General features: G+C 44.6%; 18 protein-coding genes and 1 long non-coding RNA gene across 34 annotated transcripts; 12 read left to right on the plus strand and 7 right to left on the minus strand.

The window, feature by feature from the left end:
* Nucleotides 1–4,784: 4,784 nt before the first annotated feature.
* LOC133906661 (B3 domain-containing protein Os12g0592300-like) lies at nt 4,785–7,398 on the plus strand. Its single transcript, XM_062348625.1, has 4 exons — nt 4,785–5,052; nt 5,754–6,180; nt 6,399–6,634; nt 7,015–7,398. Exons 1-4 carry the CDS (start codon nt 4,933–4,935, stop codon nt 7,288–7,290), a joined length of 1,059 nt encoding a protein of 352 aa, XP_062204609.1. The 5' UTR covers nt 4,785–4,932; the 3' UTR covers nt 7,291–7,398.
* Nucleotides 7,399–9,503: 2,105 nt separating this feature from the next.
* Nucleotides 9,504–11,708, plus strand: LOC133906660 (B3 domain-containing protein Os12g0592300-like). Of its 2 annotated transcripts, none has more exons than XM_062348623.1 (5): nt 9,504–9,537; nt 9,669–9,788; nt 10,029–10,455; nt 10,598–10,854; nt 11,243–11,708. In XM_062348623.1, exons 2-5 carry the CDS (start codon nt 9,669–9,671, stop codon nt 11,516–11,518), a joined length of 1,080 nt encoding a protein of 359 aa, XP_062204607.1. In that variant the 5' UTR covers nt 9,504–9,537; the 3' UTR covers nt 11,519–11,708. The 2 variants fall into 2 exon arrangements, with proteins under 2 accessions (XP_062204607.1, XP_062204608.1); XM_062348624.1 differs by lacking the exon at nt 9,504–9,537 and adding an exon at nt 9,547–9,576.
* Nucleotides 11,709–18,542: 6,834 nt separating this feature from the next.
* Nucleotides 18,543–21,018, minus strand: LOC133906826 (uncharacterized). Of its 7 annotated transcripts, none has more exons than XR_009907843.1 (5): nt 20,803–21,018; nt 20,596–20,702; nt 20,035–20,104; nt 19,550–19,615; nt 18,543–18,861 (listed from the first exon to the last, which is right to left on the minus strand). XR_009907843.1 is itself a non-coding variant. In XM_062348840.1 (4 exons), the coding sequence occupies exons 1-3, from the start codon at nt 20,961–20,963 to the stop codon at nt 19,596–19,598; spliced, it is 288 nt and encodes a 95-aa protein (XP_062204824.1). In that variant the 5' UTR covers nt 20,964–21,018; the 3' UTR covers nt 18,543–18,861; nt 19,550–19,595. The 7 variants fall into 7 exon arrangements, 4 of the variants coding, with proteins under 4 accessions (XP_062204824.1, XP_062204823.1, XP_062204825.1 ...); XR_009907842.1 differs by having other exon boundaries at nt 19,533–19,615; XR_009907844.1 differs by lacking the exon at nt 20,035–20,104 and having other exon boundaries at nt 19,533–19,615.
* Nucleotides 21,019–27,891: 6,873 nt separating this feature from the next.
* On the plus strand, nt 27,892–33,902 carry LOC133906734 (probable transcription factor KAN4). Of its 2 annotated transcripts, XM_062348717.1 has the most exons (7): nt 27,892–28,538; nt 29,214–29,290; nt 29,597–29,639; nt 29,861–29,966; nt 30,066–30,113; nt 32,103–32,274; nt 33,396–33,902. In XM_062348717.1, the coding sequence occupies exons 1-7, from the start codon at nt 28,217–28,219 to the stop codon at nt 33,798–33,800; spliced, it is 1,173 nt and encodes a 390-aa protein (XP_062204701.1). In that variant the 5' UTR covers nt 27,892–28,216; the 3' UTR covers nt 33,801–33,902. The 2 variants fall into 2 exon arrangements, with proteins under 2 accessions (XP_062204701.1, XP_062204702.1); XM_062348718.1 differs by lacking the exon at nt 30,066–30,113 and having other exon boundaries at nt 27,897–28,538.
* A 992-nt stretch (nt 33,903–34,894) lies between these two features.
* Nucleotides 34,895–35,556, plus strand: LOC133906736 (uncharacterized). The gene has a single exon (XM_062348721.1). The coding sequence runs from the start codon at nt 35,115–35,117 to the stop codon at nt 35,412–35,414; it is 300 nt and encodes a 99-aa protein (XP_062204705.1). The 5' UTR covers nt 34,895–35,114; the 3' UTR covers nt 35,415–35,556.
* Nucleotides 35,557–38,490: 2,934 nt separating this feature from the next.
* LOC133906735 (extra-large guanine nucleotide-binding protein 1-like) lies at nt 38,491–43,410 on the minus strand. Its single transcript, XM_062348720.1, has 8 exons — nt 42,204–43,410; nt 41,222–41,359; nt 41,030–41,134; nt 40,766–40,942; nt 40,369–40,546; nt 39,901–40,148; nt 39,619–39,785; nt 38,491–39,304 (listed from the first exon to the last, which is right to left on the minus strand). The coding sequence occupies exons 1-8, from the start codon at nt 43,230–43,232 to the stop codon at nt 38,731–38,733; spliced, it is 2,616 nt and encodes an 871-aa protein (XP_062204704.1). The 5' UTR covers nt 43,233–43,410; the 3' UTR covers nt 38,491–38,730.
* A 12,540-nt stretch (nt 43,411–55,950) lies between these two features.
* LOC133906765 (protein JINGUBANG-like) lies at nt 55,951–57,711 on the plus strand. The gene has a single exon (XM_062348765.1). The coding sequence runs from the start codon at nt 56,136–56,138 to the stop codon at nt 57,519–57,521; it is 1,386 nt and encodes a 461-aa protein (XP_062204749.1). The 5' UTR covers nt 55,951–56,135; the 3' UTR covers nt 57,522–57,711.
* A 10,381-nt stretch (nt 57,712–68,092) lies between these two features.
* On the plus strand, nt 68,093–73,614 carry LOC133905891 (uncharacterized). Of its 3 annotated transcripts, none has more exons than XR_009907715.1 (9): nt 68,094–68,484; nt 68,686–71,402; nt 71,481–71,561; nt 71,692–71,844; nt 72,034–72,197; nt 72,271–72,418; nt 72,559–72,698; nt 72,782–72,869; nt 73,041–73,094. XR_009907715.1 is itself a non-coding variant. In XM_062347681.1 (9 exons), the coding sequence occupies exons 2-9, from the start codon at nt 68,925–68,927 to the stop codon at nt 73,226–73,228; spliced, it is 3,423 nt and encodes a 1,140-aa protein (XP_062203665.1). In that variant the 5' UTR covers nt 68,096–68,484; nt 68,686–68,924; the 3' UTR covers nt 73,229–73,614. The 3 variants fall into 3 exon arrangements, 2 of the variants coding, with proteins under 2 accessions (XP_062203666.1, XP_062203665.1); XM_062347681.1 differs by having other exon boundaries at nt 68,096–68,484; nt 72,576–72,698; nt 73,041–73,614; XM_062347682.1 differs by lacking the exons at nt 72,559–72,698; nt 72,782–72,869; nt 73,041–73,094 and having other exon boundaries at nt 68,093–68,484; nt 72,261–72,414.
* Nucleotides 73,615–75,407: 1,793 nt separating this feature from the next.
* Nucleotides 75,408–75,940, plus strand: LOC133906760 (uncharacterized). The gene has a single exon (XM_062348759.1). It carries the CDS (start codon nt 75,513–75,515, stop codon nt 75,819–75,821), a length of 309 nt encoding a protein of 102 aa, XP_062204743.1. The 5' UTR covers nt 75,408–75,512; the 3' UTR covers nt 75,822–75,940.
* A 711-nt stretch (nt 75,941–76,651) lies between these two features.
* On the minus strand, nt 76,652–81,610 carry LOC133906312 (uncharacterized). The gene is made up of 13 exons (XM_062348180.1): nt 81,309–81,610; nt 81,036–81,166; nt 80,277–80,315; nt 80,098–80,190; nt 79,863–79,979; nt 79,128–79,223; nt 78,524–78,637; nt 78,300–78,353; nt 77,965–78,012; nt 77,711–77,861; nt 77,433–77,598; nt 77,271–77,340; nt 76,652–77,189 (listed from the first exon to the last, which is right to left on the minus strand). The coding sequence occupies exons 2-13, from the start codon at nt 81,099–81,101 to the stop codon at nt 76,935–76,937; spliced, it is 1,269 nt and encodes a 422-aa protein (XP_062204164.1). The 5' UTR covers nt 81,102–81,166; nt 81,309–81,610; the 3' UTR covers nt 76,652–76,934.
* An 11,960-nt stretch (nt 81,611–93,570) lies between these two features.
* On the plus strand, nt 93,571–97,957 carry LOC133906511 (wall-associated receptor kinase-like 14). 2 transcript variants are annotated; one of them, XM_062348437.1, is made up of 3 exons: nt 93,571–94,591; nt 96,184–96,225; nt 96,606–97,957. In XM_062348437.1, exons 1-3 carry the CDS (start codon nt 93,757–93,759, stop codon nt 97,850–97,852), a joined length of 2,124 nt encoding a protein of 707 aa, XP_062204421.1. In that variant the 5' UTR covers nt 93,571–93,756; the 3' UTR covers nt 97,853–97,957. The 2 variants fall into 2 exon arrangements, with proteins under 2 accessions (XP_062204421.1, XP_062204422.1); XM_062348438.1 differs by having other exon boundaries at nt 96,612–97,957.
* A 438-nt stretch (nt 97,958–98,395) lies between these two features.
* LOC133906635 (uncharacterized) lies at nt 98,396–101,473 on the minus strand. The gene is made up of 6 exons (XM_062348589.1): nt 101,073–101,473; nt 100,214–100,450; nt 99,820–99,970; nt 99,437–99,684; nt 98,685–98,956; nt 98,396–98,562 (listed from the first exon to the last, which is right to left on the minus strand). Exons 1-6 carry the CDS (start codon nt 101,442–101,444, stop codon nt 98,415–98,417), a joined length of 1,428 nt encoding a protein of 475 aa, XP_062204573.1. The 5' UTR covers nt 101,445–101,473; the 3' UTR covers nt 98,396–98,414.
* A 374-nt stretch (nt 101,474–101,847) lies between these two features.
* LOC133905743 (uncharacterized) lies at nt 101,848–107,004 on the plus strand. Of its 2 annotated transcripts, XM_062347505.1 has the most exons (3): nt 101,848–102,149; nt 105,651–106,024; nt 106,098–107,004. In XM_062347505.1, exons 2-3 carry the CDS (start codon nt 105,686–105,688, stop codon nt 106,650–106,652), a joined length of 894 nt encoding a protein of 297 aa, XP_062203489.1. In that variant the 5' UTR covers nt 101,848–102,149; nt 105,651–105,685; the 3' UTR covers nt 106,653–107,004. The 2 variants fall into 2 exon arrangements, with proteins under 2 accessions (XP_062203489.1, XP_062203487.1); XM_062347503.1 differs by lacking the exon at nt 101,848–102,149 and having other exon boundaries at nt 105,410–106,024.
* Nucleotides 104,393–105,574, plus strand: LOC133906067 (uncharacterized). The gene is made up of 3 exons (XM_062347850.1): nt 104,393–104,671; nt 104,754–105,389; nt 105,517–105,574. Exons 1-3 carry the CDS (start codon nt 104,517–104,519, stop codon nt 105,572–105,574), a joined length of 849 nt encoding a protein of 282 aa, XP_062203834.1. The 5' UTR covers nt 104,393–104,516.
* Nucleotides 107,005–107,761: 757 nt separating the features above from the next.
* Nucleotides 107,762–109,470, minus strand: LOC133905780 (serine/threonine-protein phosphatase 7 long form homolog). Of its 2 annotated transcripts, XM_062347542.1 has the most exons (4): nt 109,243–109,470; nt 108,391–109,167; nt 108,070–108,312; nt 107,762–107,994 (listed from the first exon to the last, which is right to left on the minus strand). In XM_062347542.1, coding segments are annotated over exons 1-4 (1,245 nt in total). In that variant the 5' UTR covers nt 109,467–109,470; the 3' UTR covers nt 107,762–107,993. The 2 variants fall into 2 exon arrangements, with proteins under 2 accessions (XP_062203526.1, XP_062203525.1); XM_062347541.1 differs by having other exon boundaries at nt 107,762–108,312.
* Nucleotides 109,471–109,485: 15 nt separating this feature from the next.
* Nucleotides 109,486–111,173, minus strand: LOC133905781 (uncharacterized). The gene is made up of 3 exons (XR_009907692.1): nt 110,844–111,173; nt 109,663–109,761; nt 109,486–109,583 (listed from the first exon to the last, which is right to left on the minus strand). It is a non-coding gene; the product is annotated as an uncharacterized LOC133905781 (long non-coding RNA).
* Nucleotides 111,174–111,548: 375 nt separating this feature from the next.
* LOC133905710 (RING-H2 finger protein ATL65-like) lies at nt 111,549–113,505 on the minus strand. The gene has a single exon (XM_062347471.1). The coding sequence runs from the start codon at nt 113,322–113,324 to the stop codon at nt 111,924–111,926; it is 1,401 nt and encodes a 466-aa protein (XP_062203455.1). The 5' UTR covers nt 113,325–113,505; the 3' UTR covers nt 111,549–111,923.
* A 6,354-nt stretch (nt 113,506–119,859) lies between these two features.
* LOC133906395 (protein VACUOLELESS GAMETOPHYTES-like) lies at nt 119,860–121,080 on the plus strand. The gene has a single exon (XM_062348282.1). It carries the CDS (start codon nt 119,948–119,950, stop codon nt 120,773–120,775), a length of 828 nt encoding a protein of 275 aa, XP_062204266.1. The 5' UTR covers nt 119,860–119,947; the 3' UTR covers nt 120,776–121,080.
* A 2,236-nt stretch (nt 121,081–123,316) lies between these two features.
* Nucleotides 123,317–126,226, plus strand: LOC133906708 (uncharacterized). 3 transcript variants are annotated; one of them, XM_062348681.1, is made up of 8 exons: nt 123,317–123,730; nt 124,153–124,220; nt 124,301–124,427; nt 124,536–124,649; nt 124,731–124,929; nt 125,375–125,420; nt 125,599–125,674; nt 125,811–126,226. In XM_062348681.1, exons 1-8 carry the CDS (start codon nt 123,703–123,705, stop codon nt 126,044–126,046), a joined length of 894 nt encoding a protein of 297 aa, XP_062204665.1. In that variant the 5' UTR covers nt 123,317–123,702; the 3' UTR covers nt 126,047–126,226. The 3 variants fall into 3 exon arrangements, with proteins under 3 accessions (XP_062204665.1, XP_062204667.1, XP_062204666.1); XM_062348683.1 differs by having other exon boundaries at nt 123,317–123,566; XM_062348682.1 differs by having other exon boundaries at nt 123,317–123,553.
* The last annotated feature ends 10,101 nt before the right edge of the window (nt 126,227–136,327 follow it).

The following is a 136,327-nucleotide window of genomic DNA, read 5'->3' on the forward strand; positions in this document are numbered from 1 at the left end:
CTTGAACTTTAATCATATGAATAAAGGAAAATTCAAAAATTGAATAAACACAATTTAAAGGGATCAACAAAACATTTGTCAAGCAAAGAAAGCTAATCATGGGTTCGTCATGCACTTGCCTTAACTGTGACGAGAAGTCGGTCTCACACCGCTAGCACCGACGCTTCCAAAACCTGAGGAACAAGATTGTACTCAGAAGTTGTCCCAAACGACCACATGACTAAACTTTGGATGTCGGAACTTCTCTCTCTACCAAACCCCAGAAGCCCGATTCTACCTTTTTCTCGAGAGTTCAACTAACACACGGGGTTACTTGCTGACTGAGCTATAACGCTCATTCCGCTTAACCAACGATAGCAAGGGATTACAACTGAAGCATCTTCAGGGAATTTCCTGCAACTTTGCGTTTACGACTTAGGCGACATCTTACTCTAAGTAGGTCGAAAACCGATAATTGAGTTACTGCGTCGAGGAAAACCTACTAGATAGCACACTGTTTTGAACGTTTCTCCTAAATCATTTCTCCAAATCGAACAAGATCACGCCACTAGAACGATATTGATGATACCTACGACCATCACTTTAAACACAAAGCTGGAACTGGCTCCACTCATTGCCAGCCTTAGAATTTACTCTTGTGGCTAGACAGTCAAGCTTCCACTCTCACGTCCAATGTCAAAATTATCCGCCAAGCTATCGATAAGGATCTAGGGATTACAAAGACATCACCCTTGCTGTGTGAATCATGAACTGACGACAGATCGACGAAATCCCTAGAAAAATCCCCTTCTCCCACCTTTTTCTTCTTTCTCTTTTTTTTTCGTTCTTTTCTTCTTTCTCTTTTCTTTTGTTCTACTCCTCCTACTCGGTAGCATGGCTCGGCACTGGCGGCGCAGTCCAGACGGCGTCGAGTGGCAGCGACGCCGGCCGGGGGGAGGGGGGTGGAAGCGGCAGGCGACCAGGCGCGACGGGAACGACACTGGGTCTGCGACGGCGCAGCAGGGTGATCGAGCAGCGGTACAACACGACGCAGGCGGGGCTGCGATCGGTGGTGGTCGACCGGCGCGATAGGAGGCGGTGCGGCGGAGTAGAGCCATGGCAAGAACGGCGGTGGCTTGCTGCGTGACTGGATATTACATGGAGGTTGCGGCAGATGGTTGTGAGCTTGGCGTCGACGGAGGCATTTTTTTTTTGATATTACACGGAGGTTGTGGCAGATGGCGGTGAGCTTGGCGTCGACGAAGGCGTTGAGCGGGCCCACGAGGTGCCCGTCACCCTAGCGGAGGGAGGGGAAGTTGAGGCGAACGAAGGCGTATGACGAGGAAGAGGGCGGCAGAGGCGGGAGCTGTGAGGGGGTGGCGGTGGATCTGTGGATCCACGCCGCCTCTGCTCTCTGGCTGCCACACCGATTTCGCGCTGCACAACTGCTATCAAGTCGCCCCAAAGCTTCATCATCGCCCGCTGACCGCTCCAGCGCCCTCTCTCTCGCTCCCCAGCTACCGGAGCGTCGTTCGTCGTTGAAGTCCCGAGGTCACCGCCGCCCTCACTCGTCGACAGCCACCTCGCCCCCTCTTCGACCTCCCTGTTGGTCAAGGTGAGATCCTCGTCCAGCCCTGATCCTCGTCCGGCCCTGATGCTCTCCTGCCACTCGCTGTCGAGTTCCAAGGCTGACGATGAGGTCTCCTCCCAACTCCGGTGACGCCTCCGTCATGCCCGAGCCCCTTTGCCGTCTCAATGGTCACAGTAGGTCACCATCAATCCGAGCCATTACATCAAAAACCCATGGCCACGATTAGATCTAGAACCACAATGTCCAGCTTTAGCCAACCAATCAGGAGCCATCACGTGTCCTTCATAATCCCAGTCAACCGGTTGTCCAGTTAGCATCCACCTCGATCCCACATGGCATTCACCTCAGCCTCAGAACCCAGTCAACATTACACAGTTGTCAACACGTATGACGAAACCACCATCAAAATCAGTTAAGAAGGTAAATTGCACTAGTTTGAATAATTGGGGGAGGTGGAATATCTGGTTTTGCGGTTGGGGGGAGGGACAAACAGACACGAGTAATAGTTGAAAGAGGTAATATAGAATTTTTCCTTATAAAAATAGACATTTGTTTGAAAAAAGGCAAAATTAAGTGAATACCATCGTAAATGTTCCCATATTAAAAAATATCATCGGCTGTGAGGATGACATATAGACCCAGGGCCCACATGTCACCTCACACCGATGATATTTTTCAACTTTTACGATTTTTGCGATGGTACCTAGCAAAAATATGCATAACTGAACTATTGTCATCTGTTGGAAGTGCGACAGGTTTAAAAAAAATATTTCGTTCCATTGCTCTGAAAATTTATAAAATTCAAAACACTATCGAAATAGTCATGAAATATTCTGAAAAGTTTGGTGGTGTAGAGAATACTATGATATTATTCAAAAAAATTTAGAAAAAAATATGATCTGGGTAATAAGAAAAAAAGATAAATTTTACTGTACACAAATTTTTTATTTTTATATTTCAAAAATAAAAAATATTTTTATTGCATCAAGAACTGTGCAACTTTTACCGATGTCTGTTTGCCTATACAATCATCTCCCGGTCAGGGTTCAAAAAACCGTCGGTAACCGCTCAAAAATCGCGGTTACCGACCTTCCCGGTCCGGTCCGATTTCAAAAACCGCTCGGTAACCGAAATTTGAATTCAAAAAATTCGAAAAAATAAAAAAATTTAAAAAAAATTCAAAACAAATCTTAAAAAAAACTAGACACAATTCTAAGAACTTCTGTGAAAAAAATTTTCAAAACTAATGTCGTTTGCATCATATTCTATAGGGAGAAAGTTTGAAAAAAATGAAAAAAAATTGAAGCGTGCGGCTCAATTATTAACTCACGTTAAGGAAAAGTGTAACATGCAAACACATATTTTTCTTGTATAAAACGTATTTTAAGAGAACCTTTAAAATTGATTTCACTTTATTTAGAGTTTTATTAAATTCTCTATGATTTTTACAAAGTTCACAAGCATAAAGTGAATATGTTAAGAAAAATCACTGTAATTAATTTTTTCATGTCTACTATTATTTTTGCTACGTAAATAATAATATAAATAAGCTAATGAAAGTGGTTTCACTAATTTTTAAGGTGTGATGGGTCAGTTATGAATTAATCTAGTCGCAACACATTTACACAATCATGCATGTTACAATAACTAATTCATGAGTTCATATATTTTTAAAAGATATAGGATCATGTAAGAAGACTAACAAAATTAGTTTCATGATTTTTGGATTAGCAAAGAGTAAACTATGCATTTACCTTGGTTTAACAAATAAAATTTCTCACAGAAAATTTTGAACTTTTTTATAAGTATAAATACTTTTATCATGTAGATCATGTTACAAGGAATCCAACAAAATTTGTTTCACTTGATTTGAAGCTCGGATGAATTAGTTATTGATTTTACAAGATTGAACCCTTTTTTAGATTTTTTGTTGAACTGCGCTGAAATTCGATAAAACCGCTCGATAAATCGAGAAAACCGAGCGGTTACCGAGCCAAACCGCTCGGTAACCGACCGAATCAAAAATGCGAGAAAATCGCTCGGTAACCGACCCAAACCGCTCGGTAACCGACCCAAACCGCTCGGTTACCGAGAGGGCAAAAACATAATTTTTTCGCAAAAATTTAAAATTTGCCGAATGAATTTTCTCCGAATTTTTTTGAATTTTTGACCGGTAATCGCGGTTACCGCGGTTTTTCGGTTACCGCCGGAGGTCGGTAACCGACCTCCGGTCGGTAACGCGAACCTTGCTCCCGGTTTCCTACTAACAACAGTGTTATCTGGACACTTAGGTTTCCTACCTAACAACAGTGTTATCTGAACACTTATGTCTTTTTTTTTTTCAAATCAGACGTTCTGAGTTAGATTTCGAATTATATTTCACGTATTTAAATATTTTCTACCAAATCAAATATCTAGATCTGAGTTAAATTCTGACAACTATTTTCTATCTACGTAACACTGTCTAACAGTATGAATGCTGCAAGTCATTGCTCGAACCGAATTCACTGTTCGGTTCACAGACCAACACAAGATGGAAACATAAATCTGCTTCACTCCACTAAAGATGGGCCAGATAAAATGGACCGACACGAGGCACGATTATTTTGGCTCGATTCAGGTACGGCATGGTACGATGGCTAACGGGTCGGATCGGCACGATATGATGACTTAGATCGTGTCTGAGCTAGAGCCGCGGCACGACAGGTCGGTACAGTATGGTCCGTTTAGCTGTTCATATTTTTTAGTATTTTATGTAATTTGTTTAAATCTAATATCATATGGGATATGTGATACAATGATAGTGTGTTTGACTCATAAGTAGAAACTCGGGTGTTTGATTCCAAGTGAAAGCAAGTTTATGTGATTTTTTTAATTTTTCGTAGATTGACGGGCTAACGAGGAAAAAAAAAAAAAAAAACCATCGAACCTATTATACCGTGACCCGATCTTAAATAAATCGTATCTGAACTGAAATCGCAGCACGTAAACCGATATCTATTTAACTAACGAGCCGTACCTAAATAGATTGTGGCTCAATAGACATATATCGCGCCGGACCGGCCCCCCCTTTAGCCACACTGCCAGCATTACTCTCACCCCATCAATCATGTCCCAATAAAATAAACCTCTGGAACCACTTGTAGGTGAATGTCAATCATGTCCCAATAAAATAAACCTCTGTAACCACTCCTCTCACCCCATCAGAAAAACACACGCTCGTTAACATCAAGGAGAGGAGAGTGGGAGACCTCAGAGGAATGCAAAGAAGATCGAGCATGGTCTCTCTCTCTCTCTCATCAGTGTGAAGTATTTGTGCTGTGAGCCTGTGACGGTGTTGTGTTGTTGCATTTGCATGGCAGATGGTTGACAAGGGGTGTGAGAGCTGCAGGAAGTGGCACGAGCATTACTACTGGGAGCACATTGATGTGACCAAGATCCGCTTCTTCAAGCTCATGACCGGAGATTTTGCCAAGGGCATTGTAAGTGTCAACGGTCCAATACCCTGTCAACTGAATGCTAATTCGTGTTCTGATTCTTAAATATACGTTGTTTTAGAACATTTACAAGTTTCTGTTAAGAAAAAGAAAGTTTTCCCAACAATATACAAAAACAGTTTAGATTTATCATGCGGAAACAATGCCAGTAGAGATTTGTCATAACAAGTACCTGACATTTCATTAGATCCTTTTTATATAAGTTTATCAGATGTGAAAAGGTACCGGTTCAAGGAGGCCGTATACCAAATTACCAATATCTGAAATGAAAAGATAGAATGAATTGCCTTCATCATACAAGTTGTGCATCATGTAGCTCTTAAAAATTATTGTTGTGGTGGGCACCTTGTCCGAACTCTGTGACTGGAAAAGTGGAGATAAAACGTGAGTACAAGACATATTTACCTTTTTTAATCTCGCTAAATCTTAATCTTGGGAACACTTATCGTAACACTGATGTACTGGAAGGCATTAAAATATGGTCTTAATTTATGCACACTTTCAAGTTTCAGTTAGTTCTTCAGATTCAGCTTTTTTCTTTTTTGCGATAACAGTTGTTTGTTAATTATCAAGCTAAGAGTTGCCTTAGTTACTATAATATTATCTTCTGAAATTAACCATATGTTGCTTTTAAAGAAACTTAACCATATGAGTAATGAGTTCTCGATTTTCTGTTTTCGTCTTAGAGTATACCGGAGAAGTTTGTGAAGAATTTCAAGGGGCGGATCACTAAAAGGGTTTACCTGAAAGCGCCCACCGGTGAAACATGGCACGTCAGCGTAACCAAGAGCGCCGATGAACTGCTCCTCATGTCAGGATGGGAGTATTTTGTCAAGGCTCATGAGCTGCAGGAGAATGACCTCCTGCTCTTCACATGCAGTGGCAACTCTTCCTTTGAGGTCCGGATCTTCGAGTCGAGTGGCTGCGAGAAAGTGCCTTCTCTGTTTGGTCCTAATATGTGCAAGCATTTCAACGCTATGGCTGCTCGACATGCTGATCACTACTCTCTGAGTGATTCTGAGTCTTCTGACGATGATAGCACGCCATCACGGCTGGTTGGATCCCCTAACAATGCCTCTACTTCGAAGAAATCGAGTGGCAAGACTAAACCAAGTAAGTAGAACCGGTACAAGTTTGCAGGTTAACATTACATTGTTTGATTACAGCAGGTAATTGTATATGAGATCTCTTACTATATTTCTCTTATAAAGTTTTTTTCTTAAAGCCAGCTAACTGATAGACCTGAAATTGTGCATCGTCAGCGATAGGTTTTTCCTGATCATTTTCAACATGTAAACCGATATGCATAATAATGTACATTTTTTTCACAGGGAAAGAACCTGAATCCTCAAACAGCAGCAGCTATGATGTTAAGCATGAGGCAATGGAGGGAGAGGAGAGCGATGACAGATACGCCGACTCCAAGTACTACTACTCCAGGTTTGCCAATTGGCTAACAGATGAGGAAAAGGAGGTCATTCTTAGTTTGTCTTCCATCCGACCGGACAATCCTGCATTTGTGTCTGTTCTGCAGAAAAACCATGTTCAACGCAGGAACAACACTCTGGTGAGTGTATTCATTTAGCTAGAGTAAGTAAACGATTAAATATAATACCAGCATTAGATTTCTGCCTTGGTTAACTTAGGCCTATGCGATGTTCGCAGGAAGTTGAGCTTTTGTTAGAAGTTTTCCTCTGTCCAATATAGTAGCTACCCCTTGTCTGAAACAACCAAATGGTAGTTCTTCATGGAGTCTTTGTCTAGCCGATCAGATAATGTCTAATACTACAAATCCACAGGCACCTAAATGTAGCAAATTGTATATCCTTATGATTAAATTGTCACCAACCTTAGAGTATTGCTAACAAATAAGCGTTATCTAACAGAAAAAGAATCCGGCACCAAATTGCCGTTGGAGTTTTATAGATGGCAAATATTCTTGTGCAGACCATCCCCAGCAGATTTGCTGCTGATCATCTTGAGGCGAAAGCGCAGGAGATCATACTTTGTAGGCTAAACAAGAAACAGAAGTGGTTCGTTAAATACTATTACACGCGCCACAGCCGGTTCTTCCAAAACTTGCAGTTATTCAAGTTTGTGAGCGAAAACAAGCTTCGCGAGGGCGACATCTGTGTCTTCGAGCTGATGAAAGGCTCAAGGAGGGTGATGATGACTGTCCATGTCATCAGGAAGGTCGACGACCGGTTTGTTCTGGTGGGCTAAGTTCTTGTTTGTTGCACTGTATTATGTCCTCCTAAGAGTTGGCATGTAGAATGTACATGTACAGGTGTGGTTTCTGCAGTATGTACTATGTAGGAGTAGCACTGATAATTGAAGCTAGAAGTGCCTAGCAATGCCTTGCATGCAATGCACTTTTGTGTCCTGTAAGGGTTACTTCTTGATGCAGTAGTGTGGCTGGTAGAACAATTGTGACCTGTCTGATAGATGTTCTAAGCAAATGGTGCCCTAAGATTGTGGCTTTTGCTCCTGTACCTTATTTAGTTCTCCCGGATAATGCTGTGGTCTCATGGTGTCTGTCCTTGGGTGTTGTTTCAGGGGCCAGTGGAAGGTTGTAGGTGCAGTAGATACGGTGGAATGAGTTGCAGCGATATGCATCTCATGCATTGCTGTGGCTTCTGTTTCATTTTTATGGTGATATGATGTGTATTGCTATTGACGTTCTGAAATGGTGACATGGCATGTGCTGCCACTGTGAAGTTTGTCAGCTAAGATGGTAGGTTTCAGCTGAGTTTTTGGAACCTGAATACCTGATCGTTTCTGTGCGACTTTGCTGTTGCCCAAATGCAAAACCGAACCTTAAACAGCTCTGTTTAGGCAACTATCTGAGATTACACTGATTTTAATTGATGCTTGTTTGAGACAATCATCTTGTGACAGCAAAGTTCTTGAAACGATTGGGCGCTGCTAGCAACAACCACGGTTCACCTTACCGACCAAAGCTCGGTTACCGAGCTCCAGCGATAATCGAAAATTCATGGTTACCGTGGTAACTGGTCGAAAATATAAAAAAATTCGGACAAAATTTATTTAGCAAAATTTAAAATTTGGAAAAAAAAAATCGTGATTTTAGTCGTTCGGTAACCGGTCGGTTTGGACATGTTACCGAGCGATTTTTGCGATTTATCGAGCGGTTTTCTCGAATTTTCCGTATTGTCGAAAACTGCTCAGTTTTCTCGGTAACCACTCGGTTTTCTCAATTTATCGAACGGTTTTCTTGATTTTCAGTGAAGTTTAACAAAAACCCAAAAATTATCTCAATCTTGTAAAATCAATAACTAATTCATCTGAGCTTCAAATCAAGTGAAACAAATTTTGTTGGTTTCCTTGTAACATGATCTACATGATAAAATTATTTATACTCATAAAAAGGTTCAAAATTTTCTATGAGAAATTGTATTTGTTAAACCAAGTTAAATGCATGTTTACTCTTTGCTAATCTAAAAATCATGAAACTAATTTTGTTAGTCTTCTTACATGATCATATGTCTTTTAAAAATATATGAACTCATGAATTAGTTATTGTAAGATGCATGATTGTGTAAATGTGTTGCAACTAGATTAATTCATAACTGACCCATCACACCTTAAAAATTAGTGAAACAGCTTTTATTAGTTTATTTATACTATGATTTACGTAGGAAAAATAATAGTAGACATGAAAAAGTTAATTACAGTGCTGTTTCTTAACATATTCACTTTATGCTTGTGAACTTTGTAAAAATTATAGAGAAATTAATAAAACTCTAAATAAAGTGAAATCAATTTTAAAGATCCTCTTAAGATACGTTTTATACAAGAAAAATATGTGTTTGCATGTTAAACTTTTCCTTAACATGAGTTAATAACTGAGCCGCACGTTCCAATTTTTTTCATTTTTTTCAAACTTCTTCCCTATAGAATATGATGCAAACAACATTATTTTTGAAAAAAAAAATTCACAGAAGGTATTAGAATTGTGTCTAGTTTTTTTTAAGATTTTTTAAATTTTTTTTTATTTTTTTCGAATTTTTTATTTAAAATTTGGTAACCGTTCAGTTTCTGAAACCGAACCACATCGAGAAAGTCGGTTATCACGATTTTTCTCGATTACCGTCGGTTTTTTACCTGGCAACAACACGGAATATTATTTTTTTCTGTTCCATAAATTTCAACGAAAGGAATTAGTCCTGTTCACTGTTCACTCCACTTACTGCCATCTTTATCTCCTCCCCCAAGAATCCTCGTGTTCCTCGCAAAATACATAAATTTTAGAAAAGGACAACGCTAGTGTATCAGCCACCATAACCCCACTTGTCAGTGGGCCAGGTCCATGAACAATTGGTCTACTAGCTTCGGACTGAGCATATGTCAAATCTCACAGTGACCAGTAACAGCTCTCCCTCGTTAACATCAAGGCGAGAACACATCAGCCACACCCATCACTCTATCAGAGAATGCAAGAAGAACAAGGCAAGAACTCTCTCTTCCTCCTCTTCTGCGATTCATCAAGTGTGCATGCTTTGCAACGTTTTTTCTTTCACAAAAAGAGAAAAATTGCAGCAGTTGTGGCTGTGACAATGTTCTGTGGTTTTGTATGGCAGATGGCTCATCAGGGATGTGAGAGCTGCAGGAAGTGGCAAGAGCACTGCAACCAGGAGCACATGGATGTGAGCAGGATCCGTTTCTTCAAGCTCCTGACTGGAGATTTTGCCCAGAGCATTGTGAGTATCCACTATCCTGCCAAGCTAGTAATTCTTCAAGTTGTTGATCCTTTAGCTGTCATGTCAAAATGTGACAGTAATTAATAGTTTGCAGTACTCACTGATTTTTTACTGAGATTATTTAAGTTACTAAATGGTGTGCAGTTTTTTTATCAGACACGTATTGAAGTTTATTTTTCACCATCATCCACTGAAGATAATTTAATTACATGAGATCTCTGTCTACTGGTTTCATCTTAGAGCATACCAGAGAAAATTGTGAGCAATCTCAATGGGCATACCACCAACGGGTTCAACCTGAAAGCACCGAGCGGCGAAACATGGCGCTTCGGTGTAACCAAGAACGCCGATGAGCTGTTCTTCATGTCAGGATGGGGTGATTTTGCAAGGGCACATGAGTTACAAGAGAATGACCTCCTGATCTTCACACGCAGTGGCAACTACTCCTTTGATGTCATGATTTTTGACGCTAGTGGCTGCGAGAAAGTGTCTTGTTTCTTCACCGGTAAAAGGGACCCTTGCATGAACAAGCGTTTCAACGGCATAGTGGGTCAACAAGCTGAGTACTGCCTTCTTAGTGAGACTGATGATTCAAGCATGCCCCCTCACAAGGCCTCTACTTCAAGGAAGATGAGTGGAAAGAATAAACCAATTGGAAGTATTTGCGGTATGTTCTCACAAGTTGTTCTTTTTGACAGGGGTTGGTGAATGCACACACCTTTCACCATTTGCAATCAGTAATGTGTTTTACTCGCTCATTATCAAATGTAAGTTATCAAGTTTATATGCATAATGTGCAACTTTGACAGGGGAAGAGACTGAAACTCCCAACAGTAGCAACTACCATGTCAAGCATGAGGCGATCGACGAGGAAGAGCAGATCGACGAGGAAGAGCAGAGCGACGACAGGCATGCTGATTCCAACTACTATTACTCAAGGTCTGCCAGTTGCCTAACTAGCCAGGAACGGGAGGAAATATTCAGTTTGGCGTCGATTCAGCCTGGCAATCCAGCATTTGCGACTGTCCTGCAGAAGACCCATGTTGGTCGCAAGAACAACTTGCTGGTCAGTTCCACTGATCAACTACTTGAATCAAAACAAAATACTTGCAGTTTCTTTCTGTTTGCTAATTTATACCTACATACAAAATTTCCGTGTAGTGCATCTCTCGGATTTGGTAGGAAACAGACGGGTTTTCTTTGATCACAAATCTTGCGACTGCGTGCCTAAATATGGTGGATCAGTGATTCACTAGGTCTCGTCGTAAACCTAATTGGTTACTTCCAATTACATGATCAATTGTACATTACCATCATGAGTATCTTTTCTGGATGCCAAGACTACTCCAATCTCATGCTAGTATGTAATTAGTGTATGACTTCAATGTGTTCCTATTGCTCTTTACTGTGAAATGTGTAGTCAGTGCTGAACCAGTTAGTGTTTTGCAATGCAGATCATCCACAGTGGATTTGCTGCTGACCATCTTGAGAGGAGATCCCATGACATCCTGCTCCTCAGACCAAACAGAAAAGAGAAGTGGTATGTCAGGTACTATCACGCGAGAGCCACCAGAGGCTTCAACTGCCGCCGCTGGATCAAGTTTGTTCGCGACAACAGGCTGCGCAAGGACTATGTCTGCGTCTTTGAGCTGATGATAGGCGCAAAGAGGACGACAATGGTCGTCCATGTCGTCAGGAAGGTTGATGGAAGGCTTGTTCTGCTAGGATAAGTTCTTATGTCCTCCTTGTTACTTATGTACCATGTAATGTGCAAGTAAAATGTGCTCCCTGCAGCATGTATGCACCCCTGAGAAGTGAGAACTGAACTGGTTTGGTGCAGTGTTTCATGCTACTAGAAGTCCAGAACCAGGTGTCAGGTGTGTGAATGGTACTAAGCAAATGCTACCCTAACAATTTCCTATCGGCTTGCTTCATGCTCACTCATCATTCATGTGCATAATTCTTTTTTCAGGCCTTCATGTGCGATTCTGCGATGCACAAAGATCGAACATTAAAAAAAAACTGATAATTTTTCAGAAGAAAGCCATCGATTCGGTACCATACGACACGTTAGGCAGATCCCAATCATTGCCGAAACTGTAATACACAAAAACATGATTTTTGGATGTGTCATCACTAATGAATCCATTCAAAGAGGAGGCCCATCACAAGACAATGTGCCGCGAAAATGTTCTGAGGCTACGATAGTGATTTTAGTGATTAAAGATAATAGCTAATATATTTATTAAGTATATCTTATGAATATAATATATAAAAAAGTCATTGTAGCTTGAATAAAAATTAACCGAATTAGATAAATTCTAGAGAATTGCTCTTACCGAATGGTCCAATACTCTATATATTGAACTTATCGGAGCATTTCTAACAAAGTGAAAGAAAAGGTTGAAGATTTTACTGGATAGTTCAATGCTTAACAATGAGTAGCATTAGAGCTTTATCTGCAGAGAAGAGCAGAACTGAAGAAGCCATCGAATGGTTTGGTGTTGATGAAGAATGTGCACATCGGAGTATTTTGGTTCGGAATAGAAGAAGTTGAACTCACCGAAAGGTCTAGCGATCAGTGGAAGATATGCATCGGAGCAATTCTTGCAAAGATGGTTACATGTGTTGAAGATCGGAGAACAACGGACCGGAAGATCCGGTGATGGAAAGTGAGCGCACCGGAGATTTCACCAAAGTATTTCTTGCAGAGACGATTTCAAGTGTCAAAGAAAAAAGATGAACTGGCTGGATGGTTCAGTGTCAAAAGGAAGTGTATCGGAGGCTTGGCATAGAGAAGAAGTTACGCGGTTTGGCTCAGGATAACTCACCGGATATTCCGGTGATAGAGATGAAATATACATCGGAGTGTTCGGTGTTCATATAGGCTTTGAGTGAGGTTCCAACGGGTAGTTTATGAAGATATACTCACCGAATGATCTGGTGTTAGTACTACTATTCTCACCGGATCATCTGGTGTTAATAATTTTTCTGAGTCGTTAGGAAAACAGCTAATTGGCAGGGTTGAGGCTATAAATATCCCTCCACTTAGTTATTTGAAGGTATGATATATTGCGAGAGTCTAGAGAAATACATAGACACTTGAGAAGACATCTAAGCCACCATGATACTTAATATGATCATCCAAGGTGATTAAACATACAATTAGAGAGTGATTAGTGCTTATAGGCCTAGAGAGAGTATTGCTAGGTGATAGCTATCTAGAGAGTTGATCGATGAGTGATCTTAGCTTGTAACAAGTGGTACGCCAATGCTTTGGAGTCTTGCTGACTCGTCAGCAATTTGAGCTGGAGTTTCTCAAGCTTGTTGACCCTTCGACTTGGTGCGGAGTAGTGGCAAGACATGTGTACGAGGACACAGAGACCCTTGCCTGGCTCAAGCTCTTAATTGAAGATGGTGACAAGTGACCGGGAGAGAGGCTGGTGGTGAGACATTGTCTTTGTGGTATGGTGGCTCATCCAAATTGAGGTCTTGTCTTTCTGACTTGGTGAGTCAAAAACCTTGACCGGAAGAGTCTTGACAATCGAGAGCATATTCTTGGTGGAGCTCTAATGCGGACTAGGGGTAGCATTCATACCATAGATATCACAGGATAAAAATCTCTTATGCTGAGTTTATTTTCTCTACCGTCTTTACGTTTTTGCATTTACATTCTTACAATCTACCTTTGTGCATTTACTTTCCTAAAATAGTTTGTTAGGATTGGCTATAGGTTGCAAACCTTTTGAACGGTATAATAGACATACTAGATAAATATAGAGCACATTTAGATAGAAATTGATATCGATTTATCTTGTAAAGTTTTTAGAGCCAATTATTTTAGTTTTTTAAGTGTCCTAATTTACCCCCCTTAGGATGTCACCGAGCCTTTCAATTGGTATCAGAGTCTCGTGCTTTTGATAGATTTAACTGCCTAGAGTTTGACGTCTGGTGTTAGGATAAATACCCATAGTGCTCCACTTTTTGATAGCATAAACTTCTCTCGTTGGAAAATTCTAATGATTTATTATTTGCAAGCCAAGGATCTAGATGTTTAGAGAGTCGATGTGGAAGGGATGAGACCTTGGGTGAAGCAATTAGATGCATCACCAACAAGGAGAAGCAATTAGATGCATCAGTGAAGAGTATACTTTTATCATCTTTAAATATTGATGCATTTAATCGTGTTTATTCTCTCACCAATGCATATGATATTTGGACTAGTCTTATTGAAATTCATGCGGTACAAAGGATGTGCGTAATGAGAAATATCATGTGTTAGTTACTAAGGTAAATGACATCAAACAACTACCATATGAAAATGCTAATAATATATACTCACGTTTGAATATTCTTATTAATGAGATCAATTTGTTAGGATTGACGCCAATTGATGATGATCAAATGGTGATAAAAATGCTTTAATCTCTTTTTTCAAAGTAGAAGTTGATAGTCTCCATCATCTACGACAATAATAACATCAAGATGATAACTCCAAATCAAATACTCGGTAAGATCACCATCCATAATATAACCATAAATATGGAGATGTAAGCTTCTTCATCATCCGACACCAAGAACTCAATATCAAACAAACTCAATATCAACACATGAAGGCAAGGATGAGGATACAAGAGTAAGATTCAAGCTCAAGCGAAGATGAGCAATGAAGAGATGGATCCCGAAGTTACCAAATTTATTTCTCAAGTGGAGAAGAACATCAAGAAGATCAATATCAAGGTTGATCTAAATCTCCATGAAAGATTTGGTTAAAATAATTGATCACATCAAGAAAGATAAGAAGACCAAGAGCAAAAGGGAGATAAGGGGAAGAGCCAAAGTATTTGCAAGCATGGAAAGATGGGTTAGTGAAGATAAAGATTTAAACTCAAGTGATGAGAACTTCGTCATCTACTCCTTTAAGAGAAGCTCTTAAGTTCGTCATCACGAAAGTCGTCATCACGCAAGTGTCTTATGGACAAAAGTATGAAAAACGATGTAAGTGATGATGAATCCAATCGGAATTTCTCCTCTCAATAAGAACTTCTTGATTTGATCAATGAGTAACAAATGGGCCTTAAGAAATAATCAAAAGAGATTAAAATTTAATGCACTTAATAGTATCCATGATACCTTTGTTTCTAATTATGAATAATTATTGAGCAAATTCAATTTGCTTAACAAGTAGTATGAAGAGCTTAAGGCTAAATTTGAGTGCATTGAATCTCAACCTAAGTTTCTTTTGAAGCAATCTACCTCACTCTTTAATTTTCAGTCTAAGGTAGATGTTTTCACTTTTTATGAGGATTTATTTGATTTATCTAGCTCACACCTTTGTAATGAGACATGCATTGAAAATGTTGTTACAAAATCATCTAATGAACTCATAGCACAAGAAAATGATGAGCTCAAGTAAGAAATAGAGAAGCTTAAGAAGAACTTAGCAAGATTAAATAGCAAGAAACATGTCCAATCTCCTCAAGATAACTATGCTGCTATGGTGAAGAAGCTTACAGAGGGTCCAACGTAACATACTTCAAGTGTCATCAAGAAGGCCACAGGTCCTTCCAATGGAAGCAAGTCAAAAAAGATATCAAGAAGAAGAAGAAGATAATGCATCTCTCAGATATGACCTCCAACATCTATACTAAACCCAACCACAAGACCAAAACCAAGAGTAACCACTATAAGCTCAAGAAAAAGAACAATCGCAAAGGATCGCACATATGGTTAGGAGAAAGGATCAGGGGTAGAACCAACCCATTTTGGTGCTCAAGAAAATCATCACCAATATGAAGGGCCCCAATCGGTTTGACTTCCAAAGAAGACTTGAAGCCCGAGACGGCTATGTGGATCTGGAGACTTGGTTTACAAGATGGAGTAAAGATTCAAGCAAAAAAGCCAAGTATATAAGATTAAACGCATTGATAAAGATCATGATCATCATATACTTCAATTCTCATCCATAGGTAAAGAGGTAATTGAGCTAGATACAAAATCTTTCAATTATTGTAGCTCATTTGTTTTGTCTAAGATTGCATGTGTATATTTTAATTTATTATAATATTTAGTGTAAGTTTTTCATATGGTAGGTTGCTTATATTTCTCTCTTTCTTATGAGCAACTTACATAGTTTATTAGTTATATATTCCTTGTATGATACTAGTTCTACAAGTAGTATCATTTATGTGCTATGAACCAATATATAGGATACCCTCTCTATTGTTATAAAAAATAAGTGTATATCTCTCACAAGTATTTAACATTTGTATGTACATATTTATGTAGAGTATATCCTATAGGTTATGATTTTGAGACTAACATATGTTGCTAGATATATATTTTGTAGTCCAACATGTCCCTGGAGGTATACAATGTTTAGAGGCTTCAATTTATATCATTGTCAATTCATTTATACATTTAAGCTACCTACATGCATGATATGACTTAAACTTTTTACCTCTACTTATTGTTTAGATGTGCATATATTGCTATATTTCTATAAGTGGTATTCACAAGTGAGTCTCATTATATGTATGTACACATATAGAGGGAGTTCAGATTATATCATATGAGTTTTATAAACTATGATTTTTGTTTGTCTTTTTAATTGATATTAATGCCTCCTACCTTTACAATTGTTATATCTTTTTAATTGGTATTATTTCATTGGATTATGATTTATAAAGCTCTCTTCTATGTATTTCTAATACTCTTCCTCGAGTTCAACATGTGTTGTTAGTCTTTTTTAAGATTGTTGATAAAGCGGTAAAAGTTTGAAACCAAAGCAAGAGATATGCCTAGTAGATAATAAGTAAGATACCAATGTTAACAAAGGGAGACTCATCTATATTTGGTATCAAAAGCATGCAATGAATAAGTTCTTTTATGGGTCGATCAAAGGAGATAGTGGCAATAGAGAAAGAGGGAGCCACAACAAGAGGGGAACTAAGTGGTAAGAACATACATCCAAACAATATGGTAAGACTTAGTGTTCTTTACAACTGATATCATTTATTATTTGTCACTTGCTTTAATTGTGTTGTCATCAATCACCAAAAAGAGGAAGATTGTAGCGAAAATGACCACATTAGATCATAATTGTGATTTTGGTGATTAATGACAATATAGTTATTAGGACTAACATGTTTGTCAAATATATGTTTTAGTAGATCTCATGGATACAATACATAAAGAAGTCACCGTAGCCGGAACAAAGATTGATTGAATTGGAGAAGTTCCAAGAGAATTACTCTCACCGGATGGTCTGGAGCTCTGTATGTTAAACTCAACGGAGCATCTCTAACAAAAGGGGAGAGAAGACTAAAGGCTTCACCGGATAGCTCGGTGCTCAACAAGGAGTAGCACCAGAGCTTTATCTGCAAAGAAGAGCAGAACTGAAGAAGCCACCGGATAGTTCGGTGTTGATGAAGGTGCACACCGGAGTATTTTGGCTCGAGACAGAAGAAGTTGAACTCACCGAAAGGTCCGGCGATCAGCGGATGATATACACTGGAGCAATTCTTGCTGGGAGGATTGCAAGTGTTGAAGATCAGAGAACAACGGATCGGAAGGTCTGGTGATGGGAAGTGAGTGCACCGAAGACTTCATCGGAGCATTTCTTGCAGAAGCGATTCCAAGTGTCGAAGAACGAAGATGAACTGACCAGATGGTCCGGTGTCAGGAGGAAGTGAATCGGAGTGTTTTGCATAGAGAATAAATGGCGCGATCTGACTCAGGATAACTCACTGGATAGTTCAGTGATAGAGATGAAGTATACACTGGAGCGTTTGGTGTTCACAGAGGTTTTGAGTGGGATTCTAACGGCTAATTTGTGAAGATGTACTCACCGGATAGTTCAGCTTTTCTAAGCTGTTGAGAAAATAGCAAGTTGACGAGTTTGATGCTATAAATATTCCTTCACTTAGTCATTTGAAGGTATGATATGCTGCTAGAATCCAGAGAAATATATAGATATTTAAGAAGACATCCGAGCCACCGTAATGCTTAATGTGATCATGGTGATTAAACACACAATTAAAGAGTGATTAGTGCTTAGAGGCTTAGAGAGAATATTTCTAGGTGATAACTACCTAGAGAATGGATTAAGGAGTGATCCTAATTTGTACTAAGTGGTACACCGATGTCTTGAAGTCCTGGTGACTCGTCAGCAACTTGAGCTAGAATTGCTCAAACTTATTGACCCTCCGACTTAGTGTGAAACGACGATAAGATATGTATACGAGAACGCGTAGACCCTTATCTTGATGGTTCAAACTCTAAAGTAAAGATGGCGATAAGTGACAAGAGATAGGCTAGTAGTAAGACCTTACCTTTATGACTTGATGTCTCATTCAGATTAAGACTTTATCTTTGTGACTTAGTGATTCAAGAACCGTGATCGAAAAAGTTCATCAAAAACATATCCTTGATGGAGCTCCAACATAAACTAAGAGTAGCATTCATACTATTAATACTACGAGATAAAAATATCTTATATCAAATTTATTTTCTCTATCGTCTTTACACGTCCGGATTTACATTGTTGCAACTTTTGTACGTTTACTTTACTAAAATAATTGGTTAAGATTAGCTATAGATTACTAGTCTTTTAAACAGTAGAATAAATACACTAAATAAACCTAAACTTTTTAGAGCCAATTACGTTAAGTTTTTAAATATTCTAATTTATCCTCTCTAAGAACGTAACGGATCCTTTCAGGATGCATATTACATTGACATCTCATGCAGAGGTACAATGATAGTCACACAGATATCATAAAACTCAGGTCAATTAACATTTGACACCACAGCATCTCAGCGGATAGTAGTATGATATCGCCCAATGAACAAAAAAGAAGGATAATAAATCCATTGGCACAGGCCACGCAATGTAACATAAAAATTATTCCAGGCAAGTCTAAAAACTCAGAAAGGAACTGGCTACTGCAGGAGAGATCATTTTAACTTTGCAGTTAGAAGGATGGAACACCAGAATAGATTTCCAAAAGACGAATCCAAGATGAGTTTTATCCTTTCAAAAGGACAGAATCTACACAGGGACTTCAAGTACCTGCAAGACAACAGTACCATATGGTCAGCACGGCTTGGAAATTTGACAGCTTGCTATAACATGCGAGTATGTGGCAATCAAGAACTGTTAATCGGAAAATTGAGACAAGCTTCAAAACTCTGGAAAAGAACATGCTGCAGCAAAGCGCAATAAAACGGTCCCTCGTCAGTGCACACTGGAAGAGACAAGCACGTGAGATAGCATGCTGTTGCTCAACATTTCAACAATTAAAACAAGATAACGCAGTGACGGGAAGGGTACTAACCCCACATAAACTGCAAGTTGCAGAAAATGCATACTAGTGCCATGAGATCCATAGCTTTCCTCAAACACAATTTCACTATTCACATTTGATACTATCAGAACTGGAAGTGTTTTGGCATCAACGAGGGAAGACGTACCCCATTCTGGTCAGAAATGCTTGCATGAAGACAAGCAGTAAACATCCAACAAAGGAAAACGACACTAAACATAGGTTACATAGTTATATTCTTATGGGAATTGAAATTACAGGATCAATTGTTGTTCGTCGCCAAACGTGCTAAATTTCAAACTGAAGAGCCAATGGCTGCAATTCTGAACATTATTCAAACCACGCAAAAATTTTACTACCCATGCCTTGAGATCTTATCAAGCTTCCAGGTTAGGATGACTGAGAAAATTAAGATTACCAAAAGAAAGTGCATGCCTCAAAATCAGCAACTTTTTCATGCTCTATACTGGCCTCTCTTGCATCACCCATCTTTTCCATTCCCTAACAAATCCCAACCATATTCTCAATCAACTTAAGTTTCAATATTGTGTAAACAAGTGTCTCTAACTAGTATACCTGAGTACAAATTGAGAGGAGCGGATGTAAAGTGCAGCCAATTAAAAATAGGCAAAATAGCATATGAAACAAAAAGTAAATGCCGATGTTGGTAACTGTACATTAGTTAAGTCTTCATGCTTCAGAAGTCAAAGGTAAGACAGAAAGTCAAAAACACACAAAGGCTAACAAAAGATATATTAAGGTAGCACAAAAATTGACAGCAAGACTTCCAAGTAATCATGTGCTAACAGCCAAGGCAGCACTCATGTTTACCGATTTAGTAGTTTTTTTCCCAAAATAATACCCAAATTACAACTCCCAAATATACTTGTTTAAAAAAGAAACAGGAAAAGGAGACCTACATTTTTCTAGGAAACAAGGTCCCTGTCAAGCTGTGCAGCCTCCAACATCAACCATCTTTCCCACTCTTCCCTATAAAATCCCAATTTTAATCTCCTTAAATCAGTTCCGCTCGACTTTAGTATAAGAGTAAGAAATAAAGCACATATTGCATACAACCCCCATGTATTTTCTCGAAACTCCACTTTGGCATTAGTAACCAAGATTTTTATTCCATGCTGGTTTCTAGTATTTATAGTTTGATGATCATATAGTCAAAGAACCATATAATGAACGATTTGGCTAGATTCACTCAAAATACGGACACATTCTGAACCCGAACTCGTTCCAAATTATGATCCCAGGCGACATCCAATTTGAGGCCCAAGTGAATTTCTCAGGCAACACATCCGCAGAAACTAGCACAAATCAACATCGCGATAAGAAATATATAGTGCGCCATCTACCTAGGTGAGTAGGTTGTACGAGATATGCAATCCTTAACTCAAAATGATGCGATGAGATGATACATGATGCAGCACGACTACTAACTTAGCGATCCTGACAAGTGCGGCGGAAGGTACCCTGGGAGAGCTCGCAGCACGCCCGAGCGCTCGCGGCCGGGTGCGCCGTGAGCCGCGCCATCATGGCCGCCACCGTCACCGGAGACCCCATCATCGCCGCCAGCGGCCTGCGCGCACAGAACCACACACAAAGATCCCAACCACCGCATCAGATAACCACATCAGGGCTCCACCTGGATGCCTCTACGGGGGCGTCCGGCAGCTCACCGCGCGGCCGCGGTCGGGGAGGAGGTGGCGAAGGCGGACGGGACGCGGCGGCGCGGGGCGGCGAGCGGAGGCGGGGCGCGGAGGCGCGCGGCGGAGGGCGCCGAGGCCGGTCGGCGCACGGCGGCGAGGACGGTGCGGGAGGCGGCGCCGCGCCACGCCATAGCTAGGGTTTCTGAGGCGGAGGAGGTGGGTGGTGGGGAAATGGCGGCGGCGGCAGGTGGGTATAGGGTTTCAGATGAAGGGAGTGGTGGGCTGGGCCTGGTCTTAGGCCCAATGGATTTAAATGGGCTAAAAAATATGTAAATTCCAGCCCTTGTATACTTTTGGTCCATTAACTGTTGGATTTTGGGCCTGTAGTCCATTTTTTTGTCTTTTTATGAATCCAAGTCGAGAGCTTTATTATTATGATCGACTTACAATCCTCAGTTTTATCTCAACTTTAGGGCCATTCGAAATGCAAGTTTTTTTTCTGATTCCTACAAAATTCGTATACAATTTCTAGGATCTATTTGGAAGCAGGAATTAGTTCAGTTCCTCTACGAATCAAGAATTAAAAATCTTTTTATTTGTAAAATCGCATGCACCTGCTAGCATTATTTCCTATAAGCATGTCTGGAAATGCTAATTACCCAAGTAACCCAAAGTATTGAGAGAGAGACCTTCAATTGTCCACAACATCAAAAGTGACAATTCAAGGATCGATCAAAAAGGATGCTTCCAAGCAAGTTGTTGCATCCTGTCTGGGGGCACTGCATGCTCCCAAGGATTTGTTCTTAGCTAGCTACTTGAGCTGTAATCAGTCTTGCCTCCATTTGCTATCCTATGGTGAGCCTCTCTCTCTCTCTTCTTTTTTAAAAATTAAATCTCTCTAATCTCTATCTGTCTCTCTCCAACTTGTCCCACCTGGGGGTTGGCACATCTCTTTCTTCTTTTATTCCTTCTATATATGCAAGAGACCAAAAGCCCCAGCTAGCTAAGATAGAGTGCCCTTTTCAATCAAACCAACATTATTATTAAATCACCAATGCATAGTGCATCTCAAGAACTTGTCCCCTCACCGGCTCCCCCAATTGTTGAATTTATTCCCAGAGTTTACAGGGGCAACAAGAAAGTAGAACGTTGGATTAATATACCTCGTAGCATATATTTAATTAGATTTGATGCATACGAAAGATATCTATAGTCCTATATATACTTCTATATATACTGATATATGCTTAGATATATCAGAGTAATTTCGAACAGCTTATGAGTTGAGTGGGTGCAATTTTGTCCAAGAACCTGTCAATGGCGCATGTCCTAGAGCTTAACTAGCTAGGAAACCTAGTAATTGATGTTGACTAGATCATATCAAACATACGCAAGTTCTAAACATATATAAATCCCTCCATCTCAATCATGTGGTATATTATTCCTCTCTACATCACTGCATGCTCCTGTCCAGATGGCATAAAATACAATCTTAGTTCGCGAGCTAAAATATATTCCAGATGGCATCACACTATCCTTGGAATGAGATCTCTGCTACTATGATACTCCGTTCATTCAAAAATACAAGACGTATTAATTTTGAAGAAAATCAAAATTTATATATTTTAATTAATAATTAGTCAAATTATAAGTATATTTAGTGTATAAAAATTATACAACTAGATTCATATTTAAAACTCTTTCACACTATATTGATTTTGTAGTCATGAAATATATATTTTGTGATAAAATAATGGTCAAAGTCTAACTTTGAAGACTGAACAAAAACAAAATACGCCTTGTATTCTTGAACGGAGTATTATGATATTCAAAACTATCGATATTCTCTATATCACACTTGACACTATCATATATGTGTCCTTTCCGCCAAGGATGATGATGTGTGTAGTGGTGTGTGCATGCGCACGTGCGTCACCTTGATTATAATCGGGAAAAAGAAGGATGGGGAAACTTGGAATAGAAATCCCAATGCCTCTCCTACTCGTTTGCTCCTATATGTCTCCTTTTCGCTAAGGACTGATGATGTGTATAGTGGTGTGTGCGCATGAGCACATGCGTCACCTTAATTATAATCGTAAAAAAGAAGAATGGGAAAAGTTGGAATAGAAATCCCAAACTCCCAATGCCTCTCCTACTCGTCTGCAGAGAGACTTGGATTGGAGTAGCATATTCTTTACAATGTCAACGGTATTTCAGGAACAGTACCTTAAAACGGAAATTCGTACTATGAAAATATTGCTTCCAATACATGAATTTTACTTTTCCTATGTGTTGAAATTGATGACATGAAAGAAAGAAATGAAAAAAAAGATAAAGTGAAAGGAAGAAGAATCCTGAGTGAAAGAGTGCAGTTAAAGAGAAACTACTCCATCAGGTTATAAATACATATCATTTTGAAAAATATTTTATCAAACTTTTAAAACTTTGACTAATAATAGTTTTCAAAATATTTAGTTTTAAAATCTTAAAATCAAATGCGTAGATTTATCTTGAAAAATACTTTCATAATATCATAAATTTTATAAATATATTCCAATAAAAAATAGTGATCAAAACTATACATTGTAAATTGTGTTTTATCCAAAATGATATGTATTTATGACTGAATAGGAGAGTATATATATGCATACTTATGCACTTCTTCATCGCGATATTAAATTCTCCCACATCTGAAATGGAATTGGAGTGGAGTTTTTTTCTTTTTTGAGAATCCAAATTGTGGATCGACTGGAGTAGTGCCTTTCACTCAAATGGTCTTAATCAAAAGATGCCGAAACATTCAGCTGAGCTGCTGAAGGTAGCTAGCCAGAGAGGAATGAGTGAGAGAGAGAAAGTCAGCTTGCTAGCTAGTTGTAATGCTGTATGCAGGAGATGAGAGAGAGAAAGATTTCAATGAGTGAGAGAGAAGCAAACCACTTCGCCATCATGACCTGCAGGAAGATTATGTCCCTAGAAAGTTGAACCCCATGCTCGTTTGCTGGCTACACAGGTTAGGAGTATCAAATTTATCCGTTTTATCCGTTAGGGCTTATTCAGGTACATAGAGATTAGATGTGTCATACTTTAGATAGACGAAAAAAATTGGTTCATTCTCCCACCAACCTGAATCTATTGCCATTCTATATCGCAATTGAAATGGACGTGTAAACATGTAGTTTTACAAGTAGGGCGGTACAAGTGTAGCTTTGTAAAATCTATTCTCAAAAGTATAGTTTTACGATATAGAATTTTGATAAATGAATTTTTGCGATACTTTTTTCACCTGTAGTTCAGTTTTGTAAAATTTACTAAATAAATTATCTCAAAGCAACGGTAGAGTTGGCAATTAAGGTCGCCGATCAAACTCAAGCAGCAAATCCAAGGCATTGTCAGTTAGTTATCCTTGGATAGATAGATGTACGTGCCTGCCTTTGATCTCCACGCATGTTTCTTCTTGTTGTTGCTCTCATAGTCTCATGCATGCTCGATCTTCTCGGTTCCTGCACCCTTTTTCCGCTCAATAATTTACCTCTCACGTCAAAGAGCTCACTTGGCCACTTCCCATCTCAAACAGCTACTGCTGCAGTCGTAGCTGCTGTGCGATAGATTGACATGCCCAAGTCGCATCTCTGATCTCTACTCTGCATACCAGCAGTCCAGCAGCAGCTATCAGTTTCAATCGTCGCATACAGCTAGCTCATCAATCCTGCTTTGTACTGTACTACTGTCTACAGCACTGGCTATATGCATGCTATACTTCATGCTATATGTCAGGCTCAGCATGCATGAATGTATGTCTGCTGCTGTTAGATTGGGGCACATATATACGCAGCACATGTAGGCGTCTATAGCTGCAGCAGCCAGTCGCAAACGCAACGAAATCATGGAGGGTGTCTGATCTTCTTTCTCCTCGGCCTCATCTCCCTTATCTTTTCTCTTGAAAAAATAGAGAAGGGACTTGCGAGAGCTATAGGGACATGACAGCTGGATGAGAATTTTCTGACGTCGTGTGCCGTCGCTGACACGTGAGACCGGACTCACACGTTAACGACAAAGTCACCATTGTTAGAACCGAGCCCTAGGATCGCTCTCTCTCTCTCTCACGCACAGACGGAGGTAGAAGAAGATGAACAGTAGACACTTGGTTATGGCGCCGAACGCTCCGGCCGCCGAACGGCCTGTATGTTGGCTTCTATTCAACTCAAAGGACTCGGACAAACTGACACACAAGGATTACATGGCCTCTTATAGCCTCTCGGCGACGCAGCGCCCACGCAACGCACTCCGTCGAGCTTCACGCGCACGTACGCGCTCTCCTGGCGACCCGGCCGTCTTCACGCTTCGAGCCACGAACTCCTCCATGAGACTCGGTCTCCAGAGCTAATCTCGATCCACGTCACTCTCCTCCGCTTCTGTCGCCAACGGCCTCCGACTCGGCCATCCCTGCTGCCGCCCAGCAAACTCGCCAGGCCATGGCGCACACCATGACCGAACACGACGTGGTTTATTTTCCTAACATTCTCCCCCTAAACCACGACTTCGCCGCGCGGCTTGCCCTAAAGGAGCGTCGGCTCGTCGTCGGCGTTGGCGAGCAGCGCCTCCTCCTTCCGCGGCTTCGTGCACTCCCTCGAGAAGTGGCCGCGGACGCCGCAATTGAAGCACCTGCCCTTGCCGGAGCTGCCTCGACGCCTGCTCGCGCCCGAGCAGACGCTGTTCCCCCCATCGTCGTCGTCGTCGTCGTCACCATGGCCGCCGCTACGGCCTCCCTTCCTGTCGCCGTTGCCGTGGCGCGCCTCGCCGCTGCGTGCACGCTCCTTCCCGCGATGTTGACGCCGGCGCGCCTCCCACTGCTCTTCAGTGAGCAACAACTGCCCTGCGCGGTCCACGATCTCCTCCACGCCGGCTCGATCCTCCGCTGCACGAAGTCGCCCGACGAGTTCCTCGATCGACATCGCGTTGAGATCGAGTAGTGTCTCGATCGACAACGCGATCTGGTGGTACCTCGGCGGCACGACGCGCAGGAACTTCTTGACGACGCGCACGTCCTCTAACGACTCCCCCAGGTCGCGCAGCTTGGCGACGAGGGTGTTTAGGCGGTTGGCGAAGTCGTCGATCGATTCGCCCTCCTTGAATGCGACGAGCTCGAACTCCTTCATCAGCTTCTGCGCGTTCGCCTCCTTCACGCGCTTGACGCCGAGCCGCATCTTCTCCACCGCCTCCCATGCCTCCTTCGCACTCTTCTTGGCGAGCCCGGAGTGCATGTCCGCCGGCACCGCGCGAAGGATGGCGGCCAATGCCAGCCGATCCTCGCGGCGCTCGACCTTGCTCGACTCCACGCAGCCCCAGAGCCCCATCGCCTCCAAATTCACCTGCATCACAAGCGCCCACTCATGATAATTGGTGCGCGACAGCATCGGGAACACCAGCACCGAACTGGCTTCCTTGATGACGCGCTCCACCACGACCTCACGTGGTGGACTCCCGTCGCCGGCCTCCTGCGGGGTAGTCGACATCGCCTTGCACACGAACACAGGGCTCTGATGCCGATTGTTAGAACCGAGCCCTAGGATCGCTCTCTCTCTCTCTCACGCACAGACGGAGGTAGAAGAAGATGAACAGTAGACACTTGGTTATGGCGCTGAACGCTCCGGCCGCCGAACGGCCTGTATGTTGGCTTCTATTCAACTCAAAGGACTCGGACAAACTGACACACAAGGATTACATGGCCTCTTATAGCCTCTCGGCGACGCAGCGCCCACGCAACGCACTCCGTCGAGCTTCACGCGCACGTACGCGCTCTCCTGGCGACCCGGCCGTATTCATGCTTCGAGCCACGAACTCTTCCATGAGACTCGGTCTCCAGAGCTAATCTCGATCCACGTCACGCTCCTCCGCTTCTGTCGCCAACGGCCTCCGACTCGGCCATCCCTGCTGCCGCCCAGCAAACTCGCCAGGCCATGGCGCACACCATGACCGAACACGACGTGGTTTATTTTCCTAACAACCATAACGTCGACGTCAAAAAATTCGAATCCATGACAGTTAGTACGAGGCTTGAGCCCCTTCCGCCGCCTCGAACATCTGCCGCTGGCAGCAGCTATATATATGGTTGTTGTGTTGGATAGTTGTACTAGTGGTATTTTCCTTGTAAAGTTCCTTTTCACATTTTTGCATGCCTTTTGGTCGCAATCAGCAGATTGTAACACTAGCTCATTTCTCAAGTGTCAATGACTTGCAGAATAATCCAACTTAACTTCTGGACCGGTGCCTTTATTAAAAGATAATAAGCTGCCAAGCTAGTTATGAGCGTGTTTGGATCCTCCGGCAAAGCTGGCCTCGCCTTGCCGAGCGAGGATACAAAGAAACCCAAGCGTTTGGATGGGTGACTAGCTTGTCTCAAGACTTGCGTTGGCAAGATTTTTCCTTGTGGCTGCGGCTCCTGGCCCGGCAAGGATTCGCTCGCCTAGCGTAGCAAGACGAGGCAATCGAACGGAGGATCCAAACATGCCCTATATCCCGTCCACATCTCAGAAACTCCCCACACGAGGGACTAGGACAATAGGACTTCGGTAACATAAAGCTTAAAAGTTTTCAATTTTGTGTTAGAGAATAGAGATAGATGTTGATGAGAGGTTAATTCCACTAAACGAGGAAGACAATCGCGACGAAAACATTTCTATCTTTGAGAGTTTCCCCAAAGCCACAGCTGACAAAAAATGATCGACATGTCCCAACCAACTCTCCAAAAACTAAGGTGATAAATAAAAATTAGCGGTTCACTTATACTTCAACATAATCCGCACCTATTTCTCACTAACAATTGGCGCATAAACATAATGTAGAAGGCATGATTTATAAATCGAAACTCAGCTATTCAGCTAGCATCTACAAGGAAAAAACAAACATATTTAACTATATATCAGTGGTGACTGTGCGAGGTCCCTAGATCAATTCGATGGAAGACGGGAATTAAATACTACACAGTGAGATGCATGCCAAGAACAGTCAGATCCGTTAGAGCATGTCACACTCCAACCGTTCTCTGTCTCCCCTTTCCCACTTCATGCAAGCTCTGAACCCTATCCTCCCTCTCTCTCTCTAGGCATTATTCCTCTGATTTCTCTAACCACACACATCTCTCTCTCTCTCTCTCTCATTTTATTCCCCAACCTGGGACACTGCCAATGCCATCTCTCTCTCTCACCATCTCTGCCTTTATAGTAGTAGTACCATAGAATCAATCTCTCTCTCTCTCTAGCTCCTATGCATGTAACCTCTCTTCCCCCCTCTCTTTCTCTCTCTCTCTCTCAAACACAAAACCCCATACAAGAATGATATGCCACTCATGACCTAATCACCCAATTCCACTACATCTTCTCCAGTTCTTCCTTGGAACCAAAAGTTGAGCTCGTATAGCTAGTTGCAAGAAGATTCCACTGCTGCAATGAGCACTACTACTAGCAGTGCGACTCCTGATCTCTCCCTCCACATCAGCCCTCCGTCGCGGGACACCGGAGAGATGCCGGAGCCGAGGCTGCTGGTGGGGCTTGAGCTCGACGCGGCGGCGGAGGAAGCGGCTGTGCAGCGGCACGCCCTCCACGTGCAGCAGCGGCTGCACCAGCCGAGCCAGACGGCCCACGGGCTCAAGAAGAGCTCCGGCGGCACCGGCGGCGGGAAGAGGAGCGCGAGGGCTCCGAGGATGCGGTGGACCACCGCGCTGCACGCGCACTTCGTGCACGCCGTCGAGCTGCTTGGCGGCCATGAGAGTATGTTCAGAGCATAATTAACACGGCCCATGCATGCGTATATGCGTTTAGCAAAATCCACATGTGGGGTACCTGTTGAGTCTTTGATGGGATTGTGGATCTTGCCTTGTTAATTTTCTTGGAATTGTTCTTCATTTGTCGCCTTGTCGGTATTTCAACAACTTTTCTTGATTCTTAAATAACTAACAAATAGTATATACATATTAGTAACTGTATATACATAATCACATGAAGTTATTCATGACGTTAGTGTCGGTGCTTCTTCTTTTAATTTTTTCCTTATATTTTTGGATTTTTTGGACAATTTTTTGAAGAGCTCGCTGGTTGAGTTTATTAGGGTGATCGATCGGATTTGTCAAATAAGAAAAAAGATAATTTAAGTGTCATGCACTTTCATTTTTTAATTCCAACGGCTGCAATCAAGCGAGTGGCTTACCGGTAAGATGTAAGAGCGCGTCTTCATCGGTTCGGGGTTCGAACTCGGGTGTGCAACTGTTAAAAGGTCTCTAAAAAGACCCCGGGCAGGGGATCCGGCGCTAAAAAAATAATTCAAAGGGCAATTTTATAGCATGGTTTTGTGCAAGCTGTGAGTTTATTCTATTTTTATTTTCTTCCGTGCATGTGCATATCCTTGGTTCTGAAACTTCCTTGCTTTGTTTTTGTTGCATCTTCTAGGAGCAACACCAAAGTCAATCTTGGAACTGATGAACGTCAAGGATCTTACACTGGCTCATGTCAAGAGCCACCTGCAGGCAAGGCTTCTATATGCATCCTCTTCCAATTACCTGAATGCATACAAACACTTTCACTTATAGTCTCTTATCACCCAATTATTAAAAAATAAAGCACGTGGTAGCCTATTGACATATTTTGTTTGATACTACCTTCTTGTTGTTAGTTGATATCAAGTACCTATTGTCCTTTTTGTCCTCCATCTGTCCTATATATATTACACTTTTAGTTGATTTTGTTACATGCTCTAAGGCTAAACCAAATGGCAGACGCAAGGAGACTTGTCAATCTAACATATCTATATTTTCCTTTCTTTTTTCCTGCAGATGTACAGAACAGTGAAGGGCGCAGACAGATCATGTGTTGCAGGTAGGAACTAACACATACTGCCTAGATCGATCTTAACGTTCTGGCACTGTCCATGCATGGTCTGAGCAGTTGATTCAAGGTCATGTCACAAACAGTGTTGAATTATTGGCATGGGATCGATGTGCACCCATAAAGCACAGCAATAGATCAGCTTGTACCTTAGCGCTAGCTGTGAGTAGTTTGCAGTGTGACGAGACATATGCATGTATCATGTGTTGCAGGCCATGGCCAGGCCAGAGACATGGGCTTTCTGAGAAGAGTCGTTGGTGACGTAGACGGCTTTGATGGGTTCCACACCACTACTACCTTCAGCAACAATACTGTTAGGTTTGCACATTTCATGTTCACTAAGAGTAATTTATTCTAGTACCTATAGATATATATGCGAGTACAAATAGTGATGGATGTTTTGTTTCATCGATCTAGCTCTTGGTCTTTGTGTCTGCAAGTCTGCAACTTGGCTGCATTTGGAGGGTATGGATGTGTGCATTTACGTCATTGCCATAGTATTTTATACTCCTGGATGCATATGGATGCATGCCTTGTGTGATATACATTGGGATATGGGATGAAACTAGTAAATTGTGATGGCAGGATCTAGAGGAACTTGACTGCATTATTTTAGTTGACGGCAGTCATCGATCCGAACCGTATATGATCCAGGTTTCCAGCTTGTCCTTTAGTCTAAGGTCTTGGGTTTTAATTGTGTATATAGTTTAGTAGTTTATTCTAAACCCAAGGAAAAGGTAAGGATCATGTGTTAATCCATAAAATGAGGAATAGCAATTTACAGAGGAAGATATTCCTAATTCCTCAACTCTCATGTGTTTCGGCCCCCTTGGAATATATATATGTTTTTTAATTTCTCCATTCTCGACGACGTACTAAGGTCCTCTCTGTGAAACTCGTGCATTTTAAATATGGTGTTAACCGTGTGTGTAAAATACGTTTAATATTGTCGCATTTGAGTTATGAATGAGTAGATATTTATCATACGTGCCTGTAAAAATAACGTGAAGAAGTTCTCAGGCACCTGATCAGTGCTAATATTGTATTACTACCATCCAAAGCAATGGTATAGTTTGACGTGCGTGCACGTTTTTGTTTGGGATCCCTATGAGCTAGCTTTCTGTGCAGCCTAGCTTTTCCCTGCCGCTCGATCGATGAGCTCTTTTTCAGCTAGCTGAAAGGAAAAATTCCATCACGTTGTCATCACGTACGCATCAGCATCTCTCTCTCCACAGCTACCCCGGCATAGCTTGAAGCTTGAGCCTTCTACCTCGAAAACACTTGAGAGCCACTACAACTTTTGGACATAAAAGAAAAAGAAGAAGAGGAGAAGAAAGAGGAAGGAGAAGAAGAAAAAAGAAGAGGAAGAGGAAGAAGAATAAGTTGAGCCCCTTCTCTAAAATTTGGCAATGGATCCGCCACTACCTACAGGTCTAGTGAGAACTAAAATTGAGTATGCATCAAGCATGTGTTTAGAAATTAGAACGAACACAGGTAGGGGACATACAAGATGGAAGAAAGTAAAGCCTTTGCATGCAACATTGTACTAGTACTGAATGAGGGGGGTCATGAACTCATGATGCCCAGGAAGACTCTCTCTCCTCCTCCTGAACTTGCAGTGTTCTCCATCAGAGAGAGAGAGGTCCCTCACTGCCCACCCCAGCCCAGCAGCAGTGAGTGTTGCTAGTAGCCAGTGTTGTTGTGGTTGATCAGATCAGATCCATATCAATTGTCCCTCTACTGGTGGACCTACCTGTGTTGCACCGATGCGGGTGGAATCTTGCATGAGACATCCAGAAGAAGACAATGGCAACTCCATTGGCCTCGACCAGGGGAAAAGCCTGCATGGTCTCAGTTCCAATAGTAGTGGCGAGCATGGACAAGCCACTTGGCAGCACTAGGACTGATCGACCGATCGATGTGGCTGCCATTGTTGGTTCCAACAGACCTACTACTCGTACTAGCCACCTCTGCAGATCCATGCATGTCTCCCCAACAGCTAGATGCCCTTGTTTTTAGGGTTTAATACGATCGACAGGGGTGGAAGCCCCCTGAGTCCCCCAACATTTTTTTTTTGCCACGGATGATGAAGATAAAGAAGAAAGAAGAGAAAAAGGAGTAAGAGGAAGAAAAAAGAGAGAGGTGGATAAGCTCTCTACCTGACTCCTCTGCATTGGCCACCGAGTATCGATGATGTTAACTATGCATCCTTCTCATCTTGTACTATAATTGTATTTCTTAGCTAAGAACTAAGAGTTTTTTTAGAAAAAACCATTTTTTCTAAAAAATCTTAGTTCATAGCTACCTCTCTTTTACATATCGAATTAAATAGTTAATTCTAGCTGTGTGTACGTTTTCTTACCGTAATTAACATCATATACAGTAGTAATAATATTAGTTCTACTAACACTTGCTGGTACTTGCTCACGACATGTGCGTTGGTTTGTGCCGCAGGAGGTCACAGTCTCCAGGAGAGCAGTTGCAGCTGGATGATCATCATCATAGCGCTGCTTGGATCCAGTTGCAAGCCCAGCAGAGCAGCAACGAACTGATGCTGCAGCCATTGCCATGCCTGCCTTACAACCTCATACCTCAACCTGATCGCCTCTTGATGGAGCCAAGTCAGGTAGTATTAATATTCTCCTTAATTAGCTGCCTGCTGCAGATCTCAAAACAAGGCATTTATATGCATCACGTACGACCGCACATTTAATTTCCTATGTCTGATCAGAGGCGGTTTACTTAGATCATCTACTGCAAGTTAAATATAATGACAGTACATGCATTTATCCTCCTCGTGTCACCCGAGCATTGTATGCTCAGTTGGTTAGAATCCATATGGTAGAACCTATCCACTGAATCCGAGTTCCAAACTCCATACATGTGCTCACATTTTTTTAAAGAAAAATTTTATAGTGGTCTCGAAGGAACTTGAGTCATTTATTTTAAGATCGGATGGTCTAGATTAGTTAGAATGCTATCGATTATTTAGAGGTAGTATGAGTAGTATATGAGATGAGTATATGTAGTATAAGAGTATTTTTAGGAAAAAAGAAATAGTATGACAGTTATATCGTGCAAATTTATAGGTTTAATGTTTAGACTGACCTGAATACTGATTATTTGGTTGAACGATTATTTGAGAATTAGGTATAAAAAAAAGATTGTAATGCCCTTCAATGATATGGTGGGTAAATATTAACACTACTGTCGTAATTACAGAAATATCCAATCATATAGACAGTCAGATTAAATTTATATTACCTCCTACCTACAAGTAGTATGGACCACCGTAAAAGAGCTTTTTTTAAAAAACTATAATTTTTTATTTTTTAATCAGAGCCCTCTTAACCTGACCTTCTGTGGAGGCCTTTTATGGAGGAATGGTGTGGGAGTGAGAATGGAACCTCCCGACACAGCTTTCATCCTGGGAGCCTACCACCAGGGTCCGCATAAAAAACTATATATTCTTGATGCCTTGATGTATTGTTAGTAAATAAACCGAAAGTTAGAACTTACTAGTACTTTATCTGTAAAATGCATTTATATATCCTCTTCGTCTTCTCGGAGGCAAAGAGGATATATCTTAAATGTTGCTGTAGCTACGTACTTTAGGTAGTCATGCAAAGCTAACACATATGCCGTCTTTTTTAAGAGTATTTGCCATTCAACTAATCTCTTTGACTCTATAAATGTATTCCTTGTGGCGGATGATTAATCACAGCATGGGTACGTACGTACGTGCAGGGATTACTAAAGGGAGGAGCACAAAATCACGGGGACGGCGCCGGTGTTCGTCTCGCAGAGGAGGCTCGTCGTGTCATGCAGGAGAAAGTATCATCGCCGCCGCCTCATCACCACGCCGAGATCGGCATTGGGCGGCCGTCGCCGAACACGAGCGGCAGCGGCGACACGGCCGTTTCGAGCTCGGACTGGCTGCAGGAGCTGCCGCGGCAGCAGCACGGGTACCAGAGCCCAGGCGACGCCATGAGCATCAGGATGGTGAGGCGGCCGGCACCGCCTAGCCTGGAGATGAGCCTGGGGAGGCAGGGGTGGCAGATGGACCAGTGCGGCGGCGGCGGCGGCGTGGGCGTGGAGTTCGAGTCCTCGCCGTCGGCGTCCAAAGAGCTAACCCTCCTCAAGTGCTTGTGAGAAATAATATAGCTTTAATTGCTCTTCACTTGATCTACTGCTAGAATGATCGATGCAGTCTAGAACAGCCTTGCAGATCAAATCATCACCATCTTTTTCTTAGATTCTTTATGAGTTGTCTGCATGTTTTATCTTCGGTTTTTGTTATGGGACAGGGATTTTAATTTTGTTTTACAGTTTTTCTCTTTTCACCGGTGAAAAGATCAAAATCTGTGAAATTTCGGTTTTTCGTCCTCTGCCCCATGAGTCTTAATTATCAGTGAAAGAAAATTTTAAATTAGATATTTCATTTCCTTCTAAAATTCGTAAAATTCAGAGTTCTGAGGCATTCATGTAGCATACATGCTTAATGAGCGGGTACCAAGGACAAACGAGTAGTAGAATCCGCGGCCCGATATGCACAAAGGTGGACCACAGTCTTAACGGGCTAGAATTAGTTGGCCCAACAAATAGATGGGTCTCATGGGGATTGGGCCCAATCCAGGACCCATTAGGCTGAGCCGGTCTAGATGCTTCTAGAAGACCGCCACGCCGACGACGGTTACACCAGTTCTCCCTCCAATTCTTTTTACAGAAAGGTTTGAGAAAATCTTTTAAAATATATTTTAACTATTAATTTTTCTTATAATATAAATTATCAATTGATACGAAATAAATATTTTATGTACTACATCTTTTATACACTAAGCAGAATTTTATTATTTTTTGTTAAAATTTACTAAGCTTGAATTTTTTTAAACGAGTAGTACGCGAGTCCACGTCACTAGCCGGTCACACTTGCCACATGTCTAAATTACGGTGGCAGATTATTTAAAGGAAAAGGTGTGGAGTGGTCGTCGATAAAAGTAAATTTTATTAGACTCTGTTTAAAAAGACTCTCTATAAAACTATATTTATAATATATATTTCGTGCTTCAGTGAGCTGAAAGTAAATAGAGAATGCTTCTGTCGCCGGTCACACGGATGGGAAAGCACGCGTTGACACGTCACAGTGATAAGAGCGACGGTCCATCCGCCACCTCAAGAGGCAAAACCGCGGGCCGAGCAGGCGGGCGCGCGGCCGACCGTTTGCCGCCGCGGCTTCGCCGGCCGTGCGGGGCCCGCGCTCGACCGCCTGGAAGGCTTATCCGCTCGGCTTGGCGCGCTATATAAGCGCGGCCGAAGGCCCGAGTCGCTCACCCATCCACATCCCCGTAGATCCCACGCCCACCCTCTCAGTCTCACTCTAGGTAGCGTCCATCTTGCTCGACGCATCAGCTGGATTCAGCTCACAGTTCAGCGCAGCTCAGCTCGATCCATCCGAGAACCGATCCCATGTCGACGACGGCGTCCAACCACAACCTGGCCGGCATGTGGTTCGGCGAGCTGGCCTCGGCGCTGCAGGGGAGATGGCAGGAGATGGCGGCCAGCCACGGCGAGCAGCGACCGCGCCGCCAGCAGGTGAAGCTGGGCGGCGGTCTTGGCGAGAGGAACAAGAAGGCGGTGGCGGAAGGAGCGGCCGGCAACGGGCGGAAGGCGACGGAGGAGGAGGACGACGACGACGTCGGGAGGTGCGGCGGCACCATGTCCGACGCCACGGTCCGCCTGCTGTTCGACCGGTTCGCGCCCAGCTGATCCGTCATCGCCGCCGCCGCCGCAGCTTGCCCGGCGTCGCCATGGCGATCCAACGATCGGTCCGTGCGTGCGGTCGTGCGGATCTGTACAGGCGGAAGAAACACCATGGTTGTACATATATAAATGCCAATCTTGCTGCCCATTGCTCGCTCCTTTTCTTCCTGTGATCGTCGTCGTGTGCCATTCCAATTGCCAGCACCCGACGACGAACAAGCTAACATCGAAAATTCCACAATCCATCAGCCTTGAGGTGCTAATGTAGTACCATTGTCAAAAAATAATTAAGTGATTACGACAATTCCAAAACAAAATTTCAAACTTGCACTAGTCTGCATGTCGAGGAACAATCCTGCCTAAAGGGGAAACCAGGAAATATACTGTCACACACGTGTTCTCAAAAAAGAAAAAAAAATCTCAATCTTTTCCCCTCTCTCTCCCCTTCCAGTGACCCAGCGTCGCATGCTAACCTCACGCCCCACGCCGCTCCACTGCAGTGACCATCACCTCCTATAAAGAGAAACAGTACCCTCTTTCTTCACCTCCACACTGCATCACACCACTTCTCTCCCTCACCTCCACCGTCTCCCGTTCTCCTTCTCCGAGCACCACCACCGCAACCACACCTGAGCCCGCCGCCGGTGAACTTCACCGCTCTTCTCCCTCTCTCTCCCTTCGTATCTGAAACCACCAAAGAGCCATACCTTAGCCCGCCTAATCTCCATCACCATCCGTTGCTTCCTCGTCATCGCCCCTCGCCCTCATCGATCAGATTCGTCACCACCCGTGCCGTATCCGGCCGCCGCCGCCCTATTTTGCCGCTCACCGGAGCCCACCGCCACCCTCCATTGTCGGTGCGCACGCAGTCCACCACCCTATCGTCTTCTCTCTCCACCCGGACAGGACAGAGCCCCCTCCTTATCTCTTGGGTCGAGTCACCGAGCCAACCTTTTAGCCGAGCCAAGCCTCCTGAGCCAAACTGCCGTGAGCCAAGCCATTTCACCAGAGCCGAGCAATGAATATTTTGAGAATATTCATTTTCCTTTTTATGATTTTCTCTCTTGATAAAACTTTCGAAGCTCATTTCTCCTGCGCCATAACTCCATTTTTTAGGATTCTTCCACAATATTCATCTAAATTTGAGACCTACACAATAATATCGATTGTTTGAGTGTGTGATTTTGACGTTTGTTGTGTTTGTTAGAGAAAGGTGCGTTCGAGGAAGACGTAGAGGATCCGGAGTTTGAAGAAGTAGCGAACGAAGACTTTATTGAAAGCAAATCCTACTTCATTGATCATGTTGATCCTATACTTTCAAACATAACCCATAGAACCATTGTTTTAAATTACAGGGATATGTATGCTTAAGTTAATAACTATAATTTTAAAAATGTACTAATGTAGTTATAATCTAGCTTTTTATGTCGTGTCTTGATATTATCATATTTATTCTGTTGAAACCCTAGAAGGTTACTAACATCAAATATAATGATTGTTTGGATGAATACTTGTTTACTAGCATGCTTAGGATTGATTTGCTCAAACGAAAGAATTAGGATATTTATATAAGTTAGCCATGCCTTCTCAAAAAGTGTGAAGTATTGTGCGCTTGATATGTGTAAGATATGTTCATAGAAACTCTAACGTGTTCTTGACGGGGTGAATACGATACCCCACAAAGGTAGGAATTATCTTAAAGCAAAGTTCATCTTTATGGTGTTCTTGCTGGAAGACACTTGCCTCGATCATATAAGAACCAGTTCTCTGTGGCATCTTAGCTAGTATTCAATCGTATAACTACATGACCTAAATGGACAGAACTTGACTCAACCCCTTTAATTTAGTTCGGTACCCACACGGAGACCGGTAGTGGCAACAAGGATCAGGAGAAAACTTGGATAGTGCGTAACTCAAGGTCCGGCTAGTGATATTGTTAAGGCTATGTCAGAGCATTGGGATTGCTAAGTGGTCCTCCCCGTGAATATTCTAAGGCCCCTGGTATATTAGTGCTATGTGGGTGGATATTGTGGCTGTGTTGTGAGGATGTTGCGTCTCGTTAGGACAATTCCACTGGTTGCTAAGGTTAGAGTTTGTGCATATCTTATGGGTAAAGTGCACAACATCTGCAGAGTGTTAAAACTATCCGGATAACCGTATCCTTGGTCAAGGATGTGCTATGGTTCGATCACAATAATTAGCTTTTCGGTGTGTGAGTGGACAGTGTGCCCGTGTTTTCAAATAAAGTGTTGACTATGTGCCTAAAATATCCCAAATTGTGTATCCACTGGCAAAAGAAGTGTGAGAACTGATGGGATTAAAGTATCTTCCCTAGGGCCAAGAACCCTATAAACTCATTTATATGTTAACTCAAAAATATTTTAAGATGGTTTTTTCAAATTAAACCTTACATTGGAAACGAACTTTCTGCAAAATCTAAAGACTCTACAACCTTATCCTTGATCTACATTTATGCATCTAATGTCTCCCCTTGAGGTATGACTTACTGAGTATCTTATGTATTCACTCTTGCTATACGTGGATTCAGATGATCTAAATGCTAATTTTGTCGAAGGTAAAGATAAAGAATAGAAAAGTTAAGTTTAATCCGCACTCAAGTTGTGTATAGAGTTTGAATCGCTTTTGTGTCTCCATTGTGCTATGAGGTTTTGTTTAATTATACTTACAAATAGTTATTGTAATGAACTCTATATTATAGCATAATATCATACTTTAGCTAATATATACTTATGTTGCCTATTTCTATTAAAAATATATTTGTACCAACTACTTATTTAAAGACTAATATATAAGTTGCACAAAATAAACCATAGGAGAGATCCGATATATAATGACAAAAAGAAAACATTGATGTTTGTCGATTTTTTTTTATTGAATGTTCAATTGATTTTTTATAAAATCTTTGGTTATATCATGCTCTGTTTAACCAAAATATTTAATATTTATTTTCCTTGAGAATTTCGAATAATTTTCACATATCTCATCAACCAAATGGGTCGTAGCACTGGACATGTACTACAGAACTAGTTCTATTCTCCTGGCAGAATCCTGTAGTTGCTGATGACAAAACAACCATCCTTATAGGACTTTCGCTAGCCAAATGCAAGCAACTTGTATTACAATTTACAAGAATCAGAATGGGTAAATCTCTCGCATCTCATCATTCTACTTGCAAATAACTAACAAGCATACGAGCAATGATCAGCTACGAACAAAAGGAACGAGTACAACTCTAACAGAGGCCGTGGGAGAGGAAATGCACAAATATTTACACCTCTTCTGCACAAAACGAAGGGTCAAGTCAGTGAGAGTAGGAGCTCGGATCCTCGCTGTAAACCGTTTCGCTGGCGCCGAACACAGGCTTCTCTTCTTCCCACTTGACAATCTCCCGGCTGTAACGGACCGCCGAGCGGACCGACTCCTGGTCCAGTGCGTTCACGTAGGATACGTAGAGTTTCCGCCCCGTGAGCGAGTGGAAGAGCCTCTTGAACTTCACTGCCATGTAGTGTGCGGCCATCTGCGCCAGTGTTGCGCCGGTGTGACTGCGCGTGCTTCTGCTGCTGATCAGAGGAGTGAAGCTGTCGAACCAATCACATGATGTTAGCGGGGATTTGTCAATCTTCTGGTCCAGGAGATCAAACTTGGTGAGCAGTAGAAGGAAATCCATCTGCTCGAATGTTGGATGTAGGGCAATGCTCTCAAACAGCTGCCTGCTCTCTATCATCTTGTTGACAACAGTACCATTTGCATATTCATAGTACTCATCATAGTCACTGGCAGCAACACAGAAGATAACAAGCCTCACATCATCGAACATTTGCAGCCATTTGCAGTTCTCATGCAAACCTCTAGTGTTTATTCTGATCAGCTGGTACCTGTAGATTTGAAATGTTCCCTTGTTATCACAACTATTACAGGTCCTGATAGAAATAAAGAATTGAACCTAGAATATGAAGTATACGGTGTCTTAGGACATACAACATACTAGACATACATGTAAGTTTTTAGGTCACCAGGCTCTACATGAAAATGCCCCGTGCAGCGCACATAGAAAAAAGAGAGAACATCTTACTGACATTTACAGAGGTCTAGATAACACTGTACGACAAAACTATAATCATGAAGCTGTAGAAAGACTGAGACAGTATTAGCGGACTACCATTGCCTTTAGAGTGACAGAAGAACTGACCTTAGCAAGGTGTCTTGCGGATCAGGCTCGTAAGCACCCTGTCCATCCAAAGACAGATGTGGGAAAGAGAATTCTGTTGATGCTAGCCCATCTGAGGATGTTATCCCATCAGCATACAGTATATCCATATCAGAGAGCTCATATTCCCCTCGAGAAATATCAACGGCCTGATCATTCCAAACAAGGTTGAACAATGAACAATCATAATTTGCACTATCCAATTCCAATCGCCACTTAAACAATCCCATATAACCAAAGAAAAAAAAGGATTGCCAATAATACCTTGTCAAGAAAATAGCTGCCAGCAGATGGAAGGAACGGCAGTTCACTTCTTCGTCTATATGTAGCTTGAATAGCAGGATCTTTCCATAATTCCTCAACAAGTGGGGCATATTCACGACTAGCTGCAGGGAAGATGTCTTCAAGATTACCTAAAGCCATAGCTTTAAGAATCCAATCAGAGAATGCTTTCAAGCGTGGAATAAGGGAGTATTCAGTAATTTCATCACAGAGCCCAGATCCACAACGACCTGCAGAAACAAACAAAAGTCACTTCTAGCAGGCATAGTTAAGAACATAGGAATGTTTCCTTTTATTAGATTGCTTTACAAAAGAATAAGCAATCGGGAGTCTCCAGGAATGCTGGATGTGTGTGTGTGTGTGTGTGTGTGTGTGTGTGTGTGTGTGAGAGAGAGAGAGAGAGAACAAAACCGATGGTAGATAGCTAACAGTATGGGCATTTTGTCATACCAGAGCTAGAAGGGTCATGTTGACTGATTTTCTTTCTATCAGCTAAAGCTTCCTCTTCAAACCTTTCACGGCCTTCAAGTAATATGCTTAGGTAGTTGTATATGTTGCTTTGTATGATAAGTTTCAGATCTTCACGCTCACCCACCGAAAATGGTTTGCTCTTGTACAAGAACTTGGCCTGAGATATTCAATAGATTCAAGGTCAATTGCCACATCAACATTGCAAAATTTACGGGGTGCAGCAAATCTGGTCATTCAATAAGTGCAAAGTATATATTGGCTATAATGTTCCAAACTTCCAATGTCAACAATGATAATTGGATGGTGATCTTACTGCAGTTGATCAACTTATCTATTTGTGCACATTAATATAATAGATGTCCATAAACATTAGTACCTGCTTGAGTACGGTGCTTGCCCCTGACCCAACCAACAAAAGCTTCTGGATTGTCCTTTGCTCCAGGTAGTCAGGGATGACTCGATTTACCATATGAACAGCTTCTTCGCCATATTGATTAGCTGCTTTGTTAGGTGTTGGCAACGACAGGACAGGACTAAGAAGCTTCACTATAGGCTGGTGAGAAAAACAGATAAATTTAAAGCTGGTTAGTTTCCCCCTAAAAATTACAAGGTATCTACATAAGACGAATCCCAGGGTTACCTTATCCCAGATCTTCCCTTTAACGGTTTTTTGGCCTTCTTCTTGGTAAGTCCCATCAGCATTCACCCAAAAGTGAGGTTTCCCAGCACACTGAACTCCTGCCAACTGAAATCAAACAGACATTTTATTAACAAAAAAAAAAAGAAATAGCTTACATATCTCAAAATCAGGTAGTAGCATATGACTCCAAACCTTAAGCATTTGCAGTTCAGATTTTGTAATCTCTCGTCCATTAATCAATATTCCGGTGTTCCCATTGCTTGCCTTTTGATCCAGAGAACCTCCAACGTTTAGATTTGGACTGATTATGCAATGGGGCTTGTGTCCCTCCTGGAACATTTTCCAAGAGAAGTTTATTGTCAAAGTTGTTGATGTTGATGATATATTATTGAAGATTTGTAAGGAACAAGCAAAATACATGAAGCAGCAACTGAATTATTAATGAATTGTAAAATCACATGAAAAGGATAAAAAGTGACGATTACTATTCAATCTTACCCCAAAACACAAGCCTACCCAAACTATGGAAACAGACATCAAAACTATCATCTATTATATATTATGATTAAATTGCTGTCATCTAGCTATTTCCAAAAAGATTGTGTGTAATGGTTCCTTATGTAGTATCAAAGACATGCCAACATTGATGTACAACCTAATGCTGTTCTGAACTAGCATAATCAAAATTATTAGATTATCCTGATTTAGACAGTACACCATCCACTCAGATTCCTAGGACAATGATAAATCATTTGGGCTATGATACAAGTATACAACACCTCGATTGTACTAATCCATGAAATAAAACCTCATCAAAGTCACCTTTAATATTCCACAGTATCAAGTTCAACAGTAATATCCATGAAGAGTTGCAGACCATGATCAAGATTCCTACCAAGAATATACTTCTAGCGAACTACAAATCTAAATCAGATAAATTGTCCTGGAAAGAGTAAAACCCAACAGAAAAAAAAAACTAAATAAGTAATCTTTCACTTCAAATCTGCTCATTGACAAGAGTAATGACCCTATCTTCACCCTTAAGATCATAACTAAATTGCCACAGAACATTATCAAATCACAACCAGTTTACTACTAGAGTCTTTATTACATCAAGCCCCTACATGCTCCGAATGAAGGACAGTAAAATTCAATCCTTTAACAAGTCGCATACCTTCCCCCAGAAGCCGGAGACCTTGTCGTACCAATAGAACCCAGGCCGGAGCCTAGAAGGCGGGCACGGGCACCCCTGCAGCATCACGAGCTCGTCGGGCGAAAGCTTGGCCCCGTTGACGTAGACGTCCTCAGCCCGCAGCTGGTTCGCCGCGCACTCCCGCTCGCTCCTCATGACCAGCTCCAACTCAGCCGCGCTGAGCAGCCGCCGCAGCACGCGCGACCCTCGCCCCAGCGCGTCCCGCCATGACTCGGCCACGGGCCGGCCGATGCACCCCAGGCACTTGCGCCCCTCCGGCATGGAGCCCATCGCCCGGAGCACGCACCCCGCGCAGTACCTTGCGCCGCAGGCAAGGCACGCCTCCTTGTCGCCGCGGCCCCAGAAGCCGCCCCCTTTCCCGCATCGGTAGCAGCCGCGGGGCCTGGCCCCTCTCCGGAGCGCCGATTCGAAGCGCGCGGGGGAGAGGGAGCCGCTCGATTGGCCAGCAGCGCGGGGGCGGGCCTCCCCTGCGGCGGCATCGTCCTCCTCCTCCTCTTCCTCGTCGTACTCGTCCTCGTCGTCAGAGGACTGGAGGAGGGAGCCGCTGGTCTCGGCGAAGGTGACCGCAGGCTGATGGGGCTTCGGCGGCAGCGCCTGGAGGCCGCCGCTGCCGTCACCGGCGCCCTCGTCGTCGGAGGGGGAGGAGGGGAGCTCGGCGGAGTGGTGCGCAGCAGCGTGGTGGTTCTCGATGACGGAGGTGGGGGAGTCCACAACCGCGGCGGCCCCCGCGGGGGCGGGGGCGGGGGCGGCGGAGCGGGGCCCGGGGTGGGCGTGGACGTGGACGGCCGAGCAGAGGGAGGAAGGGGTGAGCGGGCGGACGACGGGGAGCGAGGACGAGGAGGCGGAGGGCGAAACCGGAGGTGACGAGAGCGAGGCAAGCGGGATGCGGGAGAGGTCGAGCGGGATGGCGCGCGGGAGCGAGTAGGGGAGCGGCGGGCCGTCGTACTCCGCCGCGAAGGAGTAGTCGCCGGCGCCGGCGCCGGCGGCCATGGCCGGATACGGCTGCGGCGGCGAGGAGGTCGAGGAGGAGGAGGCTAGGGTTTGGGGAGATGCATGGGGGGTGGGAAACCCTAGGCGAGAAGGGGAAAGCGTGGGAGACTGGGAGGGACCGAGGGAGCGAGGGAGGAGGCGTAGCTTTTTGGAGCACGCGCGAGGGAGGAGAGGAGACGAGACGAGACGAAAGCGAGAGGGGAGAAGGCGAGTGAATGCTTTTGCCCCTACGCCGGGTCCATGGACCGTTAGACCAGCAGCTGCTTGGAATGGAATGGAGTCTTTTCTTCTCCGACGAACCCAGAGGAGCTTGTACCTGCAGTGGAATGGACCATGGAGTCCTTAGGCCTCCTTTGATCGGAGCCGATGCTCGCGGCATCAAGTATTGGCTCTCTCAGCTGAAGTTGGTATGAACGTTAACTAAGATGTCCAATCGTTTTCTTTCCGGGATAAAAATCCTGTTACGATAGGATTTTCATTCACTTCGGTATTTCAACGGTTTTATTTTACGGTTTTTATCACGAATGGATTTCAAAGTTATTCTCTTCAAGACGGGATTTTTTTTCTTTTCCCTTCGCGATTACTTCGAAGAAAAGCTGTTGAAGATTAGAGAAAATAAAGAAAATAAAAACGAAAAAAAGAATTAGAAAAGAAATAAAATGAAAGAAATATGATTGAAGATGGTCTAATACATTGTGAAACCAGGAGCTGTGAAATCGCTCGCTAATTCTGGGCGAGCTAGTGTTTTGGCAGGGATAGGTATAGCACAATCCAAATGTGCCCCGACTATTCTCCGTCAAGCTTAGAGGAGTTTGTACGAAAACACTAAGCGGGAAGGTAGGTACGGATTTCTGCCTTGTGCGTCGTCCTTTTTTTAATTTTTGCCAGGACATTGTTTTGCTACTCGTGTGAACCAAGCCAAATATTTGTAACGCTTACGAAATTTGTCTGTTATTTGGTTTGATTCCAATATTGGGAACGCCCATGAGCATTTAGTGACACCTTAGCGACTAAATCTTAGAATAGTGCTTACCAAAAAGTACTCCATCGGTATTTAGTAACGTCTGGTCATTCTTGTCGAAATCTGGTCTTTCCTTTCAGCTATGCCAAGCTTGCCTCGTTTAGAACACGATTGTATAGCAAATTAAATGGACTCCAATTGGAAAGATTAACTGGTTTTGCATGACTTTGACTGCTCAATATGTTGTATTTTTGCACGAGTCTTCATAACAGTTTACTAACGAAAACATAGCATTGTAATGATGTCCAACTATATGCAATCGGCTCACTGTCCTATTGTATCCTATAGTTCTTAGTCAAGTGATACTAATTCTTACCACAAAGACAGAATCACAAAGGAGTGTTTCCTCCGTCTAGAGGTAGAAACAAAATGATAGTATCGTCTTAATTGTATATGAACTCATGTAGTGTGCCTCATATACTAGAGAAAAATTCTTATCTAAGAGGAAATACAGCAAAGAAAAATTAACGACTTGCCAGATGTTGAAACACATCTTATAGTGTCTTTTAGACAACACCTATTATAAAAAGTATAATAGTTTCGTGACCTACAAATTCTGTTACCGTACACCTAAATGCTCTAGCTACATTCTTGTTTGAAAAAACAGTTGCTTCACATTACTCAACCGTTTATTTGGCAGTTCTTTAGTACTTTTATCAATTTTCCAAACCCCAACCCCATGGAAAGGTTGAGCATAAAAAACACGAACATGACCGATTGAAGCCGTACAATACATGACACTTGCTTGTTTCAACACATTCAAATCCATCTCTCGACGAGTTATTCTAAAACTAATAATTGCGTTCTTCGGTGGGCTTTTTGCTGAGCCAGCCTCGAAATGGATTTTAAAACCCCAAAAGCGCTTTTTGTCAGCCTCGAAATGGATTTTAAAATCCCAAAAGCGCTGCGCTGGGGTTGCAGCTGCACGATCTCGTGACCCGTTTGTCCCTCCTGGACCGCGTCCACCCGGTCGTCCTTTTTTTTCCGAGGGTAGCGGGACGAACCGGATGGAGCATGCGACGACAGACGAACCGGTTGCCTCCGAACACAGGAACAGTTGCACCGGTTCGGAGGAAATTGACCGGCGGGCCCCGCGCGCGGGGCGGAACCGGAACGGATCTACCCGGCGGGCCCCGCAAGGACCGACCCAGTGACTCGACCACGCCCTTGGAGCCCTGGACGTGCCACTGACTGGTGGGTCCATCTGGCGGTGCTGCTGTGCTCGCGACGCAGCGTGCACGCGTTTCTCTCTTCTGCGCTGGCAGCGGGCTACCGGAGAGATTTTTATAAATAATATTATTCAATACAAGAAAATCGAGAAATATGTTTCAGTCGGAATTTCAATTGGTAGACTATCCGTAATTGGAGTGCCCAACGACACATATTTATATAATTTTCCTATTTTGAATAATAGTTTTTATAATTTTTAATGAAATAATATTATTTAAACAACGCTGCTGGACACCGGGGCGGGACCAGATGCGGGTCCCGAGCCGCGCAGGAGACTAACGTGTGGGGCCGTGCCTGCCTTTTTTTTCTTTGAGGGAACCGTGCCTGGCCTTCTAGACGTGCGGTCTGGTGTGGGGCCCAGCACGGGGAGGCGAACACGGGGGACTTGGACTGGACCGGGGGATTGATTCGCTCTCGCTACTGGACTTCTGTCTCGCGTGGTCCTGGGCTGGGAAGCGTTGGGCTGTGTCGTGGGCCCAAATCCATTGGTTCTCGACCAGTCAAAAAAGAATGCAATACAGGGTTTTTTTATTTTTTTTATTTTATTTTTCCAAATTTAGCAATTTTAGACGTTTGTTTGAAAAAATATAAACTATAGGCGTCTGTTGTATGTTAGAATGGCGACAGCTGCTTAAAAAATAAATATGTTGCCCTTCCAACAGGGGACATGTAAAAAACAGTATTTTAATACTCTCAAAATTCAAAACACTATATAAATAGTCGTAAAATGCTATCATCTAGCTCTAAAAAAATTTCAGGTCAAAATATTACTTGTACAATAAGAAATAAAAAGGACAATGGTGTAGGGATGTTGAAATTAGTACGTACTCAGTTGGAATTTATTTTTTTCTCATTGTACAAATAAGTTTTTGAGCTAAATTGTTTTAGAGCTAGATGGTAGTATCTTCACACCATAATTTTTTCAAAATTTTTCATGATCATTTACATAGTGTTTTGAATTTGCTATATTTTTATTTTTTAAAATATGTCACCCGTTGGAAGGACGATAGATGCATGTCGCCCTTCCAACAGGCGATAAATGCTTATTCGTGCTATTTTTTTTCAAACAGATGTCTAAAATTACTAAATTTAAAAATTTAAAATAAAAAAAATCTTAAATACAAGATGCACATCGCCCAAGCCCATCAGTCAAATAGGATGAAAAGCCGCATTATCTCCTTCTTTATTTGTTGCCATTAGGATGACAATTCGCATCGCAACTAATCACCCTAGCTAACAAGTCAAATGACCCAAAAAGAATACTCAGCCCCCACAAAAAAGCAAATGAAAAGGATGAGATGCTTGTTAATACTCCTTCTAATAAAAAATACTTGATGGTTTGATGTGTAATTGTGATAACTATTTTCAACTAAAATATATTTATAAAATCCAATAAATTTACAATATTTGGAAATATTTTTAAAACAATCTACACTTACAATTTTCATATCAGGAAGCTAAATATTCCAAAAGTCATTAATGATTAAAATTTGACCGGATCTTGTCTAAAAGTTTATGTATTTGTAACCGAGGTAGTTGTGATGGCAATGTCAAACACTTTGTGTGCTCCTACCTCACACCTAACGACATTGACTTGAGAAGTGAAGCCTAATCGCAAGTGCGAATTAACAGCATCAGTATATGATATTTGATCATGTGGTAGAAAAGGAGGCCCGGTCCCGGTTAATGGTCACGAATAATCTTGCTTGATCCAAAGAAGACACACGTTAGCTAGGCAGTTGATGTTAACCTTTTCTTCGTATTTAGCCGTTTCGTTTTCACGCCAACGCAGAAATGTAGAAATTCATGCCTCAACCTCTTGCAAAGTGAACTGCTGAACAGGAGCTCACGATGGAGCGCGTGAGAGAGAGCACCCCTGCAGTCGCCCCCCTCTCTCACCCCTGCCCCCGCACTGCTCACCACCGGAACAACCCCGCTTCTAGCTCCTTTGGTATTCAGCCACAGCCACCTCCACTCCTAGTCCCCAGATATTGCACCATTCGACCTCTGTCGTGCTCCAACCCACTCAATCCCTCCCACCATTTCCACTCGCCACCGTTCATCAGATCCACTCCTACCCGATCGAATCGCCACCGTCGCCGCCCAGATCTCTCCCTCCAGAGCCTGTGGATGACCTCGTGGTCCCACCTTCGTCTGAATATGTGGCTTCTCCGCCCCGCTCCTACGTTCAATGCTCAAGCGACCACCCCCTTCTACTTTCAATCTGCCACACTAACCTCTTCGTCCTCACCTGCACTTTGCCTTTACTGTTCCTCCCCAGCGCTTGAACCGAGGACACAAGCCGCCAAGCCATGCCCCAGTAGCCCTGCGTGGCTTGCTTTTGGCGCACGGTCACATCGCCATGTCTAGGATCCATGCTGTGCAACGGTGCGCCCTCCAGCCACAGACAGGGAGAGCTCCTTGCGAGATCAGGGCTAGACGTTGGTCAAGGACCGCTTTTGGTGGAGAAAGAGGGTGCATTCAAGTCGGGCACTGCAAAGACCTTATTTTTGACGTGACGGGTGGCATGGTCGCGTTGCTCGACCGCCTTCAAGTACCCCTCAACGGCTCCGCCCCAGCGCCCTCACTCACATCTACGAGCTCACAAGAGGCGGTTCTTTCGGTGCTTGGCCTCGGACCACCGCTCTACCACCTACCGTGACCCGGTGATGTGCTTTCGGTGCCGTCGCTCGGGGCACTAGGGACAAGCCTGCACCCGTCACTCCATCAGCGTGGGCCATCCTGCGCTCCTTTGCCGTCACCAGGGCCTTCAACCTCTAGTGCCACAACACCAACATCCTTCGATGGAACCTCGGCGTGCCCACGGTCACCTCCCCCAAACCGGCGCACCACCTATACATCAACCCACAAAGGCTCTGCACTATCCAAGATGCTGCTCGGCGACACTAGCACACGTATGGAGGAGGACACCTTCATCATCTGAACGTACTTCGACACCGAGCGGGAGATCAAAGAATGGGAGGGAACCACCCTTGTTTTGTGGGCGTTCAGTCTTCCTCCAGGAAGCGTGCGGCTCAGTTATTAACTTATGTTAAGGAAAATTTTAACATACAAACAAATATTTTTTCTTGTGTAGAACGTATCTTAGAAGGCTCTTTAAAATTGATTTCACTTATTTTAGAGTTTTATTAATTTCTCTATAATTTTTACAAAGTTCACAAGCATAAAGTGAATATGTTAAGAAACAACACTGTAATTAACTTTTTTATGTCTACTATTATTTTTTCTACGTAAATCATAGTATAAATAAACTAATAAAAGTGGTTTCAGTAATTTTTGAGGTGTGATGGGTCAGTTATGAATTAATCTAGTCGTAACACATTTACACAATCCTGCATGTTACAATAACTAAATCATGAGTTCATGTATTTTTAAAAGATATAGGATCATATAAAAAGACTAACAAAATTAGTTTCAAGATTTTTGGATTAGCAAAGAGTAAATTATGCATTTAACTTAGTTTAACAAATACATTTTCCCACATAAAATTTGAACTTTTTTATGAGTATAAATATTTTTATCATGTAGATCATATTACAAGAAAACCAACAAAATTTGTTTTACTTCATTTGAAGCTCAGATGAATTAGTTATTTATTTTACAAGATTGAGATAATTTTTAGGGTTTTTTTAAACTTCATTGAAAATCGAGAAAACCGCTCGATAAATCGTAAAAACCGCTTGGTAACCGGTCCAATTCGACCGGTTATTGAGCTGCTAAAATCACGATTTTTTCTCAAATTTCAAAATTTCTCAAATAAATTTTGTCCCTTTTTTTTAAAATTTCGATCGGTTACTGCGGTAATTACAACTTTTCGATTACCGTCAGAGCTCAGTAACCGAGTTCCGGTCGGTAAGCTGAACCTTGATTAGAAGTGGAGCCCATGTGTTGATTGGTGTAGGAATGCAAACTTTTCACGCGCGTCAGAGCTCAGTAACCGAGTTCCGTCGGTAAGCTGAACCTTGATTAGAAGTGGAGCCCATGTGTTGATTGGTGTAGGAATGCAAACTTTTCACGCGCGTTTATTGTAAACAAGATTATGGATGATATCGAAAACCATGTGATCCGTTGCTGATCGGTTGCGTCGAAACTCGAAAGCGATGTGATTCGTTGTCGCGTGCAGCCAGCTACTCCACGCTGCAGGACTGGTCGATTTCCGCTGCATTTGTATACGTGTGGTTCCTGAAGCGCCAAGAAGATCAGCGTTTGCTGCGCTAGCTGCAGACAGGCCTGATATTTCCTCAACAATAACATTAACTTCCACCAGGGTCTCATTTTTTCCATCGGCTAGCAATCTAGGTGATCCGATCCGGCATACAGATTGTGAGCAGACATTACAATTTCGGTGAAATTTTGGAGGAGGATAAAATATCTAATTTCAGAATTTTCTTTCACTACCATGTGTGATCCACAGATCATAGGACGAAAAATAACTAAAATTTCAATATAATGTCATGAATTTTGATTTTTTCACCGATGAATGAAAAAAATTATAAAACAAAATTGAAATATCTGATTGTGAGTTCCATTCCATCCAATCAAACAGTGTGGGTGCACTTCAATTTCCTCTTTACGCTAATCGATCAATAGAGCGTTCGACATGTATAAAAACTCCCAGCTGCAATGATCAGCGGTTGCGAGAGGCCGGAAAGTGGATATGGACATAGCTAGCTAGCTGCCGTGTTGGCTCCTGTGGGTGTGCGCGCCGTGCGCGGCCGCGGTGCATGCGTGCCCGGCGTGCGGATGCGCCATCACCGCAGTCGATGGAGCTCGCCGTTGGAGAAGGACAGGTTATTTTTGGTCTGGCTTTTGGAGGAGATGGTAGTTCTGTTCATCTCTTTGTGTGGGTTGCGATTTTGGGCCAGTGATTCTGTCCCCGGCAGTGATTTGGGAGTTTGGACGGCTTTGGTTAGTACTGTTACAGTGAGCCGTTGCAGATTGTATGAGGATGTTTGTGTGATGCTTGTACGGGTCAACGATGGGCTTGTAGGAGGCGCCAGGTCTCTTTTCAGGTCGTAGACGTGCTCGATGATATCGGTTTTCTTTTTGGTTGGTGGGATTAATCGACATGTTCATCGGTCTCTATGCATCCTAATTGCGGGATGCTACTGAAGATGGCTATCAAAAATCTATTGGCATGTTACGGTCTTTTCCCGATAGTGCAGAGTACGGTTTCAGCTCATTCGACTAGTTTTGATGATGATAGATCATCAGATAAAGCTAGAGTGACAGTGATAGGGCCTATGTTGCTTCTTTGTCTTAGGTACATGTATGTAATATGTTTGTGCTATTCTTGATCAATGAAAGTCACCCCTTAGAGAAAAAAACACTCAAGATCCAACGTTTACATGACAACTACTGCTAATGACCAATGAACAGTAACAGCTAACTAAAGGCTAAGAAGGTCGCAAAGTTGAGGTAAATTTCCAAGGCTTACGACACTAGACGAAACTAGGGATCCGAAAGGATAGACTAGTGTAAGCATCAATAGCCGTCTTTGGTCCGAAATACCATGCATGCATTGACAGTTCCGGTACACTGACAGTTCCAGATTGCTACTGGAAAGGGCACAACACAAAATAAAGTCTGGCCGCAACTGCTGATCATATACTAGTTAAGATAAGACGTCTGTGGAGAAGGACTGATGCTGCCGATTACAGTGAAATGCATCTACGACAACAACTTTTTTTTTTAAAGAAATCTACAACAACTACTACTGGTACATGATAATGAAAAGGACTTTGGGGTGGCCAGCCGTTCGCCATGCATCAGATACTGACATGATGTATATCTTCTAGTGGTAATTGTCAGCAAGAACGGCGGCGTATGTACATTGACGGTTTCAGTACAGTGACATTCGATAGATGCGTGTCTGAACATGCATGCTGTCAAGAGCGAGCAATCATGATATGATTGTTTTGTGCTATATAGTATATATATGCCGATCCACCGGTTTGTACACTATGCAGTATATATGCAACCACGTATATATATGCGTGCATCGTACCCATACCAAACCATCAGGAATGCATGCAGGATTCCGGTTCTCTCAAGCAGCCGCCAAACGAGAAACCTAGCCTAGCTGCAACTGTGACTAGTACGTGATATCTACTCCGATCCACACAACATACGATGCACGCAAATAGGAAGCATGATCCATGGCTAGCTAGACAGTAGGAGGTCAGTAGCAGCAAGACTTGTTAACTTCGGAGGCAGTTTAGCTGTGCCCGGTAGTGCTGGATCGTACGGCCGCACTTGATGCAGCATGTCGCTTTGCGATCGCAGACGTGGCGATATATATAGAGTTTATTCTTCGTGTAGGTGTAATTGCAATGTCACACAAGTTACGATTAAAAAAATAATTAATTATAATTAATAAAATAGTTAGTTATGATGACATATATATTTAAACTATAATTATATAATAAAAATATATAATTATCATTAGATTAGGTATTGAGTTACGACTATATATATTTATAGTAACTGATATATCTTATGAATCGTAGCTATATTATTTTTTTATCATAACTAAAGTGTACATATAGATGAACAAGTTATGATTACATAAAAAAATACATAATTATAACTAATATATATATATATAGCGCACGTTGCGGCTGCTCACCCCTCATCCACACTGTCCGGCAGGGACGACGCGGCTGCCGCGAGCCCGCTTATATTTTGCGGGTTCCACCAAACCCCGCAAAGCAGCCCACCAGGCAGTCAGGCACCAGGTCACCAGCCAGAACAGCCGAGAAGCACGCTGCAGGCGACGACGCCATGCGCTTTCTACACGAGCCCAACGTGGCACCGCGCACTGCTCGACAATCTCTATGAAGAATGCCTCCTCACCATCGACTGGGAACCCTTCCTCCTCGTTGTGGAGCGAGCCGCCCGACTCTCGCCACGCCTGTCCTGCGTGCTCCCGGCGTCAACCCCCAACGATGCTCCACAAGCTCTCCCTAGTGACCTCTGGCTTGAGCTCCTGGATTGAGGAGAAGAATTGGGCCAAGTCTACACCAACCAACCAACCGAATGAGAGGTATAAATCATGAATAAAATCGGAGTCAAATTTGTTGGATTTAATCGTCGTCGTAGGGTCTCGGGGACTTGTTTTACGATAGTGTGGAAGTAAGGAGTTCGTATACGGTTTGTATACGGCTATAGCGTCGTTCGTATGAGTGCAGAGTTCGAGTCGGAATCGGATCATGGGATGATACGATTTGTGTTAGGATTCGCTATAAATATGAGTTGTAATCTCTAATTTGTAAGCAAGATACAGAGTCGTGCAAGTCACGAGTTTAATAGAGTCTAAAATTTTCTACAGAGAGTTTGTGCCTTGTTTTATTATTCTCATCGAGATACGTGAATTCATTCTCACTGAGTAGTACAAGACTTAGAAGTAGCTGAGCTTTGCTGGTCGATCGGCGTGATCGAGAGTAACACATACACGACGGATAGCCAGACTAGTCATGGTCAGGTACGTATGACTGGTCGCTCAAGCTGGTCGTGACTGGTGGTCGTGAGTTGACGTACTCCCATACTTTGGTCACTCGGGTGGTTGAGAAATCTGATCACTTACGTTGTCACGAATCCGAAGTGGTCGCGCACTGATCCAACATTCGGACCCAACAAAATTCATGAAGAGAGCCATCAATCGGACAGAGCGATGCAGCTTAAGCCCAAGCAAAACAAAACATGGATAGGAACGAGACAGATTGCAGCTAAGAACAACAATAATCGATCAGGAAATTGATGTGCTCCTGAAAATTTGAGATCCAACCAGGTCTGCGAGCGAGGAGACTACAAGCAAGGCGAGATGCTCCCTTTCTCTTACTGCAGTAGGGTGGTCGTCCACGCGACTGAGAGGAAGAGGACCTCCTCGGCGAGGGCGGTTGCAGTCGCTGGGAGGAAGGAGATGCGAGCATGCGGCTTGCGGCGCCGCTGGTCAGCCCGCGTCGACCGTTCCAATTACGTGGGCTCGCGACGCAGGATATGTGGGCATACGGTGCGGGCTGATCTACGAGTTTGCGGCGTGGTCCGTGTCACTTACAATCTTACGTGACTCATAATTATATTGTTTTTAATATTATAACTGAGAGTATATGTAAAACTGAACTACGTTACGTCCAGCATCGCCGGTTTTTCGTCGACCGGTCACCTACAATAGGCGACGCCGTAGCAGTCTACGGCCGTGTGGGGTAGTGACGTCACAGCACGACCAAGTGTCCCCTGCCTGCCACGTACAGGGCTTGAACGATACGCCCACGAGCGAGGTCGCGTTGCGTGCGTACGTATCCCTCTGACGTCGCAAGCGTGCGGCACGCCGGAGATCCCGCATGCAGTGCAGGCGCGCGTGTCCGCTGGGCTACTCCCGGGTTCAACCAACCTACGTGTCCACTGGGCCTTCACGTTCTGGGCGCGTTTGCTAGTACTTTTGACAGTTTGAAGCAGCAGGATTATATGGTGCTACCGGTACAAATCATCATCAATCCAAGCGGCGCAGGTCGGCGACGGCCGAACCCGGCCACGTCCGTTGCGAAAAGGCTGGGCATGCGGCTAAACGCCACGGCCAGGACACAAACCTTGCGACGGCGCAGGCGCACGGGAAGCCGGCGGCGCGGCCCCGGAATCCGGCCGGATTCGCAGAAAGGCGCCCGGGCTGCCGTCGGTGGCTCGTCAGCGCGTCACGCCACGGCGCCGTTGGCTTGGTTGGTTGGCGCGGGCTCCTTCCTGGCGCATCCTCCGGCCATTTCCTATTGGGGGAATCGTGTGCCGGGGCTGCGTCTAGCTAGCAGCTGGTGTAGACGGTCATGGCGCGGCGTGATGGTGATCCATGGCGACGGCGACATGGCACGCACGGGTCCGGGCGCCGCCGAGCTACCTGTTTAGGCTGTTTGGTTAGATGGCACTTTTCAAAAGCTATTTTAGAAACTGCGGTTAAAAAACTATATATAGAAAAACTAATTTTAAATTAACTTTTGATACGAATAAAATGTATAATATATGTAATAAAAACTATAAAAACTCATCTAGATCAGCTTATGACTTTTGTAATAATAACGGTTTTTTACCTGCTTTTGTTATTTTTTTCTCAAAAACTATTTTAAAAACAGATTATTTGGTTTAATTTTTTACTTATGATTAGCAAAAGCAGCCGAAATTAAATCAAACATGACCTTGCATGCATGCATGCCCCTTCCGGTGAATACCCCCTGCCCCAGCTGAGAGAGGCGTCCAAAAAAAACCCTGCCCCAGGCCAAAAGGGCCGTTTGGTGTGGTCACTAGTCACCACTGCTTTTGGTACAGATCGCCTGGTCCGGCGGTAGATCTCTGTTGGCTTGGTTTCAGGGGCGGGGAAGTGGTACCTTGCATGCACCCACATGCTTGATGGTTCATATTATGCCCATGTCACTGTACAAATACTGTTAATCATATGAACAGTAAAAATACTGTTTATACTAATTATTATCAACTATGTTTGTGGATTCGGAGTAAGGGTGTCTGTGCACCCACACTTCATAATGTGGCTCCGCCACTGCTAATACACAGCTATATATATATATATATATATATATATATATATATATATATATATATATATATATATATAATATGTACCTGGCTAAAAAATAGATTAATTCATTCGTCCGAGATTAACTAGCAGTCTGCACGCGCAACCGTCTGAAGGCAGCTCAATTTGCATATGATCGAAAACCGGTCAAAAGGCAAGCTGTGAGTACGTGTTTGACCCCGGCCGACGCCGGCGGCCGGCCGGCCTGCTGCTTGCAGGTCAAACAATTCAGCCTGGTGTGATAACTGCACTTGGCAGGCAGGCAGGTCCGCCGGCACTTGCCACCGGCCCAGATCTTAATCATAACTCATCCCCACTTTTCAATCCTCGTCAGAGAGGGAGCACGTGCAGGCACACAAAATGGAACGAACGGCGGCCAAAAGTTGGGAGCCGGGACACCTATTTGTCATGTGCCACTGTGCGGCGTATGATAGACCTCACCGGCGGCCCACCGGAGCGCACTGCGGAGCGCACCACTTCACCACTCACCCACCACAATCATTGTACTGCTGCGCCACGCGTCCCACCCGTCCCAAGAAATAAATTCTACATGGATACATTTCTTGCAATATAGTTTGGATAACTGCCGTACGTCTTTAATAAGAATTTTAAAATGATGGTAAAATTTGCTTAACATTAATTATACATGTTAAATAATAAGTAGATAATAATTTTTCATTACGATTAAATCCACAATTTTAAAAATCACGTTAGGAATAAATTACATATCACGGCTATCAAATGATGCTGCAGAGTAGACACACGCAGCTCTCCTCTCTATATATATACGCCTCGCGCAACCGCAACCGTCCACCTGTCATAACGGTCAGCCTTGGCCGTATAAACCGCCCCACGCCTCTATATATGCAACTCACACCCGCCCTCCCACCCACCTCCTCGTCTTCCTCCCAGCTCAGAGCTTCGCCATCGCAAACCGAAATTCTCCTCGCGTCGCGTCGTCGATCTCCTGCAACGCGGCTCCGCTTCTCTTCTCCTTTTCGGCCGGCTTCTCGACCTTCCTGCGGCACTTGTGGTGTTGGTGCGCGCTGCTGCCATGGGGAATCACAACAAGTTGCTGCAGTTTCTGCGGCCGGACCCGGCGGTGGCGGCGGCCAGGTCGTCGGATGACGAGGACGAGGACTACGCGTCTTGGTCTCCCTCTCCGATGACTAGCACGAGCGGGGCCACCTCCGCGGCCGCGTCGCCGTCGCCGTACGTCATGTCACCGTGGGCGCAGCTCCCGGGCCTCGGAGCCGACTCCGTGGGCGTGTCGGATGCCAGGACGAGGCTCCTGGGGTCGCTCGTCAAGGAGGACGGACACGTGTACTCGCTGGCCGCGGCGGGGGAACTGCTCTACACGGGCACGGACTCGAGGAACGTGCGGGTGTGGCGGGACCGGCGGGAGCTCGTCGGGTTCCGGTCCGGGAGCGGGCTCGTGAAGACCATCGTGGTCGCCGGGGACGGGAGGATCTACACGGGCCACCAGGACGGGAAGGTGCGGGTGTGGCGCGCGTCGGCCGAGGACTCCGCCGTGCACCGGCGGGTGGGCTCGCTCCCGCGGCTCAGGGACGTGGTGACGAGTTCCCTCTGGCCGTCGCACTACGTCGAGACGCGGCGGAAGCACAACGCCCTGTGGCTCCGGCACTTCGACGCCGTGTCGTGCCTGAGCCTGGACGCGGCCGCGGGGCTGCTGTACTCCGGGTCCTGGGACAAGACGTTCAAGGTGTGGCGGCTGTCGGACTCGCGGTGTCTTGAGTCCGTGCGCGCCCACGATGACGCCATCAACACGGTGGCGGCGGCGGGATTCGATGCGATAGTGTTCACGGGGTCCGCGGACGGGACGGTGAAGGTGTGGCGCCGGGAGGCCTGCGGGAAGAAGGGCCGCACGAGGCACGTCATGGAGCGGGTGCTACGGAAGGGCGAGAGCGCGGTCACCGCCGTCGCCGTGGCGGCCGAGGCGCGCGTGGTGTACGTCGGTTCGTCGGACGGTGCCGTCACCCACTGGCAGTGGCGACGCGGCGGCGGTGAGCCAAGGAAAGGAGGCGCGCTGCGGGGGCACAAGATGGCCGTGCTCTGCCTCGCGGTGGCCGGGCGCGTGGTCGTGAGCGGGTCCGCCGACCGCACCATCTCCGTGTGGCGCCGCAAGGAGGGAGCCGACCACGAGCTCCTCGACGTGCTCTCGGGCCACACGGGCCCCGTCAAGTGCGTCGCCATGGACGAGGAGGAGGACGCGGACGGCGGCGACGGGCGACGGTGGGTTGTGTACAGCGGCAGCCTCGACGGGTCCGTCAAGGTGTGGCGCGTGCCGGACAGCTCGCCCGACCCGACCCCCGCTCGGACGCCGGCGCACGCGTGGAAGGGCGCGCCGTCGCCGCTGCACTCGTGGACTCCGTACGCGGTGGCGCCGGAGCCGGAGCTGAAGCGCATGACCGCGGGTTGAACGGGAAACGCCACGCGCGCGCCCGTGCGAGAGAGTAGAATAGCCTAGGCTGCACACGACCGTGTACGTAGAAATTGGATTTTTATACGACGTATGTACGTATGGCGTATTGGCGTTGTGTGTTTATGTATTTCTGTGCCGTATGAAGTATTTCTAGCCAGGCCGCTGAAAATGGACGGCCGGACGTGGACTTGTGGGTGTGCGGTTGTGATTTGGTCGGTGATGCGTGCGGGTGGAAGACTGAGATTTCTGGACACTTCCAACCCGTCCGAGGGAGATTTTATATATTATCATATGTAGATATTATTTTTAGAATTGATGGCATATTAAGGATAAGATAGTTTTTCGGTAGCATATCATGAATTTATTTAAAATTAAATAGAGGAAATTGGGGATGTGAACGTTTTTGTGGTTTTGCTTTGTGTTTGATTTGTAAGAAAAGTACATATTGTTCTTTGCTTGCTATGGAACGGAAGAAGAAAAATGGCGACGGTTTGCTTTCATTTCTGAGTCATGTGTTCCTTCTTTACAGGTCGTATATTGTTCTTTGCTTGCGATGGAAGAAAAGAAGAAAAATGGTAACTTTTGTTTTACATTGGCCAGCTAAAAACCAATTCTTTCATTTGAAGTCCGTAAGTTTCTCATCTAGAACTTCAGATGTCTGTTATTGTAATCGCAACTCCTCAGAGCAAGGTTTCTTAAAAAAAAAAAAAAAAAAACTCAGAGTTTTTTTACGCAATGAATTTGTAAGAGCAGTCTTACGAAGAAATAGCGCGAGGAATGAAAGCAAACAGCCATCTCAGTCAAATGTGTTTTTTTCGCCGTAATGATCGAATTGAATTCGTCTCTTGTTGCTTTTTTGTTGTTGTTGTGCTACTAAGCGTGCACACCGACAAAGATAATTTCAGCGTTTTTTTTTTGTTTCGTTGCGCTCGTGCAATTTGGCTGCCATTTCCGTCTCCCACATCCGTATATTTTGCGTGTTCATATAGTCGACAAATTAGTCCTAGTTTTTTTTTTTTGCTACATTTCCTGAGAAAATACTGTGCGATTTTCTCAAATATTTGCCTTTGTTTGCTCACCTAGCACATATATACTTGCATTTGATCACACAAAAAAAGAGGGAGAAAAAAGATTGCACGTAACGTGGAAAAAGTCGTATCCATTTGAGTAGCAGTGCCAAAATTTTCTCCGCCTAATTAAGTTTGCTAAAAATCAAAGAGATGCCACACCTCTTTCCACATTTGGTCAAACCAGACACTGAATACGACCTCAATTTGATGGTCTTTCTTTTCGAGAGAGAAGACTTTCTGGTCGTCTAAGATATGACACACAGCTTCTTCTTCTCATCATCCTATCATTCCAGTCAAAAATTAGTTTAGCTTAAATTAAGTCACTGCTAATACTCTTGCAGGACTTGTGGATTAAGGAATCAAAACAGGCATCTTAACCAGTAGAGTTTAGGGCCTGCATGGTAGAGTCTTTTCTTATTCAATTCTCCACAGAGAGTGATTCTCTGATAAAATGATTTTGTGGCTGAAAGTGATTCTCTAGAATAAACTATATAAAAGAAGTGATTCTATGCGAGAAGTGAATTAGAAAAAACTATTTTTTTCTCTTCAGCTTCTAGTTTATATGCTAAAAGTTCAAAACTGCTGTTTGACAGAGTTTTCCATAATTACAGCTAGAAACCTACTCTGAGAACTCTATCAAACAATCTAATGTTAAACTCAAGTATTGGGCAATCAGAGTCACAGCGCAGCATCCATCATTGTGTGTTACATGAAACACCTATGTCCCATGCAAATGGAGGCCAGTTCTTGCAGCTGGACACCTTCATTGTTTTCTTGCTGCTGTCAGCTTGGCACAGGGAAACAGGGTCAAAAATATTGGGAACACACTTGCAGAAAATTAGGCTGGGTTTGATTGGGGTTTCAGGTTAACCTCGTGTTTCACATCTGCATGTATTTTTACATTGCTGAAAAGATTGTGCTCCAACTTTTTCAGCACCTTCACATAATTGTCCGCTGCAAATAAATATTACAAGGCAGCATTTTTTGTTGCTAAACGATTAGGAAACTTTTTTTCATACTTTGCGCTAAGCTTCAGTCTCAGGCTCTCAGGGGAGTTGACAGCGTTGGGCTTTGGAAACAGAATTGGGTGTAGGCCAGGACTAGTTCCGGCCCAGTCTTTTGAGGCTAACGGCAAAGTTGGCCCAGCCCAAACGGCTGTTCTTTTGTGAGGTGTGAATAAGGGGGAAAATGGATCATATACGGACGGATATAGCTTATTTTGTGTTCTATTTTATTTTATTTTAGTGTCAGAGTTGGATATGTATAGTGCTGTATAATTCTTTCTCTATTATGTATTATATCTTATATATTTTTTTTCGGAGTCAGAATCGAAGCGGATAGTCGGATAGATATTGGTTAGTCAGATAGATGGAATTTTTTCACTTCATTTGTATCTCATACAACACATTAAATAGTATATGGGTGTAATTGAAGTGAGTATAGAGATTCAGAGAGAGTGATTGATGAGATGTGAAAAATAAGAGCATTCAATATTATCTGTCTACGGATGTGTAACAATCTATCTATATATTATTATATTTTTAAGTGAAATCACAATATATTTTCTTATAACACATAACATTCAGATACTTCGAATAAATACCAGTCATCATGTATTATATCCTATATTTTTCTCGGATTCAAAGTCGAACACAGATAATGTCGAATAGTATTGGACACGGATACCAGTCGTTGCATATTTGTTTCGTAAGCCTTCGGGTAGTCAGACAGATGGGAAATATCCGTCCCGTTTTCATCCCTAGGTGTGAACATAGAGTACTGCTCAAATCGTTTGGATCAGGATCTTCTGACTTCACTTCTTTAGAGTCATAGTCACTTCACTCTAAACCGGAAAGTGTTGCATAACTCATGAGAAAATGTTGAACTCCAGGGAAGTTTAGATTAAATCTTGGATGCCTATCATAAATTAGATGGATTTTAGAGTGAAGTCATATGACGTAAGTCGGTGAGGATGAGACGAGATTCGGACGGGCAATAGGGATGGCTCTAGAAGGGAGTCTCGGATGCTAAAGGCCCGCTTGAATCGATTAAGCACCGTTCGTTGTTGCTGTTGGCTCTAGCACTTTTTTACTTATCACATATCGATATAATGGTAAGATAAGCCGAATACCTTTTGTAGCTATGACCTTTTGGCTTGTGGGTTTATGGTGTCGTGAACATAATAGGCTTATAGAGGTAACGTCGGAAATGTGTTGTGGGTATAATAGGCTTGTAGAGGTATCTAGTTTATTCGAGGAGTAGTTCTAGCTACCTTCACAACTTTAGGTGTAACTAGGGTGCTCTGGAGTAGCCCTAGTAGACCTCCGCACCTATAGATACATGTTCAAACGGTCATAGTTCAATTGGAAAATGTTAACATGGGTACTCATTGTGTGCACTTTAGCGGTGGCACGAGGCGAATGGTTCTCATGTTACGTGGGTAAAGATATACCCCTATAGGGTGTAAGAACAATTCGAAATGCCGTATTCTCGGTCATGAACATGCTACTATCCATCCGTATCAATCGTAGAGTTTCATTATTGGAATGATGTGATGGTATGTTGGGATATAACTGGTGATGTTAATGAAGAGTTGATATGGTACAAGTTACAACTTTGTTATGTTGATGATCTCAAGATACATGGGTTTTTTGGTTGGGTGTAGATTTTTACATTTGAGTCCAAATCTCTTTTGCATATGAGGTTACTCAACCTTTGTGGCCGAGTCCGTGCTAATTACCCATATGCATTCTCCTTAGAGTCGACCTATTTATAAGTGCCTATTATGGACTAAGTCTTACAAGTACCTTCATACTCACATGCTTTGTTTGCTTTTCAAGTGAAGAAGATTTATTTTTTTGGCTACTTTACATCTGTCGATGTTGGCGATAGATAGGAGTAGTGTCATTCTACTCGTGTGTTGTTATTTTGGGGTGGTGCCTTAGGGCAAATGACGCTACCCATCTTTTTTCGTCATGTAACTTATTCCACTGCGTAGCTACTCTAGCAAATTTTTGAGTTGTGTATTTTATTGTAAAGTTTAATCTACTTAAAGCTTATAACTTAATTTAATTACTCGTTCTTTATTATATCTTGTGATGATGTGCTTGTTGTAAAGGCATGTGTTCTAATCTTGAAAATAAACACATACCGGGACTACTGGAATAGTATTTCGGTTAATCATTGTGAGCGTGATTATAGAAAATAATCATCTTAATGATTAGCTCGAATACTATTTGGACGATTCCTCACAGTACTCGGCTTGCTCTGCTTACCAGCTCTTGTTCCAGGGATCTATCCAGTTCGAAGGTGCTAGTCTGGTTTGGAAAGCTTGGGCACCTCCTAAGGTGAAGTTTTTCGTTTGGCCCATGCTTCATGGACGCCTCTAGACGGCCGCTCGAAGGAAGCGGCACGGGTTGCAACCTGAGGATTCTTGCTCACATTGCTTGCAAGCATCAGAATACACTGATCACCTTCTCATTCACTACAACTTGGCACAAGAAATTTGGTGGCGAGTCTTGGGCGTTTAGGCAACTGACCAGGATATTTACTTCTTGGAATTATGAACTGAACTTAGGTAGCGCATTGCCAGCGATTTACCCAATGGCTTGAACTCCCTAATCCTCCTCACATACTGGAACATTTGGTTGTCTCGCAATGACGTGGTCTTTAATAGTCACCGCACCTCATCAAACTCCTCAATAGCCCGCATCTAGGACGAAGCAGCACATTGGTGCTCCGCCGGAGGGAAGAAACTTTCACCTCTCCTGGAGCGCCTTCGTAGCTTTGGCAGGATAGTTTAGATGACGCTTAAGTTAACTCATATTGGTTGCTTTTCTTCTAGCATATGTTGTTTAGCTCTTTAATAAGTTGCTCTTGTTCCCGGACCTGTTAGGGTCGCTGTGTAAGAAACTAAACTATTTTTTCTACTCTTAATACAAAGATATACATCTCTTCTACGTATTTGAGAAAAAAAATAATTCATTTTTGTTGATTGAGAAACATTCTCACATTGATCTATGGTTATTTTGGTCATGGAAATGTGTTTGATAAAAAATGTTATGGAAATTAAAGAATGTAAAATCAGGAAAGTGGCTTCATTTTATTTATTTGCAGATATTTGGTGTTAGGGTAAATATAGAGTGGTATGTGCTTACGTGTGCTTCCGTAGCACCAAGTCTGTAAACATGTTTAACTATGTAACATGACAAGCTTATATTTGGCAGGTCAAGCAAATTGCGAATAAGCCTACATAGTGCGAAAGGATCAGAAGCTATTATTGATTTGGAAGTAGTGTCTGGCTTCACTGAATTTTTTCTGGAGATCCAAGATGATATATTGCCTCATCGTATGTCAGCTTTTGGAGTGTCTTTACAACCTGTTCTTATGACTCACCTGTGCCATCACAAGTTGTACTGATTGTTCCAAAATATGTTATTTCAAATGAGTCTGGTGCTGCAATTGCTGTTCGCCAATGTTTTGCTGAGGTGCTTCACTTTGAATCTTACATCTATTGATATTTCATACTTGCACTCTCATCTGATACTAATGGTTTTGGTTACCAGCATGACATGGATCGATTAACAGTTGAAGCTAAACAGATGGCTACCTTGCAGACATGGAAACCTGGGAAAAAGCGAGAAGTAAACTACTTTGATTTATTTGCTAAGAAGCACAGAAATATTTTTGAGGATTCTCACATTTTTATCCAGTTTTGTCTAAAAGAATCTGGATATAATTGGTCTGGATCAATTGGCCCTTTTTTTTTTCTTGAAATTTAGAAGATCATAAGACTATGCCCAAGGGATTCCCGTTGCGAGCGAAAATCCCATCGTGAAGGAATTCCCAGGATCATTCCTTTTAGAACGGGATTCTCTCTCCTTTCCTTTCACGATTTCTCTCGAAGGGAAGCTGTTGGAGATGAGAGAAAATAAAGAGAATGGGAATGGGGAAATAAATCGGGAAATGAACAAAATGAAGAGAATATGGTTAGAGATGATCTAAGGCACGGTGACAAATGGTATTAAAAGAGGCACTTTACGTGATGGGAAGCTGAAACAGTTTGCTTCTGTTGATGTTGTTCAAGAGACCACTTCTTTTGTCTTACACTTCACTAAACCACCGAAGGTTACACTACCATATCGAATAGAAAATTGCTTGAATGAAGCATCTATCATGTATTTCCAGAAGGTACTGATGTTTTGTTAGTTCTATTGATTCTATTCTATCGCAGAACCAATCCTTACGTGCTATTACTGATATAAACATCGATTTTTTCCTGGATATTTTTTCTAGGTTTCAGTTGGATTGGATGTATTACGCCCTCAAGAGTCAGAACAGTACGCTTGGGATGACTTAAGTTTACACCGCAAATTGGTTGTGCGCATTGTTGGCAAGTTCTAACTCCTAATTCTAGAGTTACTACTTCTGTTGATTCATGTATTATGATGGTGGTTATTACTAATTGCAAAACCGATGACCTGGAAACGCATAAAAGAAACTGCATTAAGGTTCAGTATTAAAATATTTCATGTGGCAATGCACATATGCAACATCAATGTTTAGCAATGCACTAAGCCAGCAGTCACCTTACCACTTAATACTTGATAGTAAACAGATTGTATGGACCTTGCTTTTTGGAAGTGAGACATACATATTTACGGATGGGAGACATTAGAGTCGGTCTATCGCATTATGTGCAATTTAAATTGAATAGAATCCAATACTGATGATTACTACAAAGAATTACTGTCGATGGTGTTTTGGCGTAAATTACTAAAGGAGAAATGAATTGACAACATCAATGGTGTGCAACACACTGATTCAGTTGCAGTGCATGTGTTAATAGTTAGGAAGAGAAGATATTGTTGGTGAGATGCCTCTTGTTATTCACATGAATTTCTGGTGAGTCTTCACTGTCTAGTGAAGTACTTCCTAGCTGACACATTGGCGCTTTTCATCTTTGTTACGGTTCTTTAAATAATAGTTTGTAACATTATGATTGATCTTCTCCAGATACACCTGCCTTACGTGAAATTAAAATAGATAAAATCAATCCATGGAAGCCATTTTTGAAGATGCGCCAGAATGGCAGGTTTAATCTGGATTTCTGTTTCAGTAATGGACTTAGTTCAGGAAAACAAAGATTTGATGAATCATTTGGACTGAGTGTGTTCAAAATTGGCTATGAAGTGTATGCTGATGGTTTAATAAGAATTCTACGGATATGTGAACATGCAAACAATCCCAAAATCGAGAAAATTCAAAGGCTATTAGCAAGTGTACAGTTCATAATTTCGTATGTGTGTATTCATCTTCTTGACAAGGGCCAGGTTTGTTCCCTTTGACTCCCACCAAGCCTAAGCACGGTGAAACCATTTTTTTCATGAATTATGTTAGCGAATATAGCCGAGCCCGCCGCGTCGCATCCCCTGTTGACCTCCAATGAAGACCCCGGCTAAAAAGGGTCCGGTGTATATATATATACATATTTGCAAGTCAAACTCAGTCTCATATTTCCTTTTCTTTTCATGTTCTCCCTGTTGAAGAGTGGGAAAGGGTCCAATTGCCGTCTACCATCTCAACGGCAAGACTTCAGCATGTATCTGCTGACTCAGTTATCACAGATAGATCCAAGCATGTATCTGCTGCAATTCATGTAAGTTGTGGCTCCTCTAAAATTTTATATTTCAATGTAAACCATGCATGTGATTGGACTAACTATTGGAGGGAACAAAACTTGCAATTTGTTTTAAAATACGAAAAACATGCAATATCTTTAATTGTTCATATCTTTCTTTCTTTCATATTTAGCTATAAACTGAGATAATATAATAATAAACGATGAATGTATGCATCACACGATGCAAAAGTTCGAAACTTTTTTTCATTGTCTAAAAAAATCGAGTAGGATTTGTGTGTAAAAAACAATGGGGCAGTAAAGCTTACCCTGGCTGGAGACCTGGGTAATAGCGGTGCAATTTTCGTGGCCCGCACCTGGGGGAATTTTTTCCTATTTCTTCAAGGTTTCGAATGTTGCGATGAAATTCCTGCTATCGAAAATCAAAGACCAAATGGAGCAAAAGGAACCTTTAGAATCCAAGACGGAAGGAAAATGAATACGCACCGATCCCCTCAAATAAGCATAGTGAGAGAGAGAGAGCTCTGTTCATCCAAACAATCGGGGACACTAGCTAATCTACATAGTAGTAGCTCAGAGAGACAACGTTAAAGAAATTTTTTCATAAGGTAAATTGAAATGCGCAAATTGATAGGAGAGTTGTCCATTATATTAATTAGAATGTGTTCAAATAATATGTGAAATTAAATGGTCAGCGTCGACGTCTGGTCGGCAGGAAATTAAGCAAAGTTGGACTGATCCTGAACGTTTCCAATGATTATTCTATTATCCTCCTTTTCTTTTCTTGTCTAATCGTCAACGACTGAAGGAAATGTTTTTAAACCTAGCTAGTAGCTAAGCATGTGGATCAAGAAGTAGAACCGACTTCGCATTTCGTCCAACGGAATGAGCTCTGCCATTCATTTGAGACGGAAAGAATACAACAGCACGTGCACGAGCTCATAAATATGAAGTAAGCATTTTGTATTAGTATGTCTAGGCACATCATATGGTTTATGGTTGTCTTTTTAGTATGTCTAGGCACTTTTGTAGTCGTAAGTGGTTTTCGTATTCGTTAATTTTTTTAATAAGGGTCTAAGCCCGGTTTTCGTAGGAGACCTATTTATGGGTGCCGGAATCGATCTCCGACCGGCTCGCACTACCTTTGGTGACTTGATTCCTGTATTTGTTAATTAGAATTAATTCGAATATAATAGGTATTCCATTTCGTCTAGGAACAGAACGTGCGATGGTAAAGAGCAAAGAAAATGATATGCGATAGATTCTAAGCTGTAGGATGGCACCCACTTCTCCAGAATTCATAAGCTCATCGGCGGGTCCACCAGCGGCAGGAGGTTTGAGCCTCTAGCCTCGTGCAAACTTGACAATCTCTAATTTTTTGGTATAAAAGAGGAAGAAAAAGTAGAAGAATAAGAAAATTGTCAAGTTTTTGCGCGATGATCACTCGCGCTCTAGCGCCTGCGCTCTGCGTGATGATCACCTGTCGTGTTGTTCGCACTTGGACGGTAGCGCAAGCTCTACGGGACCGGAAATTGATACATGACATCCAAGAAGTGCTATCTATGTAGGCGCTCGTGGAGTATGTCATGCTCAGGTCGTGGCTCTTGAAGGTCCAATTGGACGAGCATAGAGATGACGTCTATGTTTGTCGTTGGACCGTGGACGGACTATACTTGGCACAGTTGGCCTACAATGCCCTTCATCAAAGTGTTGTTTCATTCCAAGGTGCCAACTGGATTTGGAGGACACGGACGCTCTCAAATTTAAGTTCTTCATCTGGCTCGTGTCGCGATAACATATTTGGACGGCAGATAGGGGACTGAGACATGGGCTAGATGCTCACTCCACTTATTAGCTATGTGAAAAGACGCTTGAGACTGTGGATCACATCTTGGTCGTCTGCTCCTTCTCCAAGTCTATCTGGTGGGAGTCCCTCTCGTGAGCTCGACGTTTTTGCGTTTTCCTCTCATAAACATCCTTGCAAGACTGGTGGACAGACGTCGTATCTCTATAGCCGGCGACGATGCGGAAAAGCACCAACACCATAGTCATGCTCGTAGCTTGGCATCTATGGAAGGAGCGCAACGCCACGCTACGCTCTTCAATTGTCGCTCTTTAATGGTGGTGCAGGTTCTTGGGCGGATCAAGATGGATGTATAGTTATGGATTGTGGTGGGTGCACGTGTCACTTATGTCGTTTATTTTGTGAGTAGCCCGTTTAGCAACACGGCATTTTGGTACCGCCAAGCGGGTGTCTATTACCCCGCGTTGCATATGTAATTAGACTATTTTCTCCTTTTAATATAATGATACATAGTCTTCTTATGTTTCAGAAAAAAAAATAAGAGAGAAGGAGAAAAAGAAAATGAGAAGTAGGAGAAAGAACAGGAAGAACAAATACTTACTGGCTTTGAATCCGTTATAATTACATACGTCTCTTAGACAATCTCCAACGATTTTTTATCATGATACAGAATCTCTCTACGAATAGATTTTTGTTCCCTTCAGCATTTCAATGGTTTTCCTTCACGGTTCTCGTCACGCAGGGATTTTCAAAATCATTTACTTTATGACAGGATTATCTTTTTTTTAACTTCACGAATCCTTTCAAAATGAAACTGTTAGAGATGAGAGAAAATAAAAGGAATAATAACAAGAAAAGAAATCAAGAAGGAAAGAAAGAAATGAAGAGAATATAAATTAGAGATGGTCTTATTACCGGTGTGTTCACTGACTGCTTATTTATCCTTATTAACAAATGGACGGCCCTTAATTTGGCAAATCGGGACGTAACAATCAAACTAATAAAGGACTTTTTTGTGGCCGTAATCAAATAAATTGCCTTCTAACCAAGGAAACCGGCCTCGCCTAATCGTTTGGTCGTTTGAGCACTTGCAGCCGCCGCCGCCGCCGTCGTCCTCCGCCACCGCCCACCGCCCACCGCCCAAAAAAAAAAAAAAGGAAAGGGAAGAAGAAACGCGGCATAGGCGGCGTCGGCTCTCTCCCTTCCCCGGGCGCGGCCGAGCTGGACGTGCGCCCGTCTCGCACCCGTGGCCGGAGCGCGCCGCTCGGGTGTGGGGTCGGTGGTGCCTTCCCCGTGGCCGGCGCCGTCGGGGTAGGTAGTCTGGGGGCAACGCACGCTGGTGTAGCCCCCTCGGGTCGGTTTGCTCCTTCCCCCTTGGCAAGGAATCCTAGCCTGATCGGATTCGATCGTTTCTATGTTGGGGATCTTCTCTTTGCGGCCAGTGAGGTGAGCGATCAAATCGAAGTCGTTCGATCTCCCTCCGTTCATTTTGTTGCCGGTTTTGTATCCTGCGTGGTGGTGCCCTACTAATCTGATCCATTCAACCTTCGATTAGGCCATTCGTCTTCAGCTCGCAAGACCGATTGATCTCGTATGTCAAAATTGTCCACGCAGCTGACCTCAATTCAATCTGTCTTTTTCTTGCAGGGGCAACAAGGATATTCAATGAGCGTTCTTGATTTCTTGTCACAGCGACCCGCTTTGCTCGGTTAAGCACTGCGTCTGTCTCAAGAGATGAATGGTTCGGCATTGGGAGATAGTCGTAATTTAGCAATTGGCATTCCAAAGCCAAGTGGAAGGACGTGGCTCGCGGTTTGCCTTCAAGCCTGTGCTGCTGCTCAAGGAAGAGCTTCCGGCACAACAATCATTCCTTTGCTTTGCGTAAGATGAATAGCCAAGTTGGGTCCAACAACCGGAAAAACTCGAATGTGGTCTATCAAGATCTGACCAAAGTTCTTGGTCTTAGTAGGTTTGATTCTGAGAACCTTTCAGATGTCTCAACGGCTGTTTTGCCATTGAAATGCGCCATGGATCCTACAAATTTGGTGCATCTGAGGACCGTACCCTCTGAGAATGGACTCAGACCAGTTGAAAATTCAAGCGACAATCTGCAAGGTATGGCTTTTACCTGTGAAAGCCCACTAGCTGGAAAAGTCAAGTTCATGTGTAGCTTTGGTGGGAAAATCTTGCCTAGGCCAAGCGATGGGAAGCTCAGATATGTAGGAGGGGAAACTCGTCTCATCTCAATAACCAGGAACTTCTCATGGAAAGAATTCGTGCAGAAAACTCTGACAATCTACAATCAGCCTCATATCATCAAGTATCAGCTCCCTGATGAGGATTTGGACGCACTGATATCTCTTTCGTGTGATGAGGATTTCCAGAATATGATGGAGGAATACTACACTCTTGAAAAGGCCAATGGATCACTTAGACTAAGGATATTTCTTGTCTCCCTGGCTGAATGTGAGGATTCATCATTGGATTCAAGAAGCTTAGAAAGTGAACCGGAGTACCATTTTGTCGTTGCTGTGAACAATCTTGCACGATTGAACCGGAGCATCAGCGGCAACAATTTAATGAGTCAATCAAGCCATCAATTGGATAGTTCCCCACTCCCTTGCAGAGACTCACCTGTCTGTCAAACAGATACAGAAAGTGGAGCTAAAGCTTTGACTGGAACAACCCTAAACGAGTCTCCCTCTCAGTTTTTTCTTGCTCCATGCACACAAGTGGTGGCAGAGTCATCAGCAACTTCTTCCCCAAGCTTAAGTCAGCATAGGACCATAAAACAGTCTAGGATGCAACCACCTGCAGATAAATCAGCAATGGATTGTGAACCGGAGAACAGGAGTGAAGTTTTGGATGGAGCAAATCTAAAAGCCATGCTTCTGAACCATCAAGATAAGAAGCAAAATGATGCAAACACGAGTATTGGTGTTGGATCTCCCATGCACCACCTTCACAGTCAAAGGCAGGTAAAAGATGTGGCTGTACCTGGAAATGAGAGTGACTTGAGTCCACATACAAACTATGATATGTCTGCTCCAGTGGAAACACCCTTTTATTCTGAAAAGGTCTCCATGCATCCAGCGAATGCAAGATGGGCACCTGGGCTGCATGAATACACTGGTCAAGTTCTAGGCATGCCTCATGCCTTCTCTGACCCTTTGCTGAAAGATTGTACTGAAGTACCTGCATCCAGTTTGTCATTAACTGCTGATCCCTATGTAGCCTCTTCAATTTCTCAGAAAAAATGTCAAACTAATGATCTAGAGAGAACAATTAGTGGAACTAGGCCGGCTTTTGAGCATGTTAAACCCCCTGGCATTGCTCGAACGGATGAACCAAACTACCTTGTTTCTAATCATATTGATCAACAGTATGATCAAGTAATTATTGACACGGCCAGTTTGGAGCCACCAGTTTGTTATCAACATGAAAGTTTGTCTAGTATTGTGACACAAAAAGGTCATAATGGAGGTCCTGTAGTTCAACAGCAGGATAAGCTTTATCATCAGGGAAACAGCACAGATCCAAGTACTGCTCCCCAGAGCAATTTTGCTGATACAAGGTTTAATTTGTACCATGCACATGGTGCAAGGATGTCCTCAGATGAGCTAGATGCTCTCGAAAAAAGCTTAGTTCCAACACCAATTCTTGCTACTGATCATTCCCGTTCATATCTTAATGGATCTTCTACTGGATCACAAACAGAGAATTCAAATTGTGGATATCACCTAGAGAAACTGAATTCAGGGTGTGTTGTTACAGATTATGGAACTGCTGGCTATGTGCATGGGAATGATAAAGTTGCTCCAGAGCCCCATATTCTGTTGCCTGTAGACCCTTTTGAAGCTTTTACCTTGCAAATATCAACAGGAAATAGAGAATCCTGTGTATGTCAAAACGAAAATTTGGCCCAATCATCAGTGCAAAACTCTGGCTTGGCCATCTCTCCACATATTAGACCGAGTGGTCCTGATCTGAACATAAACTTGTATGGAAATGGCACCTTCTGTTTGTCCTCATCCCAGAATCCAGTTCTGGATGGTGTTTCAATGCGAGAGGATCCTCTTCTTGATCAGCACATTATCTCCTGCAGTGATGTAGGAGTACTTGGATTTGAGTGTACCACCATCAATAATGAAAGCGTGAAGCTAACTCAAAGAACGCACAATAATGTTCAACTGGATGTGCCTATTATAGTTGAGGACGTGACTGATAATGTTCCTTCAGACATTCCATCATCAAGACAAGTTGTTCCTCAGGTCGAAGTGGTAGCCGAAGAACAACAAGATGCTAATATTTCATCAGAGAAGGATGAGGATTCAAGGAGCAATGGACCAGAGTTAGCTAATGAGGTATAGCTTTTATCATATATTGAGCAAGTTATTTGTTTTACATTGATGTTGAGCTATGTCTGTTGTTCCAAATCTTAGGATCATGATGATAGAACTGCAGACGGGTCCATAAGTGATGCTGCAGTTGCTGAACTTGAAGCCAGCATGTATGGCTTGCAGGTGCAGTTCCCATGCTCTACACTTCTTGAGCAAGATAGCCATTTGATTCATAAAAAATAACATTGCCATGCATTTTATCTATAACATGCAAGTGATAAAGACATATGGTTGTTGTGATTTTGTTGATCAGATCATAAGAAATGGTGACCTCGAGGAGCTCCGCGAATTGGGATCTGGCACATTTGGAACAGTATACTATGGAAAGTGGCGAGGAACTGACGTTGCTATCAAACGTATTAAGAAAAGCTGTTTCGCCGGGAGATCATCTGAACAAGAGAAACTTGTGAGTAGTATTTCCATCAATCCTTTCAGTCATTTGATTGCTTCATCATTCATGCAAAAATTTCAGTAACAACTGAAGGGAAAAACACACAATAAGGTTAATATGGTTGTTGGAACTGAAGCCTTATTGATAGAATGTATCTATTATCATTTTCTTTTTCTGAATTTGATTGCGACCTTTTTGCTACAGACCAAGGACTTTTGGAGGGAAGCACAGATTCTTTCAAAGTTGCATCATCCAAATGTTGTTGCTTTCTATGGTGTAGTCCCTGATGGAACTGGAGGAACATTGGCAACTGTTACAGAGTTCATGGTGAATGGATCACTGAGGAATGTTCTTTTGAGGAAGGACAGGTGGGTTGTGTAAGTTTCTGTTCGATGTTTTCCACTCTACACAATGATGTGACTGTTTACTAGATCTCTGCAGAATGCTTGATCGTCGGAAAAAACTCATCATTGCTATGGACGCGGCATTTGGGATGGAATACTTGCACTCCAAAAGCATAGTCCATTTTGATTTGAAATGCGACAACTTACTTGTTAATTTGAGAGATCCTCAGAGGCCAATCTGCAAGGTAATTTTTTATTTACACCAAGTTCTGGGGCGAGTTAATAGAAAGTTGTGTTGGTCGCCAATAAACATACTTTTTTAAAAAATAAATTATCTTGATGTTGGCCTTCTAATTCTGATGGCACTACTGTGTTCCATTAATAGTCCGTGACTATTCTCAGGTTGGAGACTTCGGATTGTCAAGAATTAAACGCAACACTTTGGTTTCTGGTGGTGTACGGGGCACTCTCCCGTGGATGGCACCAGAGCTGTTGAATGGTAGCAGCCGCCAAGTATCTGAGAAGGTAAGGTCTTTCATCAGACTTCAGATCATTGTTTGCATGTATAGCCATAATGTGCCTGATATGTAACAAGTACTGACATGCAGGTGGATGTCTTCTCTTTTGGGATAGTTTTATGGGAGATCTTGACTGGTGAGGAACCATATGCAAATATGCATTGTGGCGCTATCATAGGTATATCTGCACTTCCTGTCTCTTATTTCGTTTACCTTTCAGTATTGATCCTTTAATGTAATGGGGTCAAGAAGGAACCAAAAGACGCAGTCCATCAATTCACGCTATCGTCATCTACAAATTTCTTAAGTTTTGTTGAACCCTCAAACTAATATCCTTTGTTGTGAGAAGGTGGTATCGTGAGTAACACTCTCCGGCCTCCGATACCTGAAAATTGTGACCCTGAATGGCGAAAGCTGATGGAGCAATGTTGGTTGGCCAATCCTGATGCCCGGCCCTCATTCACCGAGGTCACCGACAGGTTACGAGCCATGCCAGCAGTGCTTCAACCAAGGGGACAAGCTCCGGGAAACAGATGAAGCATGTACCATCATCCATCAAAGTATTTACCTGCAAGGAGCTGGATCAACCAGGACCGGTCGCCCTCCGTTTCTGCACTGACCTGCGGGCCTCCTATATGTGCATAGAGTATATACATACATGTATTTATTGGTCATGGTGTGTATTCTATTCCGACGCGTATATGCTTCTTGTGTTCATTTTTTCTACACCATTTTGAGGGTTTCTCATGTAATTACATGTATCCGAGTTAACAAGTAGTGCGGGCTTGTTCTGGCCTCATGTTTGTTAACGATTTTTTTTGTGTGTATGTTGTGATGGTCTACGAGACCACTCGAGCTTTTTTGCCTTTCGTAAAAATATGAGCTTCGCACTTGTAATTATATAGTAGCAGATAAATTGTCTATATTGCATGTCACTTTTGGAACTTCTTGGGACTTTGGTATAGATGACCTTTTTTTTGCTTAGCCGAACTACAACTAATTCATGTGAGGATATGTTATGGATTTGAAGAGACTCATGGTGTAACTTTTTTTTTGTGCCAATTCTCAAGGTTGGTCTTGTTTAGATGTACACCTAGGAGCATCAATTTTACACTCCAAGTACCATACCTAACTGGTATGAGGAAGTTGGCATTTTTCAGAGGCTCGTAGACAGCCCACAGGTCTGCAAGTGAGATGCTGAACTCTGACACACCTGCTACCTGACGTGCATTGCAGCGCCAAATGATTATCTCATTCAGTAGTTGTACCGAATCCAGATATACTTAACACAGTGTACACAGATAATATTCTAATGTATTTTACTGTACGCAACCCGATCCAATCCTTCGACCTCGAACCCAACGGTTCACAACTCCTCCTAACACATTTTACTGTGATGCATTAGGAGTTGCCAACACACTGCATCCATGTCAGAACGGATAAGGTCCATGTAATCTTATATTCTTACGTGCTACTGTTTTATTTCACATCATTTCCTGCAAGTTAGAGCACTGCAGATTGCATAGCATCACCGACAGGGACATTTACCTAGGAAACCGCGCTTATACATGCTTGGACGGTGGATTCCTTTCCTGGCTATAGTTTACTGAGACCAACCCAATCGTACCGTACTCCTTGTTTAACCATGAAGCAGGAGTGATTAGTGATCACCGACGTTGGATTGCATCGTTTAGTGCTTAAGCGTCTCTCTGCCTGAACACTCTTTTTTTCTTAATGTTCAGAAAGTTATGGGAACTTGAGTGTAAAGTGGTCTTGGAAGGTGATTTTGCTGCATCTTCAGCGCTCATTTTTGCCTTCGTTTCATGATTCCATGGGAACAATAGTTAAGAATCCCTGTGTTACCTTCAGAAAAAAAGTAAATTCTTGTGTCTTACCAATAATGTGTTTACTTTTACCTCTTTTTTTTATTAATCTTTTTACCAGTAATTTTTTTTTATAAAATCGAATCTTTCATATAGACCTGTGCAGTGTCGCAACACGTGTCCCGCACGCGTAGACACGGGCACACGATCGCACGTGCACCACGCGACTAAGGGTCTCACCGAGTTAAGTGCGGGCCTCCTAAAATTTCTTTCCTTTTTACCGTCTCAACCGACGGGTGACAGATTGACAGCACAGATTTGGGAGCACAGGCCTTGTCAGGTTGTCATTAGTACCTGATTAGTAGGTACTTAGTAGAAAGAGACTAAGAGATAAAAGAAATCGAATGTGCTCGACGAGTCATCATCACCGACTATGTTTGAACGGATAAACAAAGCAAACAGGCGGCGCTGACACGTGAAACCATGTCCTGCAGCTACCTGCAGTATCGAGGTCCAATTCTTTTCCATTTTTTTAATTGTTAAGACTAAAATATCACATTTAGAGTGGTGATTAAGACCCAGCAAAACTCCAACTCCAAGATCCATACATAATTAAGAGTTTATATAATAAAATAAAGTTACTTAAATATAGTTTTTCAATTCAAAATAAAAACAAAATATCTCAACCAAAATACTTAATCTGCTAATAGCTTCGGCTTCAAAAAATTTTAAAATTAGAAATAAACTGCTTCAAAAAATTTAAAACTAAAACTTAACAAACAGACCTAAACTCTTTCACCGCCTATAAATACACCCCTTGCCACTTAAACTTGTCTCAAACAAAACTAAACTCCTTCACCGCCTATAAATACACTCCCCTTCCCACTTAACCTCCTCTCACTCCACTCATCCCTCTCTCACATTGCCATTGGCGTACTACTCTCAAGGTCTCGAGAAAACCAAGGAAGACACTGTGCCGTGCCGTGCCTTGCCTCGCCATGTCGTCCTCCATGGTGTCCAAGAACCCGCCTCCGGCGGCGCACGGAGACAGAGACGGCGAAGACGGGGGCGGAGGAGCCGCCACCGCGGTGGCGCCGGTGACGAGCTGCCTGTACCTGCACAGGCCCGGCCCCGGCGCTGGGGCGCTGGACAAGGACGCCGTGCTGCGCCGCATCCGCCACCGGAGGCGCGCCAACCGCCTCCGGGACACGCTGCGCTCCATGCTCCAGGCGCCGCCGCCGGAGCCGGACATCAAGAACGGCGAGCGGCAGCTCGCGTGGCTCGACGACGCCTTCTCGGCGCCGTAGCTTAATTAGTAACTGGTGGATCTTCACTTGCGCAGATTAAGCGAATCCGATGATCCATTGTACACTCTTCTCTTCTCTTCTCCTTGTGTAGATCGATCAAGAACAAGTGCAAAATAATCTAGAGCGTTCATGCATGCATGCTTGGTTTGTTCTAGTATGGTACTGATTACTGCAAGGATCATTTTGAATTGTTCTTGTAATTGCTTGGTGTTATACTGTTATTGCCAATCATGATCAAGTGATCAATCAGACAACATTTGGATCAAATATTTCATTTTTGTTTTGGATTCAGGGGATGTCAACATACTTAGGCTGCATTTTTTTTCCCGCTGATTGGAATTACATCATAGACATTGAACTCAGCTTCGAAGGTATTTTAAGCAGAAAATTAAATTGTTTGTTTCTATAATTCTATGATGTTACTTCATCAGGCCCCAGCCATTTAATTACCTGGAGATACGAAATGGTTTGCCCACATAATCACTTTGTCTGCATATAGGCACTCACCAACGATACGATAAACGAGATGAAGATGTCTTTCTTGAGCAAGTGCTGTGTTAAAAACTCATGATTTATTGCAAGTAGATTATTTGGTAGACATGGCGCATAAACACGACTCTCATGAAAATTAACCCAACATACCTACCGCCTCCTTTATGAAATTTAAATTGAATTACAAGCAGTTTTCGAATCTGCACGCAATAAATCAGTTTCCGAATCTGCATGCCATCTAGATGGTAATAGAGAAACGGAAAAGTTGTCATTCCTCCTTTATGATCTAGTGCACAAACATCAACAATAAAGCAGGGCATTCGTCTAAAGTGCAAAGATAGTCCGAATAAGGGTATAAATTTTTGGCATTACTATTATTCTTTTGTGTGTCAACAAATACCTCCTGTCGGATTCAAGAGGATTACAATGGTATACATTCCCAAGATGATTACATACGTGGCGCCAACAATTTCAACTTTTATAGAAACATATGTATCCCTGACCTTTTTGAGCTCTAGAGACAATCAGAACCGTTGACATAAAATGGGCTATAAGGGTTACACTAAAAGAATGATGATGAATCGGTGTCGCAAAATATGAGACTTCTGTTCACTCTGCTGTTCATACTGTATGACTACTAGAATCCAGCAGCCTGTCTCCTTCTGAAGGCATGTCAGATGACATCTCCAAACTTTGCTTGGATGTCATCTTGTTCCACTCATTCTCGACTCGGAAAAACACCCACTGCCACCGTCTAACTATTTCCAAGGCTGCTATGGTAAACACTGTCAGGTAGTTGTGCCGAAGATGCGCTGAAAGCTTGTATGTCCATGTACATCGCAGAACTAAGTTGCTGCCTAGCACCCAGTAGAAAACCTGTAGAACATGTATAGAAGGACCAATGATAAAAGTGTCAAGGGAGTTCACTAAAAGCAATGTATCTGTTCAAGTTCATACCCAGTTCTGCCCATAAAGAAGATTAGTCCACATGCTTGGGTTTTTGAACATGAAAATCCTGGTTAGGATGCTGCAGGGATAAAGTACAGCTCATTAGTTGCAATTGGGATGTGGGATTACATGTTGAACGAATAGCAAAGAGATTATGTAAAGACGCCACACCTCAAATCCCAATCTCGCTTTATATCCCAGTAGAAGGAATACAATGAATTTATAAGACTAGAGATAAGCCACAGGGGGCGGTAAAAGTTAACCCATTGTTCAGGAAATACATGATACTTGAGAGCCGAAAGGAAAATCACTGGAACTGCTGTTGAGTACTTGAGGGCTGGAATTGGGATTAACAAAGAGGCAAGTCATTCCAGAACCAGGCATAAACATAAACATGCAAGTTCAGTAAAATAAATCAAAATCCAGGTTGATGCATGATTAGTGAATACCATTCAAGAGACATGTCTTCTCCTTTGTATCCTTGTACTGTCGTACACATTGGAAGAAACGGCACAAGTAGGGGAACACGAGAGCAAGAGGGATAGCTATCGAGTGACTACCACAAATAGAATCTGCTTCAAACCAAGCAATTGTCGCAACCTGTAAAATATTAAAATATTACAGAAAAATGAGATGAGTTCTCACAATAATTTACAACTGAGGACAATATGCACATAGCAAAGAACACATGCAAGAAATCAACCTGCCGATTCACCATGCGACAAACTGAACGCTCCAGATCTGAGAACACCTGTTAAGAGGTGAAGCAAATAAAGAAATGACAGATACAATAACAATTAAATATCATAACTCAAGAGAATAGAATCAGCTTTCTACTCTCGAAAATTAAGAAATTGTATGAATGTGCTCAGATAGTTAGCAGATATTATTTATGTTCCATAAATATATTACGCTAAACCCAAGATGAGAAATAGAGAATCGTGTGTTATTAACAGTCAGTATAGTCCTACTATCTCTAAGTAGGGATAAGTCAAATAAAGAAACAGTATATAACCAATACTTCTCGATAATGCATACCTTTGACATGGATGTAAAAATATCAGCCAAAAAGAAGTCAGGGAATGTAATTGCCTGCACACAAGGGAACAGGAAATCATTAGAAATTTGTTACTTTGGTCCAGTTGCCCTCCACAACAAGTACAATCAGGTAAACCAGCCAGAGCAGACCATATCATACTGTTTGTAGCATAGCAAAAAGGTAAAACTTATTGTACTCATCACTAAGAAATTGTACAACTTACTTGTAATGGCAGTGTTATACGCCACACTGTCCTCAGAAAGTAAAAGCGTGATGATAAGTAAAACATATCAAAAGGAGAAAGGAGGATCACCAGAAGGATAGCATACAACAGAACCTGCAAAGAGGCAGAAAGATATGTCAATTAGTCCATCACCCTAGATCTGAAAACTGATGCATGGTATCCTGTTTTCAACTTGGGGAAGGAAGGAATGGGTGGATAACGCATCCTCCAGAATTTTAAAATAAAAAGTTTACACATAGCCATCAGTATATGTACTTATGTCTGAATTGTTGAGGAAAATCAATTTCTTTTTCTAACTAGTTCCCAGATTTTCTATTACAACACGATGTCAGTTCATCAATCAACACTGCATAGATGTCAAATACTTGTTGGGATAAAAATGGCACCAATATATTGATAGGTTATGCTGTTCCTTGCAAGAATTCAAGGAATTGTGTTCTTACACGCATTTGATTATTGTTAAGCAATTCTCATGAGCAATAAACCAAACATAGCAATAAACCAAAGTCTCATGAGCTCAAGCACACAAGAAAGAAGAATAAAACATTGAATGAAATACCACTGAATAGGTTAGATATTACACTGGTTGAGATGCTGCAAGAGACACTTCTCCATGTGAGTATAGATATAGGTACGCTGTCATGCTTGTGGGAACAATTAAAGTCAGCCAAATAGCACACTGTCAATGAAACAACAAAAACTTGAGTGTTATTGTGTCAGAATAATGTGTCAAATACAAGTAATATAAGGATATACAGCAGCATAAAATAACATCGATAAATGCAGAAATAACAAACATGAAATGCATCTAGCACAAGAAATCCTGGTATAAGAGAACCAGGACGAAAAGAGGACTGCTCGTCAGACAGATTTAGAACATGCAACAAGCACAAGTCATTCTCAAGAACAATTGCCCCAGTGAGTCATATTCATTGAGAAACAACAGTAGAAATTATATTTTGCATAGGAAAGCAAGAAGAAACATGTTTGCTCGTAAAGAGCTACAATTGTAGTTGCATTGCAGAATTTATGGAGTTACAACACAATAGATTGTTTTGAGCTTAGAACTCAACATCAGCGCAAACTTGGAAGGACAAATTCAGTTAAAATACTCAGAAACTTGTCATAGCACCAACTATACTCCATACAATATTTAAGGAATGAAGACAGCAGATATAGTATCGAATCATTACTCGTCACTGCCTATGGCTAAGCCAAGTCAGTACTGTAGATGTATTTCCATAGGAAAAAGAATTTCGGCAAATTCCGAATCAAGTTTAAAATGGGAAATGCAAATAGAAGAGTCCGATAGGCATACCCTCCATATCTCTCGGTGAGATAAGTGTGTTTGTGAAAGATCAAACACTTTAGCATAATTGACTGATGATTGCGCAAAGACCCATAAATTTACTCCCCACAACCAAATCATCAAGGCCTGTAATAAATACAAGGATCATAGTTACACGGATACGAACAGGGGACCTTAATTTTTTGTCCTATTCTATGGGATGACTTTTCAGCTTGACACAAGTACAGTGATAAAATAAACTCACCACAAGAAGAAGAGGATTATAGTACAAGAAAGCCTCATAAAGAAATAAGTCTCGCAGATCAGCACTCATTCTCATAACTGAATCCCAACCTATCTGTAATGCCAAGAGAATTGTCGAATTAACACACGAGGATCAGATCATGTGTAAAGAAGAGTTATGGATAGATCATAGCAACTGACCTTGCAACAGCATAAACCCCATAGGAGAAACAATATAGCCTGAAAAAGACAGGTTGGTCAGAAGTTTGAGAAAGTAATTCAAATACAGATGTGAGATCAAGAGAAAAATGGTACTTTCAGGACAAAAATACTATAAATACTCCCTGGTATCAGTTTATTCATAATAGTGTAGGAGCAAAGAAAAATTTAAGCATTCACATTTAGCATTATATATCTGCTGCTCAAAGGCAATTCAACAGTATGTCATAGGAGAACACAAACAGAAGCTTAAAGTTGAAGATGGCAATGCTAAAACGACATTTTACCATCCATGTCAAAACTATCAGTTGTTTCCCGGGAGAATCAGATGTGTAGGTCGAGTACCGGTAAAAGATTAGTTTGCACATGGACAGGTAAGTTCTCCTCAGTTATCAACACTTCTTGTCACTACAATGTGCTTTGTGATCAATATTGCAATTCCTCAAGAACTCAACTATATTCTTCGTTCGAGCACATTCGATCACTTCAGACAATGCAGAGCACAGCAGACCTATTCCCCCTAAATACAAGATGGCAACTAAACAGTAATTCGGTACACACTAACAAGGTTGTGTTATGCTATGTAATGGCGCATCGCAATAGCTCAAGAGGTAAATTAAGCAATGAGCAGTTGACTTGACATCGGTGTCCATGTGAATGGGGATTACACTTATAACTAATTTCACTCCACAGCACGACAGGGGCAAAAAAAAAAACTAATGGGTTGAAATGCTACGGTACCTTAAACCGCCAGAGGAAGAGCGGCGACGGCATGATAGCGACGGCTGGGATGGTCCCGCCCTTCATCTCGCCGAAGCTGCCGTGCCTGTGCGGCCTCCGCGCCAGTGGCGGACCTACCTTCACAAAAATCCCTGGGAGACAAACTGGCATCAGTACTCCACCACGCGGCACACGAATCCAATCCGCGACGAAGCAAACGGACTGGTGCACCCATCCCTCCATCCCAGAGAAAGAAGACTTGGATTCACGGGGAGCGGAACAGGCAGTCCATACCAAGAAACGAAGAGCCCAATCAATCCAGGTCGGCCCAGCCGGATCTCCTCCCTTCCCCTCTCCTCTCCACCCCGCGGCAGCCCGCCTTGCGAGGGCGCGAGGACGCCGACGCCGACGCGGAGCTTGCGGCGCGAGGATCGGCGAGCGGTCTGTATCGACACGGAGGGCGGCGGTAGAGGAGGAGGGAAATGGCGGGGGCGACGAGATCTAGGAGGAGGAGGAGGAGGGCACGAGGCGGCGTGCGAATGGGAGAAAGGGAACGGAAGGTAGGGGAGGACGAGGAGAGGAAGTCCGACGACGAGTTTGACGTGTAAACCGAACACGCATTTTTAATTTCCTACTTCCAAAACTGCAATTATAATCATATAAAAAACTATATAAATCACAAGTTGATTTTCTATCACATCTTTTCCTCCTCTTCTCTCATCTAATAAATTCTCTAAAATTTAAATAATTTACTCACTTTTATCATCCATCATCAATCTCATCATTTTATTACTAGCTACAAATATATGATCTGTTTTACTAATCTCTTATACTTAAAAAGTCTTTAATGAGTTCCATGATCACCCTGAATCCCACCCCCACCCTAGATCCCATGCCCCTCCACCCTAAATTCTTGCATCATTGGACCACTCATATCCCTTCTACGGTCTGACCTCCCTTCCATCCAATGGCCACACGGTATCCGGTGTTCCCAACCCGCATCCACATCTTTAACCGTTCCGCGCATCGTCCCATCCCAAATTGCCACCCCAAATCACGCCTCCCTCAAAGTAGACGTTGCCTCCTTCAAAGCCGCGACCAGCGAGCCAGCCATCATCGCCTGCCTCCTCCGTCCAGGATGACGCCGATGTCTTACCTCGAAGTCGAGTCCGATTAGGGTCGGCAACCCCGATCGGTGATCCGTGTGTCACCGTCGTCTCGTCTTCCCTCTCACGCATCACCACCGACGTCACTGCATTCGTCGTCCTCATCTTCCTCGTAGCGTAGTGTGTGCAAGCGCTTCGCCCACCGCCTCCTCCCGTAGCAGCCAACGTTGAACAACCTCGCTCCGCACCTGATTCCTCACAGTGGTCGCGCTACCTTTCCAACATGTGGAGCCGCTCCTCAACGGTGACCGTGTCGCCTCTCGTGGAGCTACTCCTCAATGGTGTCGTAGGTAGCCCCTCTTTCCCCCCCATGTCTGTGTGCCGCCAGCTCGAGTGGGTGGTTGACGCCATGGAGGTGCCGCACCATTCCCCTTTTGTCCTCCCCCCACAACCCTACCTCGTAGCCATCAATCCAGCCATCACCACCGCTTCATCCAGTGGTGTTGTCGCCTTGTCCGCATGTACGGGGCAGCGAGCGCCGCGACATATGAGGAAGGAGTGAATGGGGTAGCAGACAAAATTAAGAGGACGATGGAGATGCAGGGGGTACCACTGGGAAGAAGGGACATGTTGATGTATGCTCATTGCCACATCGATGCCTCTGTTAGTGTGCGCTCTGGATCCGATTACCACAGCGTCAGCATCCTATAGGCGAGGTCCCAGGTGCATGTGCCACCCACACCCTACCCCAGACCTCCTTCATGGGCTTCGCCCCAAATCCTATGTAACATCCTGAGTTTAAGCATGTTAATTAATTACAAAATTCACTTCAAATTAAAACTTTTTGGGGTTAATTAAGATAACTATGGGTTAAGAGAATATGCATGTGAATGTATATATACCAGTATATATATACATTCATATTTATAAGTTGTGCTAAGTTGCATAGGTAATTTGAAGTGCACTAGAATCAATTTCAAAATAGTCTCTGCATTAAGTTGGTTCATATGTATTAGTTTGAGATTTCTTTGGTTCTTTGGGTGGAGGTTTGAAATTGAATATCTCTCAATTTCAAATCTACTCTTAGATTCTATTCAGCTCCAATCCAAATTGAGTTTGAATCCTTTATTTCAAATCCTTCCCCCAAAGATCCTATTCTAAATTCAAATCAAAGTTCAAATATTCCAAATGGAGTTGATCTTAATCCCAAGTTTAAATTCAAATTCAAAATATTTCATTTTGAATTATTCCCAAAATCCCACCCTCTCTTTTTTCTTTTTTTTTTCTCTTTTCCTTTCTCCTTCTCTTTTTCACCCGGGCCGAATTCCCCTCCCCTCTCTCTTCTCAGCCCACCAGCCAGCCTTCCTTTCTCTCCTCCCGCGCGCCGGCCCTTCCTTTCTCTCTCGCCGCGCTCAGCCCACGTCACAGCGCTGCCGGCCCAGCTCGCGCGTGCTCGCCCACGCCCCGCGTGCCGCTCGGCCGTCTGCAGGTCCACGCGTCGCTGATCCATCCTCCGTTCTTCGCACCTTCTCTCCCTCCTTCCCTTTCCAGCGCGACGACGCCTCCGCTGGTCGTCGTTCCCAGAGAAGCTCTCCCGACCACCCCCCCCCCTTCTCCGCTCTCTCTCTTCTCTCTCCCTCCCTCTCTCTCTCTGCTGCCCATGCGTCTGCGCCGTGACTTCGCGCGTCCACGTGCTTGGCCGGCACAGAGCATGCCCATGATCCGGGAAATAAGGTGGGCGCTAACTGCCACCTCACCGTCGACGTCCCCATGATGCCAGCGCGCACACCGCCTCCCCGTGCTCCCTCACCCGTCTATAAATAGCACAGCTGGTCTTTCTCTCCCCCTTCTTCTTCATTTTGCCTCGCCACCGCTTTGTCGCCGTCGCCATTTCCGCCGCTATGACCTCGCTGTCGCCCATTCATCGTCAACGTGTTGCTAAGGGGTACCAGGGGGCCTTCGTCGTCTCTATGCCGATGCCCGTTCACCGGAAGCACGATGGGAGCCCATCCGCGCCAATAGCCGAGCAGCGCCGCCGCCGCCTCTTTGATGAATCACCGGCCGCCTACCAGCTTTTCATTGTCCTTGAGCACGATAAGCACCCTAAGCCCCTAGCACCCCCTCCTAGATAGCGTGTAGGCATCCCCGTGCTCTCTCTTAGCTAGATGCCGCGTGCCGCCGTGAGCTCTGCTCTCCGCCGCCGTGTAGCTGTCGCCGCTGGCGTGCTGGTGCTCCGTTTGCGTGGCCGACCATCTTTTCATGATGCCTAGAGGCCTTAGGCCCATTTCTCTATGCAGGTTGGCACCTCCCAGTCCAGGGGAGGTGTTGTCTAGTTGCGTTGCACCGCTGCCTCCTCTCCGCCATGATCTGGCACCGTTCTCGCCGCCGACCGCTGTTTGTGAGTGCCCAGCCGAGTCCGCCGTAGCGCGTAGTAGGTCGGCGTGCATTTGTTTTTGTGGAGCCCCGGCTGAAACGCTTCTCCGATGAGCTTCCCCGTGCGCGCCGCTGTCGATTCTTCGCCGCCGGTCAATTTCCCCCTTCCCTGACTTGGCCTGGTCGATTGAGCCACGGCTCGGTCCGAGCACTGCTGGCCTGCCAGGCCGACCCAACCGTTCAAAGGTCGCGCCTAGTGGACCGACCAGCTCCCAGAGCCGGCTAAGCCACCCAACCCAAACCCGAACAGGCCATTACTGTGCAGCCCTGCCCGTACAAACCCAGCCCAGGCCCATCTATGCCCGGATCCGATCCATCCAAGCCAATCGGCCCAAATTCATATTGTTCATGTGGGTCCCACCGATTACTTTTCATGTGGGGCCAGATTACTGTTCAGAGGGTCCCACCCCGTGGGCCCCATATATGAACAGTATTATTTCTTAATTTCTCGATTTAAATTCTGATTAAATCTTCCGGGAGCCGTAACTTCTCCGTTCTGGCTTCGATTTCGACGATTCTTTCGTCAAAATTCATCTAAAATCAAGATCTACTCATCTATCATGTCGTGGTATTCATTAGGGCTCATTTGACTTTCTATTTGGTGTTAAATTGATTCTTCTTTAGTATCACCGTTATTGATCGTAGTCACGATTTGAGTGCAACCCGAGTTCTGCGAGTGCTTCGCTAGAAGCATCAGGAGTGAGGAGGATCCCGATTACAATCAAGACTTAGAAGAAAATTCCGGAGAAGGCAAGTCTTATCTCCTTGATCATATTGAACCTAGGGGTTTCAAATAATATACATGATCAATTAAAACCGGACTTATTATCGCATGTGCTATATATTGCGTTTTCTTTCAAACTACTTGTAGTAGTTAATCCTATCAACATTGTTATGCCTTACATGTCATCATCCAGAATACATATCACCCTAGGATTACCTGTCGTTATCTATATTAACGTCGGACGACTCCATGATATCTAGCATGCTTAGGATTGAATACATCTCCTCGGAGATATCGCTTTTAAAACACCTCTCCTCAGAGACAAGATTTACTGTTATTAATGACAACTCATATATCATGCCTCCTTGATGGTTGTGAATTCTGTGATGGTCGTGAAATTCTTGATGCCATGTGGGACATGGATGGTGATGTGTAAAAATATTTGAAAACTGTTTTGGCACGGACAGGTAGAGTGGTCCTCCAGTGAGGATGCTCTTGGGGGCTTGAGTTACATGGTGGTGTTCATTGCCCATGAAGATGCCTAGCCCGGCCGCTTAAGGACCGAGTCTTGCGCCGTCATGCTTAGCCACCCCCACATACAACCATGCGTCCAGGACTTGACTTTCTTTTACTGGACTAAGTTGGGCATCATACCAGGAGGCTGAGAGCAACGAACAGCCAAGGGTCCATCTGTCCCGCTGTTTGGAGGATTCATGGACCGGCTTAGGCTTAAAAAGGGATGCTGAAGGCCATGTAGCTCTGGGACTTGGCATGTCTCGTGGAAAAGCCCGGCAGGAAAGGTGTTTGGAGAGTCTCGGTATGATTCGCTCATCCGCTTGCAACGGTTGGAGGCTGAGCATATCGCGTGGGTAAAGTTGTACAATCTCTGTAGAGTGTAAATCTATTCAAATAGACGTGTTCACGGTCATGGACATGCGAAGGTATGGTCACGCTTGAATAGACTTCGGGTGCATGAGTTTTGATGAGTGAGTGTGTGGACTAGATGTCCGTGTGATATGGTTCCTGGCTTACTCTACCAGAAGCTATGTGGTACTAGAAGTACACATGATGTGATAAAAGGGACTGCGGAGTGAGGTGTAGCCCCTCCCAGGACCGAGAAACCCCAGATACAGCTCGTCACTGGTATTTGAACTACTTAAAATATCTTGAAGTCGATCATAGTTGATACAATTGGTAATCTGCATAAACTGCTTTACGCTTAAATCTAAACTGTAAAGCCTATCCTTGAATAAACCCTTTATGCATCTATCACCATTTTGAAGTAGTATAGGGCTTGCTGAGTACCTTCCGTACTCACTCTTGCTGTCATTCAGATGAAGAACCCAACGCCGACTCCGCCAGAGGTGAAGCCGGGGATGAAGAATAGTCTCTGAGGTCGCGTTCGCCCCCTCGCTGCTTGTGGCTTGGGCTTTTGCTTTCGTTGTGTGTTTTGCTAGCCACTAGGCCAGGCTTGTAATATTCGGTATGAATTGTAAGCCTTTTGTACCCAGAACCTTGCTATTTACATAGGAGGTTTGACTGTGATACTACAACTGTTATATTATACGTATCAGCTATGTAATCCAGGGACTGATACAGGAGGCACGGAAGATCCCAGTAATGGGGATCTCACATCCTAGCATGAACTAGACCTTGCCCCTCCACCGATTTGCCATCCCGCACCCCAAATATGGCCTCTAGCCTCTGGCCGCCTAGAGGACTCCGATCAGTTCGACAGTGTAGTTCCATCGTGGTTCGCCTCTTCATCTCTCATCCATTGAGTTTACTGTGCTATGTAGCTATTAGGGTTGGGGTAACCGGCCGGCTCTGCGGCCAGCGGCCCACTGCTGATTTCCATGGCAAGCACTGAGGCCTATCACCATGGTTCCTCACGTGTTGCTGCAATAGCCTGCTCTATCTACTCAAGGTTCTTATATTGTTACCGTGAAGATCGGCTTATATTAGCAGGGTGGCAGAAATTACCGGCCCAAGAATTCCTTGCAAGTTGACAAAAATATAGATCGTTTGCCCTTCTTGATCATAAAAAATGAAAAATTATAATCGCCTCTCTGTTTAAACCCATGGCCAAGCAAACACTGGTGGCTATCATATTCTTCTGAAATTCTTCGTGATGTGCTCGATGGCTCAGATTTAGTTTATGCCTTATTACAGCCACCTTAGATCAATAATTCAATATTGAACTGGTACTTCAATTCTTTTAATAAGATTGTAGGATGCTCTGGCGGAGACGATTTGAAGCTTCATTGGTTAAACTATTTTGTTCTTTGTACTCTTGGTATTTCATATATTCATTTCAAATAGCAAGCATTCATGTCAATATTGTGGTGTTTGCCCTTTGGAGACGTGGAGGACAGCCGTATAGGCCACTGAATACAAGGGGATAAGGATGTTCTCCAATAACATTGAATGGATATGTATCATATTGATATTGCTTTTATTTCCTATGAGGCTAATCAGTTTCCAGTTTACTGGTAAGCTGTAACACGACCTAGAACGTTCTTTTTTCAATCTAATTGAAGGCCTTCCGTTTTTCATCTTTCTTTTCTCTCTACTATGTGCCTTTAAATTTTAAACTACTGTTTGGAGTTGTTGGGATTTGGGTTCCAGTGATTCTTCTCATGGCACCATAACAATGTTCTATCACTTATTCTTGCTGCATTTTAAGTGAACATGTGCTCATTGTAAGTAATTGTATTCTTGCTACATATTTCAAACAAACGTAGGAAAGCTATGGTATTCTATGGGACAATCTATAAGAAGCACCAATAAACATTAGTAAGTCACAAACTTTGACATCCTATGGCACAAGAGACATAGGAAATCTCGAGAAAGAAGTCTTACACCCCATGAATTATCTTGTGTTTTTATTAATACATAAGAGGAAGAGCACAACACTCTATGCAACGTGGGTCCGGCTTTTACAATCTTGTGTGGGTATAAAAGAAGCAAGGTGACGCATGTTTCATCCCCGTGTGACGCCTTGTTAGCCATGTAACCGCCCCACGATCTCCCCCAGCCGGACGATGCTTCCGCTCCAAGAGGGTTACGGGTGCTGATCTGCACCTCGGTAGGCCCGTCAGCGCACAGACCACACCCGATAGGCCGCACGGAAGGTGTTGGATCAAGTTGGGCCACGATTATGTCGGGTTTTTTGGCGTTGCGTTCTTTTGTTCCCTTGCTACAGTTGCAACAAGAGACTCCTCGGCGATTTTTCGATCCTGGCGTCAATCCGCCCGTTTTCTTCCAGCGGGCCTTCCACTGACATTGAGTGTGGGGAATGGGTGTATCAATGTCTGGTGTGTTTAGATAGGTATTTAGTAGCTTATATGTTGGTAGTTTAGGTGGTTTGGTGAGTTTAAGGTTAGGTTTTTGGAGGAGTTCTCTTCTCGCTGGGCTTTATTTTTCCTGCTAGCCTTTGGCGGGTTCGTCGATGTCTATGTCACCTTCGGTGATGGCCATGGCAAGTATGTTTAGAAGTATGATGTGTTATGTGTGTGGGTATGTGTTTTGGAAGGGGGTCATGCCTCCTCGCAGGTGCGTTGCTAACGGTGGTTTTTGCACTAGTTGATGTTGGAGGCACCTGTGCTTTCCTTGTTCGGTGAGGCTCTGACCGTTTGGCCGGTTCACAAAGCTAGTGCATTCAGCGTTTTCAATATTTATTTCTGACAGGTCATCCGATGTGGCGTAAAAAACTGAAGTTTCTCGCCGTTGGAGAGTTCGGCTTCCGACTCCTTCCTCAATGTGATGCCACGTCCAACTCTGGCGAGACGTTGCTATGTCCGGCTGGGCCGATCAAAGATGAACCAAAAGAACAACACTTCTCAGGATTGGCGTTGCAGTGTTTCTTTTCTTCAGGTTCCCTGTGTAATTGGTGTTATGTAATTTTTCATGGTTCATCAATGAAATATAGATCTTTTTTCTCTTAATAAATAAATAAAATAACAGGGATCTAATAAATAATTCGCAGTGCTCCTCAAAGACATATGAAACATGTTCGCATCTCAGTCCGACTCCAATTGAAAATCGAAAATCTGTAGGAAAACGCACCTTGTACACCGGCTTGTTCTCCAGCCGCGTGCCGCCCGCCTGCCCCTGGAATTGGTGATTGTTCCAAACCAGGTCCCATGGAGTTCCCTTCGTTCGAGCCGCCACCAAAGAAGGCCAAGACAAATCGTGGAACGAAAAGGAAGGTATGTCAATTTCATGGCTAGGATCAAGGTCTGGCAAGTTGCTTATTTATTGAGCAGTGATCCAAAATTAGTCTCTTAACTGATTATGTAAAACATTGTATTTTGATGTCTCAGGATGTTTTTTCAAGCAAAGATGTCTCAGGATGTAATGGCAAAGAATAGTATATTCATGATCTTAGTACTGAACCAACGGCAAGACAGAACGGAAAAGAACTTACCTCAGAAACTAAAAAACAAAACAGTATGTATGGTCTGGAGCATGCATGATTCCTTATTTATAGCAAAATCGCCATGCATCATGTGTGATCCCTAATAAGACAATAAAGGGTGGTCCCTAACAACCATAAATTCATTGCATTGGACCACAAAGTGTGGGAGCAAATCGTATCAGTTGCAGAATAGGGCTGATCAGTATCAACCAGAGTTTGGAACTTCAATCTTAACCACCATCGATCAAAGGGTCGTATCCAAACAGATGACCTCACTTTTTGCTACCAAGTTACTCCTACATAGCGATTGCAAGAGTGCTTCAGGTAACAGAATAAATAAAATAGGTTCATAAATGTTTTTCTTTAACTGAAAAAACATCAAAAGCTACAATTATTCTGAGTAATCACACAGCAGCTAAAACCATACAGCAGATGCATTTAGGTATACATATCCTGCATAGTGAGCAATCACAGAGAACATCAGCTCTACATACTGAATATCATCATGTAAGGAAAACCTTACATATAGAGCTTAACCTTTCCCCCCTATGAATTAGTGCTTCTTACTCAGTGTTCTTATTATATGTTACAAAATATTTGTCTTTTTGCATGCCGGGAACATTTTGGCACTCACCAAACAAAGTCGCCAGTACATTTGAAGCCTTCAGCCCGGATCCAGCTCGGATCTGGCCGCTCTTCTTCCTGATCCGTGCACCGCGGCAAGCCGGCATCTCCTGCTGCGTCGCGCGGGCCTGCCCACCCATCGCCGGCCGGGGCATCTTCTTGTTGGGCCATGCCACCAGGCGGCGGTCTCTTCATCGGACCGTGCCACCGGATCGTCGGTGACCGCTCGTCAGTCGGATCCGGCTACTGCCGCGTCGCGCGCGCCCGCACGTCTGGCACGTCTCAACGTTGGCCTCCGCGTCGCGAGACTTAGGCGCTGTTTGTTTTCGTTTTTTTATTCTGCTTCTGCTGCTATCAAAAGTTAAGAAGTTAGAATAAATAGAATAACGTAGAAGTGATTTTTAGAAAAATTAGAAATCTGTTTAAAAAAATAAACTAAAGTGGAAAAGCTCGTTGATAGATGTTTTTCTAAAAATCAATACGTTGAGAAGCTAAAAAATTATTGTACAGGCTAACAATCTATTTTGAAAAATAACTTTTCAAATAAATAAAAAAACACAGTTTTTCAGAAAAGCTAAAAAAACAGAAGGTCAAACAAACATGTTTATTTCCTACTTCTGATTCTGGTTCTGGTTCTGCTACTATCAGAAGCCAGAACAAACGAGATTTCGAAGAAGTGGCTTCAAAAAAGCCAGAAACCTACTTCTGAGAAAAAAAATTAAAGTTAAGAAGCCCGCTAAGAGATACTTTTCTGAGAAGCTATACGCTGACAAATCAAAAATTTGTTGTAGAGGCTAATATCTTATTTTAAAAAACAGCTTAAAAAACCAAAAAAATACAGTTTTTTAGAAAAAACCTAAAAACAAAAGTCATAACAAATAGCCGTTAGTGCTGAATGGCGTAGATACACGTGGAGACGGGATGGCGGCTCCTCTGGGGGTATGAACCAGGACGATGGTGACATGCGTTGGATGAGAATGAACTTGCATAGTCGCGTGGAACCAGGGGATGAGAAGAGGACTTAACTGGGTATGGTCACAATTATGTTGCCTCTCTTAACCATAGTGTATATAAAACATGTCCATTTAAAACATGAAGGTTAACATATTACATAGTGCTGCTAGTTTGTGTGATTTACTGGTAATGCATACGGCACAACCCTTTGTTTGTCATAATGCGATTTACTCGTAAGGTCATGATGCTGACAACATCATGCAACTAATTGGTACTGATGATTAATGACGGTTTAAAGAGCGTTTTCTTTGCCTGCAGCGTGGATTAGGGTGAGAGACCCTCTCTATTATAGATCTACTTCTATTTAGTATTGTAATTTTCTATCAGTATTTTCAGCTCCTTTTCTGGCCTCGCCGCTCATTGCCTTTGTCTCCGGTGATGGTTTGTACTCCGGCGTCGGTAAGTTGCTCGCCAATGTTTTACCTTGAGGTTGTAGGCGTTATGCCTTTTGTTTTCCTCGCCGGCTTCCTCCTCAGTGAGTGTATCCTCTCCCCTTCTTTCTCTCTATCACTATGGCTAAGGTGCAGCAAAGTTGTGCTCGCTGCTTTGCTTTTACTATTGTGTGTTGCCATAGAGGCTGGGCTCCTGCTTTGGGTCAATCGCCATGTGCTAATCCCTTTAGTTAACTGGGGATCTCCCCTTCAGTCGAGCTCGGTCATGCTTCCTCTAAATCTACGGTTGCGACTACTACTACCTCGATGTCTGGTGTTTGTTCTAAGACCATTCCCAATCATATTCTCTTCATTTCGTTTTTTTTTCTGATTCTCTTCCCTGTCCTCATTCCTTTTATTCTCTCATCTCCAATAGCTTTTCTCGAGGAGAATCGTGAAGGGAAAGGAGAGAGAATCCCATCTTAAAGAGAATGACTCTGAGAATCCCGTCGTGAAAAGAACCGTGAAAAAAAACCATTAAAACACTGAAGAAAACAAAAACCCCTTCACAACAGAAATCTTATCCACGAAAGGAATCCTTGGGTGTGGCCTAAGGCAACAGCCAGGTGGACCGTCGGCCTGTCAATGGAATAACATAAAGAGTCCCTTTTCCATCCACGATGCGGTGGTTTGACATCGAGGTTCCAGTCACACCGCGAGGTCCGTTGTGGATGGTCGGTAGCTGCAGCCTCGGTGGAGCTCATCTTTGTGCTTGGAGCACTTTGATGGCGACAAGCTCTGGTTTTTATCACCAGCGACACTCCTGGAAGGACTACAATATAATTTTCTATTTCCTTTTTAAGTCCTTCTTGCCTGCCTAAAGGCCTGATCTGTAATCTTTACTTTGGGCAAGGACCCTCTTATAAAACGGCAGTGCACCTTCTGGAGTAATGGAGACTTTAGCCCGGTGGGCATTTATCCTTCAAAAAAAAGGGGCACCCGGTGGGCATTTATCCTTCACAAAAAAAGGGCATCGGTTTGAGGCCTCTTGGTGCCTTTATTTTATTCTTTTTTTCCACGTGCGCAATTGACATTCTTATCATATTTCATTAACTGTAAAGGCTAAAAAAAAAGACCACTACCCTATTTATGTAGAAGTGATTTTTAGACAAACTAGAAGTCTGTTTCTGAGGAAAGTGAACTAAAGCTGAGAAGCTCGTTGATATATGTCTTTTTAAGAAGCTATGTGCTAAAAAATTAAAAATTTATTGTATAAATCAACAACATATTTTTAAAAACAAATTTTCAGATAAGTCAAAAACATAGTTTTTAAAAAAGCTCAAAAAAGCAAAAGCTCAAACAAATATGTTGTTTGTTTCCTACTTCTGGTTCTGATTCTGCTACTGTCAGAAGTCATAAACCAGAACAAACGAGATTACAGATAAGTGAATTCAGAGAAGTGTCTACTTTGATGACTTCTTAGACCATCTTCAACAGTTTTCCTTCAGTGTCCAGAATTCCTTCACGACAGGATTTTCATTTCCTTCAGCGCTCCAACAGTTTCACTTTACGGTTCCCGTCACGAATGGATTCTTAGGGTCATTCACTCCAGGACGGGATTCTCTCTACTTTTCTTTCGCGATTCCCCTCGAAAGTAAGCTGTTGGAGATGATAGGACATAAAGTGAATGAGAACAGGGAAGGAAAGAGAATAAAATAAAGGGGATATAGTTGAAGATGATCTTACATAGTGTGAACTCAAAAAATGCCCGATTATTTTTTTTTCTCGAAAAAGCCAGCCTCGTCACTAAATTAAATTGAGTTCTAGGATGCAGAGACCGGGAGATGTTTTATATTCCATCATCCGAAAGTTCCTGGAGGCTAACCAGGACTTTGAAGTCTCCACAAACCCTATGCCTCCATCCGGGATTACTTGACATACACAGAGATCCTCTCTCTCTCTCGTTGCAAGCTTGCAATATTAGGCATGCATGTGTAGAACAAGCTAACAACTCTAAAGAGTAAAGACCTGTGAACCAGTAGCAACCTACATGCACCACCGCGTCTTCCTCCACCTGTTCTTCCTCCTCCTCCTCCTCCATGAAGCCTTCTCCGCCACCGCCGCTGCTGCCGGCGCCGGCGTCGACGGGTGCAACCACCGGTGCAACTCAACCGTCGTCCCCTACCCTTTCGGCTTCTCTGCCGACTGTCCCATAGTTCTCGCCTGCAACGCGACAACCGCCACGCCGCTCCTCCCGCGCAGCGCCGCGCCCGCGCCGTACCCGATCCTGTCGTTCAACTCCACCGCCTCCACCTTCGTCGTCACGCTGGCGCCCTCGTGCAACCGCAGCGTCCCCGAGGCCAAGGAGTTGCTCAGCGGCGCAAGCTACGGCGTCACCTCCCGCACAGGGCTCTTCCTCCGCGGTCGCTGCCGCACGCCGGCTGCCTCCAACTGTACCGTCCCCGGGGACATCATGACCAGGATCCTCCGCACGGCGCAGTGCGGCGGCGTTGGCAACGACACGACCTGGACGTGCGTCGCCTCGGCGCCGCCGGCACCGAACTCCACAGCGGCGGTTCGTGCGAAGGAACTGCTCCAGTTCCTGGACTGGAAGAACGTGCATGCCGCCGGGTGCGACGACGCGCTGACGGCGGCGCTGTACGGGGACACGCAGCAAGGGGTGCCGTCGCTGGAGTTCGGCGTGGCGGAGCTGGGCTGGTGGCTCAACGGGACGTGCGCCGCCGCGGACGGCCAGTGCGCTCAGAACGCGACGTGCCACGACGTCGAGACGCCGAACGGGGAGCAGGGTCACCGGTGCGTGTGCCGGGACGGGATGCACGGCGACGGGTACGTCGCTGGCGGCGGGTGCTACGACGAGCTACCAGGTCAGTGCTCTTGGCCACAGAGGATCTCGAGAGGGGGAGCTGGAGCCAAGTGTGCCACGTCAGCTGCACCCAGAAGTCCTCTCCCCGGTCAATCATGCGCGAGCTAGCTCATCATTTAAGTTCACACTTCACACTCACTAACCCACCAAATGATTGTGTCACTTTCTAAAGGTGTTCAACTTTCTGAAAATGGAATTTACCGTAAATTAATCCTCCCTCCTCCGTTCAAAATTTTGTTTTGAAAAAATCATAAAAATAAACGTTAACTGTTAATTTATCTTATAATATATTATCAATTGCTATAAAATCAACATCATATTAAAAATACTTTAAAATACAATTCTATTGAAATAAATTTTGTATATTAAATATATATGTAATTTGATTAATTATCAGTCAAAACTTATAAAGTTTGACTTTTTCAAAACAAAATACATTTTATATTTTTTAACTATGGGAGTATGATTTTTCTAATGTTTACTCGTACAGTTTACGAACTTAATAATGCGTGTTAGACACCATACCACTCTTGTAAAATACTCCACTTATTTTCATATTTCGCATCCTTAGACTTTGCAGCGCTTTCAATATATAGGAGGGTTTCAAAGATTTTTTTTAAAGGATGGTAAGAGTATTATTGAAATTTTTATAGAAGATTTGAGAATTAACTCAATTTATAAGGAAAATTGAGCTCGAAAAACTCACAACTATACGGTTATAAAGAACAGGTAGACAACCAAGATGACAATATAATTTTAACTCGAAATCAGAGCAATACTCACACCAAAACGGTACAACTTGATAATAAATAAGACTAATCTAACTTAACTCGCGTGCTAGGCATGGTGACAGGGTTTTGAGTTTTGACATCAACAATTGCTGCACATAGCAGCCTGCCATGTGTTTGCTACCGTGACGCTGAATAATCCCTACGGCAACAAATGGCTGAGCCAAAATCCTTGACCTTGAATAATCCTTTCGCTGAAAATGAACCACGAATTTCATTTCTGGCACCAGATTTTCCTTGAATTCAACCCTCAAAGTATTATGCCACCATCGTTGTAGCTCCTTTTACCGATCATAGTGGCCGGCAATGCACTTCATCAGCTACTCTATCCAATTGCTACAGGGATGAGGGGAGAAGAGAGGTCCCTCAAATTTGAGCACTCTCCCTCGTCTTTTATCACTGTTCACACAGATTGATACGTGGGTTCGATTGGAGAAAAAAGTAAAAAAATAGAATAATTGCTGGAGATAAAAAATATGAGATGTTGTAATACTTTTAGATAATATTATAATAGTGTTATATGTGATGAATTTTTAAGTATCTGCTAGAGATGATTTTATCACGAGCAAAAAACCAACCAACCGTTTTTAGTAATCTATCTCAATTTATGATCTTATCTATTTAGTCCATGTATTCCAATAGAAAAATTTTAAGTATAGAACGCAGAGAATAGAATACGTCCCAGTCTTATAAAAAGACGTGAGAACAAGGCTCGAACCTCCGTCGGTCAGCCCAGTTTTTGAAAATTTCCAAGTATGAACTTTATAATAATTCAATTCAATGTGACAATCCTTTTTCTTTGCAGCTAAGCAGGGTTCCAAGAAGAATATTCACATCATAGTTGCAGGTAAAAACACAAACTCATGCTTGACTTCTACTGTTTGATGTTCTCGTAAATCCTAATAGTCTCGTATACTAATCCTGCTACGTACGGCATGGTGAAAAGAATCATATATTATCAGATGCTTCTGGTCAAGTCAATTTGTCTCGTCTATATTTTCTTGCCGGTTACGTGCGATTTCATGCATGTTGATCGATGACTGCTTGACCTGGGATCCTAAACAAACCCAAAAATTAGGCAAAAATAAACGATTTTATGGGGAAGAATTGAATTTTACGGCTTTGTTTGACCGAGAAAAACAATTGGATTTGTGGAGAGCAAGGCTAATTTTCGTCTGAAGAAAGTCTAAGGAAAAACGAGTTTGTTTGAAGCAAAGGAAAATCTAGTTGCAGGTGTCTTGGCCGGCGTCGCGGTCGCCGGCGTCGCGCTTCTCCTTTGCCGGATGCAATGCCGGCGCTACGCCGCAGGCTGCTCCGGCTCGGGCCGGCTCGCGGCGATGCGGCTGCTGTCGGAGGCGGCGTCGCGGAGCGGCGTGCCGGTGTACTCGTACGGCGAGGTGGCGCGCGCGACAAACTCCTTCTCCCACACGCACCGCCTTGGCACGGGCGCCTACGGCACCGTCTACGTCGGCAAGCTACCGGCGAGCTCGCTGTCGCTCGTGGCCATCAAGCGTCTGCGCTGCAGCCACCACCACGAGGACGACGGCGACGCCGCGGCGGCGCTGCTGCTCAACGAGATCAAGCTCATCTCCTCGGTGAGCCACCCCAACCTGGTCCGCCTCCTCGGCTGCTGCCTCGACCGCGGCGAGCAGATCCTCGTCTACGAGTACGTGCCCAACGGCACGCTCTCCCAGCACCTCCTCGGCGGCGGCCGGGGCAGCCGCCTGCCGTGGCGCGCGCGGCTCGGCGTGGCCGCGGAGACGGCAGCCTCCATCGCGTACCTGCACGGCATGCAGCCCCCTATCTTCCACCGCGACGTCAAGTCTAGCAACATCCTCCTCGACGGCGAGCTCCGCCCGAAGCTCGCCGACTTCGGCCTGTCCCGCTCCGTCGACCGCCTCGAGGCCTCGCGCTCCCACGTCTCCACCGCGCCGCAGGGCACGCCCGGGTACGTCGACCCGGAGTACCACCAGAACTTCCACCTCTCCGACAAGAGCGACGTCTACAGCTTCGGCGTCGTGCTGCTCGAGCTCATCACCGCCATGAAGGTCGTGGACTTCGACCGGCCGGCGACCGAGGTCAACCTCGCCTCCCTGGCGCTCGACCGCATCGGCAAGGGCAGAGTCAACGAGATCGTTGACCCGGCGCTCGTTGACCACGGCGAGGAGTGGGTCATGGACTCGGTCCGGCATGTCAGCGAGCTGGCATTCCGGTGCCTGGCGTTCCAGAAGGACGTCAGGCCGTGCATGAGCGAGGTGGCCGCCGAGCTGCGCCGGATCAGGGACGCCGCCCCTGACTCCAATTCTGACCCCGGATCCGAGCTCGAGCCTATGACGGGTCTCCAGATCGACGTGGGCTTCGACGGCCCGGACACGATGGCGAAGAAGGCAGTTTCGCCGGTGTCGGTGCAGGAGGTGTGGGTGAGCGACCGGAGCTCGCCGTCGACCAACGGTTCCACATGCCGCCTTGCGTAGCTAAGCTAGTTTGCACACGTTTTTGAGCGAAATCAATGTAACTGAACATTTTTTTCGGTATCACATTACCCGTAGTTAAATTCACTGTACGAGATCTTAAAGCCATCCATTGTTGTATGCTTACATTGCATGTAAACTTTATCTGCTATTTCAAAAAAATGTAAAATATTCTCTTACAATCCCACAGGCATCAGTGCAAGAACAGCCCAAGCGTTTGCCACGGATGATGATATGTTAATAGCATCATGAGATGACAGCTTCAGTTTCGGTCCATCTTAATCGTCCATTCGTTCCACATAACGCTTATTCTCTCACATACCTCTTGATTTTTTCACTTATCTCTGATATAAATCTCAACACAAATAAACAATCATAGTAAATTATATGTCCTCGTGCCCTATTGAAATTTTCATGTTTCGTCCTTTACCATGCGAGCAAGAAACATAGTTTGATCACAATTCACAAGATACCTCGGAACATACCAAGATGCGCATTGGGAACAGCTATAACTTTGTCAACCACAAAATATTAACGCAAGAACAATATCCACACTTTGTTTCCTTCACAAATTGCACTGGGCGACATGGAAGCATTGGGAAATACACTGATCCTTGCAAGAACACGAGATGTACATGATGCTATAAATACTGAAGTCTACGAAGAGCGAAGACACCACCGAAGAAACCCACTCCAGAAACAGCATCTTGCATCTGAAAGAAGAGAAGATGTGCTATAAGGTGGAGTGCAGCAAATGCGGCAAGTTCACCTGGAATGGCTGCGGCAAGCATGTTGCGGCAGTTTACGACGGTATCCAAAAGGGGAAGCACTGCACCTGCAAACCATGGCTGGGCGTCGGCACAAAGGCAGAAGGATCCACATCGACCGCGAAAGGTCAAATGCCTTGGTCAATTTTTCAGCTGTCCAATATCGCAGCTGATCAATTTGCTGAACTGACTCTTGTGGCTGATTTGCAGGTGAAGCAAAGGCTTGAATTCGATGCCAACATATCACTAGTTTTGCCACCATTGGATTGAAGGAGCTTGCACTTCTAATAAATACTGTTTGCGTGATTGTGCCTGTTATCTGCTTGTTCTGGTTTCTGGCCTGCCAATAAAACTTGGGTTCTAAGAATCCAATAAAACATTATGCAGTTGGTTGAAACTGTTTGTTAGGGGATGAGATAGGGGTGCGCTCAATAGGCGTTTTGCCATGACCCCCTAGCCTTATATATCTAGCCAGGACCTAACAGATTGGGTCTAACTCACCAACTATAAGAGAGACATCTTACACTTTTAAAAGATATAATACTTCCTAATATATGACTCTCCTAACTTAACCGGCAAGTAGATGGACTCTATCCTAACTTAAGATAACTGTCTGCAAGGTCTGACTTCATGAAGGAGCAGATAGGCGCGGCGGCTACCTAGGTCGCCCACCCCTCTCCTGCTGGTGGTGCGGTGGCGGGGCCCTAGCCTTGGCTGCCGCTGTAGCCGGGTTGGACCAGACCACATGGCCCATAGGGAGTTGGCCCATAACACTGTTGTTTTCCTGATAACTCCAATCAGGGCTCAGGTCCAAATATACCTTGAAAAGTTCAGAAAACTCTTTGATCAAAGAATTATATGCTCTATCAATCAGTAATGTATCATCGATGTCTCTTCCATCTGATGTATTTTGTAGTATCTCCTTTATGCTCCCAACACCACGATCCTTTATGCCACAGGGATCAATAATTTCAAATGGGGTCAAGTCAGTTGTGACGTTTAGTGCTAGGCCATTATAAGCTATCCACTGGGAGACATGAATCCCTACTGCTGCAACTTTCTGATCCCCTAGCAAGAAAATGAAGAATATTTATTAGCAATGTCACAGTACTGTAAAATTTACTAATAATTAGAAGAAACAAAATAGTGAAAGAATCGGAAACTTGGTAAAATACTTGAAAATTTCTTAAGGATATTACATACCAACCCAAACACCAGTGAGACCTTCTACCCTTGATGCCTCGATAGAGAATGCAGATTTCAGTGCACGAATGATCACTTCTTCAAGTGACCAAAGGTACCAATGAAGATCCGTTTTGTGATACCGCAAATTGAGAATCGGGTACATAACGAGCTAAGGAAACCAAGAAATGATCGTAAGAAGCACGGATGTGCAGTATTCGTGCATGATACGCAATGTGAAGAAAGTCATGATTTATTATGTTCTGACTTCAAAATGTCCAGTGCTGGATCTATACTTCAATTTAAACTAGCTAAATTTGACAACCAATTGAAAACAAGAAGTAAGCAAGAAACACATCACCAAAGTGAAACACACTACCAGATATGCCATACAAAAAATATAACTGACAAATACCTGTCCAGGGCCATGATACGTCACCTCACCGCCACGTTTAATACGATGAATCTCAAAAGGAGCTTCTCCAACATTGAAATGGAGGTAGTCCTCGCTGCTGCCAGTGCCCAATGTATAAACCGGTGAATGTTGCAAAGCAATCAAGGTGTCTGAGCGATCTTCATCTCTGTCCACCAAACCTTTCCTCCTCGTAAGAATGGACTGCTGCCATGCCCAAGACTCCGCAAAAGGAACTATCTGCCGATGGGGATCGAAGCAGTCACACCTGCTCAATACAACAAGTGTCATAACCTTGACCACTGCGACGAAAGCAACAAAATTTACAAGCACAGTTTTACAGCTCATTATGTTTAATTTGGTGGCAGCAATATGGGGCTCCAGGATCCCATTAAACAGCAAAACTTCAGCGGCGCAAACGGTTCCTAGACAGCTTCTCAATATGTTACAGTCAAGGGTGTCCAGAGTAGCCAGATGAAACCTTTATCTGTTGCATTGGGCTAAAACAAGGCTACTAGGGGATGTGTCTGTGCTCATGATCCAACCTCATGGCCGAGCGACCACATCACTTGTTCAGATTAGTAAGTAACAGTGCATATCTTAATAGTTGAGGCTTGCGGCACGACTCCAAAAAACATTACTAATACGAGTTGCATCATTATACCAGACGAACCCCCAAAAAAACTGCCTTTGAAAGAAACAGTGCTACTGAACCACACTAACGACTGCACTCGACAAGGCACAAAACCAAACTAAACCAATCCAGCCTATGCAAGAACCCAGTCCTACTACTAATCACTAAACCCGCACGACGTGACAGGCTCGATCGCAAGAGGCAAACAAGAGACCGGCGCGGGGCTACCTCCTCCTGCCGACGGCCACGGTGGTAGGTCTGTAGCGGCGACCGGCTGCTGCAAGGCGCAGGCCTGCCCTCCGGGGGCGCGCCGGCCGCCGGGAAGCGCCGGGCGCGGTGGGTGCGCGAGGGGCAGTGAGACGACTGGGGGGGAGCCAGGAGAGCCATGGCGCCGCCTCGCCGTGCGCGTGGCGCTGCAGCGCGATGGTTTAGGATCGGTTTGCGCTCCCCGTGCGCGGCGGCGGAGGAGGCACCGAGGAGGGAGAAGATTGGAAGAGGAAGAGGAAGCGCCGGCGGCGCATCAAGATTCGTGCAGGCCTCGGCTTGTTGTGTTTGGTTGGGGCTCGGGCCCATGATCAAGGTAGCGTTGGGCTGGATCATCGAAAGGGCTGTATTTTTTTAGTAAGTCTGAACGGCTGGACGAGCCGAGCTGACCGTCACTGGGGCTACTACTTCCAGTAGCGGCTGAGCGATGGAATGGCTGCATGATAAGATGGCAAATTTGGAAATTTAGACAACATACGCGACCGTATTTGCGAAAATAGATAACATGTCGACGTATTTGCAAATCTAGCACTCGTATTCGGTATCTCAAATACCGAAATTTGAATTTCGGAAACTGAAAATCCGAAAACACCGTATTCGGCAACTGAGGTGCCGAATACGGCACTGTGGGCTGTATTCGGCACCTCAGTTGCCGAATACATCCTGTACTCTGCTGTATTCGGCAACTGAGGTGCCGAATACAGCCCACAGTGCCGTATTCGGCACCTCAATTGCCGAATTCAGTACATCATGTCACTTTCACGTCCTGTCGATGCTTTCGGTGTGTGCGTGCCAGCGGGATGCTGCTTTTGCGCTTAATAAAAGCCCTGGCTCGCAGAAGAGAGAAGGGAGAAGAGAAGAGAGCAGCAAAGGAGAGAAGGGAGAAGAGAAGAGAGCAGCAAAGGAGAGAAGGGAGAAGAAAAGAGAGCAGCAGTGGAGAGAAGAGAGTAGCAACGGAGCAACGCTAGGAGAAGCAGCTCGAGCAGAGGGGGCAGCCGGAGAGGATCAACGCGAGCAGCAGCCGCGCTCAATTTCCTTAAGGTAAGTTTTTAGATTACGTAGTTAATTAGTAATTATAATTAGATTTTTCTTAGTTCGTTCAGAAGTATATTAATCATTTCGTCAGTATATTGTTAAATTCATTCAAGTACATTTGATTAATTATATTATTTTGGTAAATTAGAGTATTTAAATTAATGATTTAGTTGGGTTATATAATTTTTATTAGTAAGTGTGATTAGATTCTTTACTTAATATAGTAACATGAATTTACGGGATTTAATCTAGGTAATTAGTTTTATTAAAGTAATATAATTACGTAGTTAATTAGTAATTATAATTAGATTTTTCTTAGTTCGTTCAGAAGCATATTAGTCATTTCGTCAGTATATTGTTAAATTCATTCAAGTACATTTGATTAATTATATTATTTTGGTAAATTAGAGTATTTAAATTAATGATTTAGTTGGGTTATATAAGTTTTATTAGTAAGTGTGATTAGATTCTTTACTTAATATAGTAACATGAATTTACGTGATTTAATCTAGGTAATTAGTTTTATTAAAGTAATATAATTAATCAATTAACTTGATTAATTAGTTTAATCACTTAGGTTTGGTAGAACCGTAGAAGATAGTGTCCAGTAGCAACAAAGATGCATATTAGTTGTATATTGCACTATTTAATTAGTATTATTTTTGTACTTATTATTTATTACATGTATATTTATTTAGGAGATACGGTATGATTTTCCATATTTATTATGGAGAACGTCCCACAGTTTTGTACGGGAGACTTGTAACAATTCAGAACTGCCAGCACATAGAGAGTTCGGTTGAGGTACCTATTGATCTAGATGGCCCGAAATCACATATTATGCGCCTTTTGTGTGTGAACCAGCAGTCCCATACTGTTGTCTTAGAGGGTGTACGGCCGCGGCTTGTTCCAAATAGCTCGGTCATTGTCCATACGTTGTTCGAGATGAGTAGGAACAACGCATGGGCTTTGTACTCACGCAAGGCATTGGAGGAGAACTTTGATATGGCGGTGTACGTAAACATAGTGTCACGACTGGTGCAAGGTGATGCAGTGACCACTGTGGAAGGCTCAAGCCAGGAGGTGATGCATGAAGAGGATGGAGGGCATGTCGGGGAGGGCAGTTCCAGTAGAGAGGGAGGTAGAGTGGACCCTGGTGAGGTCGATGCAGGATGCATGGATAATGAAGACGGTGGTAGCGGGGATGAAGAAGCTGCTGACAATGATGATCCGGTCCCGGCGATCCAGTACTTTCGTGGTACTGGGCTCCTGGAGTGTGTCGTCGTTGAGTATAACACCTTATCTAACTGGGGATACCAGAATAGCGACATTCAGGTCGGGCAACAGTTTCGTAACAGAGGGGAGGTCATCCACTTTATTAGCAACTATGCTGTAATAACAAGAAGGGACCACAAGTGCGCCCGGTCTAACCCTACGGAGTATGAGGTCAGGTGTACGAAGCACCCGAATTGCCCTTACTTCGTACGAGCACATCAGCCGAAATATGAGAACTATTTTGTGATTAGTAGACACACCCCACATACATGCAGCGAAGAGGCTATTAGGAATGTGAGCCACGCCGTTGATGCGAGGTTCGTAGCCCAACTCCTCATCACGCTTATTGGCACAGAAATTTGTTTGTCGCCAAAATCGATTATGGGGGAGGTGCACACTAAGACTGGCATGCTTATCAATTACTACACCGCATGGCGAGCGAAGCAGAAGGCGTTGAAGATGCTGTTTGGAAGCTTCGAAGAGTCATACAACAATGCTCCGAGACTGCTGCAGAAGATTGCCATGACGAATCCAGGGACTCAGTGGGCCATGGCGGATGAGCCGATCAGGCTAGATGATGGGTCATATAGCACCACTGACCGATACCTCATTAGGTTATTCTGGTCCTTTGGACAATGCATCGAAGCATTCAGGCATTGTAGGCCGGTTGTATGCGTGGATGCCACATTTCTAAGCGGCAAGTTCCATGGTACCCTTATGACAGCAATGGCGGCGGATGCAAATAATCAGATCATTCCTCTCGCCTTTGCAATGGTTGAGAGTGAAAACAATGATAGTTGGCTGTGGTTCCTCACCTTGGTAAGGACACGTGTCGTGGGAAATAGGGAACGAGTTTGCGTCATCTCAGACTGCAACAAGGGTCTTCTGCATGCGTTGGACGTGCTGCATGATAGCACAAACTGCTCCATTGCATGGCCTGATGTGGAGAGAAGATGGTGTATGCGACACTTGGGCGCGAACCTGTACACAAGGTACCGCAGCAAGTCGCTTGTAAAGAGATTCAAAGGGCTATGTCTTCAGAACCAGCAGGCGAAGTTCAATGAGATATGGAGAGAGTTAAATGAGACCACTCGCAAGATGATGGCAGACCAGCAAGCAGGGGAGGATCAACTGCGGGCGCAAATGGTTGGGGGCCAAACTATCATTAGTCGTTCACGTGGTACATTTAGCCAGTGGATAGCGGGGAAGCCGGCGGAGCGTTGGGCCCTTATCCATGACACTCATGGTGCCAGGTTAGCGCATAGAATTGTAATGATCATATTGTACCGATTCTTATGCAAATAGCTATTCTAAAATTATTGTATCCCATGTTAGGTACTCCATCATGACAACGAACATAGCGGAGGCGTTCAACAATGTCCTGAAGGGAGTACGGGGCCTCCCGTTGTGTGCCATTATTGAGCTCACATTCTACAGAACGGCGGACTACTTTCGAGACCGTGGTAATGCTGCTATGAAGTGCAGCACACGGTTTTCACCTAAGGTGGAGCAAATCATATCAAGAAGGAGGAGCAAGGCACACTTTCATCGGTCGAGGATCTACGACTTGGCCAACAATGACTTTGAGGTCATGTGCCGCCGTAGGTATGCTTCAGGGTATAGCGCCGGGGACACCGTGCAGCAATGTCAACTTGGACCTAACGAGGTGAAGTGCACATGCAATAAGCCAAAACTGCACCATATCCCGTGCTCGCATGTCTTAGCCGCTTGCAGGGACATAGGTGGCAATGACGGATCACAGTACGTATCACCGTACTTCACGATCGATGCATTGAGGAGCACATGGCTTCCGAAGATGCGGTCCTTTAACATCGGAACCAACTACAAATCGATCGAGGGCCCTAAGTGGGTACCTTATCCACAAGCACGACGCACAGATCCTGGAAGGCCTAGATCTACGAGGCTGCAAGGTGACATGAATGAAACAAATGCTGTTGATGGCCTTCGCAGGTGCAAACTTTGCAAACAACCTGGACATGACAGGAGGACTTGCCCGACCCGTCAGTAAACTATCAGCCCACTGTCAAACTGAACTGTCTTAGAGACTTTGTATTGTAAAATGTTATTCACCTGTTAGTTGTACTACTTATTGTGCATTATGTGGTTTGCACTGTACCCCTTTAGATAAGAAGTGACCATTGTATTGTAAATGTAATTTTATTTATTTATTTCGTGTTTCTTAAATATTCATGGATCCGTGTTTTGATGCAGAGACAGAGCGTAGGTAGTCAGTGAGCAAGAAATCTATGGCGGGATCCTCTAGTACAGGCTTTCCATGGACACCTGCAACGATCGCTATAGCACTTAATGCCTCCTTACAGGTTGTGCGCGAAGGAAACGATGATCCGTTAAAGGAGAACAACATAATCCAAGCCGTGGCGAAATTGCATGCAAGACCCATATGTTCTAGGTTAACCGCGCCACTCCAATGTGTAACCACCGAGGACCTTAGGGCCCTCTTGTATCACCGGCGTCAAATGTATCTGAGGGTCCGCGAACTGGCCGACCATCCTTCTGTGATAGGTTTCTCTAGGAGGCAAAGAACGATAGTAATGTCGCCAGACCAGTATGCATCCCATATTCAGGTATGTCATATAAACATTTGGTCACCCTACTTATCTTATTTCCATTGATTCGAACGGTCCTCTTCTGCGTCAGGCTTTCCCGGAAGACGAACAGTTGATCAACAAAGAAATCTCACACTTCTTGACGATGTGTATGCTCTTCGGCGGGGGTGTGATGCCTGGTTCGCGTAGAAGACGACGACAGTCAGCGAATCAAAGGGGTACAGAGGCGACCTCTACGAATCATCCAGATAATGACGAGGACGAAGACGATGACGATTTCATGCCCCCCATGCCTAGACGTTCGAACAGAAATACAGGAGAAAGTTCTAGGAACACTGCAAGAGGACGTTCACGCACAACATCGAGATGCCATACAACTGATAGGGAAATAGGACGTGGTACCACCTCGGAGAAACCTCAAGATGATGACGACGACGACGATTTCATGCCACAACGACCCCGCCCTCCGAGGCTTCCATCTCCGGAGGACACCGATGACCCTGAAAATGATGATGGATTTGCTCGTACTCATTTTTACAACTTCCCAGAACCACCTCGGAGACGACAACCATCTTACCCGGATAGCTTTGACCATCGCACCTGGAATTCTTACGCTAATTTGCGTCGCCACTTTCCTTCGCCCTAAGCATCTATTGTAACCCTATATATTTTATTCCCTTAAGGCATGATATTATGTTCTTTAGGCGTATCGTACATGATAATGTTTGTTGTTGTTCGCTCTTTATGTGTAACCTCTGTACCGGGTTCCATGCTACTTATGCTTTACAACTACTATTGTTTCCTCTGTACTGAGAATTTCTTAAATTAACAATACAGTGAATAAGACATAATAGGGATGACCTCGACATTAAAATCAATAATACATGTGTCATGACAAATTGTCCTGGCTACTCAACGGCGACGATGCCTCACACAATCTCCAGGCGTGTAAGCGTCTGGCGGGTGTGTGGCTCTCATCCCAGCAGCCTGCGCAGGCCCCTGCCTTGTGTGCCCTTGGTCGTCTTCATCATCATCTGCCTGCCCTGTGGGAACCCCACCGAACGTGTATCCCCCCCCCCCGCTTACTCGGCTCTGCATGTACCATGCCGAAGGATCCTCGTGCGGAAGTGTGGACGGCCCTAGAACGTGCTCCGATGGAGTCCAGTGTGCCAAAGGCTCGCCATGCTGGTACCTGTCGGTGTATTCAGAACCAGGGGTCCCTAAGTCCCGAGGCCAGGCCGGCCATCCACCACATGTCACCATCCTGCGAGGTTAGAAAAAGCTAAGTCCCGGGAGAAGGTGCTCGGGGCCGCCGCCTCTGGTTCGCGAGCACCCTAGTTCCCCGATGATCTACAGGGTCCAAATACTAAGAACGAAGTACTCGGGAGAGAGTGCTCGGGGCTGCACGTGGCAGCCCCCGAGGACTCGGTGCCCCGAAGGCCTCACCAAAGTGCTCGGGAGAGAGTGCTCGGGGCTGCACGTGGCAGCCCCCGAGGACTCGGTGCCCCGAAGACCCCACCGAAGTGCTCGGGAGAGAGTGCTCGGGGCTGCACGTGGCAGCCCCCGAGGACTCGGTGCCCCGAAGGCCCCACCGAAGTGCTCGGGAGAGAGTGCTCGGGGCTGCACGTGGCAGCCCCCGAGGACTCGGTGCCCCGAAGGCCCCACCGAAGTGCTCGGGAGAGAGTGCTCGGAGCTGCACGTGGCAGCCCCCGAGGACTCGGTGCCCCGAAGACCCCACCGAAGTGGGAGGACCGCCTGCTGTGGGAGGACCGCCTGCTGTGGGAGGCACGAGACGGGTCCATGGCATGTTGGTCGTACCCCCTCCATTGCGGGGCACACCCACCTAGACCACGTATAGCGTTTAGGAAGCGGGATCCTCTTGTCCTCATGTACTCCCGGAGAGGGTTACGATCCCTCTGCGATGATGACCTGCTTGGTTCCCCAAAAGGTTGATCCGCTTGCGTATGCATCTCATACGCCTCTTCAGTCTGTATAAGATGAGGGACATGTCAGTAATACACAGATTTTCCAAAGAAAACCAATATAAGTAACGCATCACTTACCACAACATGAAGTAGGCGGGCACGATCCTCGGGGAAGGGTCTGGGGCCCGGCTGTACAGGTCCGCTGAGTAAGGTGGCACGCGTGCGCGGACGGTACCAAGCAAGGTAGTCCCAGTACGTGGCCTCGTCGTATTGTCCAGCAGTAATGATGACATCCACCGCAGCTGATTCTGTCCACCTCCGTATGTACTCGGCATTCTTGGATGCCCAGTCTTGCGTGCCTCCGCCCCCTTTGAGCTCCACCTGTACGTGACATAAACAGTTATAATTTGTTAACATGGATAACCAATGTACTAAGGCAACATACAATAACACACTTACTCGTGCGCCCGTCCGGCGTCTCGTGGTGCTGGAACAGGCACCACCTGTCGGTACCCGAACTGCCTCTGTACACGTTCTGGAGAATATACTTCCACGCAGTTCATGTACAACAAGAAGCATGTGGTCAACCATAAGTCTGCGTCACGGCTACAAGAGGATGCCAGGAGTCCACCATCTGCAATTTCTTTTACTCGTGCCATACGCCATGGATCCCAATCCACTAGATCAGCGCTAAGGATGTCCAGGTCACTTATCACCCTGGAGTAGTTACCATGGTCTTGCTGCTGACTCCATCTTAGCCTGGCATGAATCCACCGATACCCCATCGTTGGCCTTATGTCATCTGCAATGCCATCAGAGATGTGAACTGGGTAGTAGCACTTGAGCACCCAAGGTCTGGAAATCGGGAGGTACTCCCAACTCCATAACTGTAAGAGATGTAAGCACCCTGTAATGGTTGCCTTCCTCTTTGTTCGCTGGGTTGCATCACACAATCCTCTGTAGGTTGCAGCCAACACTGCAGATCCCCAACTGTAAGATGTAGGCTCATAAGGATGTGACGCGAGGTGGGCTGCTAACCATACAATATGTGGGACGACATAATCGCCTGCCGTGTTGCAGAACATGATGCCTCCGAGCAGGACGTATAAGTACACCTCATAGTGTTGCATAAGTGTATTCTCGTCCGCATCCAGTGGGCATGGACCGAACTGTGTCAGCCCATGAACCCAGGACATGGAGAGGCCAGCATCCTTCCCGTCGTATTGCACACCAAACCTATAAGATGCAGATGGTCAATGACGCTTTAATAGCACTGTAATATTTTAAATGCATTACATAACAAATAATTACCTATCTGCAACATAACCCTTCCACTGCTCCCTTGCGGGTCGCGAAACTATTAACGGGGCACCCCTTATTGGCAGCCCGGTCAGCATGGCCACGTCCCGCAGTGTTACTGCCATCTCACCAAAAGGAAAGTGGAAAGTGTGTGTCTCAGGACGCCAGCGGTCGACGAGACCTGTGAGCAGTGCCTCATCAATTGCCGGGAGAGGTGTCCTACCACCGACCTCCATGGGAGCTCCGGTCATCATGAGAGCGAAAGGTAGTAGTCCCGCCCGTGCGAGTGGCTCGTGGAATCGAGGGTCCAACTCCTTAATCTTGTGCACACTCCGGGCTCGTAACGGACCCAACTGCATGAGTTATCCAATACATGTACAGAGTTAGTTCGAAATTATCGTGGCAATAAAATAGCACATATAAACATGGTACCTGCTGTCCTGTGAATATCATCCTTCCCCTATGGTTCTCGTCGTACCGCTGCTGAAGAAGCTCGGGAAGACCACCATGAGCCATGATAATGATTTAAGGCTTCATAGTTCAACAAATAGGTGAACAACATATTAGAATAATCTAAGTACTCTAATTAAATAAACTAAGTACTCTAATTAAATAATCTAAGTAATATAATAACGTAATTAAATAATCTAATTTGTATAATCTCAAAACTCTAATTAAATAAACTTAGTACTCTAATAAAATAATATAAGTAATATAATAACATAATTAAATATTCTAATTTGTATAATCTAAGTACTCTAATTAAATAAACTAAGTACCCTAATTAAATAATCTAAGTAATATAATAACGTAATTAAATATTCTAATTTGTATAATCTAAGTACTCTAATTAAATAAACTAAGTATCCTAATTAAATAATCTAAGTAACGTAATTAAATAATGTAATTAGAATAATCTGACTACTCTAATTAAATAAACTAAGTACCCTAATTAAATATTTAAGTAATATAATAACGTAATTAAATTATCTAATTAGAATAATCTGACTACTCTAATTAAATAAACTAAGTACTCTAATTAAATAATCTAAGTAATATAATAACGTAATTAAATTATCTAATTTGTATAATCTAAATACTCTAATTAAATAAACTAAGTACCCTAATTAAATATTTAAGTAATATAATAACGTAATTAAATTATCTAATTTGTATAATCTGACTACTCTAATTAAATAAACTAAGTACTCTAATTAAATAATCTAAGTAATATAATAACGTAATTAAATAATCTAATTAGAATAATCTAAATACTCTAATTAAATAAACTAAGTACTCTAATTAAATAACCTAAGTAATATAATAACGTAATTAAATAATCTAATTTGTATAATCTGAGTACTCTAATTAAATAAACTAAGTACTCTAATTAAATAATCTAAGTAATATAATAACATAATTAAATAATCTAATTTGTATAATCTACGTACTCTAATTAAATAAACTAATATAATTAAATAAATGTAATTGAACGGATTAAACAATCTACTACCGAAAGAACTAATCTATTTCGAAACTGACTAACCAAATAAGCTAATTACTCTAAATATTATTACTAACCTAAGTATTAAATAGGTAATCTAATAACTAACCGGTACGAAAGTGGCTGATCTCGAAGTATTAAACTGCCGCTGCTGCTGCTCGCGTTGCTCCTCTTCTGCTGCTCGCGTTGCTCCTCTTCTGCTGCTTTCTCTACTCGAGATGCTGCTCCTCTGCCGCTCCTCGCATTCCTTGCTCCCTTCTCTGCTCTGGTGCTGCTCTCTTCTTCGCGGTCTCAATTTATTTAGCTCTCCGCAGACCAACATGCATGCATCCTGCACCAATTATTGACCGGCCGGCCGAACTCACGAACTCACGGGATGCAAAAAAACGAACGACGTGACGTGACAAAGATTGATGTGACGCGGGAAAAAGAGGATGGGACGCCGGCCGGCTGTATTCGGCAACTGAGGTGCCGAATACGGCACAGTACAGGGTGTATTCGGCAACTGAGGTGCCGAATACAGCCCACAGTGCCGTATTCGGCACCTCAGTTGCCGAATACGGTGTTTTCGGATTTTCAGTTTCCGAAAATCAAATTTCGGTATTTGAGATACCGAATACGAGTGCTAGATTTGTAAATACGTCGACATGTTGTCTAATTTCGCAAATACGGTCGCGTATGTTGTCTAAATTTCCAAATTTGCCTGATAAGATGGCTCAGACATTCTATCGCTGTATAGTTAGTAGTACCATGCGTCGTCATTTCGCTGCTAAACTTTTTTTCACGTATGAGGATGCCAGTGCAACAAAACATTGAGCCTTTTTTATATATGATATGATAACACCGGAGTACTACAATGGAAGACACGAGCTATAAGCCGTCCGGCCAGAAAACAAGGGTTCCTCTGGAGACCCTCGTTTTCTAATCGGACGGCTCGGACAAGCATTTGGCCGAGCCGAGCGGAGCAGCGGCAGTGTGTGTGGACACAGCCAGTGGGAGCTGTGGCAGCTGCAGGAAGCGACACCACTCGCTCTGGGCACACGTCCTCCCGCCATTAAAAGCGGCAGGGCTCGCATTTATCGTGCCATTACTGCCCGCCCCCCTCTCCACGCAGGCCCACCACGACCACCACAGCAGCAGGAGGAGGCCAAGATCCGCTCACCGCGCGCGGTGGTCTCACCGCCGGCGGTCAGCGGCTCAGCCGGTCCGGCGAGAGCAGCGCCTCGGGGTCCCCGCACCGGAGCCGGCTTGACGCGGCGGCCGCGCGGCTCCGCCTCGCCGCGGCCAGGATGGACGGCGGCTCGGAGGCCAGAGACATGAAGAACCCGCTCCCTCCCCCGGGGGCGGCGCCGCGGCGGCGGGAGAAGGGGGAGGACTTGGCCGCGGCGGAGCGGTACGAGCGGAAGGAGAAGACGCGAGCGGCAGCGGAGCCTCCCCCGCCGCCGCCGCCTCCGAACGGGGACGGCCAGCGCTTGCTCCAGAAGCTGCGGCCGCGGGAGGTTGCGCCGTCGGCGGCGGCGGACACGCGGTAGCGCCAGGGAGGGGAGGCCGTGGACGCGGCCTCCACGGCGAGGTTGCGCTCGAAGCCGAAGGAGTAGGAGCGCTTGAGCAGGAAGTCCCTCGGGCCGAGCTGGTCCGGGCTGGCCGGCGCTATCTCTGGCATCGCGGCGGCCGCGGCGCCGGCGTCGGGTGGGAACGGGTGGAAGAGGAGGAGGTCGTCGAGGCTGGGTCGCACGCGGCGCGCGGCGCGGAGCGGGGACGCGACGGGCGGGGGGAGCGCGACGGCGGCGCGGCACAGCGGGCAGGACGCGTGCGCGCGGAGCCAGACGTCGATGCAGTCGGCGTGGAAGGCGTGCGCGCACAGCGGCAGCGCGCGGAGCTCGTCGCCGTCGGCGAACTCCAGCAGGCACACGGCGCACTCCCGGGCGTCCACCGAACCGCGCGCCGCCGCCGCCGCGGACAGGAACTGCGCCGACGGGAGCGACTTTATGGCGGTCTCGTCGAGGCCGTAGTAGGGCGAGAACGTGTGGTAGTAGTTGTCGTACGTGGTGAACGACGCGAAGGAGTCGTCGCCGCCGGCTGAGGGGGAGCCCGGGATCATCAGCAGCCGCAGCCGACGCCGGCGCCACCGCCGCCGGGCCACCCGGAACACGCGGCTCACCAGCCGCGCGTACAGCACCACCATCAGCGCCGCCCCCACCACCGCCAGCATCGCGATGAGCGGCGGGCTCAGGCTCCCGCCTCCTCGACTCCCGCCCGCGAACGCCCTTACCACCGCCGCCGCAGACGACTCCGGCACCGGACCGGGACCCGGCCCCGGCGCGCCCACCGCGTAGCCGTAGGGAGAAGGCGGCGAGCTGATGGCGCCAGAACGCGACGCGACGGACGGAGCAGGGGCCGGGGCCGGGGACGGCGGCCGGGGCGCGCGCATGGTGTTCTTGGCGCTGTCTCTGTCTCCCTCCCTGTCACTGCGTCGGTGGTGGTGGTGAGCACATGGCGCGGCGGCAAGAGCAGCTGCTGCTAGTGAGAGTGAGGCAGCGCCGGCATGATCCGGCTTGCGGGTTGAGTGCAAATCGGTGCACCGAGGCATCGCTAGTCACGCTAGAGTACAGCGGTTGGTGGGACGAATTCATTTACTACAACCGGTGCACCACTACGTGGATTAGATCTCAGAGTTCATTTTCTCTTTAACAAATTTCAGTTCTAACTTTTACTTTTACTGTATAAAATACGGTTTGGTTTCTATATTATTTAGAAGTGGCTAATTTTCAATCGAGTGAAAATAAAAATATATTTAATTTGATAACAGTAATAGTTGGATGAAAATCTAATAGTTGAAAAAAACAGATTTACAAGTGAATAATATTTTTTATAGCAAAGATATATACAATTTTTTTGTGTATGTTTGATAAAAAAATTTAATTGAGTACCGATCAAAAGACAGACATATAATCGGAAGATCAGATGATAACACGGTGAGTGAAATAAAGTTTTGATTTTAATAGATTGAAACATAGTAAATGCGATATTATTTCTTCTCCTGAAAGCATCTTAAAAAAACCTCCATCCAAAATCTCCAAAAAACGATCTCCAGCGTAGGATATTTTGACGAGCAAGTCATCCGGTTCTTCCCGCATGTCAAATCTGGCATGTGTCTCCCCCCACCGTCGTGCGCTCCCGCCACCATCCCGTCGCCCGTCTGCCTTCTCACTGCTGCTCCTGTTCCTCCTCCTCCCATCGTCGCCTCCCCCGTTTCCAGGCTCCACGGCGCGTCAAGGCATTGGAGCCCGTCGAGTTCGTGTGGGTCATCGCTGCGCTGCCCGAAGCACCGAGCCCGTCCACCTCTCCTCCTACCCGTTGCCTCCACTTGCCTGAGTGTCGTCGCCTCCTCCGTCTTTGGGGGTGATCTGAGTCTCGGAACTTGTCTATCGGGGGTTTGATGCTTTTTAAGATCCCGGGTTGGGGCGCGGATAGATCTTACTGCTGGGGGTAGTTGTGGTTCGCTTGGGATCGGTGGTCTGGAATCGATGGGAAGGTGGCGGCTTTGGGGTGTCGCTGGGATCGTGGGGTGGTCTGTGGGCTCTGAACCTCTTCTCCTCTGTCTTCAGATATTCAGGAAACGCATAACTTTGTATTAGCTCACATTGCACTGCCGCATCCCTGAACCACACATCAACTCCTGGTCTCCAGCGTTCTTCTGATCCAATTGCCTAATTGTGCGATGAAAAAATTCCTGTATTTCTTGTCTTGGTCTTGGTGATGAACTCAGAACAGGTTTTGATATATCTTGGTCGGATTTGTGTACTCGTCGCTTGCTGTTGGTGCCTGAGCTCTTCGACATTGGCCTGCCAAAAGAACTGTAAGAGTGGTCCGGTCTTGCCTTGCTGCTGCTGCGATGAGACAATGGATTCCTGGTACTCCTGGCAGGTTGAAGTTTTACATGAGAAAAATGTTCTGTCAAGTCTCTTTGCTTTCAGTTGAAAATAAGATTGAATCAGTTTCTGTTGACAGCTTGGCATAATAGAAGTTGACATATAACCCATGCATATTTAGATATCATTTGCAACAATGCTACAATATCTTTTTTATAAGAAAAGTAAGAACTATAAGCTGAAAGCCTGAAACCAACTAGCCAAATTAACGAGAGGCCTAGTTTATTTGCAAAACTGATATAGAAGGGTGGAATATTATTAAAATATAGGAGAGTGGAATACGAAGGGTGTAATATAAATAGTCTGTTAAAGTACAAAGAGATATGAAGAAAAAATCTTTTTAAAGTGCACTCCATATAGAGATATAGAGGGTGTAATATAGAGTGTCTCCTGAAGATGCTATTATTCTCCTCTCATCTAGTAAAAACCTCAAACATTCCATTAATGTACCTATTTTTGTCATCCATTCTTGTCCTCCGGCCTCCCTGTCTCATTATCGACTACGAATATGAGATCTATTTTACTAATAAAAATAAATTAAGAGAGAAATTAGCAGATAATCTGCTCATCTTTTTTCAGATCTTATCTAAAATTAAACTATGACATCGCTCCCGACGTATTCGTTTAGCGACGCTCTCATAACTCATCCATATTTACATACCTTGAGTTTACGTTTGATGTTACCACATACAATTATTGTGTTTTCATTACAACGAACGGACACTTAGCTAGTATCAACAAAAGTATTAGTCCCCCGGTTATTTGTTATTTGTAGTTATTGACTGTTCGGTCTTCGATGTTCCCTTTGCCTATTGTTTTTTGCAACTTTATTTTCATAGATACTAAAAATATCTTTATGAAAGAATTTCAAAAGATGAATCTAATGGTGTTGTTTTCATATAATCAATCTTGAGAAAATCGAGGATTAACCTTTCCAAAGCTTGAAGGCACAGCCTCTAGGACTACAAAAAAAAGGAACATTTTAAAAAAATATTCCACGAGATGTTAAATGATTTAACCTGGAAATACTGGAAATTACTATATGCTTGTCAAATGTGAGGCTGTTGGATGTGCTCCAGGATTTGTACATGGTTCCTACTTGGGCTTCAGCGTTTTTTTACTCTTTTTCCTCCACAAACAAGTTCATATCTTCTCTTTTGATGCATGGTAAAGAGGCAGAAGGACGGCCGTTGAGTCTAAAATGAATGGTTTATAAGTTGGTTCATTTGTTAGAAAAAGAAAAGCACTTGCATGTGCAAATGAATTTGTATTTTTTTCTTCCCATTAAAACTTAACGAACTCTTAATTACTAAATATCTCAAACCGGCATCTCAAAAAGAAAATCTCAAACCGGGACTTTCGCTTAGCAAAAAAAAAAAAAAAAAAAAAATCGAAGTCATGAACTTTCAAACGAAAGATGGGGACTTCTAATTGGCACTCAAAACTTCCAAAAAAGACCGTTGAATCATTTGTGTGTGGGGGAAGTATCTGGATGTGCATTTTCTAGATGAACCTTAGTGCATGTGGTTCTGAATTATTATTATTTTGTTTTTCGGAGAGGATGGTTCTGAATTTTCTTATGATCTGAAAGTACTACAGCTAACTTGTGGGCTTTGTTTTCCCCACGGACTAAGGAAAAGACCCAATTATTCCAGACGCCGAATAAGATGCCTGCTCCCGTAATTAGGCTGGATATCATTAACTCTAGGCCCATCTCAATTAGATGTATGCGAAGTTGCCGAGTAACTCTGTTCTTTTTTTTATTTTTCCTTATTGATTTTACATTGCCTTCGGCATGTAATCTTGACTACTATTTTTTATAACTTAATATGAGTATATACTAATAAAATTATATTTTTATTAAAGCATTTGTAAAGACAAATCCAATAGTATAGTTTTTATGTATATATCCAATCTTGATAGTATTAAATGGTCACACTTTCAAAAATTTGACTATACAGAATCTAAAAGAACAAATAAAAAAGAACATATGGTGTAAAGAGAAAACCTCCAAAGATATCTCTTGGAGCGGTTCCGATTCCTCTGACATAACTGCACGGTCGCTGCTGACACGTGTCTCCTGCGAACCCCGAGGCGACACCTCCACCTGGCATTCCGGCCGATGCCTTCTACTCCTCTAAGGGCATGTACAATACAACAACGCTTATATAGATGCTTAAAGAGAAAGAATGATAAAGAATTTGCATAAGAGTCTCAACCTACAATGAAAATAACAAAGTCTACTTGCTAATCTTCAGTTACCATGCTGAAACTATTAATTTTCACTCTGAAACTGCTCCAATCGTCGGCCGCTTCTGTGAGCAGCGACGCCGCGGCAAGCGTCCATCCGAACGTCCACGCTGGTATAAAAAAACGACAACCACCCGCAAGCGTCTAGCTAAGGGATGGCCTACTTACCGTCATCTTCCTTTCCTCTCTAAGCTCTCTCCTCCCGTTCAAGTTCGAGTAAAACGTTTCGGTGCCGTGCGTCTGGTTGTTTACGCTGGATTCTGAACACGTCTCCGGCTGTGCATTTCGTCAGGAAGCTTGCACCTGAACCTCCTCTGTTTGCCCATTTTGGTGGTCTCTGAGGATGGGTACGAGTGATCGGTTCATTCCTGGGTGTGATTACTGATTTCTGCTTATTACTGGATGGAGACTTGAGATGGAGAAAATCTGAACTCGAGTCAAGTCAAGCCAGCCTTCCACAACCAGGATTGTTGGGTATCGTAATTCAGGAGAGAAAGCCATTATTAGTTTGGACTCGTAGATTTTTATTTTTTTTTTGCCGTTTTGCATCATGAAAAAATTAATCTGACAGAAGCCAGTTTCAGTAGTAGTACTTTGGTAGTTTACTGATTACTGAACACTGAAAATGACTGTAGTTTTCTATTTGACCTTGAAGCTTGCAATTGTATTCTAGTTGTCTAATATGGATTATTGAGCTGTGTCTTGAACTCTTGATTATGTGGAACAATGGTGAAACTAAACTGTGAAAATGGTTGCCCTGTCTCAAGAATCATGACAGCCAACTGTTTCATGTGAACATGGTTTAGGCAAAAATGTTCGAGGACAATATACTTCTGCAGCACCTAATATATCTGGCTGGTGGTTAAATTTTTGTTTCATGTTTTCAAACTAATGTTGCCATAATCCTGTCACGCCAAGTCGCATATGGCGTGCAAATTGCGATGTGCAATGAATGGGGAGGTTGGGAACATGTGCGATGCATCCTGTAATCTGACTCAACATGGAATCGGCACCGTTATATGTTGCTCTGCACTCATCAGAGTTTGGAATGAACCCTGCAGAACACTATTCTCCTTAATCTTGGTTCCTGACAAAAAAGCTCTCTCAGGTTGGCAATTGGGTCTTGCTTTTGGGAAAGAACTGAGAATCAGGATAAAGCAGAGATATCAGTGCCCCTAGGTAGCTATAACTACTCTGCTTTGCAATGTTCTTTATGCTCTATAATTTCAGTCTCCCTGCATTATTACATAGCCTTACTCTTTTTTTCTGACTTTTAGACATACCGACAGATGAGTGCAATATTCCAATCCCAGAACCAATTCCTTGCTTAATCTTGATCGAGTAGCACCATGAACAGTCTGATCGAAAGTTTAACACGACAGTCTATCCAGGGAACGATCAGTTTTCATCAGAAATGACTGAAGCAAAGCTGACATAACAGGTTCATAGTTTTTTAGAATGAAAAAGTCCAGGAATCAGAATTAATATATTCAGTTTCTGCACTTGAACACTAAACTGTAACATCTAGTCATGTAAAAGAATGTTAGAAATTGTATCAACGTTAATACATGTGAGTCGTGACATTAGCATTATTAACTGGCATCAGAAACCTGAATTTGCTCCCTAATGCTGAATCACATTTGGCACAAGAAAAATTGTAGACCGGGAACACAGTTTTTTGCACTTTGTTTCACACAATCTGTGACACAGACATGGAAAACCATCACTTCAGACTCACTGAATAATGTCGCCATGAATTTTAACATGTTGATAATGTCACAAAATTGTTTCAGATATTTTTCCCCGTGCACCATAACTTTTACATTCCTTGCAAATTCCTGCCTGCTTGCGCCAGCGATTCTCACGGCACCCAAATCCCAGATAACAGCGGGTTTTTTCCCCTCTGGTGGGGACATTCCAATCTTATTCTGTCATGTAATATGGAATTTGTGCGCTCTTATCCCCTGCTCTCCCTCCATCATGACGACAAGAACAACAAGGAGATAACTGGAATAGAGAAATGGATGTTTCTGAAGTGGTTAAAAGGGAAAGCTGTGTAGGATTAGCAGCTGGGTTAAGGGAAGAGCCGGAATAATTTGACGTTGGGGGACAAGCAGGAACAAATGCTTGCACCAGCACTCGAAAGAGTGAGATGCCTTGTGCTGTGCCAGTGACAAACCATCGCTGTAATTGGGAGTTGTGGTTGCTGGGGAACTACTACAGCTACAGGTCTTCTTTTCCTCAGACCAGTCTTGGGTGTACGATCGACTGAACATGTAGAGTTGGCAGCACAACACTGTTCTAATTTATGTCACGAGTACAATTCCTCCAAGTTTCCATGAAATTTTACAGAATAACAATTCAATTCCTCCAAAATTCATATCAATGTACTCTATTAAAAAAAAAATTGGGTCCACAATCTCTCATGGTACATAATTCCCCTCTTTAGGCAAATCGTATTCACCATGCATGATCGTAGTTGATTTGACACTTCCAATCCAAAAACTATAAAAATATCTTCAACGGTTTTTCTTCAGAGGCCAGAATTCCTTTATGATAGGATTTTCGTTTCCTTCAACGCTCCAACGGTTCTCCTTCACGAAGGAATTCTTCACGAAGGGATTCTCAAGGTAATTCCTTTCATAATGGGATTATCTTTCATTTTCTTTCACGATTCCTCTCAAAGTGCAGCTATTGGAGATGGATGAAAAATAAAGGAAATAAAAACGGAAAAGGTAACCAGAAAAGAAATGAAATGAAGAAAAAATAGTTAAAGATAGTCTAAGAATCTCAAACATCCAAAAAAGAAGAGAACACTGGAATATATTCTATTCCTACGACACCCTTCTTCTTCAAGCCTAAAACCAAACCAACTCACCCTTCTTCTTCAGCTCCATAAAAACCTTCACTCCTTGTTGCCTCTCTCGCACGCACGATAAAGCACTCTCTCAAGAACAGTGCAACGAACACGGGTAATAGTAGCAGCTCGGAGACATTTGATAGGGAGGGCGCCTGACTCTGCCCGCCGGCGATGAGGTACGGCGAGGTGGCACACTTCAGCCACCCGCAGCACCGGCTCCGGCTGGAGCACCTGGACACGCCGTTCCGGTGCGACGGCTGCCGCGAGGTGGGCATCGGCGCGCGCTTCCGCTGCCCGCACCCGGGCTGCGACCACGACCTGCACCGCCAGTGCGCGCTCCCGCTCTCCCCGCCGCCGCCGCCGCTGCGCCACCCGTTCTACCCGAGCTGCGCGTTCGCCTTCCTCGCGCGCGCGCCGGGCGCGCCCGGGTCCCGGTACTGCAACGCCTGCGGCCGCGACGTGGCCGGCTACGTCTACCACTGCCGCTCCTGCGGCTTCGACCTGCACCCCTGCTGCGCCGCGCTCCCGCACGCGCTCGACGCCGGCGGAGGGGTGAGACTGTACCTCCACCCCGACTCCAAGGCCGCCGGCGAGTGCCACCGGTGCGGCCACCGCGGGCGCAGCTGGAGCTACCGGAGCCAGTGCAAGAGCTACAGCCTCCACGTGGCCTGCGTCATGGACATGCTCGTCGAGAGCTGGCACGGCGTCGGCCGCCACAAGGGTGCTGGAGGTGGCGGTGGCAGAGGAGGAGGCAATGTCAATGTGTACGACGCCGGGCTGTTGGTGGCCGGGAGCGGCGGGTACAGAGTGCCGGTGATCAGGGGCGCGGCGAAGAGCAGCCACGCGAGCAGGGGACGGTCTTACTGGGGGAGGAGGAAGGGCAAGGTGAAGCGCTGCTGCGAGATCGCGGGGTTCGCGGCGCAGGTGATCATCTCGGCGGTGCTCGGCGACCCCACCGCGCTCATCGCCGGCGTGATAGGCTCGCTCATAGTGCGGTGACAGCCGATCGCCGGCGCCGGTAAAGTATGTATACCCCGCCATGTAAATATTTTATGGTGAATTACTGAGTTGTAAGTCAGTAAAAAACATGTTGGTCCAAATTACAGTGTCATTTTACGGTAAATAATTTGGTCCTAAGAATATGTAACCTCTAAGTGTGGGGGGCTTGGGAAGCTCCCAAATATTTGTTATTTTTTTTACCAGTCAACCAAAGGACGTATTTGTTATTTGTAGTTATTGACTGTTCAGTCTTCGATCTTCCTTTTGACTATTGTTTTTTGCAACTTTATTTTCATAGGTACTAAAAATATTTTTTATGAAAGAATTTCGGAGGACAAATCTAATGGTATGATTTTTATATAATCAATCTTGAGAAAACAATAGTCAAAGGGAAGGAGGAAGAGGATAGGAGGAAGAGGAGGTAATCAGAATATGTAACCTCTAACCTCTAATTCATCGACTTCCTTGTTCTCTATAATTCATTTTCTACGTTTATACTTTTTTAGACAAAGAAAGTACACCTCAGCTTTTATCTATATCTATACTATATTTTAATATAAAAAACACAAGTTACTTTCTTATTAATTTCTCTGATTTATTGTACATCTCAGCTTTTATCTATATCTATACTATATTTTAATATAAAAACACAAGTTACTTTCTTATTAATTTCTCTGATTTAGTGTACCCAAGACCATCAACATTCTCTGATTAATTTCATCCACCCGCTCGTATTATTCATTTGATCGGACGGCTGTGTGCGCGGACCCGTCCTTCCCCTCCACCCTCGTTCCCGCCTTCCCGTCTGCCTCCCCTCTCGATCTACAACGCCTCCGTCTCAGCTGCCGCGGTCGGGAAGGAGGCCGTCCTGCTCCGCCACTACAACGGCGTCCCTCGGACCGGCCGCGTGATCCCGCCTCCGACGCTTGCGCCGCAGCGAGTACGGCGTGCCGCCCCGACCCCCTTCATAGCCGACGCCGTGCCTGCCGTGGCTCGGCCGCCCACGTCGCGCCCGCCAGCCGCCATCCACGACAGGCAAATGAATAAATTTGTTTTTGTGCCCACCGTCAATACAAGGATGAACAATCATGATTAGATCATTTGGCTGTCAATTTCCTATTGATACTAAGAATTGAAGACAAATGAATATATTTCTGAACTGCTGGTACAGTTCTACATGTGTGAAGTGTTTTCTATAATGGTAGAAGTTTGGAGCAGTTCAGGAACAAAAAAAATCAGTTATTGATGTATCTATGATGTATATGGGCGTGGTTTGGGCATTTGGCATGCTTTAGCATTTTCGTGGATCTCTGGTGATGCTTTAGCATTGATCAATCACGCTGGTGACTTCAGAATTTCTATTATCGATGTATCTCTGGTGGTCTCCCATGTAGTTGCTTCGCTTCCCGAACTCTTCAACTCTGGCTGAGGTCTACTGCAATGCAACTTGTGCCAACCATGTACTTTTGTATTCCTCTTCTCCGTTATGCTTCGGGCGAGATGCTGGAGTAGCTAGCTATGTTGGATCCAATTTGTTAGCTTGAAATCTTAACTGAAGTTGCAATTTTGGAACCAAATGTGCAGTCTATGATGTTTCTGATAAAATATTTGGAGTTTCGTGATATTGGATGGAATCGTAAGATGCCTTATGAGAACCACGATGAGAACCATGATGATGAAGGTTAATGGAAAAAATTATCTAGAAAAAATAATGTGATAGAATTTTCACATCCCCAATGGGTATTCATCTTGAGCAAATTTTTAGCTCACATTACAACATTACTGATTCTACGTGTATTACACGTGCACACTTAACTGGTACCGACATGATATCAGAATACCAAGGATATATGTAGCCATTAAACTACCATCATCTAGAGAGGCCGAAACAAATCGGCTAAAAAAAACTTCTATTCCTCAGCTCTAATCCACCATATACGCCATAACTTCTGAACGCACGCTTGCTGCAATTTTCAGCTTCCATAGTCTTCCAATGCAGACTAAATGGATCTTGACGAACACACAAAAGTTCAATGTCCGCCCACATTAGGGAGAGAAGAACCACAGTGTCTCTGCAAAGAATCTGTCGTTAAGACATCTCACAAGGATCCAAAGCTGAACTCCTCCAGCCATACTACAACAAAAAGGTCAAGATCCGAGAATCCGCAACAACGCCTCTAAAAAGAGGAACGACACTGAAAATACTATCTTCGCTTGATCCTCAGATAAGATTTTCACCCTGGATGCACATAACCACGAGCGGAGTACAATGCCACAACATCAAGTCTTTTAGAGTAATAAACATGGTTATGTGTGTCCAAGTCAGCGTGAATTCAATCAATCTGACATGATATTTTAAAAAACAAAGTAATTCATTTTTTAGCACCAACCTTTTTTTTTTTGAGAGAGAGAGCACCAACCTTCGTAGTTCCAGAGGTTTGAAGAAGACAGAGATGGGCCAGATCCTGGGCCGTTTCTTCACTTGTGCTACGCGTGGGTCCACAAGTGAAAGGCCCACTATATTAAAGATCCTTTTTTTTCCTCTCGTTTTTCTTTCCCCGTCGTCCACTCCCCACCGGTTCCGCTCGTGCGCGCCGCCGCCGCTCGCCACCAGCTTCCGCGCCCAGGAGCTACGCGCGCGCGAGAGACAGCGGGTCGCGGGCTCGCCGCAGATAGGAGTGGGGCGGCACAGGGCACCCGCCTGTGTTTTGCGCCGCGCCGCCGGCGTCTGCCGTCGCTGGCCACTAGCCCCCGCCGCCGGGAAGCCGCCGTGACTCCGTCAGTCTCATCGGTCTTGAGCGCCCCCTCCCCCTCCATCTCCTCCTCGTCTCCTATCGCGATACTTGGCGCACTGATCCGTGTGATAATTGTTGCTTATACATCGAACAACTAGCTATTGGCCACGGAGAGTCGGAGACGCCTGCGTTATGTTAAATCCACCCAACGATGAAACAAGTATTTTTCTTATTCCACCGTTGTCGCCTTAGGTTGAATCGCCTTACAATCCATTACACATGAATCGCTGCTATGCGGCGAATGGATAAGAATGCAGTTTCTTTCTTTCTTTCTTTCTTTCTTCTTCTTCTTCTTCTTCAAAAAAAAAAAAACGATGGAAGAAGGCAGTGTCTTTGGTAGTCGGTAGAAAATGAAACATGGGCTGGATAAATATTATGCTCTGTTGAGAAAAGGAAAACACAATGATAGGAAGAACAAGCAAACAGCAAGAACCATCGATGAAGTGGCATCTTTACTTCTCAATTCTCACTGAACTATTCACTGATAGATGATATCTGTTCAATTTTCACAATGCTTGAGTTTATACCGAATTATTGATTTATTACCATTCAAATGAACAATTATCTGATTATCTGATACAGTTTCAAGCTTAATGAACCTCTCTCCTTTCAAGCTGGATATTGACGAGCTCGTAGCTGATTATGCCAAGGTAATTTCGTGAACTTTTCTCTGTGTGCTATGTGCATATTCATTTTAGATGGATAACATTGGTGTGTTCCTGATTGGTAGGAAAACTGCACGTCACTTGCTGATTTCAAGCGAGTGTGGATGGCAAAGAAGTTTTCTTATATCTATGAAGGCAGACCTAAGACGAACTCGGGTGTCTTCATGCAGTCCCTATTTTTGCATTGTATTGGTATGCTTTGGCTTCCTGGAAGTGGAAACTTTGGAACCGTACCCACTCCTGCAGATAATCCTTTTTGTGGTCACTGCTGAACTGTTTTTCACTTTATTGTGTATCCAGGTCATATGACTTCTCAAAGTTCTCTACCCCAAAGATTGGCTGGGCTTTACTGCCTTTACTGTCTGTATGAGTGCCAACCATACAAGCCACAATTTAAGATTTATTTGTCTCTTGGTAAGGCATACATTTTTTAGCCAATAATTTGTTGCATCTTGGAAAGTGAAGATTAATATGTCAAGTATGTGTTTCCACCAGAGGAGTGCAAGCAACTGAAAGACTCCGTCGTTATGGCTAAGCAAAATGGAGTGCTTCTTGTACCAGCGCTTGTCAAAAGGATGTTGGACAAAGGCATGTTTTTGTTTGGCTTCATCAATTTGCTTAGTGACAATGGGGAGAAGCAGGTTGAGGAATTAACTGAATTCCAGAATAAACGAGCAAAATTTGCTTGTGACAAGTACGTACATTTTTTGTCAGTGTCATCTTTATCATTAGTATTTGTGTTTTTAGTGAATTGCACCAACGTATACCTAAATAAGACTAGTGACACATTAATCATGGTTTTTGTCAGTGTGATCTTTATAATTAGTATGTGTTTTGAGTAAATTGCACCAATGGATACCTAAATAAGATTAGTGGCACAATTGAGCTTGATTTTCGTCAGTCTGATCTTTTTCATTAGTATTTGTGTTTTGAGTAAATTGCACTAATGTATACCTTAGATTTGTGATACAATTGAGCATTTGTCAAGTTTCTTCACCTATCTACACCCATCTCCCAAGTTGTTACATGGTGCAGTTAATTAATCTTGTGTTTTGTTCTTGTATTGCAGTATGCTATTTTCGTATGCAAGACTAAAATCATTGCTTGCTAATATTCTCCTTGTTACTTTTATGTTGCAGGTTGTTTGTGAATACCCAAGTAGAGAGTTATATGCACATGGACTTGGTAAGTTCTAGCACTGCTTCTATAGTTCTACGTCTTATCATTGATGCAGATGAATTATTATGCTGTGTTGGGTTGGCAACATATCAGCACAAAAACAAATAGCAGCCTGCCAATCCTTTCGTTTATTTTACATCTATACACATGCAATTCTGCAACTGACATATTCATCTGCATCTAGGGTGCGGAGTTTGAACTTGATAGCATCAAGAAATTGTCAAAGGAGTATGCTGAAGCCAAGGAATTGGCCCTTGCAGGTACTTGTCTGTAGTTTGCTATGCGTTACGTTTTCTACTTATGTGTGTACAATTTTGGAACTTTACAAACAAGAACACTGTTTTTGACCCTTCTGAAGTACTGATATCCTTTTGCCCTTCCTTTTCTCCTGGACAGAGGCAAGCCAAACCATCGATGTTGAAGATGCTAAGCACGTCCTTCAGAATGACAAACTGTTGGGTGACAGGGTAGGTGAAGTTGTCAAAGAATGGGACGCCCAGAAGGAAGAGTTCTACGAGAAAACAGGATTATCTCGTGACAATGAGCTCGCGGTGTTTGAAAATGATGAATCGGGAGCACTTAATTATGAAGACGACGGCTTTGACGAGATAACACAGCTGCTGCTAGAGTGAAGAACGTCTACATAGACTGTAAACTCTTACAGTAGTGTACCCGCTCAGCATGGTGTATTAAAAGATGAAATCCTTGGCTGGCTTAGTAGATCGTTTGACTGTTGACCTCTCAGTGTTCTCTATGCTGTACATTACAAACAAAGCCTTGGATGAAGCTTACCTCAGGTACTGATGTGCTTATTGGATGGCCTAATTTCAGTAACTGCAACATTCCTGCACTTGGGTCTTGTCTGCATGTGATACTCCATGATTCCAAAATACTTCGCAGTTCATCATAGACTTGCTTAAAAATACGAGGTTTTTTAAAATGTTATTTGTAAGCAACAGTTAGTTATCCGGTACACAAGATAGACAAAGGAAAAAAATTGCAAAACAGGTAAAGGAAGTAAAAAACATTCCATTGCCGGGGTTTGAACCCCGGATCGCCTGGTTGAAAGCCCCAAACGAGCTAGACGACAATGGATTTGTGTACATTGCAGAACAATATAATATTTTCTACTTATCCAAGACTCAACAAGTGGTACCACCGTATCGCAACAGAATTCAACTCTCCCGATAAACCGAGAACAATTCTAGCTCTCAAAGTATTCATGATTTTTTTATACTAGATTGTTCAAGAATTGAACAATTCTATGTTGGACTGCTTCTGCACCTTTCTTCTAAACGGAGTTGCTAGCGTCTGGACGTTCGATACATCGAATACTCCAACGATCCATTGCAACGTTAAAAAATAACGTCCGCAATATTGAAATTCAATGTTTACAACTGTCGGTAGATGAACACCGCAAGCGGGGATCCTGAGGGGACCCCTTTGAGATTCGGTCGAGGGGCTGATTCTGAATCTATTTCGTACGTGAGGTTAATGTGAATGTATAGGATCTAGGTTGGACGAATGATCGTCGGCTAGTAGGAGTAAATGCACAAGTGATTTAGACAGGTTTGGACCCACGGAGGCGTAATACCCTACTTCTGTGTGTCTGGTGTGTTATTAATGTTCTTGGAGTGCCTTTATCTGGATCTCTGTGTTACAAGCTGCTGCTATTCTAAGTCTTCAGCTTCCTTCTTCATCTGAACTTGTAACTTGTTCAACTTAGCCTCAACTTCTAACTTCTCTTTCTATGAAGTGCTCCTCCTTTTTATCCTACCGGGGGAGGCTCGGCGTGCCCAGAACGGGGGCACAAGTTCTCGTAAACCATAAATAAAAAACAACCATTATGGGTCTACAGTTTGATATTACAGGGGTTGAAAACACGCTCATCGGTCGGTCTCGTCGGTCTCTACGCCCCAACTTTAGCAGGTGCAGGGGGGCCCACCGGCCAGCCACTGAGTATCCCCGCAAGCCCGTCCGGTTAGAGTAGATCTGACACGGTCTGACGCAGCAGGGCGACAGACGATACGCCTCGAGTCTATCGACGATATCCTCAAGCCGTCTTCCCTTATGGGCCCCGCGGGGGGACGTGCGATGGGACCCATCGTATTAATTGTGCCCACGCCTCCCTGCCAGGCGGTGGCAGGGACTGACGTACTCAGTACGACAGGTGTGTGTGGGGGGGGGGAGTGGTTGGATGTGACCGGCCACGCTCCCCTTTAAATGCAGCATCAGGCCTCCCACCGATCGACACCTCATCGTGGAGCTCTTGCGGGATCCACCGGCAAGGGGCTTCTTAGGTCCTCGGGGAACTCTGGGTACTCAGGGACCAACTGTTCTTAGCTTCGAGCACCCCCTCTCGGATCTGGCTCTTCTCGGGTCCTTGGGGAACTCTGGGTACTCGGGGACCAACTGTTCTTGACCCCGAGCACCCCCTCCCGGATCTGGCTCTTTTTGGGTCCTCGGGGAACTTTGGGTACTCGGGGACCAACTGTTCTTGGCCCCGAGCACCCCCTTCCAGACTTGGCTTTTCTCTGGCTCTCGGGGAGATGGTCCCCGAGGGATGGCGCCATGTGGCACTGCGCTGTCCTAGCATCGGGACTCAGGAACCCCCGGTTCTCATATCATCGGCAGCAATATTGAAAAACATTTGTAAAAGCTCGTTGTATGCATCCGATTTCAGAAAAAAAAAATTCCTACTGCACCATCACTTCATGCTGCACGCAACATTTTTATACAAACCCATGTAGTGTTGAATTGGGTGCAACATAGGAAAATAACTATGGCAACAAATTTTTATAACATTTGAAATATTAAATTTGAACATCTAAAATAATAGAGATGCAAAAATATAGGAATTAACTCAAATGGATAATATTTTTGGATCCAGATCTGTACTCAAGAGATTTCAGCATGCAACATATAAAAATAACTATGGCAACAAATTTTTATAACGTCTGAAACATTAAATTTGAACGTCTAAAACACTAGAGATGCGAAAATATAGGAATTAGCTCGAACGGATAATCTTTTCTGGTTCGGATCTGTACCCTAGTGTCGAGGGTTAGTCCCTGACAATGATTTCGGGGTATGCTAGACAGCAGGTGCGTGAACAGCGTTTCAAGAATCGATTTGTGCACGTATGATGGACTCAGGGACATAGTGAGTTATACATGTTTAGGCCTCTCGAAGGATAATAACTCTACGTTCTGTATGTTGTGTTATGGAGGATCTCAATTGGTTACAGAGGTAGTTCTAACTGGCTGCCAGACTTGATCTGTCCTTTCCTACAAATAGGGTCCTCATCCCTTTATATAGTAGGGAGGAGAAGAACTTATATGTGGGTTCAAATAGAAGACCATGCTCATACTAATATCTAACCCAAGCCATCATTACAAAGAACCGTCCCCGACCACATGCTTGATCGGCCTGACAACGCCTCGTCCATCGTGCGACGCCGTGTTGAATTGCGAAAGTTCCACTCCGTAGCATTTAATGCTACAAGACGGGGCAATGTCCCTCTGCGTCGTCCATGATTTCGCCCACTGGAGTTGAAGCCTAGGAAGGAAAACACTTAGTGGATGTCAATAAATGCGATTGGACAAGTTATGCCAGATTCGTCCCTGCGACTAGTGAGGCCGGTCGTGGGTTTATGTGATGGCGCAGGGAGACTGGTCGCGTATACCTTGTACTAGTTGCGGTAACCATACCCTGGTCACGCGACTGATCAGTTTTAGACAATATATGCTTATGACCATTATATCTCTCGCGAGGCCCGTTTGCTAGGGTACCCTTTTACTCAACATACCGACAGTGGTTCCCGAGCTTCCTCGTGACTGTGGCCTAGCCTGGCCTGGTCACACCACTTGCGCCCCGAGCGGATGTAGTCTGCCTAGGGAGTGGTCATTGATGTCCTCAGTCCTCAGAGTGCAACTCTGAACTTTGTGTCACATGGGGATGTTTAAATGTCTCGAGAGGGGAAAAAAGAGGGTACAAGAGAGATATTGATTGCCGCTGGACCTGAAAGACTCTTAGTTCCTTCTGTGCACCCCCTCGGGTTTCGAGAGGTTTTAAGGTTGCGCTGGTTGGGGTGTCATTATGGTTTAAAAAGATGAGTGCTTGATGACCTTTCGAACCACCCCCTCACCTTCCTTCTCACCTTCAAGCCTTTAGTGTCTAGAGTCCATTTGTCTCCATCCCACCCTACGTTCTGCTCTGTAGTGTATGCAGGCCCTGAGGCCATGGCGTACTCCTCTCCTTCATCACTGAAGAGGTCAATAATCTCAGATGACTCGATAGGGGTAGAGTCATCCCTGGCTCCGGATCTGCTCGTCGTGGTGCTTCCGGAGGCAGCGGTTGTCGTGGGTATGTTTGCTAGTTTGAAGCTAGCGACCATCGAGCTCACGCCTTCCAAAGAAGGCCGCCCCCTACCGGTCCGTCTCAATCTCCCGCCCGGGCGGATCCCTCGGCCAAGGTCATCGATATCTCCAATGACGAGGAGGGGGTCGATTGGGACCTTCTGGAGAGGAGATCGATGAAGAGGAAGAGCCAGAGATGAAGTAGAAGCGAGGTCTGCAGGGTGAGCTGGAGCCGGTCAGCAGCCCCAACAGGGTCTTTGCGTCGGCCATCTTCCTTGGGCCTTATGTCGGTTGTCGTCCGATCCCTAGAGTGGTAAGTGTTTCGCGGATTCGAAACGTCAAGCGTTTGAATTTGTATTTGAAATTATGCATGTAATATTGCGGGCGTGCCAGTATACAGAGTATACAAGAGACAGGATACAATGTAATGGAATTGTAACTTTATTCATTCATATTGAATTCATAAAGTACATCTTTCGATTACACTTGTTTTACTCCTCAAACGCACACGCTATCTGACTATCTTCATGATTTGGCGATTGCTTTGTCTTGGTTCCCGTGGCCTCGTGGGGCTCTCCGGTTAATTACGCCCGTCTTCGGGCTACCTCCGATTAAGTGCGCTGGCGGTCGTCATACCGAGGTCGTCTCCGAGTCTGCAAGGCTGTAGTCACACGCAACAAAGACCAAGCAAAGTGAGCGTTAGAAATAAAATGTGGTAAAGTACGGGACAACAGTCTGGCATAAGCTTTTTGGACTGTTTATGTATCCCGGATCATCATCGGCCACATAGGCCTCAGAATTGTGTTTTTATGAAGAGGTGGGCTGGGAGCGCGGCACGACGCGTAGCTTCGACCGAAAGCAGCAACATGGCCACAACCGGGAGCTCCGATGCCGTGCTTGACTCACTAACTCACTCTTCGGGCCTCGGACTTGTCCTCATCGGCTGTCTGAAGGCAACGTGCCACAAAGGCGAACGCCACAAAGGCTAGGTAATAACATGTGAGCCACAAAGGCATCAGCCGTAGCACCGGACATCCTTAAAAAAAAGGATTAGGTCTCTAGCAATATCATAACTTAATACCGGGGCAACCTAAAGAAACCCACACTCTGAATTTTCTGCAACACACGATCACTGACAAGCAGTAGCCATATGAATGCAAGCCTCATGGCACGACGGCCAGACATCAGTGCATAGCATCCCCATCGTAGAGAAGGGTAGCACCAGGCCACCACCATTCGGCTAAGAACAGGAGGAGGAAAGGAGAGCCTCAGTTTTAGCATCATCGGCGGTCTCCGAGTACGACGGCACGAAGGCCGGGCTATCACAGAACATCAGCATGAAGCATAGCGGCCGGGCCTTAGTTTTCATCACTGGCCAACGGGCACGCCGCATCAGCGAGCACAAAGGCGGCACGATGGCACGGCCAGACAGACGGGCGGCGCAATGGCACGCATAAACAGAGAGACAACACCATGGCCGGGCTAGCAACATCACGAGATCCACGGCACGACACCAGCACTGTCAGAGGCTCGCCGACATGGCCATGGCCAGGGGTCGAATAGAGCATGGTGCGGCATCAGCACATATCAACAGGACGAGCAACAGTCGGGCCTCAGCAGGCACAACGGCAAGTACACAGAGCAAGAGCACGCCGACGCGAAGGCCGGGGACAAGCGTGAGCAAGACAGTAGCATATGCACGACGGCACGAAGGCCGGGCTATCACAGAGCAGAAGGGGGAAGAGCAACGGCACAGCCGGAGCACCGGCTACGACGGCAAGGCCGTGCATCACAGAGAAAAGTCACGGCCAGGGCTCACCTTGGGTCAGCGTCATGGTGGTGATGGCGACGGATCGGAGGCGCGTCCTAGGGGGCGTGGGTGCGGTAGAAGCGGCAGAGGCTTCTATCAATTTCTCCTTGCCGATGGCGAAGCTTGCTAGCGGGGAGGGGAAGGCCCAGCTGCTCAGCAAACACACCTAGCGACACAGCTTCGGCGCAGCAGAGCTCCAAAGATTCATCCTCCCTCCTGGGCACCCCCTCCCTGCCTTTTATAGAGGTGGCCCGGGGTTCCCACAGGAGGAGATAAGAGCATGTAGCCGGCCCAAATTTGCAGAAATCGCGGTGGCCGAGATTATCCGAAGCAATCCCCAAACTGATTTGAAATCGGGGAAGAGATAGAGATAGAGTCCAACCGAACTCGCCTCAATCCGTTGAGGATCAGAGGGTGAGGCTTGGCTTAGGGGCAGCGCAGCTCGGGCGGGCTCGAGCCCAGGGGCATGGCCGAGGAGGAGAGCCGCGGTGCGGTGTGGACACAGGGAGCTAGGGCAGCTCGGGCTGCGTGGGAGAGCGGTGTAGGCCCAAGGAGCAGGGAGGGGAAAGGGGGAGAGCCGACTTGGCCGGCGGGACGCGCGGCTCGAGCGAGGCGGCGGCGCGCGCGAGGGAGAGAGGCGGCCGCTCGGGCGACGCGAGGAAGAGGAACAGCGCCCAGGCGCCCTAGGGCAACCGGCGTGTGAGGGTAAGGTGGCCCGGGATGGGCCGGGCCGGCTTGGTTCGGGAGAAAAGAAGAGAGCCGGGCCGGCCCAAAAGGAGAGAGGCCGGCCGGGCCACTCTCTTCCTCTCTCTGTTTTTTTTTTCTTTCTTTTTTTTTTATATGCTGTTGTATATATTTGATGCCAAAATATCGTTCTACAAATGCCCCCCACCAAGTTGAGCTCATGCGAGGAAAAAGAGTGAGGGCTCGACTTGGTGCTCATAAACTTGAAGGATTAAACAGCCGCCGAGTATCACCCCGGAGGTTTTCGCTGTGTCCGCTTTGCAGAGCCAACCAGCTACGAACATTTTTTTTAGTTGTGGCGGACAGACGCACCACTCCCAAAAGGGAACATCTCAACTTTACTGCGGCCTTGGGAGGCGCCAGCCAATATCGTTGAAAAGGATTCGACCCCGCTGCGACCTTGGGAGGTGCCAGCCAGCGTTGTCATAAAAGAAAGAGAACTCCACTGCGACCTTGGGAGGTGCCAGCCAGTGAAGACCTCTGAAGAGAGGTTTTTTATCAACTCTATTACGACCATTTAGCAGCCATGGTGCCAGCTAATAGCGTTGAAGGGTCTTACAGTTCCGCGTGAACCGCACTGGCACGCTTCACTGCTCCCGATAATCCTCAGTTGCGACGAAACTCGGCGCCACTTCCGAGGGGATCCTCGATGCCACTGTGACCTTGGGAGGTGCCAGCCAGTGAGGGCAGAGAATGATTAAATACTCCACTGCAACCTTGAGAGGTGCTAGCCAATGAAGGCGAAGACTTCACAGATCCGTAAACACACATGTGGTGTACTTCTCTACATCATCAAGCTGCAATAGCTATGAAAAAAAATGGTTAACTAATAATGAAAGGGAAATGCATACTAACAACCCTGTTTGATGCATTTGATGTTTTGAAATATAGGCTTTTCTTATGTCACCAAGCTATGATGTGACCCCAAGATACAGCCACAAGAGACTCCTTCCTCAGGAGACGACGAAGAGTCGTGACAGTTGTATTTAATTGTATGATACATCCGTGTACGTGTGAAACACACATGTCTGAAAGTGCTTCTGAAAACGATGGGGGTTCCCCAAAACTGCCTCGTCGGCTAAAGCAAGTTAACAATCCTGTACTCCTTGGAGGCTGAATTTGTGCATGGCATGGATCAAAGATGGGTAGAAAGCAAGATGTGGCATTGTTGCCTCCATTTTCTGCGAGGGTGGTGAATAATGGTCACTCTCTGGCATTCGCAGTCTTCATGCCACCCATTGATGGTGACTTTACTTGCACATTACTGGTACTTCTCCCTTAAATTTGGGAGGGCTTTGATTGGATGACACCTTCAAATGGGTGTTTTGAACAATGGTTGACCTTCGTTGGGCCTTTAAATTTGCTTGTACTTGAGCTTGATCTTGGGATTGCGAATGCCTTTGAGATCCCATCATCCACGCTCTGTGGTACTAGACCTCGCGGGCAACTTTTGGTGTAGCAAGGCCCTTGTTTTGATCACGCCGGGGTGGCAAGAAGCTTCACACATACCCACGACTTGTGTCGGGAAGGTAGCCCTCTCTTGCTCTTTTCCTATAGTCGTCCCCGGGTGAACTTATGTTGGGGTAGAAGAGTACGGGATTAACAACGGCTGGTTGCTTCGGAGGCAGAATGAGTCAGCCTTGACACCCAAGCGTAGACAGAGGAACATGTGTCTTTTGTGCAGTGTGTTTTTATTATCATAGCTTAAAGCTGTCACGACACTTCATACATCTCTGGAGGTTAATCCTGCAAGTAGCCATACCCTGGGATCGCAACTCGGCGACAGGTAGAAAGGCAAAGATTATTGTTGGGTGAATCAACACCCTTTATTTTATGAAAATACACAACGATCCTCGGATTTCTCCCTTTTCAATGTTAATCCAAGGGGAATGGAAGACGATTTTAAGCGAAATACTTTTTAAGAAAGCGACCATTAATAGGGGGCATTGGACGAACGCCCTCCTGGTCGATGAGTTGGTAGGCACCTCCGTCGTAGACTTGTTCTACAACATAAGGCCCTTCCCATTTTGGCTCAAATTTGCCTTTGCTTTTGCCGGTGAGTATAATCGGGCGCCTCAAAACGAGTACTAGCTCTCCCTTCCTGAATACGCGAGGTCTGACAAGCTTGTCATACGCTCGAATCATATTTTGTCGATAGAATTGTAAATTTTGGAGAGCGTTGAGACGCTCTTCTTCAAGGGCATCCAGTTCTTGGAGTCGAAGGTGAATTCTTTCATCTTGTGTGATTTCATTGTGTATGGCAATCCGGAGCGCGGGAAGCTCCAGCTCTAGGGGTAAAACAGCCTCCGTACCAAAGACAAGTGAGTAGGGCGTCGATTGTGTGGGGGTACGGACAGTGACCCGATACGCCCATAATGCTTCGAAGAGACGGTCATGCCAATCCCTCTTATTTTTTGTAACTGTCTTTTTCAGAATGCCCACGAGGGTCTTATTAAAAGCTTCGGCCAAGCCGTTGGCCTGAGGGTAATACCCTGTGGAATAGTTCCATTGAATCTTGTATTTTTCGGCAAACTTGTAGATCTTACTTGGCTTGAAAGACAATCCGTTGTCGGAGGTGATGCGATGAGGAACTCCGAAACGGTATATGATGTTGCGCTCGAGGAAGTTTATGACGTTGTCGGATTTCACCTCCCTCAAAGGAACTGCTTCCGCCCACCTGGAGAAGTAATCAGTGGCGGCGAGAATGAATTGCTGCCCTTTAGAAGAGGGCGGCTCAATTTTTCCAATTATGTCGATACCCAAGCGTCAAAAGGCCAAGAGGGTATAGTCGGGTGTAACGGAACTGGGGGACGATGCTTGAAGTCCCCGTGTATCTGGCAGTCATAGCAAGATCGTGCCACTTGAATGCAATCGGTCATCATACCGGGCCAATAGCCTCCTGAAAGCTTTAGGCTATGGTACATCTTTGGCCCGCTCTGATGTCCACCACAAACACCTGTGTGTACCTCTTTCAGGGCTTTATCTGCCTCGCTCCGGGACAGGCATCGAAGAGGCATCTCATGCCCATAAGAGCGTCGATACAAGACTCCTGCTTTGTATATGTATGAGGGAAGTCGCCTTTGCAATTGACGTCTTGCGGCAGGGTCACTTGGCAGGCTGCCGTGTTTAAAATAATCTAAGAAAGGCTTGCGCCAATCTTGTTTATCAACTTCGGTAGTCACCAGGGTGTTCACTTCGTGGTCTTCGGGAATGAGCTCGAGTACGGCTGGTAAAAGCCATCTTTCTTCGATTTTCACTTCTGCTTGCCCATCAGGTAATACGAGGGCTGCAGCTAGCTTTGCAAGAGCGTCCGCTGAGGCGTTCTTGCTTCGCGGGACGTGTCTAATCTGTATGAGTTCAAATTTCCCCATGAGTTTGTGAGCGGCTTCCCAATATGGGACCAACTCAGGTTTGCGCACTTCATAGACTCCATTAACCTGTCTCACAATGAGCTGAGAATCTCCATATGCGTGAAGAATATGTATCTCCATGGATAATGCGAGAAGAAGCCCAAAGATGAGGGCCTCGTACTCAGCTTCATTATTGGAATATTCCTCCTTAAGCAAGGAAAAGGAATGGTATAAAGTTTCACCTTTGGGGCTTTTGAACACTATCCCTGCACCGGCTCTCCTACGAGGAGTCCCGTCGGGGTCGGACTCCGTGCGTGAAGCGCCGTCGAAGTAGAGTTCCCATGGAGCCTCTGTGTTAACTGTGAATACTTCTTCGTCGGGGAGTTCCGTGACTAAGGGCGAATCATTCGGAACGGGATGTGCCGCTAGGAAGTCAGCCAAAGCTTGTCCTTTAACGGCTTTCTGAGGAACGTACGTGATGTCGTACTCCATCATCAATAATGCCCATTTTCCGACCCTGCCTATAAGGGCGGGTTGACTGAGGATGTACCTCACAGGGTCCGCTCTGGCAATAAGCTGGACCTCATGCGCTAGCAGGTAATGCCGTAGCTTCTTGAGTGCAAAGATTAGTGCTAAGCAAAGTTTTTCAAT

This window comes from Phragmites australis, chromosome 23, assembly GCF_958298935.1.
Source record: "Phragmites australis chromosome 23, lpPhrAust1.1, whole genome shotgun sequence".
In the NCBI taxonomy this organism is placed as follows: Eukaryota; Viridiplantae; Streptophyta; class Magnoliopsida; order Poales; family Poaceae; genus Phragmites; species Phragmites australis.

What these genes read in the sequence shown, in the direction of transcription:
- LOC133906661 (XM_062348625.1), top strand. Translation starts at nt 4,933, where the DNA reads ATGGTTGACAAGGGGTGTGAGAGCTGCAGGAAGTGGCACGAGCATTAC. An exon ending in GAGATTTTGCCAAGGGCATT is followed by an intron (nt 5,053 to 5,753) that starts GTAAGTGTCAAC and finishes TTTTCGTCTTAG; the next exon opens with AGTATACCGGAGAAGTTTGT. An exon ending in GAGTGGCAAGACTAAACCAA is followed by an intron (nt 6,181 to 6,398) that starts GTAAGTAGAACC and finishes TTTTTTTCACAG; the next exon opens with GGAAAGAACCTGAATCCTCA.
- LOC133906660 (XM_062348623.1), top strand. Translation starts at nt 9,669, where the DNA reads ATGGCTCATCAGGGATGTGAGAGCTGCAGGAAGTGGCAAGAGCACTGC. An exon ending in GAGATTTTGCCCAGAGCATT is followed by an intron (nt 9,789 to 10,028) that starts GTGAGTATCCAC and finishes GTTTCATCTTAG; the next exon opens with AGCATACCAGAGAAAATTGT. An exon ending in ACCAATTGGAAGTATTTGCG is followed by an intron (nt 10,456 to 10,597) that starts GTATGTTCTCAC and finishes CAACTTTGACAG; the next exon opens with GGGAAGAGACTGAAACTCCC.
- LOC133906826 (XM_062348838.1), bottom strand. Translation starts at nt 20,963, where the DNA reads ATGGCGTGGCGCGGCGCCGCCTCCCGCACCGTCCTCGCCGCCGTGCGC. An exon ending in TCCCCGACCGCGGCCGCGCG is followed by an intron (nt 20,703 to 20,802) that starts GTGAGCTGCCGG and finishes CTGTGCGCGCAG; the next exon opens with GCCGCTGGCGGCGATGATGG.
- LOC133906734 (XM_062348717.1), top strand. Translation starts at nt 28,217, where the DNA reads ATGAGCACTACTACTAGCAGTGCGACTCCTGATCTCTCCCTCCACATC. An exon ending in ATGTCAAGAGCCACCTGCAG is followed by an intron (nt 29,291 to 29,596) that starts GCAAGGCTTCTA and finishes TTTTTCCTGCAG; the next exon opens with ATGTACAGAACAGTGAAGGG. An exon ending in AACTTGGCTGCATTTGGAGG is followed by an intron (nt 30,114 to 32,102) that starts GTATGGATGTGT and finishes TTTGTGCCGCAG; the next exon opens with GAGGTCACAGTCTCCAGGAG.
- LOC133906736 (XM_062348721.1), top strand. Translation starts at nt 35,115, where the DNA reads ATGTCGACGACGGCGTCCAACCACAACCTGGCCGGCATGTGGTTCGGC.
- LOC133906735 (XM_062348720.1), bottom strand. Translation starts at nt 43,232, where the DNA reads ATGGCCGCCGGCGCCGGCGCCGGCGACTACTCCTTCGCGGCGGAGTAC. An exon ending in TCTCCGGCTTCTGGGGGAAG is followed by an intron (nt 41,360 to 42,203) that starts GTATGCGACTTG and finishes AAAATGTTCCAG; the next exon opens with GAGGGACACAAGCCCCATTG. An exon ending in AAGGGAAGATCTGGGATAAG is followed by an intron (nt 40,943 to 41,029) that starts GTAACCCTGGGA and finishes TTTTCTCACCAG; the next exon opens with CCTATAGTGAAGCTTCTTAG.
- LOC133906765 (XM_062348765.1), top strand. Translation starts at nt 56,136, where the DNA reads ATGGGGAATCACAACAAGTTGCTGCAGTTTCTGCGGCCGGACCCGGCG.
- LOC133905891 (XM_062347681.1), top strand. Translation starts at nt 68,925, where the DNA reads ATGAATAGCCAAGTTGGGTCCAACAACCGGAAAAACTCGAATGTGGTC. An exon ending in GACCAGAGTTAGCTAATGAG is followed by an intron (nt 71,403 to 71,480) that starts GTATAGCTTTTA and finishes TCCAAATCTTAG; the next exon opens with GATCATGATGATAGAACTGC. An exon ending in GTTCTTTTGAGGAAGGACAG is followed by an intron (nt 72,198 to 72,270) that starts GTGGGTTGTGTA and finishes AGATCTCTGCAG; the next exon opens with AATGCTTGATCGTCGGAAAA.
- LOC133906760 (XM_062348759.1), top strand. Translation starts at nt 75,513, where the DNA reads ATGTCGTCCTCCATGGTGTCCAAGAACCCGCCTCCGGCGGCGCACGGA.
- LOC133906312 (XM_062348180.1), bottom strand. Translation starts at nt 81,101, where the DNA reads ATGAAGGGCGGGACCATCCCAGCCGTCGCTATCATGCCGTCGCCGCTC. An exon ending in ATAATCCTCTTCTTCTTGTG is followed by an intron (nt 79,980 to 80,097) that starts GTGAGTTTATTT and finishes TATTTATTACAG; the next exon opens with GCCTTGATGATTTGGTTGTG. An exon ending in GAAGACATGTCTCTTGAATG is followed by an intron (nt 77,599 to 77,710) that starts GTATTCACTAAT and finishes TCCCAATTCCAG; the next exon opens with CCCTCAAGTACTCAACAGCA.
- LOC133906511 (XM_062348437.1), top strand. Translation starts at nt 93,757, where the DNA reads ATGCACCACCGCGTCTTCCTCCACCTGTTCTTCCTCCTCCTCCTCCTC. An exon ending in GTGCTACGACGAGCTACCAG is followed by an intron (nt 94,592 to 96,183) that starts GTCAGTGCTCTT and finishes TTTTCTTTGCAG; the next exon opens with CTAAGCAGGGTTCCAAGAAG. An exon ending in TATTCACATCATAGTTGCAG is followed by an intron (nt 96,226 to 96,605) that starts GTAAAAACACAA and finishes AGGAAAATCTAG; the next exon opens with TTGCAGGTGTCTTGGCCGGC.
- LOC133906635 (XM_062348589.1), bottom strand. Translation starts at nt 101,444, where the DNA reads ATGATCCAGCCCAACGCTACCTTGATCATGGGCCCGAGCCCCAACCAA. An exon ending in AGTTTTCTGAACTTTTCAAG is followed by an intron (nt 98,957 to 99,436) that starts GTATATTTGGAC and finishes TTTTATTGGCAG; the next exon opens with GCCAGAAACCAGAACAAGCA. An exon ending in CGCCCAGCCATGGTTTGCAG is followed by an intron (nt 98,563 to 98,684) that starts GTGCAGTGCTTC and finishes CTCTTCTTTCAG; the next exon opens with ATGCAAGATGCTGTTTCTGG.
- LOC133906067 (XM_062347850.1), top strand. Translation starts at nt 104,517, where the DNA reads ATGATGGCAGACCAGCAAGCAGGGGAGGATCAACTGCGGGCGCAAATG. An exon ending in CATGACACTCATGGTGCCAG is followed by an intron (nt 104,672 to 104,753) that starts GTTAGCGCATAG and finishes ATCCCATGTTAG; the next exon opens with GTACTCCATCATGACAACGA. An exon ending in GCTGTTGATGGCCTTCGCAG is followed by an intron (nt 105,390 to 105,516) that starts GTGCAAACTTTG and finishes TTCACCTGTTAG; the next exon opens with TTGTACTACTTATTGTGCAT.
- LOC133905743 (XM_062347505.1), top strand. Translation starts at nt 105,686, where the DNA reads ATGGCGGGATCCTCTAGTACAGGCTTTCCATGGACACCTGCAACGATC. An exon ending in AGTATGCATCCCATATTCAG is followed by an intron (nt 106,025 to 106,097) that starts GTATGTCATATA and finishes CTTCTGCGTCAG; the next exon opens with GCTTTCCCGGAAGACGAACA.
- LOC133905780 (XM_062347541.1), bottom strand. Translation starts at nt 109,466, where the DNA reads ATGGAGGTCGGTGGTAGGACACCTCTCCCGGCAATTGATGAGGCACTG. An exon ending in AAGGGTTATGTTGCAGATAG is followed by an intron (nt 109,168 to 109,242) that starts GTAATTATTTGT and finishes TGCATCTTATAG; the next exon opens with GTTTGGTGTGCAATACGACG. An exon ending in GACGCCGGACGGGCGCACGA is followed by an intron (nt 108,313 to 108,390) that starts GTAAGTGTGTTA and finishes TGTCACGTACAG; the next exon opens with GTGGAGCTCAAAGGGGGCGG.
- LOC133905710 (XM_062347471.1), bottom strand. Translation starts at nt 113,324, where the DNA reads ATGCCTCGGTGCACCGATTTGCACTCAACCCGCAAGCCGGATCATGCC.
- LOC133906395 (XM_062348282.1), top strand. Translation starts at nt 119,948, where the DNA reads ATGAGGTACGGCGAGGTGGCACACTTCAGCCACCCGCAGCACCGGCTC.
- LOC133906708 (XM_062348681.1), top strand. Translation starts at nt 123,703, where the DNA reads ATGTTAAATCCACCCAACGATGAAACAA. An exon ending in TCGTAGCTGATTATGCCAAG is followed by an intron (nt 124,221 to 124,300) that starts GTAATTTCGTGA and finishes CCTGATTGGTAG; the next exon opens with GAAAACTGCACGTCACTTGC. An exon ending in CCTATTTTTGCATTGTATTG is followed by an intron (nt 124,428 to 124,535) that starts GTATGCTTTGGC and finishes TTGTGTATCCAG; the next exon opens with GTCATATGACTTCTCAAAGT.